Raw genomic sequence first — 107,500 nt, 5'->3', positions numbered from 1 at the left:
CACAGGCTTTACGGTAAGACTCTTACCAATGATACTAATGAAGGCTTTTTTCCATTTTAGTGTAGCACTCTGTAGTTCTCAGCTTGTTTTATTCCGGCACGTGCACACATAGACATCAAAGGGGGCTTGAGCCCCTGCCCTTTATCTGTCTGTAAAAACTGCCCTTTCCAGACCATAAATGCAATTTTTCCTATGGTGAAAGAAATGCAAATGCCCTCTTTCCATGCCATACCTTCAATAGAATTGCCTCGTCAAAACTCTCCTGAACTTGAATGCAGCATGTAGCAACTCATAATGTAATAACGGCTCATAATGTAATAAGGGCTCATAATGTAATAAAAAAAATGTAATAAAAACTCATAATGTAATAATCAGCTCATAATGTAATAAAAAAACGAGCGCATAACGTAATAACAGATTTTTCAATAATGTAATAATGTAATAATGTGTTACATTAAGAACCTCCACATAGGAGGCTCATAATGTAATAAAACTTCATAATGTAATAATGGCCTATTTTTTTGGTAAATATCATGGTATTTGCGACCGACCTCCAGGGACCCCCAGGGACCCCCAGGGACCCCCTGCCACCACCGCCAAATAGTGCAAAAATGACCAAATCAACACCCCAACTGGGCTGCTCATGGGGGAATTCCCAGGGACCACCGACTCCTGCTACTCCAACAGTCCTTCACCTTCATTGGTTTAACTTTGCCCCGCCCCCTCCCCTCATTGGCCGAAAGTTTATTTGGCTTTACTCATCAACTGTTTGTCGTACAAACTTGTGGGTGGTGTCAATTGACTTGATTAAGAGTCCTTAACCTTAATTGGTTTAACTTTGCCCCACCCCCTCCTCTGATTGGCCGAAACTTTATTTGGCTTTACTCATCAACAATTTGTCGTACAAACTTGAGGGTGGAACCAATGCCACTCACAGGCCTTTTTGTGTACATACTGTGACCTGATGGTCGCTTATCTCCTGATTAGGGAGCCTTACTGGTATCATGGTAGTATCATGTCAGTATCATGGTCATTATCCTGGTCAGTATCCTGGTCAGTATCATGTCATTATCCTGGTCAGTATCATGCCAGTATCATGTCAGTATCATGGTCAGTATCATATCAGTGGCATGGTCAGTATCCTGGTCAGTATCATGCCAGTATCATGGTCAGTATCATGTCAGTATAATGACCGTATCATGTCGGTGTCATGGTCAGTATCCTAGTCAGTATCATGGTCAGTATCATGTCAGTGTCATGGTCAGTATCATGTCAGTATCATGGTCAGTATCATGTCAGTGTCATGGTCAGTATCATGTCAGTATCATGGTCAGTATCCCAGTCAGTATCATGTCAGTATCATGGTCAGTATCCTAGTCAGTATCATGTCAGTATCATGGTCAGTATCCTGGTCAGTATCATGCCAGTATCATGGTCAGTATCATGTCAGTGTGATGGTCAGTATCATGTCAGTATCATGGTCAGTATCATGTCAGTGTCATGGTCAGTATCATGTCAGTGTCATGGTCAGTATCATGTCAGTATCATGTCAGTATCATGGTCAGTATCATGTCAGTATCATGGTCAGTTTCAGTCAGTGTCATGGTCAGTATCATGTCAGTGTCAAGGTCAGTATCCCAGTCAGTATCATGCCATATCATGTCAGTATCATGGTCAGTATCCTGGTCAGTATCCTGGTCAGTATAATGTCAGTATCCTGGTCAGTATCATGCCAGTATCATGTCAGTATCCTGGTCAGTATCATGCCAGTATCATGTCAGTATCCTGGTCAGTATCATGCCATATCATGTCAGTATCATGGTCAGTATCCTGGTCAGTATCCTGGTCAGTATAATGTCAGTATCCTGGTCAGTATCATGGCAGTATCATGTCAGTATCATGGTCAGTATCATGGCAGTATTGTAGGCTATATCATGTAGGGAAGGAAGGTCACCAGTCTCTGTCTGTCTGTCTGTCTGTCTGTCTGTCTGTCTGTCTGTCTGTCTGTCTGTCTGTCTGTCTCACTATCAGCAGGATCACACCCTTATTACTTCATAATGTAATAAAAGTTATTAATGTAATAATTGCCAATTGTTTTTGAAAACTATCATAATTATTACCTCCATTGAAAAAGGGCCAAGACAGAATGTCCGTCCACATATATAATTACAGTCTTCTTGAATTCTTCACCAGCATAAATGTATAATGCAATTCCTTTTAGTCTCTAATGTATCTTGAAATATTATCTATACAATCAATATAGTGTAGGCATATGTATATATGTGTATATATTGTAGGTAATAATTCAATCAATATCTACAATATTATCTACAATCATCTCGCTTGGTGGACTAACTTGCTCGGAAACAAGCAGTTATGCTTCTTTCTGTGTGTTCTATTTTATTTTTAATCGTCAACACTATGCTAGCACTGCTCAGGGTGTACATATACTGTATATATTTTGTTGCAGACTGTGGAGCCTGAATTTTCCCTGCTGGATCAATACAACTTTTATCTCTTATCTTATACATTAAAACACTTAAAGGATTGGTCTTTTCAAATAAGTAAATTAACCATCTTTCTTTCAAAAACACATGACAAAGACCTTGTCAAAACATGTTTTTATTATATCTTATCGGGTCTTTTGGCCAAGTTGGCCAATACTACACCCCTCCACCAATGTTTTGTGCAAATCAGTCTGGACATTTTTGTGTGATCCTGCTGATAGTGAGACAGACAGACAGACAGACAGACAGACAGACAGACAGACAGACAGACAGACAGACAGACAGACAGACAGACAGACAGACAGACAGACAGACAGACAGACAGACAGACAGACAGACAGACAGACAGACAGACAGAGACTGGTGACCTTCCTTCCCTACATGATATAGCCTACAATACTGCCATGATACTGACCATGATACTGACATGATACTGACCATGATACTGACCATGATACTGACATGATACTGGCATGATACTGACCAGGATACTGACCATGATACTGACCAGGATACTGGCATGATACTGACCAGGATACTGACATGATACTGGCATGATACTGACCAGGATACTGACCATGATACTGACCATGATACTGACATGATACTGACCATGATACTGACCAGGATACTGGCATGATACTGACCAGGATACTGACATGATACTGGCATGATACTGACCAGGATACTGACATTATACTGACCAGGATACTGACCATGATACTGACATGATATGGCATGATACTGACTGGGATACTGAACTTGACACTGACATGATACTGACCATGATACTGACATGATACTGACCATGATACTGACATGATACTGGCATGATACTGACTGGGATACTGACCATGACACTGACATGATACTGACTATGATACTGACCATGACACTGACATGATACTGACCATGATACTGACATGATACTGGCATGATACTGACTGGGATACTGACCATGACACTGACATGATACTGACTATGATACTGACCATGACACTGACATTATACTGACCAGGATACTGACCATGATACTGACATGATATGGCATGATACTGACTGGGATACTGACCTTGACACTGACATGATACTGGCCATGATACTGACATGATACTGACCATGATACTGACATGATACTGGCATGATACTGACTGGGATACTGACCATGACACTGACATGATACTGACTATGATACTGACCATGACACTGACATGATACTGACCATGATACTGACATGATACTGGCATGATACTGACTGGGATACTGACCATGACACTGACATGATACTGACTATGATACTGACCATGACACTGACATGATACTGACCTTGATACTGGCATGATACTGACCATGACACTGACATGAAACTGATCATGATACTGACCATGATACTGACATGATACTGGCATGATACTGACTGGGATACTGACCATGACACTGACATGATACTGACATGATACTGACCATGACACTGACATGATACTGACCATGACACTGACATGATACTGACCATGATACTGGCATGATACTGGCATGATACTGACCAGGATACTGACATGATACTGACCAGGATACTTGACTGGGATACTGACCTTGACACTGACATGATACTGACCATGACACTGACATGAAACTGACCATGATACTGACATGATACTGACCATGATACTGACATGATACTGGCATGATACTGACTGGGATACTGACCATGATACTGACATGATACTGACCATGACACTGACATGATACTGACCATGATACTGACCATGACACTGACATGATACTGACATGATACTGACCATGACACTGACATGATACTGACCATGATACTGACATGATACTGACCATGACACTGACATGATACTGACCATGATACTGACATGATACTGACCAGGATACTGACCATGCCACTGATATGATACTGGCCATGATACTGACATGATACTGGCATGATACTGACATGATACTGACCAGGATACTGACCAGGATAATGACCATGATACTGACATGATACTACCATGATACCAGTAAGGCTCCCTAATCAGGAGATAAGCGACCATCAGGTCACAGTACACAAAAAGGCCTGTGAGTGGCATTGGTTCCACCCTCAAGTTTGTACGACAAATGGTTGATGAGTAAAGCCAAATAAAGTTTCGGCCAATCAGAGGAGGGGGTGGGGCCAAGTTAAACCAATTAAGGTTAAAGACTCTTAATCAAGTCAATTGACACCACCCACAAGTTTGTACAACAAACAGTTGATGAGTAAAGCCAAATAAACTTTCGGCCAATGAGGGGAGGGGGCGGGGCAAAGTTAAACCAATGAAGGTGAAGGACTGTTGGAGTAGCAGGAGTCGGTGGTCCCTGGGAATTCCCCCATGAGCAGCCCAGTTGGGGTGTTGATTTGGTCATTTTTGCACTATTTGGCGGTGGTGGCAGGGGGTCCCTGGGGGTCCCTGGGGGTCCGTGGAGGTCGGTCGCAAATACCATGATATTTACCAAAAAAATAGGCCATTATTACATTATGAAGTTGTATTACATTATGAGCCTCCTATGTGGAGGTTCTTAATGTAACACATTATTACATTATTACATTATTGAAAAATCTGTTATTACGTTATGCGCTCGTTTTTTTATTACATTATGAGCTGATTATTACATTATGAGTTTTTATTACATTTTTTTTATTACATTATGAGCCCTTATTACATTATGAGCCGTTATTACATTATGAGTTGCTACACAGCATCTTATGTTAAAATAATGTGTTATTATGTGTGTGGCGAGCCTTTGCTCGCCACACACGGTGTGTGCAACCATCATGCTGATTTTTGCAAAACACATTTTTGGACACTGCTCCTACGGATATTGGCCTAAAATCACACAAAGTGGTACACAGTATCTCTAGTCATGTCATCAACATGGATCTGTCCCATTTCCCATATTCCCTCCTGATTGGCTACGATTGCCTTCTAAAGTTTGTGTATGCGATGTGACGGTTCACGGTCGCTTATCTCCCGATTATGGAGTCTTGGGTATCAATTTACATAATATACTCCCGAACTGCCTTCCCAACCGCTGGTCTCACGTGAGCACACTAGGGATGGGACGATAAGCAATATTATCGTATATCGTGATAAAAACCACTCGCGATAATCGTATCGTGGAGATTTCATTTATCGTGATATCGTCCTCCTTCATGCACTGGGATCAATTCACCTTTTATTTGCAGAGCTGCATATCCGGTACCACTTAAACCCTCTATAATTGGTAAAAGGTACTTATAATATACGTATACTTATGTAAGAGGGAAAAGCTGGGTCTGCCTGAGAGCCAGGGGGAGCAGTAGAGTGAGAGAGGGGGAGAGAGGAAGAGAAGAGAAGAGAGAGAGGGAAAAAGGAAATAGTTTGGTTGTCATTGTTACACTGTTCTAGCCGGCTGCAGTCTGTACACACGTGTTTGATTGAACAGTAAAAAGTTTATTCCCGCAAGTTGTGCTTCATTCTTTATATAACACCCCAGTTGTTATACTTATATATAATTTTTTTTCACTCTCTATCAAATGTCTTTGCCAAAAAATAGCCGATCTACAAGCTCACAACGCATCGCAACGCTATGCTTTGTGAGCTTGTAGATCTGCTATTTTTTGGCAAATGTTCCGGCCCAGGATAATGGATTTTGATTATCGCGATAATATCGTAAATCTCGATTTCTTTTGCCACAATAACCGTGATATGACATTTTCATATCGTCCCATCCCTAGAGCACACCTTGACTCTGTCTTTATGAGGGATCAAAGTCCCGATCGATGTGCAGATACAGCGCCGTGATAATGACGATGATGATGATGATAACATGTCATATTTCTCTGGACAGCGTTGACCATTGTTAGAGAGCAACTTTGACACAGAGAACACAAATACAGCGCTAGCCTGGGACAGACAACAACTTTTTGAAAAACACAATGCCATTTTGAAGGGGACAACATTTCGTCCCCCAACATCCGTGGGCAGGTGTGTGAGATCTGTTTTTGTCTCAAAGGTGATTTTTTTAAGGAGGCCAGCAGGGCTGGTTGTTGTTGCTGCTGTTTTGGCTGCTTGTGGATGGGAGCGGTTATATGTGTGTCCAGGACATGAGGCTCAGACACACAGTGAGGGTCCGGAGCCCCCTGCTCCGAGAGTGCATGGCCGAATTCCTGGGGACCTTCGTGTTGCTGGTAAGTGGACCAGCGACTGGACAGTGTGTAGGCTATGTAAAGGTAAGGGATATTATTGGGTTAATGGTAAAAAGTGATATTATTGGGTTATCATTCTTTTATTAGGTTAAATCATGTGATTCTGATAATAATATAGGGCTGAGGTCTTCAACAGGTCTGTGTTACTAGGGCCCAATTATTTTATACTTTAGCTATTGAAAAATAGCAGATATACAGTACAAGCTATACAGGTAGCTATTTTTGAAAAGTTGTGAAAATCTACACCAAACCTATTTGCCAAAAATATCAGCTCTACAAGCTCTCAACACCCCGCAGCACGAGGCGTTGAGAGCTTGTTGAGCTGTTATTTTTGGTTAAAGTTCTCCTCAGAATAGGGATGTGAGGGTTTCAAGTTCTTCATTGAAAATAATCATCCTATCAAACAAAGATTTGGTGAACCCCTGAAGTAACTCTGAGGACCCCCTAGGGGTCCCGGACCCCCTGTTGAAGACCCCTGCTCTATAGCATTCATTACAATCAGAATATAGAGCTATTTAAAACTTTAATATTTAAAACTATCACTTACCTACCTTTATATATGTTTTGAGTATCTATACATTTCTGGGGTATTTGTATTTTTGGATTATTAGTATGAGACAAATATTGCGCTTTTAACTTTTCTAGGAAGGGAAATAGTAAGCCCACATGCATTTGCCACGTTAGCTCATAATTCAAATATAGCGAAAGTAGCAGATCTACAAGCTCACAAGGTGTTTCTAGGGTAATTTAGATAAGGCTTTCATTACAAAGTCTCACTTTATGAGGGTGTGGTGGAATTAATGACATTTTGATGACTGCAAATGTTCCATTGATTATCTGATAGCCTGTTTATGACTTAATAGGAAGAGTGTGTGTGTGTGTGTGTGTGTGTGTGTGTGTGTGTGTGTGTGTGTGTGTGTGTGTGTGTGTGTGTGTGTGTGTGTGTGTGTGTGTGTGTGTGTGATCGATATCCTGTGTTCATTCTGCACCATAGTTATCCATTCATATCGCTGTGTTCAATGGCTAAATGTCAAATCAATCAACCCTCCAACCCTAATCAAAGTAATGCAATCGTATTGCACCATTTTTCGTCACTGTCTGGACAAAACCTCTTAACTCCATTTTTGAGGTTTTAGATTTTTTTGGCATAAATCAGGGCTATTGAGCACCCTTTATGTATGTGTGTTGGTTAAAATAATATTGATCAAATGAAAAGTAGTAAAAAGCCCTTCGGTCAAAACCTCCTAACACCACTTGAGCTCATTTTCCCCAAAAATGAACATTTTGGAGTTAGGAGGTTTCGGCCCGACAGCAGAGATATCTATTTGTGTGCTGTGTTCATTGAATTGTTTTATTTTTATTGTTTCATTATTGGTTCATTCCTATCCTGTTTATTACTTCCAAGATGATAAGCGAGGTGAATGACCTGATTGTTGTGATCAAAACTCATGTTAACTTCAGTTGGGTCATGTTGTGAGTATTCCAAAGGAAATAATGATTAGCATAGTAATTAATGTTTATTTATTTTTTACTTTGTTTCATTATTTTACTTTTTAGTTGCCGGCCTGTGGCAGTGTTCCATTATGAACATTAAGTTAAATTCTAAGATTTACAACATATGTGGATTATCCATAGATATAACAACCTTTTCTTCCTTTCTTTTTCTGAACTATTTTCTGAACACCAGGACGTTGTAATGTCATTTTGTAGTCGAACCGGACCTTTTGACCAAAAGGTTCGGTTTCGGTCAAGTATGGACAGGCCTTAAGACAATAATTTGACTCTTGTCTTAATGCTCTTAAAGACTCTTTGTGTCTCCATAGGGAACCACTGCTGTTTGTCAAATTATTGGCTTAGGAATGCGACGAAACAAATACAAATATCCATGAATTCAAGTCTCCATGGGGTGTGTAATCAATCAATCAATCAATCAATCACCCAATTTTTTGGGTGATTGATTGGAATGACTACCCATTCCATTTAGAACGGGTACACCTTATTGTGTATCATTATTTTATGCTTTAACTATAAAAAAAAATAGCACATATACAAGCTCACAGCGCGGCACCGAGTGCCGTGCTGGGAGCTTGTATATCTGCTATTTTTGAAAAATCGTGAAAATTAGAATTTTGACCCGATTCTATAAGTGTCTTTTGAATCCTTCTAAGGTGTTTTGAAAAACCTATGTTTCTATCTCAGCAATCTGGCCAGCCATCGTCGAAGAAAAGGTCCTTTTCACTTAACTGGAGCTCAGTTAGTCTGTTCTTGAGAGACTACTATGTCAGTGGTTCTCAAACCTTTTCATGTGAAGGACCCCCAAAATTATATGTATTTGGCCACGGACCCGCATCTCAAAATATCTAGTTCCAGAGACCCCCCAGAAGCAAAATTTGAGTTCGTTCGCTTCAAAAATTCAAAGATTTGCACACATTTTCACGACTTTTTCAAGATCTACAAGCTCGCAGCGCGGCACTCGGTGCCGCGCTGTGAGCTTGTAGATCTGCTATTCTTCAATAGCTAAAGCATTCATTAATTCTAGGCCTAAATGGGTTTAATTCAGTAAAACAGCTGTGTTTGTATGTGTTTGCTGTGTGTAGTTGTTTGGCTGTTCGGCTGCAGCGCAGGTGAAGACCAGCAGGGAGACTAAAGGACAGTTCCTGTCCGCCAACATGGCCTTCTCTGTGGGCGTCATGGCAGCCATGTACCTCACCAAGGGCATCTCCGGTAAACACACCTTACCTCACCTTCACTCACTGCTGTTCAACTGGTCCGCTGTGTTTTAAATGGATTGCAGACACAGTGGTTCTCAAACTGTTTAAGGACCCCCAGATTGATGTTGGAGTTGAGGCATTATAATTAAATCCTTTTTCTTTTTTTTTCTTTTTTTTTTTCAAACGTGCTGTTATCTGATATTTTTTTAAATAGCCAAAGTATACAATATGGACCAGTAAGACTCCCTAATCGGGAGATAAGCGACCGTTGGTCGCTTATCTCCACAATCTGTCGGTAGATAATGCCGGTCTTATATAAGGGTCATTTGTGTACGGTGTGATGTCATACTGATGTCAGCAGTGTGATGTCATACTGATGTCAGCAGCTATGTCTCTATATATGGAGTTATATGTTGTTCGTGTCCAAATATGGGGCTTGTGAGGTCAGACTTAGTGAGATTCGTCGGTTATCTCCATATATGGAGGGATGTAGGGTAAAAAACATGGTTGCTATGGTAAACAGTTGAATGCTAAGGTAAAAAAAAAACATGGTTGCTATGGTAAACAGTTGGTTGCTAGGGTAAAAAAATGGTTGCTATGGTAAACAGTTGGTTGCTAGGGTAAAAAAACATGGTTGCTATGGTAAACAGTTGGTTGCTAGGGTAAACAGTTGGTTGCTAGGGTAAAACCATGGTTGCTAAGGTGGTTGCTAACGTACACTAACAGACCAGCAACAACAGACTGTTGCCACAGCAACGTACACAAAGGTTTGTGTACACATGTGGTGTGATGTCATACTGATGCGGAGATATGAGCAGGGCAAAGGTGTGACGTGTGACCGACCGACGGACGGCCGGTGGAGGTTTTGATACTAAACTGCGACCTACGGTCGCAATAAAGTACCCACCTGAGACATCAGCAACATTATGAAAATCACATATATAATAACTATTAATTCACAGAATGTCTGTCTGCATGCTGACATCACTATACTAAACAGTGTCGCCACCATGGTAAAGCCACATGCTGAAACAATTCCCAAATAATGTATGACATGATGAAACAAGTGACCAAATTAATTTTGAGATGACATCACAGACTGGACATGGAACAACATATATGGGCATCAAAGAGAGCCAGACAGACAGACAGTCCAGTCATTATATGAAAAAACCTAAAACAAATTGCAATAGCAGCAAACTCAACTGATTCTGTATCCTCATTATGTCCTTAGTGAGGGAAAAAAAGTCCCAAGGAATCCCATCAGGGGAAAGTTTTGAAAACGACCTAACTACCTTCACTTACTATACACTACACTATAAAGGAAAATATGACTCCAAAAAACGGACCCCAAAAGACTGTGAAAATTGATGACTCATCACTAAACCATCGTTTTGAGGGGCCATTTCTTGCCCAAGGAATGTTTTTCGTGCAAAACAAATGCTTGCAATGGATTCAGAATAATTAAAAACACCCAGTTTGACCCCTCACATCCCACTTAAAGCAGATTTTTTTGGGAGTCATTTTTTCCTTTATAGTATAGTGTATAGTAAGTGAAGGTAGGTAGGTTGTTTTCAAAACTTTCCCCTGATGGGATTCCTTGGGACTTTTTTTCTCTCACTAAGGACCTATTGAGGATACAAAATCAGTTGAGTTTGCTACTATTGCAATTTGTTTTAGGTTTAGCCTAATTTTGGCCTAAAAGAGGCGTTTTGTGCTTGTAGCTGTTTTCACTAGTTTAGTTCATTTTTTTTTTTTAAATGATAAATACAAAACTAACGGTCTTGGACATACAATACATACATATAATGTATGGGCATGAACGGGACACAGACAGACAGACAGACGGATACAACGTATACTGTGCACATCCCCCGGGCACGGACTATAGTAAACATAATTGTTCGGTGCGTAAAGCTGGGTTCTAGTCGCTTCTATCGCTTAACTTTGGTCGCGCATGTCCGCGTTGGTAAAACAATCATGTCCCGTAGGCTCCCGTTGGAGTCAAGGCGAAACACCCGGAAAAAAGGAAGTCCCAACTCCACACACCAAAATCATGTCCGTGTCTCTGGACAACATCAACGCTGATTGGCTGTCAGGACGCGATGGATGGAGTCGGGGTGAAGCGAAGGTGGCTTCAGTTGGATTTTTCCAAGTGGGATGAAGATACCGAATCGACCGTTCGTCTTTGCATTCACTTTGTATGTAATCGCGTCGCTCGAACCATCCAGGTTTGGACGCAGCTTTAGTGTTCTATATCAGGGGTCTTCAACGTTTTCAGGCCAAGAGATGAAGCAACCCATAAATACCATAGGCCTAATAGTTTCATCCTTTGACAGCACAATCATCAGTGTAGTTTGGATTCATGTCAATGTGTTTCCAGATATGTAACCACTTGAACCATCAATACACTTGACCTTTCACTCTGTACTTAGTCTGCTCTTTTCCCCGTCAATACCAAACCTCTTTGCCAAAAATAGCCGATCTATAAGCTCACGAGGCGTTGTGAGCTTGTAGATCGGCTATTTTTGGCTAAAGTTCTCAGAATATGGACACTAGGGTTCAAGTGTTTAATTTAAAAAAGGAGGGGGAAAAAAGCTTCTATCACACACAAAGATTTGGAGGACCCCCTGTAGTAACTCTGAGGACCCCCTAGGGGTCCCGGACCCCTGTTCTATATGTTTCCAGATGACTTCCACAATGACTAAAATGTGTTATTTCTTGCGTTCCTTTAGGTGCTCATCTGAACCCTGCAGTCACGCTGAGTTTCTGCAGCCTGGGTCGGGTGCAGTGGAACAGGCTGCTTCCCTACAGTCTGGCCCAGATCCTGGGGGCCTACATGGCCTCAGCCCTGGTCTACCTGATCTACTATGGTGAGTGCTTATCCTGTTACACTAAAGCCCCTTTTCCACTGACATGGCCCAACACCACACCACTCCACACCACCCACTTGCTCCAGGCTTTCCACCTCAAGGACCTGGGTAGAGTGGTGTGAAAGTGGTACTAAACGTGGTACTAAAAAAGTATCCACTACAGTGTAGGTCTGAGCTAGGCCAAACAGGGCCAAACACTTCATAATGACTGATCACTCACTGACTTGTCATTTAGACCACCAGGATATAGTTGCAATACATGATAATAGATTATGTTATGTGGTGCTAAAGCTGCAGTCGAAAAGGGGCATAACCCATCAAAACCTGGGATTATTTCATGCTTTAGTTTAGATATTGAAGAATAGCAGATCAACAAGCTCACAAGCTTTGAGCTTGTAGATCTGCTATTATTATATGTACATAATATTTTTTTTTAAATCATGAACATTTGTGCAAATTTGTACAAATTTGAATATATCTTTTTTAACCCAGACCTGGAAAGTATTATTACTTTGGCGATTATCTTATGCTTTAACTTTTGAAAAATAACAGATATACAAGCAAACTTGTAGATCTGCTATTTAAGTCTCTGAATATTTTTGACCCATTCTATAAATGTCTTCTATAAATCCTGTTTTTTGGAAAAGAAAAAAAAACGCATGCTTCTACGTCAGTGGTTCTTACATTTTTTCATGTGAAAGACATCTAGAATTACCGTATATATTTGGCTGCCAACCCCATCTGAAAATATTATATATCAGAGAGCAAATATTTGAGTTACAAATGCTCGCTTTAAACAACCTGTGTGTGTGTCTGCATGTGCGTGTGCGTTTGTGCCCTAGATGCCATCATGGAGTTCAGTGGAGGAGTGTTGACTGCGTATGGTCCCAACGAGACAGCCTCCATTTTCGCCACCTATCCCTCGGGGTACCTGTCTCTGGGCACAAGTTTCCTGGATCAGGTCAGTTGGAGCCAGGGGCGTCAATTGGGTATGGCAGGGGTATGCAGCTGCCATACCCTGGGTCCAGGGGGGAAAATAAAAGTTACTTTTAAATATAAATCCATGAATGTCTCTTTTTCTATCTGTGCTGGTTATTATGTTGTTAAATTACAGTAAAATAACTACAAATGCAAAATTTAACAAAATGGTCACTTTAACAAGGTATTATAATTATATTCTCACACACTTGTATTCTCAGGTCAGCTGCACAGGTGCAATGCATTATTGTTAATTGTGGCACGTTTACTAACATGCCGAGTTTAGCTGCACTTGAACAACTGTTCCAGGCTGCCTTATCCAGCCCAATAAACTGGGTACTGGTATTCCTTCATTCATTAGGTGGTGGGTTCATTCATTCATATTCAATCCACTCTTTGTCAAATCCCGCCCCATTTTGCTCTGTTACTAGGTGGGACAAAAAAGCCAGGGCAGATTGTTTTTATAATGGAAGTGAATGGGGGATTTCTTTTTTTCATAGCCTCATTATTGCAATTTAAAGTACTAAAAGAAAAACATCTATGTGATATTAATAAAAAAAGGAACAAAAAAGTACAGTAGTTACATTGCAAAACAGGGTTTTTTCCCAGAAAATACATGCTTTAATTAGTTTAATCCTCTGAAACAGGCAGAGGACAGAGAGAGAGAGAGAGAGAGCGCGCAGTGCATCTTGGGTAGGAAGTTGAGGAATTATAGGCTGGCTGTCAACATAAAATGTATTTTAATTGTAATTCTACCCATTTAAAATACATTTACCCAATCGAATATCTTAGTTACATCATTATCGTTCATGTGAACTAGTTTGTTGAAGCTTATTCATTATATATTATCGCTATGACTGCGCAGCGCCGTACTGCGCCCCTGCCGTGCTCCGCATCACTGCACCACGGTGAAAGAACGAAAGGACTTTGTCCCACTGCATAACTCCACCCCTGGTAGCAAAAGTGAATGATTTTTTTCTGGTTGGCCAGTCAGGGAGTCTCAGGGACCAATCAGAAGGCTGACAAACGGTGAATTATTCATTCATTTATATTCTTATGCATTCATTAGGTGGTGGGTACTGGCATGCTGATGCTATGCATCCTGGGTCTGGGAGAGCAGAGGAACACTCCCGCCCCCGACGGCCTGATTCCACCAATCGTAGGAGTGATTGTCCTGGGGATCTCCGTGTCCATGTCGGCCAACTGCGGAGCTGCAATAAACCCCGCCCGCGACCTGGGGCCACGCCTCCTCACGCTGACCGCAGGCTGGGGCACAGAGGTCTTCACGTAGGTGACATCCATCTATTTATCTATCTATCTATCTATCTATAGGGGTGTAACAATATAGTGACTGCATCGAAATATCGTTTTTAATTTTAAAAGTATATCAACGTGAAGACAGCTAAAATCGAATCGTATCGTTTTACTTTGTATTGCAGTGCAAATAATCGATTGTATCGATACTCCCACTTGTGCATTGTATTTAGCATTTTAAAGAAGAATAAATGAAAAGGGAGGGGTTTAATTACTTTTCCTTTCTATATACGGTAGCTACACTGGTCTATCGATAATGTGTGTAATCTCGGGGTTCAGACAGACGGGGTGCCATCTGTCTGCCGTCTGTCTGTTGTTTTCTAATTTATGGAATGTCTTGGATTTCTCTATAATGTATTAATGTATTTTATTTTATTTATTTTTATGGGCTTTTTGGGGAATGTTTTATGAAAATGTTTTTAAAGAATTCAAAACAAGATGTAGAGCAGTGTTTCTCAACCTTTTTTCTGCATGGGCACACTTTTCATGTCCCAAGAATCCATGGGCACACAAACATAATACGGGGGTGTAAATATCGTCACAACAGTAGTGAAAACAGCCGATCTACAAGCACGCAACGCTGTGTGCTTGTAGATCGGCTGTTTTCACTAGTTTAAATCATTTTTAAAATGTTAAAATACAATACTGGCTTTCAAGCAGTTTCAAGGGGCACACTTGACCCTTCTCAGGGCAGGGCACACCAAAGGTCCCCAGGCAGTGGTTAAGAAACACTGATGTAGAGAAAAGAAATGTCTGCGACCCACAACAAATGGGTCCCGACCCAGTGTTTGGGAAACACCGTTATAAAGTATTCAATCAATCTGTCCGTCTGTCTGTCTGTCCGTCCATCCGTCCTGCAGGTATGGCAACTACTGGTTCTGGGTGCCGCTGGTGGCCCCGATGATCGGAGGCGTTCTGGGGTCTTTCATGTACGTCGTCTTCATCGAGTGGCACCTGCCTGACCTCCCCGACCTCTCTCCGGACCCCCTGCCCCCTCCCCCCTCCATCACGACCACCTCCCACCCCCCGGCGACGCAAAATCCAGGCCTGGAGCTAAAGTCGGCACATCTATGATTTTGGTGGTGTGGAAATCAAGCTTAATGTCGTTTTTATTTTTTCTATTTAATGTAATTTTGTTTGAACTTCTTGTTTTCTATTTCATTTTGCTTTAATTTATTTTTAAAGCGGGTTTGCATTTATTTAAAGGCTTCCTTTTACTTTTGTTTGTATTTGTTTTTTTATCCGAAAAAAGAAATTAAGGTTAATGGTGCATTTATATAGCGCTTTTATCCAAGGCGCTTTACAGAGATTCTGCATTACATTCACCCATTCACACACATTCATACACCGATGGCAGAGGAAACCATGCAAGGCACCGACCTGCTCACCGGGAGCAACTATGGGTTCAGAGTCTTGCTCAAGGACTCTTCAACACTAACTCTGGGGGAGCCCGGGATCGAACTGGGAACCCATCGGGAACCCTTCGTGTTCTAATGACGGTTGCTCTGCCCCTGAGCCACTGCCGAAAATAGCTACAAGTCTGTGATCTTGTAGATCATCTATTTTCACTATTTCTGAGGAAACATATTGGCTGTTGACAAAGGACATTGTTTTGGAAACACACAATGCAGTTTCAGTTAGCTTTGTAAAGTTTATTTTATTTATTTCATTCGACTAAACTGTTGTCACCTTTCAACATCTCGTTTCACTTATTTAATGATGGACCACAGACTGAATAGAACCGTTTCTTGAGGCGTGGTCCAGGGACCACCAGGTTTCCAAGTGGATGGTGGTCCTTACAGGTCTGTAACTCTGACAGTGTACAAATGGAACCAAATGGACCCTGATGCTGTGTTCAAACATGGCATAGTGTATACAACGCTGCAGGCTACCATTCATTTTCAATGGAAGCCAGCATCGTGAAGATTACAACTCAACTCAAATTGTATTAATTAATAGAGCACATTTAACATGACCAGGTCAACCAAATTACAGGTTAAAACAAAACAATGCAATATAAACATACTTGAGCATATGATGAAGTAAACACAAACACAACACTGGTCAGTCAGGGACCAATCAGAAGGCTGACAAAGGGTGAATTAATTGCGGTTCACAGCCTGAAAACAGGGGCATCAGTTTGTACATTTTTTTAACACTGCAATGAACACATGTTGCACAACCCTGCCCCCTGCTGGAAGAACTGATTTATACAGCCATCACACACACTCTGTGGACTGTGGTCTGGTTTAGGCAGAGAGAATCTTTACAAAATGTAATAGCAACAATAATAGTAATGAATGACAATGGTTATTACGTGGTTATTATTATGATTATGGGAGTCAAAGTTTGAACGTTCAGTTCAGACTATATCCTGTAACACACAAGAAAAAAAAGTTTGATTTATTTTGGTCTGAGTTCGGTTGCATCGATGTTTAAAACATAACGGACATTTTGTAAAACCACATGGTGAGCTAGACTGCACAGTAAAACACATGCATGGGTATGAATGGTGAATTAAAGACCCAAAATAGTAGACTATAGTTTATTGTGATTTTAGTTTTATGTTCTACGGTATATATTTTGCACTGGATTTGCTGTGAATTGCACTAATCTGTTGTGATTTGCATTGGTTTTGTTGTGTTGTGATTTTTTTTTTCTTTTTTTTTATACAGCACAGTTGGTCACAATTACATTACCTTGTTAGGCAAGAAAAAAATCATTTGCCTCCATGCATGTACTTAAATTACAAAGGAGTGTCAAAAACTATAGAAATGACACTACAGATTGAATGCCGGACCATGTAAGCCAAATGGTCGAGTGGGGCGTGAGGCTAAACTGGCACGGAAACCCAGCATCAGTTTTTGGTGAGATTTTTGAAGACCATACAATTAGAAATGAGTAGATTCCAGTCCAGAGAACTATTTACAATTCAACACCTGGTGCAATTGAGATGCAGACAGGGTCTTCCCTGTGCTAAAACAGTGATATTGAATGATCCTCTCTCAAAGAATGTAAAGTCTATAGAACAATCCTTGACCAATGACCCATCATCATCATCACTGTTCTTTTCAGACACAACAATGCTATGTCTGACCTTTAATGACAATGAAACACCATACTTATGCACCTATTTGACTTAATTACATGTGAATGTAAAAGCTTTAGACCAATCAATGAAAAAGTGTCACACCCACCCAACAATGAATCAGGCTAACTTGTGAAAGAACACTGGTGAAAGTATGACATAGTAATTGTCTATTTCTATAATAATAATAATCTTTATTGTCCCTGAAGGGAAATCTGTCTTCACACGACTGTTCAAACAAATAAATAACACATCACAAACATCACAAAAACAGATAAATAGGACCTCACTATGCACATAAAACCCTCTTAGCAACAGGGGCGATTGTTTAGTGCAGCAATGGCTGAGGCGACAAAACTCCTGCTAAACCTGAAACTTGTGCCAAGACGAAGTAGCTATGCAGAGGATGATCGGTGTCATTTATTATTGAGAGTGCTAAGCGTGTGATGGCCTTATTGTTCATATCAGCAAGTGTGAGTGTGGGAAGTCCGATACTTCCAATACTGTAAACACACATAATGATTCATACAAGCCGTTTCCTTGCATGGTTTGTGGAAAAAGCTGTGGTCAAAGTGGTGATGTGAAAAGACACATGGGGACCCATACAGGAGAAAAACCCTTTACTTGTACAGTCTGTGGCAAAGGGTTTAGTGACACATTCAAGTAACGTAAACGCACATATGAGAACCCATACAGAAGAGACAGCCTTTACCTGTACACTGTGGCAGAGGCTGTCTTGTACAGTTTGTGACACATGCTCTAGTCATTTACATCATCTAAAAAGACAACTTATTTTTGAAGCAACCGTTTGAAGCAAACAGTATTTGCTCCACCCAGGACTTCAGAAGAGCTATTGTGATTTTTGTTTTATGTTCTACGGTGTATATTTTGGGCCCCTGAACTTTTACCCGTCTGTAAAAAAAAGTGCCCTTTCCAGACCGTGGATGCAGCATTTACTATGGTAAAAAAAATGCCCCTTTCCATGCCATTGTTCTGATATTTTTAAACTTCAGCCCTCGGGAAGGGCACATGTGCCTTACACAGATGCACAGGTCATACACCTGAAAATAAAGGGAAATAAAACATTCTCACAATATCTGAATGTCTGAATGGAAATGAGCGTCTGTTGTGGCTCTGCGCTATACTATATGCTAAGAGAGCCAGTGTGAACTATGCATGCGCACAAGGACATAGTTCACCAGACTAGTAACCCTAACATTAATATGTATGAATTATTTTAAATAACACAGGAAATGTAAACATACATAAATAGAAAATATACAGTAATAATAGTTTAGACTGTTCCCATTTCTTTTACAAAAGTATTAATTAAAATAATTATTTAGACCCATTCATTATTGGTGACAATCATTTAGAACAAGTGACCTCAAAGTCTGCCATACTCGAAGGCAGCATTCAAGAGTTCCCTTTTTTTAATTGTTCTGAACTTGAATGCAGCACTTGAATGTTGAAATCCATGCCCTAACTGCTCCTCATCTCCAGTAAAGCTTGATTAGACTCAATTGAAGTTTCACACGCAGAATCATAGCCGATCTGCAAGCTCATAATGCGCCGCATCGCGCTGCATTGTGAGCTTGTAGGTCGACTATTTCCGGTATTTTTCCATTCTTTGTTTTCTTTTTTAAGAAGAATCAGATGTTTGTGGGAAACTTGATTTGTTTATTTTCATGGTAATTAGTGACAACAGTATTACAGTAAGAAGAAAACAACTAAACACTTATGGGCTTTATTTAAAGAAAATTAATTTATTGCATCCTAAAGTGCGGACGTTTCTGGCTCGCATGCCCTCAACTGATTATTTCCCCTCCAACAGTATTACAGTAAAGATGTATTCTTTAATTGATTGATTGATTGGTTCGCTGGTTGATGAATACATTAACAGGATTGTTAACAGTATAGGTAGTACAGTCAAAACGTACGCTAATATGAAACGATAACGCAAAAAAGCCCCAGGGGGCTTGCTTCCATTGTGCTCCATTGAACACAATTAATCAATTGATTACTGATTATGTTAAATGTCAAATTAGAAGCTGTGAGAGACAGGTTAAGATCATCACAAATAATTCATAAAAGCTCAATCCTCAATAAAAAAAAAGTGTTATTCTAATATTTCTGAATTCATATGTCACTCAATCATGTTTGCCTGATTGGCTGAGTTTCACGTTGTGACTCATTCAGGTTACGTGTGAAAGTAAGAGAGGATCTCACAGAGGAGAAGTTACCATTAATAAACAGAAATAATGTAATGAACACAGCTGTAGTCAGGGACGTGCTGGGCCCCTGATTCAGCCCAGGAAAAAGAGTTGGAGAGGCCCTCATTGCGCGCTATAGAGATCTCTCTCTCTATAGCGCTGCTGCTACTCAAAAATTTGTCATTTCAGATCATGACAAGTGACAAGCCAGTGGGCCAATTACATGAGTTATATTTCGTCGTCGTCGGGTGGATACCTTGTATGTCCAAAGCCGTTTGTTTTGTATTTATCATTTAAGAAATTAATTAAACTAGTGAAAACAGCCGATCTACAAGCACACGTGTGCTTGTAGATCTGCTGTTTTCACTACTTTTGTGCGATGGCCTTGTATGATGAAGCAGGGCTTTGCTTTGCGACAAAATTTACACATTTGAAACTTGGAGATACGAGGTTTCTGCCCGACAGTGACGATTTACTTTGTTGGCCGCCCAGCCCCCAAAATGGAACGAAGGCCGACATTTTATTTTTAATTTTTTCCTAATGGCCGGCCGGAATGAACAGGCCGTTGGGGAGTTGTCCCGCTTTTCCCAATGGCCAGCACGTCCCTGGCTGTAGTTCTCTTGGTGGATGTGGTCTGCTGCAGGAAACAGGAAGCTGGCAGAGTGATTGACAGCTGGCTGGGCGTGGCTGGATCCAGTGAAGGTTAGGTGGAAGGACCCTCCTGGATGGAGCAGCTGATGGTGAAGTTGAAACCATCAAACACCTGCAGCCCCTGTTGCTGGTCCTAAGCACACACACACAACATTTGTAAAATTGTCCATCTGGCAATAGACATACAGACACACTGACTGACAGATCCTGCGTCGCACGCGAGCATTGAAAAGACGACCACTGTTCTAGAATAGGAAAATAATCCTGGTCCAGACGGCGCGACCTTCCACACGAAAGATAGATGCTTCTATGTCAGCCGTGCATAAGGCCCGCCCCACTTGATCATGATTGGAGGAAGGCCCCCACTCTATCCTGATTGGAGGAAGGCCATCACCTACAGGGAAAACTGAAACTGCTTTTAACGATATGTCGTCAATTATGTCGGCGTTATCGCTGTGGTGTGGACGCTACCGTCCACTCTCATTAACTTCAATGGAAAAAATATATATTCATGGGTTCAATTTGTAGTCCTACAGCGTCCATACTGAGAACCAACACAGGTGTTCTGATTGATGTAGAATAGGGATGCGAATCTCGACCACTGAGGCGATAGGATACGCATCACGATACACTACCAGCGATATAATATAATTGCGATACATTGAAATCTTGCCGATACGATACATCACGATTCACCCCTGACCCCGATACGATGCGATATGATTCACGATACTTTGCGATACACCCCTGGTCCTTACGATGCGATACGATTCACGATTCGGTGCGATTCAACACAATGCAAAGGATTTATATTAAAGCCCATGTAAATTTCCCCCCCAAAAAATTACTAAAAATGCATTACATTTAATTTCCAAACAATTTATTGTTTCACTGTAGTACTAGGCTCTGTCTAAAGCTAGCCTTACACCTAACAACTTTGGTAAGATTGTGGACAGATTTGGGAAAGATTTCTTTAAGACTACCCCTCACACTATAAGATTTGAAAAAGACTCCCCAAAGACTGTAGGATGATTTTTCAAAGATTTCAGTTGTTAGATGTGTATGCCTCTAAAGATTTTGTAAAGACTGGTTCAAGATTCCCTTTTATTTGCTGAAATGCCTATTATATAGCCTTGTGTTCCTAAATAAATTATAATATTATTATAAAGCATTAGGCTAACCATAAATGAAAATAGCCGATCTACAAGCTCAGTCACAGCGCGTCGCATCACAGTATTGCAGTATTGATACTTTTACTTGATTACTTTTTTCCATCAATGCACATGCAGTGCACAGCGCACACACACACACACACACACACACACCGAGCTCCGCCTTCCTCCCTCAGCCCTCTGCCTCTCCAGGGCTCTCCTCTATAGTTCTCTCCTCTCAGTCTAGCTGGCGCATATCGATCCTATCAACTATTATCAACGTTGAATGTTTGGAATAATGGAAACGCAGAGAAATAACTAATAAAGGGCTGTCGTAGTAGCCGATCCAACAACGACCAGGCTGGCAGCTCAGGCAGCGTCTTTTGGGGAATGAATGGCTTGGCTTTTGGCTTGTTCTGTTTTGGTTGTAGGCTAGGCTACGTCATTGTATTCATTCAGACTCAGCCCCGATTTGTGAAAATATTAAACCAGTTTGATATTCTCGTAACATAATCTGGGTCTCAAGTTGGGGTAAAAATCGAGTCGGACCACTACCTCACATTTAACGATTGAGTGACGACTGAGTCACGGGAGCGCGCCGCAAATAGCCCCGATTTTATTAAGACTGAGAAATCTTTACCAAGTTGTTATATGTAAGAGGGCCTTAACAACCCAACTTATTGAAATCTGGGAGAACACTCCTTGCTGGCTGGTAGAATTGTTTGATTAATACTATGGTATATCATTATTATATATCATTACATCCTCAACAGGTGGTCAGGGACCCCAAGGGTCCTCAGAGTTATGTGAGGCGGCCAAATATTAATAGTTTTTACAGTAACCAATTGAACCCTAGCAAGTAGCAACCCTATAGGGGAACAATAGGCAATACATTAACACTTATTGAGGGTTTAAGAGATAATAATTCATGGATTATAATGAATAACATAAATCCATCATATTAATATAAAAGATAATGTTTGAACAAATAAACACAACATAGTAATGTATTAATGTCACTGATGATATAGTGCTGTCAAACAAGTCTCTGACAAATTTTAATCTGCAACAGTTTTATATAATAGCCTACAGTAGTCTAAAATAGCTTACAGTGGGGGTCCCTGCTTGATCTCATTCTTCTCAGTTAAGGATCCTTGACCTGTATTATTATTATATTGTATGAATAGAATCTTAGCCTGACACTCAGCCTGAATTGACATTTCGTTTCACTTCATTATTCAGTCTGAAAGTTCTTCCCCTGAGGGCGATTGCAGGGATGGGCGTTGCCAAAAAGAGGCAGTCTTCAGCGATTGGTTCACCGACCAACACATGACATAGTGTTGTTATCATGCTTGTTATGTGTGGCTGGCTAGTGGCTAGCCTGTTGCTTGCTAGTGCTACTTGCTAACCAAAGAAACAGTCAGAATAGGAGCACTACGAACTAGTAATCAAACACAACATAACATGCCTGCTACTGGTGTTTCATAGCGAGATCGATACGATCGCATTTTACCGCAATTTACCACATTTTAGCGCGCCGCGATGCGCGGTACGGTACGGCGGCGGAGCTGTTGTACTTGGAAACACTCATGAGTTCTGGGAAACCCCCACCCACGCTGATCACAAGACGCTGATTCACGACGCTGATTCGCCGTACGGATTTTCAACCGAGGCAGGACTCTTCAATGAGAGCACTTCTAGACCCCTGAATCGCCAAAACAAAAAATGTAAAGGGGTGTGGCTAGCGATTCAGGGTCTGGAACTAGGCTAATAGAATCTAGGATTTTGCCATTTCTAGCCAAAATGTTTTAAAACGTAGATATTTGAGCCACAACGCGTTGCGTTGTGAGCTTGTAGGTCTGCTATTTAGGTGCGTGCGCGACACCGTCGAGCTGCCAAGTATAAATCAGGCTCCAGCCTCAGTAAGCAACAGTAACAAGTTGTGAAACAGTATAAAATACTTTGTTTTAATCGCTAGCTGCACGCCCAGTATCGTTGTTGTAGTTCATACGTGTGTGTAGTTAAAGCGCGGAAGCTTCTGCTTTGTTTAAATCAATTCCGTCGAAGACTCGACAAGAAGAACAAACAGGTGTGGAATGTGGAACATAATATCACGCAGCGTACTCCAGTCCAGTGACAACAACGGATCAAATCAGCAAACATTGGAAAGGGATGTTATAAAGCTAAACGTGGTACTAATCTTGCATTTTTAACCCGTGGGCTCACGGGTGCTGTCCTGTCTGTATCTGCAGTCGGCTTGGTCGGGTGTTCACTGCGCTCCGCTGAGCTGCTCGCTCAAGCTCAGTGCGCTGTGGAAGCATAGACTGTGTGTGGAAGACGCAGGTCTGTCGAGTCGCTACAAGGGCTTTTTTGGGGGGAGGGCTGATGGGGCATTCAATGCGCCTCGGATAGAATGAAATACTATTATGCAAAAAACGATCCAACCGTGGAGTTTACTGATCCAGACACTCACGATACGATACATCACGATTCCAGCCGTCAATTGTACCGATCCACACTGAATGAACCAATTCACTCGTATCGCGATTACGATCCATACCGGATTATCTCCGCATCCCTAATGTAGAACATTAATTCTATGCCAATCAGACAAGTGAAACACCTGTGTTGGTCCTCAACATGGCCACTGTAGGACTACAAATTGAACCCATGAATATAGTTATCGGGCGCAGTGGAAAAGGGCCTTTAAAGTCATCATTTGTTACCTGAGCAGATCAGCACCAGTCTGTCCCAAGAATTACCAGACTTAATTGTGCTACACTCCTTCAGTGAAGATTCGTATCCAACACAGGGAGATGTAATCCACCATACAGGTTGACGTGTAGAACCAGACCTATATTCTGTTGAAACAAAAGAGCCACAATCCAGCTGTCTACACACTACAGATGAGGACCATTCGTTCCAGTCTGAAGTAAAATAAGCCACTGGTCTCCATTCGCCCTGGTGTTTCATCTCCAGTATACCAGCACAGTGACTGATTCCTCCCACCAACTTGACATCATCAGAATCTGAAAAGAGACAATAGAATAAGCTGTAAACATGTGATGTTACTTTTGGAATAAAACATATCTAGCAGTAAAGCAGGTTGGTTTATCTGTTCTAATGTCCTTTGACTCTCCTGTTGTTATTATATTGATACCCGTGAAATTCACGGGTGGGAATGAATAACTTTATTATCAGAACACAACAAGACTGCACTCTGACCAGAGGTGTTGTTGGCTGGATTATTCATGAAGCTTTCCCGGAAGAGAAAGATCCCATGATTGGCCGCTAGTTGCACTGTTTTCCCCCGCGAGGTACCAAAAAGATTTGTTCTCCACTGGACCCCATTCATTTTCCTCTTTGATTTTCTAACCTTAATAAACATCGTCATAAATACTTTATGGTTCATGTCGCTAGTGAAAAACTGCCTTTCAATTACCATGATATGCGTTTTGTGCAAATATGGTCCCATTTATGTTAAAATTGATGATAAAGTTGCGGGGGGCGTGGCCAACTAAACTGATACCAGCCGGCTGTGTTCTTCTACGTGTGCTGTATTTCGGGAGGCTCTGACCACATTCTCCCATGTATCCCTGCGTTTGCAAGTGACCGTTGGCAGCCAATAGCATTCCTTATGATTCCTGGGGTACCATTCAAACAATGATGGCGACACCCATACAAGGGACAAAAAAGCGTCATTTTCGCCGCAGAGGAACCAATGGCTTCGCGTCGTCCATATCTTTTTTACAGACTATGACTCTGACGAGGAGCAAACTTGCGCCTTTTCTTAAGTGTGTATTTCTGTAAACCCTCTAACCCTCTTCACAAAATGTTAAAACATTATATTATAGTAACGAAAAAAATAAATAAAATTTAGAGATACAATACGATACAATAAATATACAATACGAAAAAAATGAAGAAAAAAAAATATATACATATAGACACATACATATAGCCAGAGTTAAGATGACATCACTAATAACACAGATGACATCACTGGATATATAACTATTATATAACATCACTGATGACATTGCCAATGACATCACTGATGATGTCATTAGTGATATATATATATATATATATATATATATATATATATATATATTATATATATATATATAATGTTATATATGTTATATTATAGAAATTATTTAATATATTTATTATATTAAAGTGTTATAATGTGTGCAATCCGTCACCGCGCTTTTCTGACGGGCGCAAGTAATTAAGACAATCAATGGCTTGATTTAAACAAAAAAAGGTTGGTTATCATGGTGATGGGACTCTCACCACTAAAAGTGTAGCTATCATTTGATACACAGAGTTAATGACCTATGTAGGCTATATACATGTTTTCATGTCACTTTCATATTTGACTGTTTGACTAAGTTTAATGTCTTATGAACATTTTCATTCAGGTTACCTGTGACAGTGAGAGAGATTAACTCACTCCCAGAGGAGAAGTTATGATTGAACACATCGATGTGATAAACACAGCTGTAGTTCCCTTGGTGGGTGTGGTCTGCTGCAGGGAACAGGAAGTTGGCAGAGTGACTGACAGCTGGCTGGGCGTGGCTGTGGGTCGTGTTGGATCCAGTGAAGGTGAGGTGGAAGGAGCCTCCTGGGTACTGTGGCTGGATGGAGCAGCTGATGCTGAAGTGTGAACCCTCCACCACCAGCTGCTGCTGTTGCTGAACCTCAGAAATCCCGTTTAAGAGGGTGATGTTTGGCTTAAACAGCAGATCTGTAACAAGACATATTATGTGACGTGTAATTATGGCAGACAATTTTTGAGCTAACAAATATATTACAAATGATTAAACAAGAAATACTGTACATTTAACCAATGCATGTCATGCATGTCTTCCTCTTCTTTTTTTTCTTTTTTTTTTTTTACTCTCAAAAAAGCATCTGCAATGTTGTGCATTTGAAACTACATTGCAGTGCACATCATGGGGTGATCACTGCTTGCCTCCAGTGAATTCTTTTATTTTAATTTTTGTTTATTTTATTTTTATTTTGTTGCTGAGTAAGGTCAGCAGACAAAGTGACGTGAGTGAGATAAAAAAAAAGAACCTGAATGAAATGTGCCAACCTCAACCCAAAACAATGGTATAAAATATGCCTGTTATTCCGATTGATCATTCCGAATTGATAGATTGACTGCCAGTGTTCTGATGGGCCACGTGTGCCAAATGTTGCTGCTAATGTTATATTGGGTGCGTAAATTTAGGTAAAAAAGATACAAAAAAAATAAAGAAAAAGAAAAGGAATACCCAGAAAAAAAAATGATATTTGTCACACAGCCACAGTGGCGTCAGTTCCGAAAAAGCTAAGATATGGCAACATGACTGGTGTCTTGCACACGCGCGAAGGCGCACGTGCAAGACACCAGTCATGTTGCCATACGTTAGCAACAGGCATGATACATTTATTTTAAGAAGTACATTACATTTTTCCCCCGTTTCTACGGTTTCTTGGGCTGGATATGGCTGCCGGAACGGTTGTTCAAGTGCAGCTAAACTTGGCATAGGTTATAGTAAACATGCCACAATTAACAATAATGAATTGCACCTGTACCATTTTGTCAAGATGGGGAGAATACAAGTGTGGAGAATATAATTATAATACCTTAGTGACCATTTTATAAAATTTTGCATTTGTAGTTATTTTACTGTAATTTAACAACATAATAACCAGCACAGATAGACAAAGAGACATTCATGGATTTATATTTAAAAGTAACTTTTATTTCCCCCCTGGACCCAGGGTATGGCAGCTGCATACCCCTGCCATACCCAATTGACGCCCATGAGCCTACAGGAGAAGACTAGACAAGGATGACCTCTACAAGGGATCAATATGGCAGAATGCACCCCAGGCAGTGATAGGCTGAGTGGGGATCCTTGTTGGCATAGAGTCATAGAAACTACTGATTGGCGTCAAACACATATCAGAGCACATCATCACAGTGTCATTCCAGGAAAACCCTGCCCTCAAGAGCCATCGTAGCTTACTCCCCAACCAAACATGCTGGCTCTGACGACAAAAGAACACCAGGGGCGTCAATTGGGTATGGCAGGGGTATGCAGCTGCCATACCCTGGGTCCAGGGGGGGGAAATAAAAGTTACTTTTCAATATAAATCCATGAATGTCGCTTTGTCTATTCTGTTCTGGTTATTGTGTTGATAGATTACAGTAAAATAACTACAAATGCAAAATATAACATAATGGTCACTTTAACAAGGTATTATAATTATATTCTCCACTCTTGACAAAATGGTAGGTTCCGCAGGTCAGCTGCACAGGTGCAATGCATTATTGTTAATTGTGGCATGTTTACTAACATGCCAAGTTTAGCTGCACTTGAACAACCGTTCCAGGCTGCCATATCCAGCCCAAGAAACCGTAGAAACGGGGGGAAAAATAGAATGTACTTCTTAAAATAAATGTATCATGCCTGTTGCTAAGGTATGGCAACATGACTGGTGCGCGCGCGCCGCGCGTGCAAGACAGTGTACGTGCAGCCTTCTTGGAGTGCAGACAACACCAACTTGGGACTCCTGAATCGCTGACCTCTAAACTGTCCTATTTAAGAAGGGTATTGAGCCCTGCAGTGTTGTTAGCTTCAGAGCCATGCCGCAGCATGTCATTGGGTAAATATTGTAAAGATTACCCAGTAAAAATGCTACAACTGATTCTACCGCAAACAGTTGGCATAAAGAGAAAAGGACAAAGAAAGAAAGAAAGAAAGAAAGAAAGAAAGAAAGAAAGAAAGAAAGAGAAAGAAAGAAAAATAAAACCTACCAGAAAGTATATTGATTCACTGCTTGGATGACCACTGTACTTGTTTACACATTTATTTCAGTGCTGCAATTTGGGCGAATGATATTTGATGATTGACAAATCGTCACAATCCAATTCATGAAATAGCTGAGATTCCGTCTCCCCTAATGTGCATGTGCACAATAACAATAACAATTATACAATATACTGACTGAAAAAAATGCAATGTTAAGTTAACATTTCAATAAAGTTTGTCAAACTATCAACAGAGAGACAGACAGCCAGACAGCCAGACAGACAGACAGACAGACAGACAGACAGACAGACAGACAGACAGACAGACAGACAGACAGATAGATATTTTAAATACTGTATGCATTACTGTCATATTGTAGAACTATTTGTTGTCACCTGAACAGATCACCTCAAGTCTGTCCCATGAACTATGAGACTTAATCTTTCCACACTCCCTCAGTGAAGATTCAGATCCAAAACAGGTAGATGTAATCCACCATACAGGTTGACGTGTAGAACCAGAACTCCATGTTGTTGAAACAGCAGAGCCACAGTCCAGCTGTCTACACACTACAGATGATGACTTCAGGTTCCAGACTGATGTAAAATCGGCCACTGGTCTCCATTCTCTCTGGTGTTTCATCTCCAGTATACCAGTACAGCGACTTGTTCCTCCCACCAACCTGACATAAGACTCTGTAATAAGACAATGAAATAGTAAAGCAGTAAAAAAAGTGTATTTGTTCAACTGTCTGTTTTGTGGTGTATAGGTTGATCATAGAGAGCGGAAGAGAAAAAAATACATTAGGTTGATTGATTGATTAATTGATTGATTGATTGACATGTATACATGTACCAAAGTTCATGCTTGCATCACCAAGTGAACGGTTCTTCATTTAAAAGCAGCTGATTTCTTCAGACAGGACTCTTCTTCTGGTGAACCCTCAAAGCTTCTCAAGGAGTGAACATGTCCAAATTGGGCCCAAGCGTCAATATCTTTGTGGCCACCATTACTTTTCAGCACTGCTATAACCCTCTTGGGCATGGAGTTCACCAGAGCTTCACAGGTTGCCACTGGAACCCTCTTACACTCCTCCATGACGACATCACAGAGCTGGTGGATGTTAATATGGTCGATTTTACTTTTCAGCATATTTTTGCCTCTACTTTTGTGATGTCAATCACCAAATCACCAAATGTTTCTGACCATTTGCAAACAGGAGTCAAGTTTTATAACATCTAAATCAAGTCTTGAGTTTTACTTATTATTTTTTGCTTTAATCCCTGAGTTCACCTATAATGCCTGTTTTTAAATGTAAAACATTAAAACAACTTTATGATTTAGATATAAAACTTGACTCCTGTTTGCAAATGGTCAGAAACATTCTATGGGAGGTCTATTTGGTGATTTGGTGATTGACATCACAAAAGTATAGGCACAAATATGCTGAAAAGCAAAATCGACCATATTAACATCCACCAGCTCAGTGATGTCACAAGGGAGGAGTCGAAGAGGGTTCCAGTGGCAGGGGGATACGGTGGCTCAGTGGATAGGGTTCCAGTGGCAACCTGTGAAGCTCTGGTGAACTCCATGCCCACGAGGGTTATAGCAGTGCTGAAAAGTAATGGTGGCCACAAAAATATTGACACTTGGGCCCAATTTGGAAATTTTCACTCCATGAGAAGCTTCTGTTTTGAGGGTTCAGCAGAAGAAGAGTCCTGTCTGAAGAAATCAGCTTTGTTTGCTTTTAAGTAAAAAACCGTTCACTTGGTGATGCAAACATGAACTTTGGTACATGTACTCTTCAAATCCCATTCTTTTCAAAAATACCGCTGGCCATGCGAAAAAAAGCACGTTTTTGGACAGACATCTTGGATTTCAGGGGCTGCCATATTTGATCTTCAAGTGGCTCGGTATCTTAAATTGAAGAGTGGCCTCCAAAGATGATGTGTAGGCCTACCAATTTTCATGCTTGTATCACCGAGTCAACGATTGCTCTTATTATTTGCTGTACTATGTTTGTTGCTATTTATTTTACAGTCACAGGGTGGGAATGAGTAAGTGTGTGATATCTATCAGAACACACATTCTAATGGAAAGCTATGGTTTGGTGACACCATGACCTTTAACACCAAGGTTACCTGAACAGATCACTTCCAGTCTGTAGGAGGAACTTGCTGACTTAATTTTTCCACAGTCCTTCAGTGAAGATTCAGATCCAACACAGGAAGCTCCAATCTCCCATATAGGTTGACGTGTAGAACCAGAACTCCATTCTGTTGAAAAAGCAGAGTCACAGTCCAGCTGTCTACACACTACAGATGATGACCCCGGATTCCAGTCATAAGGATGCACTGTCCTCCACTCTCCCTGGTGTTTCATCTCCAGTCTACCAGTACAGTGACTGGTTCCTCCCACCAACCTGATATCACCAGGTTCTGAACAGAGACAACAGGAGAAAAATAAATACATAAAATAAAATAAATACATAAATATGCTGTGCATTTGATGGGTAACAATAATACTCTATTTGAGTGTGGGGTAAAATAAAATAAAACAATTGAAAAAGGTTTTGTCAAAATTGGGATTCGCAACTTTAAAGTTTGTTACCTGAACAGATCACCTCAAGTCTGTCCAAAGAGCTACGAGATTTAATTTGTCCACACTCCATCAATGAGGACTCAGAGCCAACACAGGAAGACCTAATCCACCATGCAAGCTGATGTGTAGAACCAGAGCTCCACGTTGTTGAGACAGCTGGGCCACAGTCCAACAATCTACACACTACAGATGATGACTTCAGGTTCCAGTTAGACCAGCCATCCAATAATCTCCACTCTTCCTGGTGTTTCATCTCCAGTATACCAGCACAGTGACTGGTTCCTCCCACCAACCTGAGATCATCAGGCTCTGTACAGACACAATAGAGGAACGAGTGAAAACTGATACGTTTCAGTAAGTTGCCTGTAAAACGTAGAAGTAGAAGTATAGCAGTTTGGTTTATCCGTTGAGATACTGATTATTATGCCATTTGTTTATCCTTTATGCTGCTATTTTTATTTTTAGCTACCATTAAGGACAACACAGTCATGACCTCTTTATATACATGTCTTCATGTCACTTTCATGAGTCAAAATAGTCAAACAGGTTTGCCTGATTGACTGACTTTCATGTTGGTTTCATTCAGGTTACCTGTGACAGTGAGAGAGAGGAAATCACTCTCAGAGGAGAAGGCATGATTGAAAACATTGATGTGATAAACACAGCTGTAGTTCCCTTGGTGGGTGTGGTCTGCTGCAGGAAAGAGGAAGTTGACAGAGTGTCTGACAGCTGATTGGGTGTGGTTGTGTGTTGTGTTGGATCCGATGAAGGTGAGGTGGAAGGAGCCTCCTGGGTACTGTGGCTGGATGGAGCAGCTGATGGTGAACTTGGCACCCTCAGAAATCCACAGTCCCTGCTGCTGGTCCTCAAAAACCCCTTTCATGGATGGGAGGGTGATGAGGGTGATGCTTGGCTTTAACAGCATTTCTGTAACAAAAGCGAGGCAGAGATGTTTGGCTGAAACAGCAGATATGTAAATATGATAGACAATGCTAGCGAGATCAATCATGTTGCAAACTAGAAAGTGGTGATCCTCTGAGTACAGATCAGAATAATCATTTTGGCCATTGTCAGGCCAACTCTGAATATATATGAAGCTTAATCTTTTTTATAAAATATTTTCGAAACATTATTTTTATTTTAGCGTCCGTTTTTCAAGAAAAGGTTGCCTATAACTCCTTTAACTCTTATACCGCTTTGGACGTTCCTGTTCGCCCCAATTCTCAAGAGACCTCCGCGCCAATACGGCGCTCGTTCGTTTACCTTGTTGATGTCCTTAAGCTGATGAGGGGTCGCGCCGCCGTGTACTGTAAACACATTTTCCGCGGTGATGGTGTAAAAAATCCATTATGCGTTAACATCAACGGAGACCAATTCACTTCCTTGTTGATTTCCTCTGGCTGTGAGGCTCTGTGGCCAGTGACTGGTCTGAATGTACGGCAACACATAACAGGCAAATTCACATTCATTCTCGCATGACGCCGCCCTCTGCTGCCTGGCAGACCAAAGTGCACTATTGCACAATCAAAAAAAAAAAAAAAAAAAAATGTCTATCTATCTACTATAACGTCGCAAAGGTAAGCCGCTTTTTGATGGCACCAGACCCAATAAATAAATAAATAATCTGGCAGTAGGAGAGTTAATATAGTGCAGCAAACAGTGACAGTTGGTAGCATTTGTTCTGGCCCCTATAGGACATTTGCACATGACATTTCACGTGTTGTCCGGTGACCAGTTCAACAAGTAAAAAGAAGAAAAAAAAAGTCTGTCTGTAGTTGCTTCTAATCTTGTCGTTGAGGTGGTGTAGGCTGGCTGTGTACATTATCTTCCATCTCTCTCCTATCTCTAACTTGTCTATCTGTCACTCTAATTTAGTAATGGGTGGACAGTGCTGCATTGTCGGTGCTTTAACAAGTGCACTGAAGCATTAACATGTCCTCATGTCCAACTTCAGGCAACAGTACTGAGATCAGATGTTGATATCAAATAAACATTTTCCAGTGACTATTAAATACAAAACAATTAAAAAGTGTCCCCATTATGCAGGTAAACAACATTCGATTGTGGTGTAAAAATAGGATAGGACCATGCTGCAAACTGGGGTTATAGCTGTTTAAAGCTGAGCCAATAGGAAGATAGGGGCGGGGCTTCAGAGGGGACGGGGCTTAAGTAATAAGTTTAAGTCCAGACACCAAGTTTCAAGACAGTACCATGCTGTGAACTGGAGGGGGGGGGGGGGGGGGGGGGGGGGCTTAATCAATTACAGCTTGTCCCTATTGGCCGGAAAAAGTCCAAAGTCGTTTGAGCATTCTAAAGTTTAAATCAAGTTGCTAGGCAAAAGTATGGCAGCGTAATGTGGCGCCAAGGTTTCTGTTTTCTTTTCTTGGAGTCCCACATTCAAAGTCAATGGCCGTCCAAACACATTAAAAACAAATGTTCTTTCAGAGTTCTGGGAGGAGGCGGGGGGCAGAGCATTGGCCCTTTCATTCCCAATGGCCCTTTCATTCCCAATGGAAGTCACATGGTTTGAAGAAGCAAGATTGCATCTTGATTGCACTAAGCATGCTTGAGCACCAAAAGACTTGCATAGTGCAAGCACAGAGCAAGTTGTAGGCAAGCAGCCAGGGAGCATGCAAGCTGCAACGGGGGAGCCTTGATGAGACAGGAGAGCAGGGTTCAAGTGCCAACCAATAGGACAGAAGGGCCGTGATGTGATCCAACACAGAACAGTGTTCACTTGTAGTCACTTGTAGTCTGTACTCTACAGCAGCAGAGCCTGTCTGCAGTGACACGAAGCCTCCATTTCTGAATGAAAATTATTTTAAATTTTTCATTTGATGTTGTTGATTTACATTCATATGGGGACCGAGAGGAATTTTAGCTTGGTTGCCTTGGTTGTCATTTGCATAATTCAAGATGGCCACGGCAAAAAAGTTGACTTACAGTATGTCTCCCATTCAATCAAGCATACTGCACATGGTCGGCAAGGAATACGTACTTCATCATGTATACTCCATGAGAGGGAAAGGTGACAAGTTAATTTCACCTTCTTTCTGAGAAGTGTATGGAGAATGAAGGAGTCTACCCACTGTCAGCCAGTAGGATGGAGATGAACATGTCCAGTTACTGGTATGTGTTTAACTGTCTTCATCCCAATTGGCAGAAACCACTTCAAGAGTGCTGCTGATACACATTGAGGGGCCCTCATGACTTTAACTCAGGGCACCATTTGAGTTTGTCTGTCAGCGTCACCATATGCTGCAACCACATTTCCAGTGCTGATCCCTGCATACGTTTTACGATGCTGCGGAGGAACACACATTAAAGAGCTGCACTGACTGGTTCATCCTCATGTCCGGCCATCTTCTATATCATGTCTTTCCAGTGGGTGGCGCAGGAGAGTGCAACGGCATTTGGCTCAGCCAGGACATGTCCACTACATCTCATGATGTGTTCCATAGTTTGTGGTTCACCGCACGCACTTGCATCAGAAGATGCTAATGTCTTCACGGGTGCCTTGCAGGGTCCTTCACCGACCCGCAGACGGTTCAGTGTTTTCCAGACAGCCCAAGGTTGGTCATGGCCAGCAAGACATTCATCTGGGATGATGTGGGTGCTGGTGGTTTTCAAGCCTCATTCTGTCCCAAGTTATGTTGAGCTCCCGTTTGGCCTCCCTCTTTTTAAGATGGAAGCTGCAGATTTGGTTCTTCCCAGTGTTTGGACGCAGGTGGTTTTCCAGATAGTATGCAGACATATCTGACAGTCCTCGTTCCAGGGTTGACTCCACTTCTGGGAAGGTATGCTGCTGCGCTGTCATGGCTAGGTCATCTGCGTAGATGAACCTGCTGCAACCTTCTGGTAGGGGCTGGTCGTTGGTGTAGAAGTTGAAGAGGAGAGGTGCCAGGACACTGCCCTGTGGCAGCCTGTTGTTCTGGTGGAAGCATCTGCTTTTTGATTGTTGAGTGTGACATAGAACATCCAGTTGCTCAGAAGATATTTTGTCCGCTGTCATGTCAAAGCACTGACTGGTGAATCCATGTTATTCCCAAGTCAATGTGTGACCAACTCTGCATGTCTGCTTGGATAAGCAAGATATGCCTTGACCTGACCTTAAACATATGGAATTGACCTCCAGTTGAAAATATATTAACTTAAAGGGATATTCCAATTATTAAAAAAAAAAAAAAAAAAAAAAACATTTTATCGTCTAATCAGGCTTTTATGAACAACCTGAACATATTTTAATTTGATTGATTCAATATGTAGATATTTGATGTAAATGTTATCAGGCCCTCCAGGCCCAGGGCCTCTCCCCATACACACCCATTGTAACTTCAAACTCCATTTTATCCATGATAGATTCATTAAAAACACCCACATTTTGTTCTGGTGACTCATACTACCCTCCTAAAACGTGAGCAGGCCATGTTTTTCCAATAACCTTTTTTCTTTTATTTTTAATAATTCTTTGGGAAAATGGAAAAAAAAAATACAAGTAGTGTAAAAAACATCACAAGGATGCAGCTGGGACGTATCATCAGTGATGTAGCCTGGGGTCGACGGGTGTTTCGGGTCTCGCAACATCATACACCCTCGCCCAGGTGACCCAGCCGGGGTTGATCAAGTCCCGACTTACGTCCCAGTAGCTATCCACGATCAGTCCTATTAGGGAAAGACAGGGTCACTCAATGTGCAGCACCGGAACTACTCTGCCAGGATTGGGGAGCCATTCTGGCGCGTGGAAGAACTAGGCTCTATGGGTTGACTCCTGGCCGGGCTCCTCCTACGTCTTACCAGGTCCTCTCCTGCTCTCACCAGGTTCAGAACCTGTGCGTTGCACCAGACCCCAATCCAAACATTCCATTCAGCTGCTGCAGTTGAATGGCCCTCCTAAAGGCCTCACCGTGGATTTGTTGGGCTTCTTCCTCACGGAAGACACAGGCTGGGGCGCTAACCCAACCTGCTCCCGGGTGCCGTCTAAATTCCGGCCGTCAACCGAGTCTCCGGTGGTCACCAAACTATTCCTGGTTGTCACATAGTCTATTCCTATGAGCCACTATAAATAGAACTAATAGTGTAAAAAACATCACAAGGATGCAGCTGGGACGTATCATCAGTGATGTAGCCTGGGGTCGACGGGTGTTTCGGGTCTCGCAACATCATACACCCTCGCCCAGGTGACCCAGCCGGGGTTGATCAAGTCCCGACTTACGTCCCAGTAGCTATCCACGATCAGTCCTATTAGGGAAAGACAGGGTCACTCAATGTGCAGCACCGGAACTACTCTGCCAGGATTGGGGAGCCATTCTGGCGCGTGGAAGAACTAGGCTCTATGGGTTGACTCCTGGCCGGGCTCCTCCTACGTCTTACCAGGTCCTCTCCTGCTCTCACCAGGTTCAGAACCTGTGCGTTGCACCAGACCCCAATCCAAACATTCCATTCAGCTGCTGCAGTTGAATGGCCCTCCTAAAGGCCTCACCGTGGATTTGTTGGGCTTCTTCCTCACGGAAGACACAGGCTGGGGCGCTAACCCAACCTGCTCCCGGGTGCCGTCTAAATTCCGGCCGTCAACCGAGTCTCCGGTGGTCACCAAACTATTCCTGGTTGTCACATAGTCTATTCCTATGAGCCACTATAAATAGAACTAATAGTGTAAAAAACATCACAAGGATGCAGCTGGGACGTATCATCAGTGATGTAGCCTGGGGTCGACGGGTGTTTCGGGTCTCGCCACATCATACACCCTCGCCCAGGTGACCCAGCCGGGGTTGATCAAGTCCCGACTTACGTCCCAGTAGCTATCCACGATCAGTCCTATTAGGGAAAGACAGGGTCACTCAATGTGCAGCACCGGAACTACTCTGCCAGGATTGGGGAGCCATTCTGGCGCGTGGAAGAACTAGGCTCTATGGGTTGACTCCTGGCCGGGCTCCTCCTACGTCTTACCAGGTCCTCTCCTGCTCTCACCAGGTTCAGAACCTGTGCGTTGCACCAGACCCCAATCCAAACATTCCATTCAGCTGCTGCAGTTGAATGGCCCTCCTAAAGGCCTCACCGTGGATTTGTTGGGCTTCTTCCTCACGGAAGACACAGGCTGGGGCGCTAACCCAACCTGCTCCCGGGTGCCGTCTAAATTCCGGCCGTCAACCGAGTCTCCGGTGGTCACCAAACTATTCCTGGTTGTCACATAGTCTATTCCTATGAGCCACTATAAATAGAACTAATAGTGTAAAAAACATCACAAGGATGCAGCTGGGACGTATCATCAGTGATGTAGCCTGGGGTCGACGGGTGTTTCGGGTCTCGCAACATCATACACCCTCGCCCAGGTGACCCAGCCGGGGTTGATCAAGTCCCGACTTACGTCCCAGTAGCTATCCACGATCAGTCCTATTAGGGAAAGACAGGGTCACTCAATGTGCAGCACCGGAACTACTCTGCCAGGATTGGGGAGCCATTCTGGCGCGTGGAAGAACTAGGCTCTATGGGTTGACTCCTGGCCGGGCTCCTCCTACGTCTTACCAGGTCCTCTCCTGCTCTCACCAGGTTCAGAACCTGTGCGTTGCACCAGACCCCAATCCAAACATTCCATTCAGCTGCTGCAGTTGAATGGCCCTCCTAAAGGCCTCACCGTGGATTTGTTGGGCTTCTTCCTCACGGAAGACACAGGCTGGGGCGCTAACCCAACCTGCTCCCGGGTGCCGTCTAAGATAATAAAATGTTATAAAAAAATAAATGAAAAAAGTTATTGAAAAAACACAGCCTGCTCACATATTAGGAGGGTAGTATGCGTCACCAGAAAAAAATATGGGTGTTTTTAATGAATCTATCAAGGTTAAAATGGAGTTTGAAGTTACAATGGGTGTGTATGGGGAGAAGCCCTTCGCCTGGAGGGCCTGATAACATTTACATCAAATATGTAAATATTGAATGAAGCAAATTAAAAACTGTTCAGGGTGTTCATAAAAGCCTGATTAGACGATAAAATGACCAAAGGTTTTTTTGAAAGTGGAATATCCCTTTAACTCTCCTACTGCCAGATTATTTATTTATTTATTGGGTCTGGTGCCATCAAAAAGCGTCTTACCTTTGCGACGTTATAGTAGATAGACAGACATTTATTTATTTATTATTATATATTTTTTTTGATTGTGCAATAGTGCACTTTGGTCTGCCAGGCAGCAGAGGGCGGCGTCATGCGAGAATGAATGTGAATGTGCCTGTTATGTGTTGCCGTACATTCAGACCAGTCACTGGCCACAGAGCCTTACAGCCAGAGGAAATCAACAAGGAAGTGAATTGGTCTCCGTTGATGTTAACGCATAATGGATTTTTTACACCATCACCGCGGAAAATGTGTTTACAGTACACGGCGGCGCGACCCCTCATCAGCTTCAACAAGGTAAACGAACGAACGAACGAACGCGAACGAGCGCCGTATTGGCGCGGAGGTCTCTTGAGAATTGGGGCGAACAGGAACGTCCAAAGCAGTAGGGGAGTTAACCTTGACTTTACATTTAGCCCATGAGTTAGACCTGCAATTGAAAATACAAATCTACACACATGAAACCCCTAAAAAATTGTTTCAGACAAAAAGTTTCGGAAAGAACATTTAGAACACGTTTCGTATTGAACAGTAATGTTATCTAATGTACTAATTCACCTGCTTGCTATATTGAGAGATGAGATTCACCTGCAATTTAAACTAACATATCAGAAATTCTACACAAATTAATTCTAAACCCTAAAAAAAATATAATACAAATAATTCTAGGACAAGCAGTTCAAGTGTTACATTTTCACCATGGCACTCACACATGGGATCATCAAATTGACTAGTAGGTAGATAGTTTACCTGAACAAATCACCTCCAGTCTGATGGTGGAATTATCAGACCAGGGGCTTCCTCTACACTCCCTCAGTGTGGATTCAGATCCAACACAGAAAGGTGTAATCGACCATACAGTTTGATTTGTAGAACCGTTAATATTTTCTGTTGAAACAGCAGAGCCACAGTCCAGCTGTCTACACACTAAAGATGATGGCATCAGGTTCCAGAAGTAATTTTTTTCGTCAAGGTCATATGAAATTACTGGTCTCCACTCTCCCTGGTGTTTCATCTCCAGTACACCAGTACATTGACTGGTTCCTCCCACCAACCTGACATCATCAAACTCTGCACAGAGACAATAGAATAAGCATGAAAAGCTTATAAAATAAGTCAATCTAAATTGTAGTTAGTTTATTTACCTGAACAGGTGAGTTCAATAGTCGTGTCATGTAAGCAGGTGTTTCTAGTTGAGTCTGAGGTTCTACAGTCAAGGAGAAGAGACTCATTGCCTTCACACTGGAACTCTTTGGTCCAGATTGGAGCCGTCACTTCTCCATAGAGCACGCCTTGGAGGACTGAAGGAGCACCACAGCCAAGCTGCCTACAGACCACCTCTGCATCCTGCTGGTCAAAGTCACCTTCACACACTGAGACCCACGACTGATCAGACTTCACCTCCACTCTGCCTGAACACCGACTAGGCCCATTCACCAACCTCACAGACTCTGGAGAGAGAGAGAGAGAGAGAGAGAGAGAGAGAGAGAGAGGAAGGGGGGGGGGGGGGGGGTAAGACCGCTTGCTCCGCCTCGCGCCACACAACGAGTGCTCCTGGTCTCAATCTAACTAACTGTGACATATATATATATATATATATATATATATATATATATATATATATATATAAAGACAAACAGAGAACAGTTAGACAGAAACTGTATAGATTTACTGTTATTGTTGAAGTCATTGTTTGTTACCTGAGCAGATCACATCCAGTCTCTCCCAGTGACTATCAAACTCCACTTTTCCACACTCCCTCAGTGAAGATTCAGATCCAACACAGGAAGATATACTCCATGTATTTATGGAGTAAATGTCTGGATCAACGGAACTCCTTTCTGTGTTAACAGCAGAACCACAGTCCAGCTGTTTACATACAATAGATGCTGACTTCAGGTTCCAGTAATAACTTTCCACTGGTCTCCACTCTGCTTGATGTATCAACTCCAGTACACCAGTACATTGACTGGTTCCTCCCACCAACCTGACTTCATCAAACCCTGTACAGAGACAATAGAATAAACATTAAAAAGGTTTATTATTAAATAAGAAATTAACCTAAAGTGTTTTTTTTGTTTTTTTACCTGAACAGGTGAGTTCAATAGTCTTGTCAGGTGAGCAGGTGGTTCTAGTAGAGTCTGAGGTTCTACAGTCCAGGAGAACAGACTCATTGCCTTCACACTGGAACTCTTTGGTCCAGATTAGAGCCTTCACTTCTCCATAGAGCGCCCCCTGGAGGACTGAAGGAGCCCCACAACCAAGCTGCCTACAGACCACCTCTGCATCCTGCTGGTCAAAGTCACTTTCACAGACTGAGACCCAGGACTTATTAGACTTCACCTCCACTCTGCCTGAACACCAATTAGGCCCATTCACCAACCTCACAGACTCTGGCGAGTGAGAGATATTAACAATAGCAAAACAATATCAAACATAGCAAATAGTGGGGCGCCCACTAGCTTACTGGTCCATGCGCATACCACACATCCTATCTGTATGTCCTTCCTTCGTTCCATAACACTGGTCTATAGCCCATACAATAGCTGCTGACCTGTTTGTTAACATTGTGACATCACATTGTTGTGATTATTATTATTATTATTACCCTTATTATTTTCTGCCTGTATCCTAAACCAAATGAAACATAGTCAATATGTGAGGTTTGACTGGTATAGATTAGTGTCATTGTTTGTTACCTGAACAGATCACCTTCAGTCTGTTAGGGGATTCACGACCGTACATTGTTCCACACTCCCTTAGTGAAGACTCAGATCCAACACAGAAAGATTCAAACTTCCATACAGGTATATTACTATCTGTAGTAACAGAACTCAATTCTGTGTGAACAGCAGCGCCACAGTCCAGCTGTTTACACACGACTGCTGATGCTGACTTCCAGTTCCATTCGCGCCAAACATGATCTGCTGGTCTCCATTCCCCTTGGTGTAACAACTCCAGTACTCCAGTACATTTATTGGTTCCACCCACCAACCGGACTTCATCATACTCTGTAGAGACAATTGGGTGGGACCAGTGTTGTTCAATTTAAAACTCGAGTCACAAGACTTGCCTACGCAGTGGAAATACAAGTTAACTCATTTGCTGCGATGGCCGAGGAGCCCGAAAAAATCCCGCTGTAAGGCCCTGCCATGCCCGAGGAACCCGAGAATTTGCTTTTATATAATGTAATGTTTAATTACACTCTTCCCCAGCCCCTGATAAAGTTTGAGCCTTCTGTCATATAGGGATATAGGGAACCCAAAATATCACACATCAAAGTTAGTGTGTTTGAAAACAAGAGTGTAATAAATGTATAAATCTCAATAAAAGTGTATCATTCTCCCCATAACCTACAGTGAAGGCACAGTGAAGGCATTTCGCACACACCGCTGCAGCCTGCTGCGGCTCCAGCACAGACTGTATGCGTCTTTTTTTTTTTTTTTTCTTTTTTCAGGCGTGCATCCCCTCACTCCAACATGCAGCCATGCCATTCACACACCCCCCCATTCCAACACCCCATTCCCGGGTCCCGGGAACATACAGTGGAGTAAGAAAAGCAATCGCGACGATTCATTGAAAGTAAGTTGTTTTGTTTTCATCCTAAAGTTTTCTGTGCTTCCCACACAGCGTGACGGCGTGCGTGCATGCACATGCAAGCGTTATCGCACATGCACGCAACGCATGTGCATGTGAGGTGCACATGCGTGCAGACTGAAAAGAAAGTGAATATCGATCCATCATGCGCGCCTGCATCTCCCCCTGAGCGTGTGATCAGCATGTGTGATCGCAGCAGTGTGTTGTTGTGATGCGTTCTTCTTCTTCTTCTTCTTTGGGTTTTCTGGCAGCTTGTGATCCGTTCTAAAGCCCGCCTACTATATCCGGTTATTTACACACTCACATACATGCAATAAACGTTTCGGCATCCGGTATAGAAACAGACCTGATCAGCAACTACATATGGCAACTGCACACTCACTGCACAGTGAGTAACGTGATCCCAACCGATACAATTCGGTGGAGCTTTATTGACATGAGAAAACGCAAGTGTTTCGTACAAAAGACCTGTTTGCTGGGTTCTCGCCAAAGCAAGTGTCACAAATAAAACAAAAACAGTTGAAAATGGGTAACATATACAGTTGGAGGGGTACCATTCCCCCCTGCTTTTACTGCTTAGCAATATATATATATATATATATATATATATATATATATAGATCTGCTATTATGTACATGTGTGTGTATAGCCTACAGTATAGTGTGTGTGTGTGTGTGTGTGTGTGTGTGTGTGTGTGTGTGTGTGTGTGTGTGTGCGCGTGTGTGTGTGCGCGTGTATGTGTGTGTGTGCGCGAGGTGGTACTGCAGACCATCGTGGGCCAGTCCAATATAAAAAGCGTATTTCTCTTTGTGTGAAGTAAGAAGCCCTAAGGGCAAGAAGTGGCCTATTACAGCACTATTACACAATTCCAGTTATACACAATTACACTTTTTACACTAGTACACTCATCTGATAAGTGCCTGAAGCCATAAAGACAGATATCAAGTGAGTTATTTGCTTGAAAAGAGAACATTCACAAAAACTTAAATAACTCCTTTTCATTTGATTTTAAAGCTCAGAAGATCTAAAAACATTTTTTTGCCCACCATTGTCGTGCAAACACAGAATTTAGGAAACATGTAAATATAAAAAAAATATTCATTATACAAAATGGCAGAAAAGCCATACAGTACAATGTTAAAATGGCAGCAAATGAGTTAAATAGACACTGGCCAGACTGAGAAAAAATCAAACGTAGCAAATCAGGCTGGTTTACAGGCAAAAAATGGGGTGCGCCTAGTGTAGAGCCTTTGGAAATACAGTCAACCAGTATACAATATGTGGTTGAAAAAGTAATACTTTGACTGTAAAATAATAACCTAACATAAGTGTATTGTCGTTTACCTGAGCAGTTGAGTCCAACAGACTTGTCAGGTGAGCAGGTATTTCTAGTTGAGTCTGAGGTTCTACAGTCCTGGAGAACAGACTCGTTGCCTTCACACTGGAACTCTTTGGTCCACATTGGAGCCTTCATCTCTCCATAGAGCGCCCCCTGGATGACTGAAGGAGCACCACAGCCAATCTGCCTACAGACCACCTCTGCATCCTGCTGGTCAAAGTCACCTTCACACACTGAGACCCAGTGCTTATCAGACATCACTTCCACTCTGCCTGAACACCGACTAGGCCCATTCACCAACCGCACAAACTCTGGAGAGAGAGAAAGGGAAAATAATCACCTAGTGTGAAGTGAGCTTAATTTCATTAAGTGGTCCCACGAAACTTGGCCAGTGTGACGCTGGACGTACAACAAACTTTGAGCGCTGTGTGCCAAGATGTAGGCCAGATGTAGGCCACACTTCAGAGCCTGGATATTTAGTGGGTGTACAACAAACATTGAGCACTTTTTGCCAAGATGTAGGCCAGATGTAGGCCACACTTTGTGTCCTCCAATGACCTCCATATGTTGGAGCTTAGCTCCTTCCAGGAGCACCGCTCGAAAGTCAAACACATGTGAAGTACTCAAAAGGAAAGTAAAACACTCAAGTACCTCATTACTGTCTAGCACTGCCCATCATAAACACTTATAGGGGGCATAGGGCTGTAATCTAGCCCTGTTTTAGGAATTCGAACTTCGGGAGGGATTTTAATTAATTTAATAAAAACGAACAATCGGACCATCGAACCATCGAACATACTGTACCTTTAACCAGCTAAAACAGTGTAGGAAATGTGTTAAATGCGCTGTTTTATCCATTGAAAACGCGTTGATGCGTGACCGCATTAACATGTAGGCTAACACTTGGAAAATCCAATCCAATCGGAGAAAATCTTGCGCTGTTTGTTGACGAACAGGCTCACTGTATGGCGGAGTTGCACGGATGATGATTAGACTTGGTGACTGCGTCGGAGCGCGTCGCGTTCGGGCTGTACTGGTCTCGATGTAACAACCCCAGAAATCGCATGATAGATCCTTTAGGGGTTTGCAATGAAATCCATCTTTGCTCATGCTTAGGAGAAAGGCTGTTTAATATATTATTCGGGTGTGTGGATGGGTGTGCTGTTCGGAGCACAAACAAGTCAGCCTCTGCCCAGCTCAGAGTGCTCTCACTCTCACTGTCATCAAGCGAAAATAGCAGATTGTGAGCTTGTAGATCGGCTAATTTCGGCAAATAGCTTTGGTGTAGAGGTGAAAAAGAACACATTAAGTACAGAGTGAAAGTACAAGTTTATTAGGTATTGACCGTTCAAGTGGTTAAATATCTGAAAACACAAATTGACATGAATCCAAAATACACTGATGACAAGTGCTGTTAAAGGTTGAAATTATACATAATCTATTAAAAGGTTGTGGGGGTCCCTGCTTCATCTTTCTCTCAACTAAGGGGTCCTTGGCCTGAAAATGTCGAAGACCCTGCTCTAGGGTTAGAGTTCAAGTTCCTCAGAGTACTCATCGAGGATGAGCACGAGGTGGGATACACTATACACAAAACAAAGACGCTCAGAAGTAACTATACTGCTTTTTGTCACCTTAAAGGAGTAATTCACCCCCAAAATGCCTTTTTTTCTATTGATTAGTCACGCCATGGAGACTAGAGTTCAATAATATCTTTCATTTTTTGTCGCATTCTTAAGACAAAAATGTATAACAATTAATGTACCCCCATTCGTTCCGGAATCAATGGGGGTAAATTTACTCGAATCAATTTTTTGTCTTAGAAATGTGACAAAAACCAAAACATATTATTGAACTCTACTCTCCATGGCATGAGTAATCAATAGAAAAAAAGTCATTTTGGGGGTGAACTACTCCTTTAAGTTCGGAGCTAGACCCCGTATCCTCAGGCTATAGCGCAACAGCTTCATTGAAAGTGTCAAACACAACATAACAACAATGGGTGGTGCAGTTGGCAGAGCACATAATGACAGGTTAGTAGAATTCCTCCGTCCAGGAACTCATACCCCTACAACGTCCACGGCCAGGCAAGGAGGCATACCGTAAGGAGAAAAACTTCATGAACAGCTTAAGAGGATTATGATTATCAAAGTCCAGGGGTCCTGGACTTCATATTCACACACTTGACCCCTACTTTATGCTTTTGCCATTTGGAAATAGGTGTTGCATGTGAATCTGCTATTTTATCTGCTATAACATTTCAGTTCAACTAACTCTTAATAACTTAAAGGGGCCACACCATGCTTTTAAATATATACATATATTTTATATAAATATTGTTCCATTATACGGTTTTATACAGGATTTAGGCTTAACAACCACTCAGATATTGACATTTCATGTTCTGTCTGTCTCTAATTCCAAGCCTTTTCAGATGCAATACCAAAATGCCCATTGTTGGCAACCGGGGCGCTGTCTTTGGGATAAGATTGGAACGATACAGAGAAGATACCATGGCACCATGCTAATCTTCTCTGCATCGTTCCAATTTTAACATGGCACCATGCAAATCGTTTCTTTATCGTTCCAATTTTATCACCACTTTACCCTGCCCACCAAAAGGTACTTTTGGCCCCCTTCTCGAGGGGACCCAATAGGAAATGAGCCCAAAGGTGACCTAGACTGAGGGCAGATTTCAAACACACACACACACACGCACACACACACACACGCACACGCACACGCACACACACACACACACACACACACACACACACACACAATCTCTGATCAAATACTGTCATTGTTTGAAATAAGTGTTTGTTACAATTGTTTGTTACCTGAACAGGTCACCTTCTGTCCTCTTCGAGAGTAAGTGTCCTCAGACTCTATTGATCCACAGTCCCTCAGTGAAGATTCTGATCCAACACAGGTAGATGTCATCGACCATACAAGTTGATCTGTAGAACTCCTCTCTGTGTGAACAGCAGAGCCACAGTCCAGCTGTCTACACACTACGGAAGGTGTCTTCATTTCTCCCTCATAATACAATGGTCTCCACTCTCCCTGGTCTTTAACCTCTATGCTACCAGTACATCTACTGGTTCCTCCCACCAACCTGATATGATCGGGCTCTGTACAGAGATGAGAATAAACATTAAGAACCATCTTGTCCCCGTTGTAGGTCAAGAACAGGAGAATAAAGTCCACCCTGCTTATGCAGCAGCAATACATGTTGTGACCGAGAAGGTATGGTTGCCTTTTTGCTCCAGATTTGTATGCGGAAACCAAACAAAGTATTCCCAAGGGCGTAGTACAGAGCCCTTGGGAATACAGTCCAGATACTTTTACCTGAGCAGGTGAGTCCAACAGTCTTATCAGGTGAGCAGGTGTTTCTAGTTGAGTCTGAGGTTCTACAGTCCATGAGAACAGACTCATTGCCTTCACACTGGAACTCTTTGGTCCACATTGGAGCCTTCACTTCTCCATAGAGCGCCCCCTTGAGGACTGAAGGAGCACCGCAGTCAAGCTCCCTACAGACCACCTCTGCATCCTGCTGGTCAAAGTCACCTTCACACACTGAGACCCACGACTTATTAGACTTCACCTCCACTCTGCCTGAACATAAACTGGTTCCACTCACCAACCTCACAGACTCTGGAGAGAGAGAGAGAGAGAGAGAGAGAGAGAGAGAGAGAGAGAGAGAGAGAGAGAGAGAGAGAGAGAGACAGAGAGACAGAGAGACAGAGAGAGAGAGAGAGAGAGAGAAAGAGAGCGAGAGAGAGAGAGAGAGAGAGAGAGAGAGAAATAAAACCATAAAGGGAATTTTCCAAACCATTTCAATATGAAAAGCTATGCAGTTAAACTAGCACTATTAAAATAAATCACACTTGTGAAGTGGGAGCGGTGCTCACTTGGTATCAGCCAGAGTGTGGGAGTCTAGACCCCGTTTCTCAATGCACCATGGGAGCCCTGGGTGGCGGAATGCCTATCATCAGTTCCCAGTAGTCCTATACTTACTGCACCACCAGGGGCGGATTAACCCTTCGTGGTGCCCTGTGCTACAACCCGTTTTAACCCCCTTTTTTCCAATATGTTGCTGTGAGTTATTTGTTATTTGCGACGTGAGCTTGTATGTCTGCTGTTAACCGGAAGTGTCCCGCAAATAATGCTACAGTAAATTCTCGCGGAAACAGGTGGATAGGTTTGTTGAAGTCTTTGTTACCTGAGCAGAACACCTCCAGTGTGTAGGAGGAATTCTCAGACCGCAAATATGCACACTGCCTCAGTACAGATTCTGATCCATGACAGGAAGATTTAATTGACCATACAGGTTGAGCTGTGGAACCATAGCTCCTTTCTGATGAAAAAAGGGAGCCACAGTCGAGCTGTCTGCACACAATAGATAATAACTTCTGGTTCGTCAAAGTCTGATATCGTGGTATCGCTGGTTTCCAATCCCACATGTCTCGTTGTTTAATTTCCACATTCGCTGGTTTCCATTCTCCCTGGTGTTTAATTTCCATCCTACCAGTACATCTACTGGTTCCTCCCACCAACCTGATATCTGTACAGAGACGAGAATAAACATTAAGAACCATCTCGTCCCCGTTGTAGGGAAAACATTCTGCATGTTTTTTTCAGTGAAGATTTTCTGGGGAGTGAAAACAGGAGAATCAAGTCCATTGATTAGCAGAGCTGGGTCGGTATCGTAATTTTGTTATCGTGGTTATCGTCTTCCCATTAACGACGGTATTGCCGTAATTACCGCACCCCTGTATCTATTAATTAAGGTTCGGCGATAAGCCAAAATATTCCTATCATGTGCCCAAAATTCGCCGCTCCACAGCCTGACTGCCCGAGTTATACTTCCCCGTACAGCACAGCGGGTCTGGCTTTGAAAGGAGCAGATCTACAAGCTCACAACAAGTTGTGTCCGCAACGTGTGCTGAGCTTATAGATCTGTGCAGTGTCGGGTTACTATAGTAACGTGGCTACTGGGGCTTTTCAGACACAGTAGGTTGTGTGTGAACAACAAACCAGATAAAAGACGGGTAGATAGATTGTGTAATGTGATTCTGTAAACTCAACTCACGTCTTAAATCACATTTATTGAGTGGTGATAGTCAGCGACGTGGTGGAAAAAAAGGAAAAGCTAGTGTCTAGTGCTAGTTTCATTTTCGGTTTTAGTCCTCGCGCTCTGCCCGTATGAATAAAAAAAGAAACTGCCACAAGGTATGTATAAACATACTTGTGTCATGTGGATTTTGGAGAAAGTTTAACGCTGCTGCAGTAGCAGTTTGCAGTGTCCAGAGAGGATTTCTGTGTCTCCGACTCTCTGTGTGACGTAACGGCCCCGAGCTTGAGCTTCCCACAGCGCAAAGCAGAGCCGCATGGAGTGCATGCGGTCCTCGCTTCTCCTCCGTTTTAGAACTCGCTCTTTCTCAATAAAAATAGCCTATTTTTTGTCTTTTTTGACCGCGTTAAGGACCCTGACACCGCTGTAGGCTGCGGTATACCACGGTACAGCGTTTACCGTCCCCAGCTCTATTGATTAGGTGCCGGTGCATAAGCAGGGTGTTCAATAAGTTTGGTGTTGCGACCAAGAAGGTACCGGTACGGTCGCCTTTTTGCTTCATGTGTGCGGAGTATTCCCAAGGGCCTAGTACAGAGCCCTTGGGAATACAGTCCATTTACTTCTACCTGAGCAGGTGAGTCCAACAGTCTTATCAGGTGAGCAGGTGTTTCTAGTTGAGTCTGAGGTTCTACAGTCCATGAGAACAGACTCATTGCCTTCACACTGGAACTCTTTGGTCCACATTGGAGCTGTCACTTCTCCATAGATCGCCCCCTGGAGGACTGAAGGAGCCCCACAGTCAAGCTCCCTACAGACCACCTCTGCATCCTGCTGGTCAAAGTCACCTTCACACACTGAGACCCATGACTGATTAGACTTCACCTCCACTCTGCCTGAACATCGACTAGGTCCATTCACCAACCTCAAAGACTCTAGAGAGAGAGAGAGAGAGAGAGAGAGAGAGAGAGAGAGAGAGAGAGAGAGAGAAAGAGAGAGAAAACATAGATGGAATATTCCAAACCATTTCAATTTGAAAAGCTATATACTTAAACTATTAAAATATATCACAATTGTGAAGTTGGTATCAACTTGGTATCAGCCAGAGTATGTGAGTCTATCCCCGTTTCTCAATGCGCCATGGGAGCTCTGGGAGACAGAATGCCAATCATATAGTACTCTATATAGGTGTGGCAGTTTTTCTTTACTTCCTACTTCCTACAACTACTTTTGGTATGATCGCGATCTTTCAAACATGGCAGCCATGTTTGTTTACATATGTAGAAAAGAAGATTGGCAATATCTCATGAATGGCTGAACGAATTTCCAAGCAGATATTTTTGTTTGAAAGCTGTGAACGGCGTGCACACACAATTATGCACATTGTTTTTTTTTTACGTTTTGTAAAAGAAAAAGAAAAAAAAAAGAAAAAGAAAAAAGAAGCAGCTTGGGCTACTCATTAGTGTTGTAGCCAAGAGAGAGACTAATAGGGAAGTGGCATGTAGCAAATGGTCTGGCTGGCCAGGAATCTAGTCTAATATGGCCTTGTGTTGGGGTGGTGGGGTTCAGTTGGTTTCATTGCATTTGTAGGTTAATTGTATTGCTCTGGTGCAATTTGAGAGCAAAATGAAGAAGATGCATAATGTCACGGGGTTGTCAGGACATCATTTTACATCTTGAAAAGATAGTTCCTGCAATAATTTCCTGGACTATGGGTTTACTAAACCATTTACATACATCATAGTAATTCATCAATGAAAAGCACCGCCTCTTAATATGGGTATAATACAATTATGTCATTGCAGGGTTAGCGACTCACAGAGGATATGTTTATGGTAAGGGTTAGAGTTGGGTGTCGAAAAGATGACACGTAGAAACAGCGAAGCATTCCCATTTTCTTGACTCAATCTTGACTCGAGTGGACTCGGTGATGGAAGAGTCCCGAGTCCCTTAGTCAGAGACCGAGTCAAGACCGAGTAAAATCATGGGCAAGACAGAGTCAATGAAAATTTGGACTCGAAACCTGACTCGAGATGAGTCATTGTCTCGAGTACTACAACAATACCACCCATGCATAGAAGGAAGAATGTGGTCAGTCCGTTGCTCTCCTCAGGTTGGCAGAGGGAGTGCGCGACCAGGATTACATTCAATAAATGGTGTTGGAACAACAGAAGTTCAGGAGAGAGAGAAACACACCATGACTCCTCCCCCCTCTCCACCTACCTGCTCTCACGCCACCTACTTGGCCTACCTGGCCCTTGGCTCCGCCCCCTAGACTTCTACCTAGCTCTATTTATCCTCACTCTAACTTCCCAGAACCCCTCTTGCTTTTTCGCCTTTTCGTATGAGGCTCAACCATGGGCTCAACAAGCAACAACGTTCGCTCTTACCTGCCTCGCCATGAGCTCTCGAGTTTTTCGCCTCGGATGGGAACCAGCCCGGTCGATTCCCCCGACACCCAGCCATGCCAGCCTCCCGTCCGGACAGCCCAACAACACCTCCTGCCACAGCCAGCCCAGCCATTCCCGCCGCTCCGGCACCGCCATCAACCCAACCGGTCAGTCCGCCTCTTCCCGCGACTCCGGTTACTCCCGCCGCTCCTCCATTCCCGCCATTCCATCCATCCAACCCAGCCCGGTCCGGTAAGTCCCATACAGCCACCCAAAACCGCCCGCTTCGCGGGACCGGGGCGATCAGACAACAACCAGCGATCAGCACGGTGCTCCCCGACCCGTAGCCGGCTCAGCCAGCGGTCCCAGGCTAGCGAGCGCCGCAACCACGGCCGCCGCCCGTCCCCACTCTCCTCCGGGGCTTCCCGCCAACAGCCACAAATCCCGCGCCACCGAACATCGGTGACCGGACCGTACCAGGACCCCAGCGGCAGCTGCAAGCCCGCAAATTGCCTTCACACAGAAGCTGGCCACCACAACAACAACACCGGGGCATCATCCAGCCGGGCGCGCAACGATGACGTCACCCGCCAACCCGAAGGACCCGAAGGGCCCACGGCTGCCCAGGCCGCGCCCGACCAGAAACAACAACCAAGCCACCATATCCTTTCATTATCATCTCTTCCTCCCTTTCCTATTCATTATCGTCCTTTCCTCGCATTTCCTTTATTATCATCCCTTCTTCCCATTTCCTATTTCATTACCATCCCTTCCTCCTATTTCATTATCGATTCATCATTCATTGCTCATAATCTATTCACTAATTCCCTACAGCAACCTACTACCAATACCATTACTACCAATCCTACTTCTAGCCATTATCATTCCAACTAATTAATACCTGAATTAATGTAATACTCGACAATCAATCTATAACATTACTAATCCTTGCATACATTTCAAATGTATTTTCAAGTATTTTCAAACTACAAAATACGCATTCGAATTCAAATACATTTCTCTGGCCCGTATTTATATTTCGTATTTGATACATTTCGACCCAGTACTCGTACTTGCACCAAAATACTTTCAATGTCTTTGCCATTATTACCATTCCACTTCTACTTACCATCCCCACCTCAATGTCTAATGCCATTTTTCCGTCTCTCATGACATTATTATCATTTCTACTTGCCATAGTATGGTCAATTTATTCTCAGACATACTGCCAGGTATTTAATCTAATACTTGACAATCAATCTATAAATTACTCATCATTGCATACATTTCATAAAATGTATCTTCATGTATTTTCATAATACAATACGTATTTGAATCTCAATACATTTCTCTGGCCCGTATTTATATTTCGTATCTTGATATCATCCTTTCCTCCCATTCCTTCCTTATCGTCCCTTCCTCGCATTCCCTCCATTATCATCCCTTCTTCCCATTTCCTATTCATTATCATCCCTTCCTCCTATTCATTATCGTTTCATCATTCATTGCTCATAATTTATTCACTAATTCCCTACAGCAACCTACTACCAATACCATTACTACCAATCATTCTAGCCATTATCATTCCAACTTCCGTGTCTAATGTCATTATCCTGTGTCTAATGCCATTATTACCAATTCTATATATCAAAATTAATTTAATACTTGACAGTCAATCTATAAAATTACTCATCATTGCATACATCTTGATAAAATGCTCTTTAATGTATTTCACAATACAAAATACGTACTTGTTTTCAAATACATTTCTCTGGCCTGTATCTATATCTGTACCTTGATAAATATTTGACCCAGCTTGCATTTCGTATCAAAATACTTCAACGTATTCGCCCATCTCCGACCTCTACCATTCCTACTTCCGTGTCATGTCATTAACCCCGTGCCTGCCACCCACCCATTAACATCTCTTTGTCTATCTTATCATCCCTTGTCCCGCAGGTCGCACTTTCATCCCCTACCTGCACCCTCATCCCTACATCCCACTCAACTTTCCTCTTTTCTGTCCTCCCCTTCAACCGGCAACAACAACAGCACTGCCTTGGCCACACCTGGCACCAGCGCACCTCAGGCCCCGCCTGCTTCACTTTCCCTTCTCCCGGGCATGCCATCCCACAACCAGCGATGGCACTGCCCAACCCTCCCCCCCCTGTTCTTTCCTGTCCTCCTCTTATCCCCCCCCGTTCTCTCCCCACAGCCCGCCCACCATCCAACGCCATCACCCGGAACCCACAACCCATCCCAGCATCCCTCCGCAACCAGAACCTACAGGGCATTGACACAGACCTGGCTTCCCTCCTCCGTCCATCCGCCGCAACACCGAATTCCGCTTCCTGGACTGCCGATACATCTCCATCCAGCCCCGCAGCTCCACCCCCACCATATCATCATTCCTCACCGTAGCCCTGGCTTTCTCCATCCTCCGAGATGTCACCTGCTCCGCATTTCCCAACAGACGTCAGGACCTGGAGGACGACCTGGCGGTGGTGATTGACCTGTCCGTCAGGTTCGGAGGGTCCCTCCTCCAAGAGTACCACTGCCAGTCCTCTGCCATGGCCTCCGCGAGGTCAAGGCAATGGAACCCGGCCACATACCGGGGCTACCTAGACCAGCCCACCAAGCCAGTCAGTGCAGCTTCGCCGCACCCCGCCCCTCCACCTCCCGAGACACCACTTCCCCCGCCCCAGCCAACAACCCACCCTCCCTACTAGGCGCTCAACACACAGCGCTCCCCTAACAACGCTCAACACACAGCACTCGCCCCCGTCACCCCTTCAGTCTTATTCCTTACAGCCATCAATCAGAGCTCTTGATTATCCACAGCCTCAGAACTGCCACAACGCCGTAGTCCCCCATCACAGTGTTCCCCACAGCGCTCAACAGAGCGCTCAACACACATCAATCAGCACACTGCGTTCCCTGTGCTGATTGATGTGCGAACGCCGTGTACAGCTCAACACACAGCGTTCCCTACTACAGCGCTCAACACACAGCGTTCCCTACTACAGCGCTCAGCACACAGCGTTCCCTACTACAGCGCTCAACACACAGCGTTCCATACTACAACGCTCAACACACAGCGTTCCCCCCACAGCGTTCCCTACTACAGCGCTCAGCACACAGCGTTCCCTACTACAGCGCTCAACACAGCGTTCCCTACTAAAGCGCTCAACACACAGCGTTCCCCTCACAGCGTTCCCCACTACAGCGCTCAACACACAGCGTTCCCCTTACAGCGTTCCCTACTACAGCGCTCAACACACAGCGTTCCCCTCACAGCTTTCCCTACTACAGCGCCCAACACACAGCGTCCCCTTCACAGCAGTCCCCACAGCGTTAAACACACAGCACTCGACACATAATGCTCAACACGCATCGCTCAACATCCCTCAACGGCCATCAATCAGAGCATCTGAGCGTCCACAACCTCAGAACCGCCACAACGCCGTAGTCCAGCAGTGGCCCTTCGTCTCTCAGCCCACATCCCATATTACCACAATGCCATAGCTGACTCACGTTACCGTTGCATGCTTCAGAAATCCAAGACACTGGCTCCACACTCAGATCCCCATCCAGTCCCGGTCCCACCATTTTCGGACATCATCTTCCCATAAACCACCCCCTCCACCACCCCATCCAGCAGTCCGTCCTCCAGGGCGTTGCCGACTCCACCATATCGTCCTACTGGACCGCGTGGACCAAATTTCAGGTCGTTACACCACACACAACATTGAATCCCTTCCTTGACCCCATAACATTTCAGCCTACATCAGCTACAGCCAATCCACACACTCCCCCAGAGTTTCCACAATCAGAGCTTACCCCCGTGGAATCTCTCTCTTCACCAAACTCATCACTGGCTCGTCCCATCTGTTCACGCATTACCCACAAATCACCCTCTAACTGAAAGGTCTGCAGCGCCTCAACTTCCAACTCGAAATCTCGACCCCAGCATCGATCCTTGCTTATCAGACCTAGCTATCCACGACCACAACACCCCCATGTTTACAATCAAAAAGAGCAAAGCCTCCCAGTGCCGTTTAACCCCCTTCTACCTATTCCGCCTCAACACCCCCAACCAGCCCATACGAACCCCTAGCCAACCATATCCAAGCCAGACTCTCCCTTAATGCCCGACCCTCAGACCCCTTGTTCACTACCGAAAACGGAACAGTAGCCACCAGCAGCTGGTTCCACCTCCGCCAAATTCTCACCATATCAGGGTTCTCGGCAGAGACCTTCCCGGGCCACCCTTTCCGCATCGGCGCCGCATCCACAGCCGCTAGCCAGCTACAAGACCACACCGTCCAACTGCTAGGCAGGTGGACCTCGCAATCCTTGCGCTACACATGCACTAGCGTCCACGACCTCAGAGCAGCCGACCATGCCCTAGCGTAGTCCTGAAGTTGCCCTTCGTCTCTCCTTTTGGGGGTCAGTCCACACCGTCCCAACATCCAACGTAGTGGCCCTCATGTTTACTTTTGGGGGTTCAGTCCACGTCGCCACTGACGCCGACGGTGCAGACGATTACGCTATACGACCCCTACCCCAAGACTCCAGGGTCTGCGACCCTCCCCGGAACCTACGCCCTCCCCAATCCCCCCTTTCCACTACTGACTCATTACTGCTTGATTTCATTATTATCATTGATCGATATCATGATCGTTTACACCATAGATCCATGTCTGCTCATCGATCACTGCTCATTATTTATCTGCCCTTTACTTCATTAAAACCTTTAAACCTTCATGGTGTGTTTCTTGTTAGCTAGTGAAATGGTGTTGGAACAACAGAAGTTCAGGAGAGAGAGAAACACACCATGACTCCTCCCCCCTCTCCACCTACCTGCTCTCACGCCACCTACTTGGCCTACCTGGCCCTTGGCTCCGCCCCCTAGACTTCTACCTAGCTCTATTTATCCTCACTCTAACTTCCCAGAACCCCTCTTGCTTTTTCGTATCCCTCCACCACCCCTACACCACCACAGCCTTTTCTCCCCTCTCTCTCTCACTCTACCTTTCTCTCCTCTCCCTATCCCCCTCTCCTCCTCTCTCTATTTTCTATTCTCAGGTTCCTGCCGGGGGACCCCTACACCACCACAGCCTTTTTCCCCTCTCTCTCTCCCTCTACCTTTCTCTCCTCTCCCTATCCCCCTCTCCTCCTCTCTCTATTTTCTATTCTCAGGTTCCTGCCGGGGGGTTCAGTCCACGTCGCCACTGACGCCGACGGTGCAGACGATTACGCTATACGACCCCTACCCCAAGACTCCAGGGTCTGCGACCCTCCCCGGAACCTACGCCCTCCCCAATCCCCCCTTTCCACTACTGACTCATTACTGCTTGATTTCATTATTATCATTGATCGATATCATGATCGTTTACACCATAGATCCATGTCTGCTCATCGATCACTGCTCATTATTTATCTGCCCTTTACTTCATTAAAACCTTTAAACCTTCATGGTGTGTTTCTTGTTAGCTAGTGAAGTGGCACTGGGTGAAATGGGTTGCAAAATTGTGAAAACACACACACACACACACACACACACACACACACACACACACACACACACACACACACACACACAGGACACATGCAGACAGACGGACGGACGGACGGACGGACGGACGGACGGAATAAAATACTGTATAGGTTACTATCATTGTTGAAATCTTTGTTTGTTACCTGAGCAGAACACCTCCCCTATGGAGGCGGCATTCCCAGACCGCAATGATATACACTGTCTAAGTGAAGATTCTGATCCATGACAGGAAGATGAAATCCACCACAGAGGTTGACGTTCCCCGTCAGAGCTCTTTACTGATGAAGAAAAAGAGCCACAGTCGAGCTGTCTGCACACAACAGATAATGTCTTCTCATTCCAAGAAGACTGAGATCCACTCGCTGGTTTCCATTCTCCCTGGTGTTTAATTTCCAGCCTACCAGTGCATTTGCTGGTTCCTCCCACCAACCTGACATCATATTCTGTACAGAGACAATAGAATAAACATAAGAAATAAACAACAACATATGCAATGTTGGGCAAGTTACTTTAAAAAAGTAACTAATTATTTACTAGTTGCTAGTTACTAAATTATAATAATTATAATAATGACTTTCTTTTGATTATCATGCCATGGAGACGTGAATTCAATAATATTTCAGTTTTCTTGTCTCATTCCTAAGACAATAATTTGATTACAATAAATGTACCCCCATTGATTCCGGATGGGGACCCAAATGCATTCGGGTCCCCATCCGGGGACCAATAGGAATCAATAGGAAAAAAACATGTTTAATCATGATTAATCACATTATTTCTGTGATTAATCGTGCACGTACCGGTAATACCACAATAATCAAATATTTTTGTATTGGCTCTAAACTTGTTTTTTTTTTTTTTGTATATGGCGTAGGATGCATCCAAATATCCAAATATATTATTTATAGCAGGGTTTGGCAATAGGCGGCCCGCGGGCTAAAACTGGCCCCTCGGAAATTATTTCTGGCCCCTTAGATTATTTTGAGAATTATGATTTTATTTATCTGTATATACATCAAACAAATCAAATATACAGAGAAGGGACATTACTGACTTAAACCCCATATCCCTTTATTCTGAGGTTGAGTAGAGTATAGGGGAAAGAGCGGACCATATAAAGTCAAGGGTCAAAATTACTGACAGTTTTAAATGCCTAGTAAATGCACTGATCACAGCTGTCAAATAAAGCTTGTTTGGCTGATTAGAGACAATTTTGCCAATAAATTGGATTCTGTTCTAAAAGGAGCGGGCTAAATAGATTGTGTCGTTGTACATATATTTTTTATTGTATTTTTTGCGGGTAAAAAAAAAGTAATATAACTTAATATATTATATATTACTCTTGATTTCAAGTAATAAGTAATATAATATTATTACTTTTTCCAAGGAGTAATAAGTAATAAGTGACGATTACTCTCCTAAGTAATATTGCCCAACACTGCTTGCAAGTTACAACAGTGTTTTCTTCAATTTACCATTCAAGGTTTGCTTCGTGCCACAACCCTGAAACAGTGGTAAATCAGCCAACAACCCACTCCCTCTCATGGTAAATGGCTTACTTTCCCCAAAAGGCAAGACTGTGTGTTGAGTTATGCTCTCACATTGTGATTACTTTATTTGTATTTATATTATCTTTATTTCTATTTACTAAGGGACATTACTTAATGTGGACTGATTGGATTGATGTAATGATGTGATGATGACTTGATTTGAGCCACCTGCGAGTGGGCGTGTACTCATTCTGATTTGGGTGTGTGTTTCAATAAAAAGCCTCACAGCAGTAAGGGCAGCTGTTCCTAGAAAAGGCTGTGTATATATTCTTTTAATTCCCCCGTAAGTTTTATTGTTATACGGTGCAATTTGTGTTTTAGTTTTACCATTGTGTTTTTGCTCTGCTAATACTGTGTATGGTTGACGTAGCCAGAAATGTTACCATCTATGAGGTTGACAGTACTTCATTAGACCTCCTGGTGTGGTTGTTATGAGAAATTATGTATTCCCTTTTTATTTTTATCTTTTTTTCCTGGAGGCTGCCACCTTGTGGGTCAATAATTACATCATAGAATCAACCCCTCCCCTAATTACAATTCACCTAACACTATGGGTGTGGCCAACTTTAGCTGGGTCACCACCCACCATGACAACCAGGCATACTTAATGAACTGGTGGGTGTGGCCACATAAAAACCTAATTTTAACTCTCTCTTTACATTTTTTGGGAAAACAATATTCCTCCTAGTATAAACATAATAGTTGATAATCATGTTTTAGATGGGGAAAAAAAACATGGCACCCCATCTTTAATTAAAATCACCTGGAATGGACCCAAGACCTGAAGAGGACCCACGACCTGAAGAGGACCCAAAAGCTGAAGAGGACCCAAAACGTGAAGAGGACCCAAAACCTGAAGAGGACCCACGACCTGAAGAGGACCCAAAACCTGAAGAGGACCCACGACCTGAAGAGGACCCAAAACCTGAAGAGGACCCAAAACCTGAAGAGGACCCAAAACCTGAAGAGGACCCATGACCTGAAGAGGACCCAAAACCTGAAGAGGACCCAAAACTCTGCCGCGAAGAACTTGAGGACCCAAGACCTGAAGAGGACCCAAAACCTGAAGAGGACCCAAAACCTGAAGAGGACCCACGACCTGAAGAGGACCCAAGACCTGAAGAGGACCCAAAACCTGAAGAGGACCCAAGACTTGAAGAGGACCCAAGACCTGAAGAGGACCCAAGACCTGAAGAGAAAATAAATAAAAAATTATAATTTGAGTGTAATTTGCTGCTATTTGTTTGAAATTCGCAGGGTGGTTATGAGTAACCGTATGATTTATCAGAACACACATACAGAGGTGCCATTACAACTCTTCGGTATTGCAAATGCATTTTTCTTCCTTTCCCTGTTTTGTCTTTCAAATTTTTGTGGAGAATGGAGCTTATTTTTTGCAGAAACATGCAAATGGCAAGAAACTAGGTGTGAAATATCTATATGGCCATATATCACAATACTCCTTCCCGTGATAAATTATTGATACACTGACAGCAAATATCGATATTTCATAACACCATGCATTTCCACAGTTAACATTGTGTGCAATACCGCCAGCTGCCTGCACTGTTTGTGGTGGGGTCGCTAGTGAGCGTAAAGTGAGCAGATAGACACAGTGAAAAATAGAGAAGAAGTATGTCCGGTCAGGGCAGGGGTGTTGTTGCCTGGATTATTCATGACGCTTTCCCGAAATAGAAGAGAATGATCCCATGATTGGCCACTAGTTGCGTTGTTTCCCCCCCGCAATATACATATATATATATATATATATATATATATATATATATATATATATATATATGTGTGTGTGTGTGTGTCTGTGTGTGTGTGTGTGTGTGTGTGTGTGTGTGTGTGTGTGTGTGTGTGTGTGTGTGTGTGTGCGTGCGTGTGTGTGTGTGTCACCTGTGCAGCTATATTATACCATTGTTTTTTTTTCGTCTTAAAGCGAGCCCACAATTGTTTCGAAGGAACAATATTTTCTAGCTTGTTCTATTCCCTTTTAACCAAAAAAGTTATACTATATCCGTTTGCACTATATTTTACCTTTGCAAATACAATTGGCTACTTTGTGCGTCGCTTTGCAATCACCTAGCTCTCTCTAGATTTGAGAGTTTCCCAAACTGGCGAGCATGTGTGTCCCGAGGCAGCGCCGATCGCGCCATTATCGCACTCGTAAACGCAACCATTGATATTAATGAGGGTGCCGTCCGCTAGCCTGGCGGAGCCCGACGTTATCTGTGTTCATTCCTTCCACAGTATAACGTCTGGACTTCCGTTGATTGGCAGCGAGTATACCGATTATTCTGTAATTTGGGCCAATCAGTGACTGCTTCCGCACTATGCTTCCGCACAACAAACGTAGTCTTCCTGACAACAAGTGAAAAGATTTCCCTGATTGGTCCATGTGTAGACGGTGACGTAGATGCATGCTGCAGGCAGCAGCATTTTCAAAACAACAATGGCTGCCCTCGCGATGCAAAAAGTGTAACAGTTAACGCTCTAACCATAAAACAACCAATAAGTGCAGTTATTTCAGAGTTGGAATCAATTACAACAATTAAAAAGCAACACGGAGGATGCGCTAGTGGAGTTTATCGGCCGAAAAGACGTGTTTGTTTGCCGTTCTTCCGACTGGCTGAGAGATGGTGATTGGTTAGAGGAGTCTGTCTGTCAAGGCAAGTACTCCCGCCCACTTTTCAAGCTGCCAATAGGCTAAAGGCCAGACGTTATACTGTGGAAGGAATGAACACAGATAACGTCGGGCTCCGCCAGGCTAGCCGTCCGCAGCCTATCTGATGCTAATTCTCCGAACAAGTTTGGCCACTCAGTCATCAGCTGGGGTGGGCAATAATAGCCAGCAGTCAAGGCAGGCGACATTTACGATGGTTGTTCCCCCAGCCATCTGAAGATTCTGAGCGTATACAGAGCGCATTTCATGGACGTGTCGAGTGGGCAGACGCTATTCCTAATTTATTTTCCGACAGCAGACGCCGTATACGTGCGTTACAGGTAGAACACAGCACTGAGTATGTCCATTAAAAATATATACATAAAAAAAATCTGTATATGAATTATTATGACTTTGACATCTTGACCACATGTTTGGAAAACAATGGTCACATACCAAACTTTTCACAGTTGATCCCAAGGTAATTTGTCCTGTAGAATCAATCTCTACATTTTTGTATTATGCATATTTAAATAGATAATTTGCTTATGTTTAGCAAATTTGCAGCTACCTGAAGAGGACCCAAAACCTGAAGAGGACCCACGATCTGAAGAGGACCCAAGACCTGAAGAGGACCCAAAACCTGAAGAGGACGCACGACCTGAAGAGGACCCAAGACCTGAAGAGGACCCAAAACCTGAAGAGGACCCAAAACCTGAAGAGGACCCAAGACCTGAAGAGGACCCAAAACCTGAAGAGGACCCAAGACCAGAAGAGGACCCAAGACCTGAAGAGAAAATAAATTAATTTGAGTGTCATTTGCTGCTATTTGTTTGAAATTCTCAGGGTGGTTATGAGTAACCGTATGATTTATCAGAACACACATACAGAGGTGCCATTACAACTCTTCGTGCCATTACAACTCTTCGGTATTTACTGCTCTTAATCTGAAAATGTCCTGCAAATTAATTTTTCCACAGGTTCTGTCAATCATGTTTGTTAAAAAAAAGTTATATGTAGGCCTTCGATTAAAACAATGATTTAATCACCATTGAGTGCCACAGGATTGTATTGAATTTATTTTGTTCATATTTTGGAGGCTTGGGGTAAAAGCAATCTGAGAAAATGTAATCAGAGTATTTTCGGACATTTTCGAGTGATCGTATTTTCTTTCACTCAGAACAGAAAAATTACGTCCACTAGAGAAGGGCTCATTTTAAACATGAACGTGATGTGGAGTTAGATCAGACGTGTCAACATTAAAGAGTTTGACATATGCACACACCGTGGGCATCCAGGATGTAATGTTAACATCAACTGAACCTGACCTGGGGTTTGAATTCATAACCTTCTGCATATCAGGCAAAGGCACTAACCACTACACTGCAGCTGTCACACATAATTGACCAGTCATGTTTAAAAAAAAGGTTTCATGTAATGTACTTTACATTTATTAAACAATGATTTAATTGCAGAGTGCCACAATATTTTAATGATTTTTCCATATTTTGGGGGCTCGAAGTAAAAGTAATCTGAGTAAATGTAAACGAGTGTTTCTGGAATTTTCCTGCAATCTTATTTTCTTTCAAAATGATATAGCGCCCCCTTTGGCCAATTGGGGTTGGTTTCAGTGATATTTGGACAAAACCTCTACAGTAGTGCATCATGAAAATGTGTCTTTGCATGTATGTTTTAGAGGCAGAAGAATAATTTGCATAAAACTGCAATATTCATTGAATTATTAAAAAAGAATGTTTCAATTAAAAAAAAAAAATCAAAATCCGATATGACAGATCTTTAGATATTGGTCCAAAGTTCATGTAAAATGTTCTGTGCACGTGGCGCAAAAATTCCAGAATTAAAGCGAGTTTAAGCGTTTTACAAACTGCTCAAAATGGCGGAAAATCTAAGGGCGGAGCTTACTTAACAAAGACACAGATGGCTTCCGATTGAGTCAAGGCACGTGTGTAAGCAACTTGCAACAAAACGAGGCATGACTTATCCCTGTTTAAAGTTTGAATTTTCAAACGCTTTGTATATTTGTATGTGGACTGGAGTATCTCTTTCTCTCTGCCAAGTTCTCTCTCTCTCTCTCTCTCTCCCTCTGTGGCTCCGTCGCTCGCCCTCTCCCTCTCTCTCTCTCTTTCTCTCATTTTGTTCTCACGCCACCGTCAGTCTGTCACAAATATGCTCCTCTCATCGCGCACACATTTTTTGTTTGTTAATGGTTTTGGGTCTCATTTCAATGTGCCTTCTTGGGAGGGAGGCTGTTGGACGCGCATAATGTGTTGTTGCGGGCGGGAGCGGCGGACAGGAATTGTCTGCGGGCGGTCAAAAATGAAATCATTGCGGCGGCGGGCAGGAGTGGTCAGAAATCAAGCGGGAGCGGGCAGTAATGGGATTACTCACGCGGTCTGCTACTTTCAATATTTTCACCAAAAGGCCCTTTTAGATATTTCAACCCCTGCCCCTCTAACATTCTCTGCACGTCCCTGTGTCGGCTGCAAAGCTTGCGGAGCTGCTGCTGTACACAGCTAAAGCAGAAGCACTGTCTTATACAGTTTGGATCAAAGGATTTACATGCTTTTCTTTCTTGCACATGTGATTTATAGGGGAGCATTTAGCAACACAGAGCACATTGGACCGTTTTGTAGTAAGAACATGGGAGATGTGCTTGCAAAACATACTTTTTAGGGCACTCTAGCTCGGACACAGAACGGGGAGACTTGTCCGTTCATGCAGTGATCTTGAGTAACAACTTAACTTGGAAAGCTGACGCCTCATTATCAAAACATGCACATTGTTGTGAAATATACAGCCAGACTTTAGAACGCCTCTGTTTAGACAACATGTTGGCTGCGTCTAAACAAGGCAGCGCGTCGCGTGTGTGATGTCATCGCGCATATGCAGGCATTAATAGCAGAATCGTTAAGGACTTTGGCTAACGATTCCATGGAATCGATCCACAGGGAACTGGTTCTCAACAAGAACCGGTTCTCGATACCGATCCCTACTCATATCTCCACCACCGTTGCCCCGATCCATGCCAACAATTGTACACACACATTCTTTGGCTGCCAAACCACAACCCCCACCGCAAATTTTAGCGCCACCATGAGGCCCATTCTTGCAAGACACATTTTTGGACACTGCTCCTACAGATTTTGCCCTAAAATCACACAAACCGGAACACAGTATCTCTACAGTCATGTCATCAAAATGCTCTGCCCCATCCAGCGCCACCATCTGGCCTATTTTTGAAAAACACATTTTTGGACACTGCTCCTACAGATTTTGCCCTAAAATCACGCAAAGCGGTACACAGTATCTCTACCGTCATGGATGTCATCAACATGGATCTGTCCCATTTCCCATATTCCCTCCTGATTGGCTACCATTGCCTTCCAAAGTTTGTGTATGCAACATGACGGTCGCTTATCTGATTAAGGGAGTCTTACTGGTACTTCCAACTGATTTGATTGTCCATATAGGCCTTTATTTATCTTTCTTCTTTAGAAATATTTCAGAATGTAATGATCATTACTCAGAACAATAGCCCACTTATCTCTCCAGTCAGATTTGCCAAGAATTACGTGCATGATGTATTTTGTATATAGCTGTGAAAACTCTCTCTTAACAATTATGCTGATGTGCCAATGATCACCCTCCCCTGTGCCAATGTTGGCACCTGTGCCTAAGGTTGCCTACCCCTGCTCTAAAACATGATACTGAGATCACCCAGTCTCACATGGTATCAGCAGCTGGTGGATCAGATACATCTACTGGTTCCTCCCACCAACCTGATATCATGAACTGTACAGAATAGAATAAACATGAGAAATAATAAACACCATATGTGTATACAACTGTGATTAGTAAAACATTTTAGGCCACAATCTATAGTTGTTTGACCATGCTTGTTTACCTGTTTTTTCTTTTGGACACTTCCAGCCCGAACAGCTCGACGGTTGCCTGGTTGTGGTGTCAAGTTGGCTAGGGCCGCTATGTAGCCCTAAAAATGAAATAAAAATACATAAAATAAGCACCCAGGCGCTCCTCCCAATTGTACAAACAAGAATACAAGAATAAATAGAATTTGCTCCCCTGTTCTGTGTTCCTCTTCTGCTGCACTTGATAGACACGCTGTGTCTGGCTGGTGCCTAAATGGGGGATGTATGCACTGAACAGGCAACCCAAAAGACGGACTATACAACTGCTCAGCTGGGCGAGGAAGCGAGGCATTGCTGCTAAATAAACATGGGACTCAGTGACCTTATGGGAATAATTAAAAATAGACAGTGACCGTGTCTATATTATTATTGCAACAATTGCACAAGTAAGTTGCATGACACACTCAAACATCACAAAAAGACAATATAAGCCTTCAGGTGTGCAGTGGAGGAAGGAAGAGGGGCAAACAGAGCCAAATTGAGAGATAACCATGCTATAGCCGTATATCGAAGGACTCTCATGCCTAGTCTAAGATTAAACTATTGGTTCTCAAACTAAATGTTTAATTTCAAGGACCCCCAGTTTGACATGCATTAGCTACAGACAACGTATACCCATTTAATAGCATTTCTATCTCTGAGACCCCAATTTCTATTGTACAATACCCATGTTAATTTAACTCAGAGAAACTGTACAAATGGAACCAAATAGGCCCATTTGGTTCCATGTGTACACTCTCTTAGTTACATAATACCCATAAGGGCCCGGTCCATTTGGTTCCTATCATTTAAATCGGTACATCCGATTAACCCCCTAGGAGGAGATAGTTAAAGTATGCCACGTGAAAACTGCCCAAAATGCACCAAAACGCCACAAAGAAGTCAACATTGCTGACTTCCTGTTTAGTTTCGGAGACTTTTTTGTGAGTCCGGACATGATACAGGTGTGTACCGATTTACGTACTTGTAGGTGAAACCGTATAGTGGGGCTGTTGTGTTGAAATTTAGTAGGGGGCGCTATTGAGCCAATAGGCGACGCCACTTGTGATGTACGAGCAAAGTTGCGCCACTTTTGGAGTATGTTTTGCGCCTCAAAAACACGATTCATTCGGCGGAAGAAGAAGAAGAAGGAGAAGAAGAATCTTTGCAATTACAATAGGGACCTCACACGCTGTGTGTGCTCGGGCCCTAATAATAATCTTTGCAATTACAATAGGGACCTCTCACACTGTGTGTGCTCGGGCCCTAATAATAATCTTTGCAATTACAATAGGGACCTCTCACACTGTGTGTGCTCGGGCCCTAATAATCTTTACAATTACAATAGGGTCCTCACACCATGTGTGGTGCTCGGGCCCTAATAATCTTTGCAATTACAATAGGGACCTCACACACTGTGTGTGCTCGGGCCCTAATAATAATCTTTGCACAGGCCCTAATTAAAGCTGCAAGCAGCGATGACCGGGCCCTCGCAGCTCTACCCACGTCACAAGGGGCAGCAGTCACCACAATTAGAGTGTATTGAGTGTAACACTCATACACTATTACACTATTACTGTGTAATAGAGTGTTATAGTTAGGATGGGTATGCAGAGGGCAGTGCAAATATACACAAATATCCATGATGGATCATTAGATTGTACTGCTAACGGTGATATTATGTTACAGATTAATATTAGAACCTGTGTTCTTTTAGATGAATGTGATTGGTTGTATCTATTGGCAGGCACCCTATTTATGTGTAACTTGTAATGTGCTCTGTATACCCTGAAGAAGTACTGCCGAAACGTTGGTTTAATTAATCGCTGTGTCCAACAATAAACTTTGGCACTTTGGCTACGGTGTGTGCGGCCACTTTTCTGTCTTTTTAAGACACTTTCTGAGACTATTTCTGCCGTGAGCCGGCACCACCACAAGGACCTGGTGTACATAGTAGTCAGGTTCGCTGTGTTAATAAAGGTTTATTCGTTGGATTTTTTTGGAGATTTGTAAAACTATACATTTTTGGAATCTTCAGAGCATGGGGAATCCAAAAATCTTTGTTTGCATTTGCACAGACACCTGCAAAGCCTCCATTTTGGACGTTCAAAATGGCCGACATAAAATACACAATTTGTGCTATCTTGGCTTCTAGACAACCTAGAAACGTAATTAAACATGCTAATCCTATGTTTTCTGGGTCAAGGAATCGAATGAATTAATTATGGATGTAAAATGTTCTGGACCCCCACCCCTTTCTGGGGGTTATCTATTTTGGGACCTCCCAGAACAGTACGCTAGCCAGTTAATATCCGATTTTCATAATATTAGAGTTGTTTTGTTTTAAAACATCCCGAGTTCATTTATTAGACTTTTAAAGCAGCCAGAATAACCTTTCTGACTTTTGGTTGGGGTCTTTCCTCACCTGGGACCCCCTAGACAGACCCCTGTCTAGGGGTCTGTCTCAGTAATCGCTCTGCTACTGCTCCAGAACAATGTTAAATTAGATCATAATTGAAGAATAAAAGTTGTTGTAGCTGGGCTCTGAAAACAAAAATGAGTAGTAGCAAATACCACAGGTCTTCCACAGGGGGTCCGGGACCCCTGCTGGGTCCTCAGAGTTACTACAGGGGGCCCGCCAATCTTGATGGGATCTTTTTTTTTTCACATTTGAAACTGAAACTTTGAATGTTTTTATGTATCCTGGGTTTATTGCGGCCATAGGTCGCAGTTTGCGACCATAGGTCACAGTTTACTATCAGAACCGTCACATCTTGACCCTATCTATCTGTCTGTCTGGACGGGTAACGCTTTTTTGTTGATTAACTCTCACACTCTGGCATCCCGCTCTGACATCACTGTGATGTCAGGGGAACCAAATCCCCTTTATGCCCATATATGGAGATCCCTGTGATGCCAGGGGAACCATAAAAGGACAACTAGGTAGTCATCCGGCAACAGCTCACAGCTGTGAAGCCGGGAGGAGTTCAGATTGACAATCAGGTTCACAGGAGGGGAGGGTGCGAGCAAAGTGTGGTAGAACAGGGGAAGGGCAAGGGCCAGACCCAGAATTTGACATAATGAAAGTATTGCAACTTCTCACTTGTGCAGACTAACGTGTCCATTTATTGCACTGCACTCACACTGACAACACAACACACACACACACACACACACATACACACCTCTTTGTTATTGTCACCCCAAAACCCTCACCCTGTCCTCTTAAAGAGCCCATGCTGCAATTATGCCCAAAAAGATTCACTACAATGCGGTCATTTCAGACATGCAGGATCTATTGTCTTCATCATTGTCATCTTTAATGTCCAACCTAATAGTGTTGACACAGTCTCCACCATGGAGTGAAATGCAGGTTACTTGAGCAGCTGCACCGTCCCTTGCAGCCATATTTGATGAGCTCAAGTACTGCCTTTGGAGCAGGGAGGGCAAGACACCTGACTGGAACATACCCTCCACTCTCTGAATTCCATCTATTTTCTTCGATTGGTGGAAGCTCAGGGCAATTTGTCAGGTATGATTTATCCTGCATTGTGACGTAGTTGGCACGGATGTGGTAGCAGTGCAGCACGAGTTGGAGGTAGCATCTCACCCTCAGTTCTTTGACAGAAATAGTTCCCATCTGAGTAATCGCAGGGTTGTTGGACCTTTTGAACTGTAAACATGGCATGCAAAATGCTCTAATGACTGCAATGTTGATGGAAGCTCACCAATAATAAAGGCTCAGGAGGAATGGAACCCTTTAAGGTCCTTGAAGTGGTTAATGACTTGGTCATCATCACCAGGCTTCAAGTAGGCATTGACCCATGACTTTTTGGAGATTCCAACCAAATTCTCTTCCCCAGCCAGCACCAGAAAAATCTTGTAGGCCAAGGAACCCTTGACATTTGTGACATCCAATAACTTGAACTTGCTTGAATATGTGTGTGCACTTCCACAAAATCATGTCCCTTGATGAAGGTATCGTATTCTGATGCCTACTTTGTCATACCTGACAAATTGCCCCAAGCTTCGATCAATCGAAGAAAATAGATGGCATTTAGAGAGTGGAGGGAATGTTCCAGTCAGGTGTCTTGCCCTCCCTGCTCCAAAGGCAGTACTTGAGCCCATCACATTTGGCTGCAAAGCAGGTTGCACTCCTCCCTGCAAATGCTATGGTGGAGACTGTCAACACATTTGTCTTGCAAATTAGGGAGGACATGTACAGTATTTTAGTGAATCTCTTTGGGCATAATTGACCATGAGCTCTTTAAGAGGATAGGGTGAGGGTTTTGGGGTGACGATTAACAAAGAGGGGGGTGTGTGTGTGTGTGTGTGTGTGTGTGTGTGTGTGTGTGTGTGTGTGTGTGTGTGTGTGTGTGTGTGTGTGTGTGTGTGTGTGTTTTGTCAGTGTGAGTGCAGTGCAATAAATGGACACGTTAGTCTGCACACCCAAAGTGAGAAGTTGCAATACCTTAATCCCTGCAGTAACACCTGTCAACCATAACTGTCTAACACAAAAAATGTATAAATAATGCTGAGAATACTAATAAATCATCGAAGTAAAATACATGAACCCAGGATACATAAAAACATACATAAAAAATAAAATCCTTTCCCATTAAGATTTGGTGGGCCCCCTGTAGTAACTATGAGGACCCCCCAAGGGTCCCGGACCCCCTGAGGAAGACCTCTGGTATTTTGCTTTCTCATATTTGTTTTCAGAGCCCAGCTACAACAACTTTTATGCTTCAATTATGATCTAATTTAACACTGTTCTGGAGCAGGAGCAGAGCGATTACTGTGATGGGATCATGGGTCTGTCTAGGGGGTCCCAGGTGAGGAAAGACCCCAACCAAAAGTCAGAACGGTTATTCTGGCTGCTTTAAAAGTCTAATGAATCAACTCAGGATGTTTTAAAACCTACAAAACTCTAATATTATGAAAAAGACATTAACACATATGGTGCCAACCCCGAGTTTCCCGAGTTTGTATTGGTACTAGTGCTGTGCCAACCCCGAGTTTCCCGAGTTTGGGCCGTTTTTGAAAAAAAAAAAACTTTTTTTTTTTCAAAAAAATGTTTTTCAAAAAAAAAAATTGGACCTCCAGAAATGTATTAGGCATGATCGCGATCGCGAAATTGCATGTTTAACCCCCATACCAACCCATTCTTTCAAACATGGCAGCCATGTTTGTTTACATCTGAAGAAAACATAATGGTTGATAAATCATGAATGCCTGAACGGATTTCCAAGCGGATTTTTTTGTTTGAAAGCTGTGAACAGCATCTACACACGTGGTGCATCATCTAGGCATGGGCGTGCACTTTTTACACACTTGCACAATTACATGGAAGTCTATGGTAACCATGGCAACGCGAGACATTGAAGAGAAAAAATCATTGCAACATAAGTGTTAACTGGCTAGCGTACTGTTCTGGGAGGTCCCAAAATAGATAACCCCAAGAAAGGGGGTGGGGGTCCGGAACATTTTACACCCATCATTTACTCAGTCGATTCCTTGACCCAGAAAACATAGGATTGGCATGTTTAATTAAGTTTCTAGGTTGTCTAGAAGCCAAGAAAGCACAAATTATGTATTTTATGTCGGCCATTTTGAACGTCCAAAATGGCAGCTTTGCAGGTGTCTGTGCAAATGCAAACAAAGATTTTTGGATTCCCCATGGTCTGAAGATTCCAAAAATGTATAGTTTTACTAATCTCCAAAAAAATCCAACACAAATACATAGTGGACCTGACTATAGCATTCCTGTGCACAGATTAGTACCTACCAGAAGCCTCACCATAAACCTCCACCTCGACCAGAGTCAGATATTCTCTCCTGTCAGGAATCACAATGTTGACATAGCGACCTGTCATCCCTCCGCAGTTGTAGGTTTTGGTGACTCCAGCTTCGATATGTTGGATCACAGCACACCTGGGATTCAAATGTCTTACTTACAAATCGCTCTGGATAAGGGTGTCTGCTAAAAGCCTACACAGACATTAAAATGAATGTACCTGTTGTTGCTGTTTCCATTGTCGCTCAGTGAATTTCCAATGCGGATCTCAGCTCCATTGAGTCTGTCAGCGCAACAGTCCTTCCTGTTGGTGATTGCGACGTAGCTGACGTTGTAGACCGCTTGGAGGTCCACTCTCCACCAGGGTCTATAATCATTCTGTGTGTGCGATAAGGATGGTAAGGTCCACATGTTCCAGTCGCTTGCATGGCTCCCATCAATAGCCTTTTCAGGCCAACATTTATCATATGTAGATGACTGTGTAGCAACTCCAGCTCTTGCCCAATTTGTTCCTTGAAAGAAGCATGAAAACCAGCAATCAGTCTGAATATCATCAACTATGTCTATATGTTATCGCTATCACAATGTTATGTCTCATCTCCAAATGTCCAAAAGATTTAGAGCAGGGGTCTTCAACAGGGGGTCCGCGACCCCTAGGGGGTCCGCGGAGGTACTGCAGGGGGTCCGCGAAATTATTGCTTAAAAAAAATGTTTTTTTTTTTTTTTTATGTTAAAAAATAAATCATGATTCTATCCATTTTGAATAGCTTGAATACATGATTACTATGCAATTGACAGATTGTGTATATTATTGACATTGGTTCTCAGTTAATACGTAGTATGTTTAGAAATGGTAGTGGTACGGCCCACCCTGCTCGCTGTAACTTGTACATGTTTAAAATAAAAAATATGTCGCAGCCCCGACCCCCCCACCCTACGAGGTGGTAGGGGGTCCCTGCTCCATCTCCCCATCAGTTTGGGGGTCCCCGGCCTGAAAACGTTGAAGACCCCTGATTTAGAGGAAGAAAATAATTGTGTACATCTTTTGCTCTCTGCTGTTTCTATTCAACGTCTACACGTCTTGATAAGGTTTCGGACGTGGCGCCAAGACACTTTTTTGCGAGTCCAGACATGATACAGGTGTGTACCGATTTTCACACGTGTAGGTGAAACCGTATAGTGGGGCTGTGCATTAGGCCACGCCCCCTATTATTTATTTTTTTAATACGCAATTTTTCGCCACTTGTGATGTGCGTGCAAAGATGCTTTTGGGGTATGTTTTGCGCCTCAAAAACGCAATTCTTTACGGGGAAGAATAATAATAATATTTGCAATTACAATAGGGACCTCACACACTGTGTGTGCTCGGGCCCTAAATAGAGAGAGACCGTGTCTATATTATTATTGCAACAATTACACAAGTAAGTTGCATGACACACTCAAACATCACACAAAGACAATATAAGCCTTCAGGTGTGCAGTGGAGGAAGGAAAAGGAGAAAGCAGAGCCAAATAACCATGCCTAATAGCCGTATATCGAAGGACTCTAATGCCTAGTCTAAGATTAAACTATTGGTTCTCAAACTATTTTCATGTCAAGGACCCCCAAATTGACACTTATTAGCCTGTTTGAAAATATATGCCAGGGACCCCCATAAGAGAAAGGTTTTACAGCTCTAGCAGTATTTCTCAATCATTTTAATTTCAAGGACCCCCAGTTTGACATGCATTAGCTACGGACGTATACCCATTTAATAGCATTTCTATCTCTGAGACCCCAATTTCTATTGTACAATACCCATGTTAATTTAACTCAGAGAAACTGTACAAATGGAACCAAATAGACCCATTTGGTAGCGTGTGTACACTCTCTTAGTTACATAATACCGTTTGAACCGGGATAATTTACCATATAAACGCTTCATTCCGAATGCTGTTTGGAATACATGAATTATGTTAGACCACAATCTATAAGTGTGTGTCCATGTTTGTTTACCTGTTCTTTGATTCGAACAGAAGCCCGTACAGCTCGACGGTTGCCTGTCTGGGGCGTCAGGTTGGCTAGGGCCTGTTGGCTGTAGCCCTAAAAATGAAATAAAAATACAAGAATACAAGAATAATTGAAGCTGCAAGCAGCGATGACCGGGCCCTCGCAGCTCTAGCCACGTCACCAGGGGCAGCAGTTACATTATTACACTTATTGCCCTTCTACACTTATTGCCCTATTACACTATTACACTTATTTCACTATTATACTTTTTGCGCTATTACACTATTACACTATTACACTTATTACACTATTACACTATTATACTATTACACTTATTACACGTATTACACTATTACACTTATTACACTATTACACTTATTGCGCTATTACACTATTACACTATTACACTTATTACACTATTACCCTTATTGCACTATTACACTATTATACTATTACACTTATTACACCATTACACTTATTGCGCTATTACACTATTACACTTATTACACTATTACACTTATTGCGCTATTACACTATTAAACGTATTAAACTATTACACTATTACACTTATTACACTATTACACTATTACACTTATTACATTATTACACTTATTACACTATTACACTATTACACTTATTGCGCTATTACACTATTACAGTTATTACACCTAGACACAGTTACACTATTGCACTTATTACAAACCATTGAAAAGATAGCAAATAGGAACTATCAATAATCGACCAATCAGAAGAGGGGGCGGGGCTAAATTAAACCAATTAAGGTGAAGGACTCTTAATCAAGTCATATGACACCAGCCACAACTCTGTACGACAAACGGTTGATGAGATAAAGAAGTACTTCCTTTTTGGCGAAGGGCACTTCCTGTTTGGCGAAGGAAGTTTGATGCCTCGCCACGGGCACGCCGTTTTACGAAAACTCACGATTTTGATAACTTTTTATCGTTAAGGTGTGTTGAGTATGCCGAGCGAAGTTGAAGTTGATCTGATTAACCCCCTAGGAGGAGTTCGTTAAAGTGTGACACGTGAAAACGGACAAAAATGTGCCAAAACGCCACTAATTAGTCAAAATGGCTGACTTCCTGTTTGGTTTCGGACATGGCGCCAAGAGACTTTTTTGTGAGTCCGGACATGATACAGGTGTGTACCGATTTTCGTACTTGTGGGTGAAACCGTATAGTGGCGCTGTTGCGTTGAAATTTTGTAGGGGGCGCTGTTGCACCATTAGGCCCCGTCCACTTTTATTAGGGCCCGAGCACACACAGTGTGTGAGGACCCTATTGTATTTGCAAAGATTATTCTTCTTCTTCTTCCGCCGAATGAATCGCGTTTTTGAGGCGCCAAACGTACTCCAAAAGTTGCGCAACTTTGCACGCACATCACAAGTTTTTAATACGCAATTTTTCGCCACTTGTGATGTGTGTGCAAAGTTGCTTTTGGGGTATGTTTTGCGCCTCAAAAACGCAATTCTTTACGGGGAAGAATAATAATAATATTTGCAATTACAATAGGGACCTCACACACTGTGTGTGCTCGGGTATGGGGTTATCTTTGTGCCATAATTAATTCGTATTCGTACTTTTCCTTTTTTTTTACTCGTAAACATTTTTACCCAAAAAATTACACGTAAACAAATTAATTTGAAAAATATATCCGTAAAAAAAAAAAAGTACGAATGTTTTTTTTGGAAGCTGCAGTGATTATTATAGCAAAACTAAAAAAAACAAGCCAAAATACGAATATTTTCTTACTGTTTTACGAGTTGTTTTTTTGGTTACTTCATCACGAATGCTTTCATCATCTGCACGACTACGAATCTCAGTCAGCAGTTAGGAAACTGCCAAAAATCACATGATCGACAGAGAGCCAATGATGTGAGGCCTGTCCCACTAGCCAATCAAAAGGCTCCGGAGTTGGCATGGCAACCAGCTGTTGCCATGTCTTGTAAAAGTGAGTACTCTGGGCTTTCTTATCCATAATTTTAGCTAATTCCATCACCAGTCCCTATGGAAGTCTAAATGCTCAAAAAATAATACATAAATACTACAATGAAATGAAATAAAATAAATAACAAAATTATATAAATAAAAAATACATAGTTCTATAGATCTAGGGAGTCATCCATATGTTTTCAGATCTATATGCCCATCCCCATGTTCTATTAATAGATCTATGGAGTCATCATATGTTATATTGTAAAAATAGGAGCGGCACTTTCATGGGAAATTCGGGACTTTGACCGTGCGGACCCCCTCCATGGGTGACGGGACCGGGGCAAACGTGACAGTGCGGCCTGGTGGCGGCCCCCCGGTACTGCAGTGCACATAAAAACCCATAACTCGGGCTAGGAGTGACCGTTCGAGACGGGACCGGTACCCACGCGTCCGGCTCGGGGCCCTGGAGCCGGCCGTGGCGGAGCGCCACCTGGTAGCCGAACGCCGGTACTGTAGGCGGGTAAAAAAGGCCATAACTCTGCCCCCGAGCCCAGTAAGAGCCGCTGATGGGACAGTCCGTGTCCGGACGGAGCAAACGGACACGGACGGGGACTGAGCGGGAGCTGATGTGTGAGCGGGAGCTGATGTGTGAGGACGGGCTGTGAGCGTGAGTGGGAGTGGGACGAGTGGGAGTGGGACGCTCGGACGGACGGACGGGCGGGCGGACTGACGCTCGGACGGATGCTCGGACGGACTCAGACTGACGGACGGACTGGCGCTCGGACGGCCGGACGCTCGGACGGACGCTCAGACGGACAGATGCTCGGACGGACGCTCGGACGGACGGACGGACGGACGCTCGGACGGACGGACGGCGTCATGGGTGGCGTCATATGACTTGATTAAGAGTCCTTGACCTTAATTGGTGCAACAGGAAGTGCCCTTCGCCAAACAGGAAGTGCCTCTATATCTCATGAACCGTTTGTCGTACAGACGCGTGGGTTGCGTCATATGACTTGATTAAGAGTCCTTGACCTTAATTGGTGCAACAGGAAGTGCCCTTCGCCAAACAGGAAGTGCCTCTATATCTCATGAACTGTTTGTCGTACAGACGCGTGGGTGGCCTCATATTACTTGATTAGGAGTCCTTGACCTTAATTGGTGCAACAGGAAGTGCCCTTCGCCAAACAGGAAGTGCCTCTATATCTCATGAACCGTTTGTCGTACAGACGCGTGGGTGGCTTCATATGACTTGATTAAGAGTCCTTGACCTTAATTGGTGCAACAGGAAGTGCCCTTCACCAAACAGGAAGTGCCTCTATATCTCATGAACCGTTTGTCGTACAGACGCGTGGGTTGCGTCATATGACTTGATTAGTAGTCCTTGTTGACCTTAATTGGTGCAACAGGAAGTGCCCTTTGCCAAACAGGAAGTGCCTCTATATCTCATGAACCGTTTGTCGTACAGACCCGTGGGTGGCGTTATATCACATGAATAAGAGTCCTTAACCTTAATTGGTGCTTCCTTCGCCAAACAGGAAGTGCCCCTCGCCAAACAGGAAGTGCCTCTATATATCATCAACCCGTTTGTCGTACAGACGCGTGGGTGGCGTCATATCACATGATTAAGAGTCCTTAACCTTAATTGGTGCTTCCTTCGCCAAACAGGAAGTACCCTCGCCAAACAGGAAGTGCCTCTATATCTCAAGAACCGTTTGTCATATGAAGCCACCCACGCGTCTGTACGACAAACGGTTCATGAGATATAGAGGCACTTCCTGTTTGGCGAAGGGCACTTCCTGTTGCACCAATTAAGGTCAAGGACTCCTAATCAAGTAATATGAGGCTACCCACGCGTCTGTATGACAAACGGTTCATGAGATACAGAGGCACTTCCTGTTTGGCGAAGGGCACTTCCTGTTGCACCAATTAAGGTCAAGGACTCTTAATCAACCCACGTGTCTGTACGACAAACGGTTCATGAGATATAGAGGCATTTCCTGTTTGGCGAAGGGCACTTCCTGTTGCACCAATTAAGGTCAAGGACTCTTAATCAAGTCATATGACGCCACCCACATGTCTGTATGACAAACGGTTCATGAGATATAGAGGCACTTCCTGTTTGGCGAAGGGCACTTCCTTTTTTCGGGCCCAGGGGGGCCCCCGGGCAGTGGGGCGGGGCCAGGGCGCTCAGGGCGGGCGGCCAGGGGCCCCCTCCGAGATGCGGGGGTCCGGGGACCCCCGGCAAGGCCCGCGGAGTGGAGCCGGAGCTCGTAGATCGGCTACTTTTGGGTATTTCAGCCTATTTTTTTTGGGCGGCGCGGGGAAACGCAGGGGTTCCCCGGGGTGGGGTACCCCTCGGGGACCCCCCTGCAGCCGGCCCCGTCTCTCCCGGTGGCTCGGGGGCAGATTTATGGCCTTTTATACCCGCCTGCAGTACCGGCGTTCGGCCGGCAGCTCCACCACGGCCGGCTCCGGGGCCCGAGCCGGACGTGTGGGTACCGGTCCCGTCTTGAACGGTCACTCCTAGCCCGAGTTATGGGTTTTTATGTGCGCTGCAGTACCGGGGGGCCGCCACCAGGCCGCGCTGTCACGCTTGCCCCGGTCCCGTCACCCATGGAGGGGGTACGCATGGTCAAAGTCCCGAATTTCCCATGAAAGTGCCACTCCTATTTTTGGGCCCCTTCGGAGCCCCTTTGCGGCGGCGCCAGGGGGTCCGCGGGGGTCCCCGGAGCTCCAGGGGGTCCCCGGGGGGTCCCTCGGCCGATGCCGAGGCCCCTTTATTTAAAATAAGTACAATATAACATATGATGACTCCATAGATCTATTAATAGAACATGGGGATGGGCATATAGATCTGAAAACATATGGATGACTCCCTAGATCTATAGAACTATGTATTTTTTATTTATATCATTTTGTTATTTATTTTATTTCATTTCATTGTAGTATTTATGTATTATTTTTTGAGCATTTAGACTTCCATAGGGACTGGTGATGGAATTAGCTAAAATTATGGATAAGAAAGCCCAGAGTACTCACTTTTACAAGACATGGCAACAGCTGGTTGCCATGTCAACTCCGGAGCCTTTTGATTGGCTAGTTGGACAGGCCTCACATCATTGGCTCTCTGTCGATCATGTGATTTTTGGCAGTTTCCTAACTGCTGACTGAGATTCGTAGTCGTGCAGATGATGAAAGCATTCGTGATGAAGTAACCAAAAAAACAACTCGTAAAACAATAAGAAAATATTCGTATTTTGGCTTGTTTTTTTAGTTTTGGCATAATAATCACTGCAGCTTCCAAAAAAACATTCGTACTTTTTTTTTTTTTACGGATATATTTTTCAAATTAATTTGTTTACGTGTAATTTTTTGGGTAAAAATGTTTACGAGTAAAAAAAAGGAAAAGTACAAATACAAATTAATTATGGCACAAAGATAACCCCATACCTCGGGCTCTAAATAGAGAGAGACCGTGTCTATATTATTATTGCAACAATTACACAAGTAAGTTGCATGACACACTCAAACATCACAAAAAGACAATATAAGCCTTCAGGTGTGCAGTGGAGGAAGGAAAAGGAGAAAACAGAGCCAAATAACCATGCCTATAGCCGTATATCGAAGGACTCTAATGCCTAGTCTAAGATTAAACTATTGGTTCTCAAACTATTTTCATGTCAAGGACCCCCAAATTGACACTTATTAGCCTGTTTGAAAATATATGCCAGGGACCCCCATAAGAGAAAGGTTTTACAGCTCTAGCAGTATTTCTCAACCATTTTAATTTCAAGGACCCCCAGTTTGACATGCATTAGCTACGGACGTATACCCATTTAATAGCATTTCTATCTCTGAGACCCCAATTTCTATTGTACAATACCCATGTTAATTTAACTCAGAGAAACTGTACAAATGGAACCAAATAGACCCATTTGGTAGCGTGTGTACACTCTCTTAGTTACATAATACCGTTTGAACCGGGATAATTTACCATATAAACGCTTCATTCCGAATGCTGTTTGGAATACATGAATTATGTTAGACCACAATCTATAAGTGTGTGTCCATGTTTGTTTACCTGTTCTTTGATTCGAACAGAAGCCCGTACAGCTCGACGGTTGCCTGTCTGGGGCGTCAGGTTGGCTAGGGCCTGTTGGCTGTAGCCCTAAAAATGAAATAAAAATACAAGAATACAAGAATAATTGAAGCTGCAAGCAGCGATGACCGGGCCCTCGCAGCTCTAGCCACGTCACAAGGGGCAGCAGTTACATTATTACACTTATTGCCCTTCTACACTTATTGCCCTATTACACTATTACACTTATTTCACTATTATACTTTTTGCGCTATTACACTATTACACTATTACACTTATTACACTTATTACACTATTACACTATTATACTATTACACTTATTACACGTATTACACTATTATACTTATTACACTATTACACTTATTGCGCTATTGCACTATTACACTATTACACTATTACCCTTATTGCACTATTACACTATTATACTATTACACTTATTACACTATTACACTTATTGCGCTATTACACTATTACACTTATTACACTATTACACTTATTGCGCTATTACACTATTAAACGTATTAAACTATTACACTATTACACTTATTACACTATTACACTATTACACTTATTACACTATTACACTTATTACACTATTACACTATTACACTTATTGCGCTATTACACTATTACAGTTATTACACCTAGACACAGTTACACTATTGCACTTATTACAAACCATTGAAAAGATAGCAAATAGGAACTATCAATAATCGACCAATCAGAAGAGGGGGCGGGGCTAAATTAAACCAATTAAGGTGAAGGACTCTTAATCAAGTCATATGACACCAGCCACAACTCTGTACGACAAACGGTTGATGAGATAAAGAAGCACTTCCTTTTTGGCGAAGGGCACTTCCTGTTTGGCGAAGGAAGTTTGATGCCTCGCCACGGGCACGCCGTTTTACGAAAACTCACGATTTTGATAACTTTTTATCGTTAAGGTGTGTTGAGTATGCCGAGCGAAGTTGAAGTTGATCTGATTAACCCCCTAGGAGGAGTTCGTTAAAGTGTGACATGTGAAAACGGACAAAAATGTGCCAAAACGCCACTAATTAGTCAAAATGGCTGACTTCCTGTTTGGTTTCGGACATGGCGCCAAGAGACTTTTTTGTGAGTCCGGACGTGATACAGGTGTGTACCGATTTTCGTACTTGTGGGTGAAACCGTATAGTGGGGCTGTTGCGTTGAAATTTTGTAGGGGGCGCTGTTGCACCATTAGGCCCCGCCCACTTTTATTAGGGCCCGAGCACACACAGTGTGTGAGGACCCTATTGTATTTGCAAAGATTATTATTCTTCTTCTTCCGCCGAATGAATCGCGTTTTTGAGGCGCCAAACGTACTCCAAAAGTTGCGCAACTTTGCACGCACATCACAAGTGGCGAAAATGTACGTAATTAAAAATAATCAAAAGGGGGCGTGGCCTAATGGCTCAATAGCGCCCCCTACAAAACTTTGTGCCTCAAGCCCCACCATACGGTTTCACCTACACGTACGAAAATCGGTACACACCTGTATCATGTCCGGACTTACAAAAAAGTCTCTTGGCGCCACGTCCGAAACCAAACAGGAAGTCAGCCATTTTTACCTCTCTGTGGCGTTTTGGTGCACTTTGGGCCGTTTTAACGTGTCGCACTTTAACGAACTCCTCCTTGGGGGTTAATCGGATCAACTTCGAATTCGCTCAGCATACACAAGAAACCTTAACGATGAAAAGTAAAACGGCATGACCGTGGCGAAGCGTCAAACTTCCTTCGCCAAACAGGAAGTGCCTTTCGCCAAACAGGAAGTGCCTCTATATCTCATGAACCGTTTGTCGTACAGACGCGTGGGTTGTGTCATATGACTTGATTAAGAGTCCTTAACCTTAATTGGTGCTTTCTTCGCCAAACAGGAAGTGCCCTTTGCCAAACAGGAAGTGCCTCTATATCTCATGAACCGTTTGTCGTACAGATGTGTGGGTGGTTGCATAAGACTTCATTAAGAGTCCTTAACCTTAATTGGCGCTTCCTTCGCCAAACAGGAAGTGCCTCTATATTTGATGAACCATTTGTCATACAGACATGTGGGTGGTGTCATATGACCTCATTAAGAGTCCCTCACTTTAATTGGTTTGACTTAGCCCCGTCCCCTCTTCTGATTGGCTGTTGCCCCTTGTGACGTGGGTAGAGATGCGAGGGCCCGGTCATCGCTGCTTGCAGCTTTAATTATTTTTTAAATACGAAAATTGTCGCCACTTGTGATGTGTGTGCAAAGTTGCGCAACTTTTGGAGTACGTTTGGCGCCTCAAAAACGTGATTCATTCAGCGGAAGAAGAAGAAGAAGAAGAATCTTTGCAAATATAATAGTCCTCACACACTGTGTGTGCTCGGGCCCTAAATACAATTTGCACCCCTGTTCTGTGTTCCTCATCTGCTGCACTCGAAAGACGTCGTGTCTAGTACAGTAGCCTATTCACGTTATTCCTGGCCCCGCCCCCGGCTTCCTGTTCATATCCTGAAAGATTTGGAGGCTGAAAAAGCTGGCCTGAAAAACATCAATTGGTTTCCTGTTGTCCTTGCAATAAAGTGTCAGTAGTTGGCGTTCTAGGCTCTGGGCTCTGAATGTACCTGGGTTGCCATGTCTGCTTATAATAAGCAATTTGTGTCTATACAAATAGTATAGTTGCTTATTGGGCTTACTTTCTAATATTTTTTAAACCAGTGGTTCCCAAATCTTTTCATATCAAGGACCCCAGATTAACATATTTGTCCACAGACGCAGACCCCCATCTGAAAGTATGTGGTGCCAGGGACTGCCATACAGATTTATGTTGTTAAAATGTTTCAAAAATATTAAAATGTATTTTTTCCCCCTCAATATTTTTTAAATAGCAAATATACAAGCTGATATTTTTTGCTGATATTTTCAATTGTAAATGTAAAGTAGTATAGCCTAGTTGCTTCTGTTGAGCTTATTTCTTTGGCACAATCTGGCAACAGACAATTCCGTGTCACTTCCTTACTTGGGAGGAAGTGAAAATATGTTTTTTGAAGCAGCACACAGAGAAAAACTCTCTAGCGCCCTCTGCAAAAGAAAATGGTAGCCTTCATAGAGAGGGCCAGGAATATGGTGAATATGCCTATGCCGTTTGAACCGGGATAATTTACCATACAAACGCTTCATTACGAATGCTGTTTGGAATACATTAATTATTTTGTCCGTACTTAGCGCGGTGACGTAACGTGCACAAATGTAACACGTAAACAGGAAGGAACCAGCAGCAAAACACACGCTTGAGTCTGGAGAGTGTAACAATGTCGGCCGCTGTAAAGAAAATGTTACACAACCCAAACAAAGCTGGTCGGAGGGTGAGACTAGCCCCATATAGAATCTCACCTTCCTCTGGCGATCTGTTGGGAGAACCGAAGAACTGAGCAACTGAAGAGAAAAGAAATGAGTTTGAGTGTAATTTGCTTTTATTTGTTTGAAATTCACAGGGCGGTTATGAGTAACTGTATGATTTATCAGAACACACATACTAATGAAACTGGAACAACCTTGTTAAAGGGATCCCTGGCTAATACGACATATATGCCTTAATACATTATAATTGTCCTCTATAACTCTATAGCTAATCTTTCACTCAACAGGGGAAATGCCCGTTGCAAGTTGATGATGTCATAAATGTCATCTGTGTGATCTATCCCTATGGAATTTATGGCATGGGCAAATAAAAACAAATGTAATACTTCCTATTGTTAAAATGAGCATCACATCAATATTTCAAATGTGTTTTTTGCACATGCATGCCATAAATTCCATATAGGGATAGATCACACATGACATTAATGATATCGTCAACTTGCGACAGGTATTTCCCCTATTGAGTGAAAGATTAGCTATTTCTAGAAGAAATAAAATATTTAAGGTGTTTTTAATTTTACATTGTAGTTATAGAGGACCATTATAATGTATTGAGGCATATTTGTCGTATTAGCCAGGGATCCTTTTAAAGTTGTTCCACATAAACTGTCAGGGGCGTGCACAGACATTTTGAGGAGGGGGTGCTCAAGTGAATAAAAAAGGGCACCTTGTGCGGCGCGTGGAACCGTCGACTGCCTAGCAGTTAGGAAGTTTGGGCAGTGTTGCATTGGTGATTACATTTTTGGGGGGATGCGATTTGAATGATGTCACGCGGACGGTGCTTACACCTATACATTAACATGTTCAGACAATGGTTTATTGATATGCACACATGCCCTGCTGTGACATATCTATGTCTATTGATATGCATGAATCAATTAATTGAATAATTGATTAATCATTTATGAGATCAAAGTCGATTATCAAAAAAACATATTATATGTTCTGGGTATCCAGAGACAAAACAAACTGATGAATGAAATGAAATATGAATTTTAACTTTTGGAAGAAAAAAAGACTATATGGCATTACTTCTGCAAGTGGTAAATACACACACAGCTGTGCTGAGACTTTCTTCACAACATGAGATGAAATGAATGCAAGCAAGCAAGCAAGCAAGCAGCATGTTTCTAAGAAAGTCACCATTTGCAGAAATAATGCCATGTTATAGTCCCTTCGAGTTGAACGGGACATGAGTCCTTTTTTTTCCTTCTTAAAGTTAAAATTCATAATTAATTTCATTCAGCAGTTTGTTTTGTCTCTCCAGCAGAGTTTCTAGTGTCTCTCTCTACTCGGAAGAGAGGCTATACATGTTGTCATGTCAAGGACCCCCAAAATGATATGTATTTGGCCACAGACCCCAATCTCAAAATATTTTGTTCCAGGGACCCCAAGAAGCAAAGATTTTAGTTAATTTGGGTCTTGCCTCAAGCTAGATGCAGAATAGATAAATGCTGCTTTGATCACAGATAGCCTAAATATGTGGCAAGAGCATTTTGGGGCATAAATATATTAGAAGCTTGTAATCCAGAATTGACAGATGTCACCATGGGCCACATACTGAACACTGTACAAAACAACAAAACAAACAAACAAACACTGTACAAAAAATGAACATTATAAAAAGGGCACATTGATCCAGGCAGGCAAAAAGGCTAGTGTCTTATGTGTGCACGTCCCTGCTGCTCAAAATATTTTGTTCCAGGGACCCCCAGAAGCAAAGATTTTAGTTAATTTGGGTCTTGCCTCAAGCTAGATGCAGAATAGATACATGCTGCTTTGATCGCAGATAGCCTACATGTGTGGTAAGATTCCAGAGCATTTTGGGGCATAAATATATATATTAGAAGATTTTAATCCAGAATTGACCGATGTCACCATGGTCCACATACTGAGTACTGTACAGAACAAACAAACACTGTACAAAAAACGAATTTTATAAAAAGGGCACATTGATCCAGGCAGGCAAAAAGGCAGGTGCTCTAGCACCCCCTAGTGTCTATGTGTGCACGTCCCTGTAACTGTCCACAGAAACTGTCAGTCTGCTCAGTCACCCGACCAATGGCAAAAGAGTCAAGACAGATGTGCACACTGACAGGCCTGTGTGTGTGTGTGTGTGTGTGTGTGTGTGTGTGTGTGTGTGTGTGTGTGTGTGTGTGTGTGTGTGTGTGTGTGTGTGTGTGTGTGTGTGCGCGCGCTCACACACGCACACATGCAGAAATGTCAACATTTCATATTTACATTAGAAAACCAACCAGCACCGTCCACATTCCAGTCCTCACTAGTATAGGACCTGCCCGCTTGTCAGATCAGTTCGATGACAATGTGTCATTTCTGTGAATTAATCATCTTATCCCTTTGAATAGTGTTCCTATTGGTGAAGATGATAAAGATCACAAACAAGGAAGGCTTCTTGCCTGCCTCTCACATAGTGGCTACTGACACGCGCACACGCAGGATTAGAGAGAGAGAGAGAGAGAGAGAGAGAGAGAGAGAGAGAGAGAGAGAGAGAGAGAGAGAGAGAGAGAGAGAGAGAGAGAGAGAGAGGACACACAGACAGACAGACAGACAGAGTGTAAAGGTCATTTCTGAGTGAGCACACGTCTGCAATATCAACCTTTTTTGGCCCCAAGGACCCCTTCCAATATGTGCAATACCTTTGCAGAAGGGGTTGTTCACAGGGGGACTGTCCTTAAAGGGCCAGTTCACCTCTGGGACAACCAGATCTTATTTTATTGTTGTTTGGGACATGATCAACACAATCCTGAGTTATTTTTTGTGTTCAATCTGTGTTTTGAGATATTTTAGTATTTCAGCATGAATGATGATGCATTTTGCATCATATGAGTCATCATGCTGCATCATATGATAAAAAATGGATCATCATTCATGCTGAAATACTAAAATATCTTTGTTGTCCCAGAGGTGAACTGGCCCTTTAAGTCCGACATCTCATTAGTCCAACATTGGTTAGGGTTAGGTTTTAGGGTTATGTTTAGGCATAGTTTTACTGAGGTTGGGGTAAGGATTAAGGTTAGGTTTAGGCATAGTAGCATTCACCAGCTTCCCAACGCAGATTGATTGATTGAGTATTTTATTAGAAAGAAAAATGGAGAACAGTACGTCAAGTAAAGTCAATACAGTAAAGAAATGTTGTACATTACCACGTACCGTACCTGGGGCGACAGAGCCTTTGCTTTTGCTGCCCCAACCCTCTGGAATGCACTCCCCAAAACCACCCTCCAAACCTTCAAAACCACCCTCAAAACCCACCTCTTCCATATTGCTTACCTCAGCTAACTCACTCCACTGTCTTTTTTGGCCTCTATTGTTTTCAATGGTTTTGTCCTTTAGTGTTAAGGTGTTTTTCTAATAAAGTAGTTTTTACTTTTTTGGTTTTCTCTTGCCCCCATGTAAAGCGTCTTTGGGTACTTAGAAAAGCGCTATATAAATCTGAGTTATTATTATTATTACAAGTACAGTTAAACACCCTGCCTAAAACCTTTTCAGACTCCACCAAAACCCTTAGCACTACTGGAAAATCAATGTCCATACATGAAGCTAGTTAGCATTGTTTTTTAGGTTTTTTAGAAACCTTTTTTATTATTTTATTTTTCTTTACAGATTATACTGTTTTTTTTTTAGATAGATATTCATTTACATTTGTTATATTGCTGTTGATGTACTGACATTTGTTTATTATTGTGATATTTGATCTGCTTATTGTAAGTCGCTTTGGATTAAAAGCGTCTGCTAAATGCCTAAACGGTAAACTATAAACTAAAAGGAGCAGTCCTTGGTATTCATTTCATGGACATAACAAATAGCAACAAAAAATAAACATAAAAAAAAAATAGTAGATAGAGCCAGTCATACCAGTGGGAGAGAGAGGTATTATTATTTATTTTTTTACCCCTAGTAAGTGCTATGTGTACCCCTGGTTGGGGTTCACTGGGATAAGGGACCTAGACATTGGATAAGAGGGGCGCTGGTCTCCAAAGAAGGTTGAAAGCCACTGCTCTACAATAAGATAAACCATGAGCCGAATGCAGTGACTGTCCTAAAATGAGTGTGCAGATCATTCCTGGTCACCACTCAGGGCTTGAGTCACTAGTCTAAAACATGTCATGATGGTGAGCTCACCCGGTCTCACATGGTAGCTGCTGGTGGATCAGATCTACTTACATTTATGAGGCTCCGTGGAGTCCATGGTTAGAGAGAGAAGCAGCAGAGAGGCCACACTCAGCCACAGAAGCGTCTTCATCCTGCTGTCTGCTCCTGTGTCTGCTGAATACCTCCACAGATATACCTTCACTCTCCCACCCTCCCTAACCCTACTTGTACTGTACTCTGACACTGTACTGACACACCCCCTCCGTTGCCTGACCAACAGTAGCGTAATTTCTCGCAGTGTAACGATACATTTTAATAGCGATTCGATACATGGACGATATTGGTTCATTCGTGGCGATACGATCCGATTCGATGCGATGATTTGAAATCGATATAGTAACTATTTATCAAAGACATTAAATCTGTGTGAAAGGTGTGGATAGTGCAGGTTTTTAAGGGAAACATGTATTATTATGGATATAAATAAGTAAACACAGTGATTATCTGCCAAATACATGGACATTGTATATTGACAAACCTGCACCTTGACATGAACCCAGAGATTACACACATTTATCGATAGACCAGTGTAGCTATATGGAAAGGAAAAGTAATTAAACCCCTCTTTTATTTTTTTTCTTCTTAAAAATGCTAAATACAATGCCCAAGTAGGTAGTATCGATACAATCGATTCTTTGCACTGCCGATTCGATACGATTCAAAATAAAACGATACAATTCGATTTTAGCTGTTTTCATTTCGATGTACTTCGATTTTTTTAAGTTAAAAACAATATTTCGATACAGTTACTATACCGTTACACCCCTAGTAATTTGTATATACGGTTGTTGGGTTTTATAAACGGAAATACATTTTGTTTTCATTAGATAAAAATAGACGCCAATGCGCCCATATTATCTACATACATTCATACTAGGATATTATATCGTCGTTGTCGGGTGGAAACCTCGTATCTCCCAGTTTAAAATGTGTATGTTCTTTCGCAAAGTAAAGCCCTGCTTCATCATACAAGGCTGTCGCACAAAAGTAGTGAAAACAGCCGATCTACAAGCACACAACGACTCGCGGTGCGAGGCGTTGTGTGCTTGTAGATTGGCTGTTTTCACTAGTTTAAATCGTTTTTAAAATGAAAAATGCAAAACACCCGACAACACGATATGTATTTTGTCATTTCCAATATATTAGAGGTCCCTACTTTCCTAATCTGTGGGCCCCCTTCACAACAGTACAAAAGCTTTTATTTTCGCATTATCGTGACTCGTGAGGAAGCGGCAGCGCGGAGCCAATCATAAACATCCGGGGTAGACAGGTGTAGACAGGCTATTTATTCAACTCGTCTTGTCAACACAACACATGAAACATGGGGAGGGGAAATCAAAATCAGGAGCACAGAAACGAAAGGAATATGGAGAAAAAAAAGCTATCAATGTTGCAGCTGCAACATGCTCATCGCTGAGCAAATATTTTAAAACAGTGAAGTCGCCTGTAAGTCAATCCAGAAATCTTGTTTTGAAGCTTTTTTTGTTTTGTTTTTTGTTTGAGTTGATACGATTTTTTTTTCTTTTTTACGATTTCTTTTTTGGGCTTTTTTTATGCCTTTATTGATAGGACAGTAGACCGACAGGAAATGGGGAGAAAGATGGGGAATGACATGCGGCTAAGGTCGTCCGGATCGGGAATCGAACCGGCGACGCCAGCAGGCATCACAGCCCAATATGTGGCATGCGCCCTGACCACCAGGCCAGCGGGTACCCCGATACGACTTATTTTTGATGTTCTTATCTGGACATATTTCTCTCACAACAACGCAGGCACATATCAGTGAATGCAGTGAATTTGCTGGAAGTTGTGAAATATGCAGAAAGTTGCGAAATATGCGAAAAGTTGCTAAATATTCTGCGATCGCTTAATCAAAAACATCTGGAGGGTCTAATCTGTATTGCATGTCTTATTGATGAATTGCGTACAAGGAAGCCACTTGGGCCTTTTGTGTTATCTTTTCATGTTAGCATACGTTTTGACTGTACTACTTGTTAACAAACCTGTTAATAAATCATTCAATAAATCATTCAATCAATCAATCAATCAATCAATCAATCAACCAAGTTTTCTTTTTTTTACTATAATAAAAGTTTACTGTAATATTATACTGAAAAAGTCTCATGAACGCCACTTTAGAATGCATTAACATTTTCTTTATATGGAGCCCTTGCCTGGTTAATAAACCAGACCGAACACAACAACACCCCCTGGCGGTAGTGGTGTTGTAGTACGGTCTGGAACCGATCCATTGAGATTCTATTTCCTCAACCAGCTTCAAGGGTTAAATCAGTGTTGTATGCTTGGGGCACGTGGTTTGGGGCTCGCGTCACTAGGCTTTAGCCCGCCCCCCAGAAATGAAAGCTCTTCCTGAAATCCCAGACTCTCTTCCCAAAACAAAGTGTGTGATAGAGGCTGTCAACGCCAGGCAAATGGAGCCCATCAGTGTGGAAGTTTTCTTCTTCTACGTAATACTGTTGTCATGTGTTACCATGAACAGAGACAAATCAAATACAAGACGTTTACAGAATGTGTCCAACGATTATCAGATGAAAGCTTCTAACTAAGGGGTCTTCAACAGGGGGTCCGGGACCCCTAGGGGCGGGTCCTCAGAGTTACTACAGGGGGTCCTCCAAATCTTTGTGTGATAGAAGCTTTTTTCCCCTCCTTTTTTATATTAACCACTTGAACCCTAGTGTCCATATTCTGAAAACTTTAGCCAAAAATAGCAGATCTACAAGCTCTCAACGCCTCGTGTTGCGAGGCGTTGTGAGCTTGTAGATCGGCTATTTTCGGCAAAGAGGTTTGGTGTAGAGGGGAAAAAGAGCACACTAAGTACAGAGTGAAAGGTCAAATATATTAGGTAATGGTTAAATTTCTGAAAACACAAATTGACATGGCTGTCAAACGATGAAACTACTGTATATGGAATCTATGAAAAGGTTGTGGGGGTCCCCGCTTCATCTCTCTCGACTAAGGGGTCCTTGGCCTGAAAAAGTTGAAAACCCCTGTTCTAACTGATAAATTGCTGAACTCTATTGTTTTATATTGTGCTGTGTTGTTGACCTGATGGTCACTGCTAGCTAGTTGTTCTGTGTTGGATGCATTTGATAATTCAACATTAAAAACTAGTAAGATGCACAGTATAATCGGTCACATAATGGTATTGGCCGCTTTCTGAATGATTATAAAATCATGATTGCATATACAGTATGTGCACACGCACGCACGCACGCACGCACACACACATCACTTGTGGGGACATTACATAGACTTCCATTCATTTTTATGCAAGTCCTGTGGCCTTACCCTAACATCTATCCCTAAACCTAACCCCTCACCCTAACCCTATAACCCTAACCTTAACCCTAACCTTAACCCTAACCCTAACCCTAACCCTAACCCTAACCCTAAACCTAACCCTAACCGTTGTGGGGACCTACTATTTTTACACACTGTCAGAGGTCCCCTGCAGGTGACTGTGTGAACATGCGTTTAGTCCGCATACGTATAGCTAGACAAACTCACACAACACACACACACACACACACACACACACTCACACACACACACACACACACACACACACACACACACACACACACACACACACACACACACACACACACACACACACACACACACACAGACAGACAGACATACATTCCGAGTCCCTCACAGGTGACAGCACTGAGCACACAATAACAGCACTGTCATAGTGGAAAGTCCAACTGTAAAACAAATGTCCATGCAACCCTGACATTCAGAGACGATCTCTCATAGATCTTAAATTAGATAAGTGGTGCGCTGAACAAATGGGTTAAAATATTGCCTTGATTAACATCAAAGTAAAAAGTGTGTGTGTGTGTGTGTGTGTGTGTGTGTGTGTGTGTGTGTGTGTGTGTGTGTGTGTGTATGGCGGCTTTATCGTGCCTCTTCAGCGCAGCGACGCACGGGTGCAGCATGGCTTTTTGTTTACATATGCGTGCGTGCATGCATGCGTTAGTTCTGCTCCAGTGGCACTCGTGGTGCACACGATTGCTCTGCGATGGTACGCGTCCCGTGTCCTGTAACGATGCCATGCAGCCACGGAGGTACGCGTGACGCGTCTTGTAAAAAAATAAATAAATAAAAAATGTCTGTAAATGTACAGTGATTCTTATGGTTTCATTGTAGCCTATTCATTTTAAGCTCTAACTCATTCATGAACACAAGGGTCCATTTGGTTTCATCTTATGTTCTAAATAAAATAAAGGTTAACGTCAGTCTTGCCTGACTTTCAGAGGTATAGGCCTACTTTTTTTTTTTTTTTTTTTTTTCGGTGATATGCACGGCAGCACGTCATTACTTTCTTACTGACAGTGGATTTCAACCAGTGGTCCGGGGCCCCCCAGTGGTTCTTGAGGGGGTGCCAGGTGTCTAATGGCTATTCAATCAATCCTCTACAAGTCTCCATGATTCATGAACATTACCTCTCTCTCTCTCTCTCTCTCTCTCTCTCTCTCTCTCTCTCTCTCTCTCTCTCTCTCTCTCTCTCTCTCTCTCTCTCCCCCCCTCTCTCTATGTCTGTCTGTCTGTCTGTATATATAAAGATATTGGCGAAGCATACGTTGTGCCATTGACCGTTAAAATGTTTAATTGGCCGGTAATTATAAAGTCCACCGGCACCGGACACTGTGACCGGCTGGGAAAATGTCTCCCTTATATAGGCTATTTTATCATGTGGCTCCCTTTGGGCTATTTTATCAGATTTAAGCCTATTATTCTTATTATTATTTGGTTAAAGTAGTAGGCTACAACCATTAAAACAAATCATAATTTTTGTATCATGATCTGTCAGCGTGGTTTAAATCCCGAAGGGTGAGCGTGCTGCTTCTTCTGTGCTGTGTGCTGTTAAAAATCAGCCTATTCGTCGTACGATGGTGACGCGCGTTGAAAATATCAGAGCTACAAGCTCACGCAATTCACCACGCTATGAGCTTGTATATCTGCTATAGATACGCAACACGGGGCGAGCTGCCTGCAGCTCTAGCGCTTGTCCCAAATCAGCGCTGGAGACCCTGCAGAGTCGGGGTTTACCAGTGGCGTCAGTTCAGCAAAAGCTAAGGTATGGCAACATGACTGGTGTCTTGCACGCGCGCCCTCGCGTGCGTGCAAGACACCAGTCATGTTGCCATACCTTAGCAACAGACATGATGAAAAGTACATTTTATTATTTCATCCATCCATTCATTACACATCCATTACACATGCAGTGTCAGCGTTACACTTGTCAAGCCGACATTTCATTGAATTCATAGGGTATTTATTTGTGTTCGATATGATTACAGTATATTGAGTCTACAGCAGTGGGTCTCAACCAGTGGTCCGGGGACCACCAGTGCTGTGTTGGTCCTTGAGGGGTTAGGGTTTCCATGCAGGTGATCTCCAGTTAAAATATGGAGAGTAACCAAACGGAACTATATAGACCCTTAACTCTTGAGAGCGTAAAATGAAACCAAATGGAACCTGCCTGCCTTGGTTTTGTACTGCGCCGTTGGTTCGTTCTGGGCGAGCGGTTGTTTTTTGTGCAACTAAAATACTCCTGTGCACATTACATTGGCGTAGGCCTATAGGAAAAAATAAATAAAGCCAAGGAGAACTATTAACGGCGAAACACAGGCCCACGAACAAAATATTTATATAGCGAATAGGCCTATATTTGTTTAATTTCGCCGTTTTAAAGCACCATGCTGGCGAGGAGGCTGCGCAAAAAAAAAAAAAAGATTCATGAACATTAATGGACCATAGCTGGTCTCTCTCTCTCGTCTCCCCCCCACCCCCCCACCCCCTCTCTATGTCTGTCTGTCTGTCTGTCTGTCTGTCTGTCTGTAGGCTATAGGCCTATATAAAGATATTGGCGAAGCATACGTTGTGCCCAAGGCCAAGAGGGGTGCAACATGACCTTACACACATCGACGTAGAAGCCGATGATCCAGCAATCATTATTTTAAGGCCGTCAGTAGATTAACCACTTGAACCCTAGCGTATAGGCTATTCTGAGAACTTTAGCCAAAAATGGCAGATCTACAAGCTCACACCGCCTCCTGCTGCTAGGCATTGTGAGCTTGTAAATCGGCTATTTCACACATGAATCCAAAATACACTGATGATTGTGCTGTCAAACAATGAAACTATATGGAATCTATGAAGGTTGTGGGGATCCCTGCTTCATCTCTCTCGCCTGTGACACCACGCAAAGCGTATCGGGGTATTCCGAGTTTTGCACGATCTGATCATCTGCTTCAAATACCACCAGTGGTCCTTGAGGCTTGAGGTGGTCCACAATCCCCAGCTTATTAATGATGGAGTTGGACAGTTGGTAACCAAATGGACCTCGGCGCTTGCCGAGATCTCTCTCTCTCTCTCTCTCTCTCTCTCTCTCTCTCTCTCTCTCTCTCTCTCTCTCTCTCTCTCTCTGCTCTCACTGGGCGCAGTGGGGCAAAGTAACTAAGTAGATTTACTTATACTGTATACTCAAGTAAAATGTTGAGGTATTTGAAGATATGATTAGGCCTATTATATTATAAAACATCCATTGATCCACTTTAGCCGTACGTTTTATGCCTATATGCCTATAACAAGACAACTAAAGGAAAGCGAGAGAGGGGGAGGGGTTATTATTACCCTTATTACTATACTACTAACTAGGTAACCTCGCACACCAGGCTTTACTAACTAGGCAAGGGGCTGCCTCTCCGCTGAGCGCATGCATGCATTGCTGCGTGACAGACAGACAGACAGACAGACAGACAGACAGACAGACAGACAGACAGACAGACAGACAGACAGACAGACCTGGCCCTATTGCGAAGGGCAAATGCGTTGTACAGTAGTTATCTAAACCGGAGCATGGAGGAGCTTGGAACATGCATGGTACAAAAAAAATGGCGGAATGGCAGAGAATCTATGCAGATTAGCAGTAGGCCTAAATGGTGAGGCCACATTCTCATAATATAATTCGGTTTAGTCGTGCGAATGGGAGGGGTGAAGTTGCCACATTCTTGCATATTTAATTGATACGTTTGCGCTCGCACTGCACTTTGTCATCCGAAACAAGGAATCGTCCGTGCACGTCTGTCCAGGGACATGAATGTATCCAAGCTGCATAATAATGCCTCCTCCATCTCCCTGTGTGTAACCGCAGGACCCCCGCAAGCGCCGCATTAGCCTATTTATCAGCGGTCAACGTTCGTAAACGGGCAATCAAAAAATAAAACCAGCGGCGGCGGGAGAGTCTCGCAAAATCTACCAGCAATAAACCAGACAGAAAATACTTTAGCAAGATATGATGAAGAGGACAACGTCTCTCTCTCTCTCTCTCTCTTTCTCTCTCTCTCTGCCCCTCGTCTTGCCCTCCGCTGGCTCACTCGCTGCGCAAAAGCGTCTCCATTTGGACATGATTTGGCACAGAGAGCAGCGCGCGCGAGCTAGGGCGAGAGACCCACACATCGGCCTATATTATATTAGCCTATAGCCTATATATGATATACAAGTGACTCCAGAAGCATTTTCCTTTCATCTAAATGTGAGCAACTCCTCACAAATAATACACTATGTGCGATGGAGGGAGGGGTGATCAGAAATTAAATCAATGAGGGGAGGAGGCGGCCAGAATGGTCAGAAATCTAATGTAACCTAACCCTAACCCAAAGCCCGATACATAATTGACAATTGGAGACCGGCCCGGCCCGAAGACCGACATTTTTCTAAACAAGCTTAATTGCAGAGTGCGTGTAGCGGCGGCCTTTTGTTTTCATTACATTTTAAATATTGGTGAAGAACAGAGACATGATACCCCTTTCCAACTGTCTTTATTCAATTGTGAAACAGGTCCCGACTCCCGAGGACAATTTAACAATGAACAATCCTTTGAGTTTGCGTTGTGCGACATTTGTGCAATTAAAATAAACAATCTCAAGTTAAGTATGTGTATAAAATATTAGAATGAATAGCCTTAATCAGTCAAGCAACGAAACATTCCCATTCCCTGGTTAAATTAAAGTATATAAATAGGCTAAACAAATAAAATAAACAGCATTTGTTATTTTAGTCCGTAACACAGCACTTTTCTTTGTATGAATCAACACTTATTCGTTCAGTTTAATAGTCCCAAAAATCCAGCGCTGGGCGCAAGGCCGCGCCGGAGGCCGCACCGGCGAATAATCCAATCAGACAGCAAGCAGCTGAAATTAAATAAAATACATTTATAAATAAATGATAAGATCACAAGAGACCAAGATGACTACATTCTACGTTGGCCATTGGGTATATATTGCCAACAGTTAAAGGCTAGGCTGTACTCACCGATCTTATAAATTGTGATGAAGAAAATCGTTCAACGATGTCCTTCACTCGGAGATGGTTCTGCCCGCAGCGCTGAAAACCCGTTCACTGGAACTGCTGCTGGCCGGGATGCAAAGCACAGATCTTGCCAATTTTTTTCTTTATTTATTTTTCTCAAGCCCGACCCAGCCCAAAGCCCGACATGTGCGTGACAAATTGAGCCCGGCAGGCCAGGCCGCTGCTCAGAGCTGAAGCTGAACTAAACAAAACAAACAAATAACGAAATAAAGGTCTAAACACAACATAACTGAACAGAACTAAACAAATAATAAATAAAGCAATTTAACTGACAACTTAACCAGAAGGCAGCCATTCCGAAGGGCTCAACTTAGGAACACCAAACAAAACAAAAACAGTTAAATAAATAAATAAATAAATATAAATAAATTAACGAAATATGTATAGTCTCAATCAGTCAAGGATTAAAACATTTGGTTAAAATGCAAATATAAAAATGGGCAAAACAAATAAAATAACCAGCATCTGTTATTTTAGTCCATAAACACAACACACTTCTACTTAATATATTAGTCCCAACCAGCAGGGCGCAAGGCCGTGACTCATGCATGCGCTGATCTGAAAGTTACATTTCAACATCACATCATCGCCCAAATAATAATAAATAATATATTCGGAATGGCGGGGTGTTTCCAGAAAATGAAACGAAATCTATTTGGTTTCACTTTATACTCTAAAGATTTAAAAGATCCATTTGGTTAACAACTCTCCATAATTTAGCTGTGGACCACTTGGAACTTCCCCCAAGGACCAACGGTGGTCCTTGGCCAACGGTGGTCCTTGGGGGGGGGGGACCACCAGGACCACCAACTCACCAAAGGACCACCGGTGGTCCTTGAGGGTCTGTATTTTATCCCAATTCAAATAGGCCTATATAAAGCAAATTTGCTACGTCAGCCAAGGAGCACAGAGAGCATGCAGCCCACAGTGGAGACAGACCAACGCATGCTCGCATGAACGTCTGGATGTTTTATTTGATATACACGTCTACACACACACACGCAGGTTTAGCGCTGAGAATCAAATGGGTGGCACACATCTCACACGTGCGTTCCAGAGCAGAGCAACAAGTCAATCACGCGTACAGTTCATGGCGGCGCTGCATTTGACCGTGTCGTCTCACGCATGATGGCCACATGGCCATTAGATGTATGCGTGCGTTAACACATGCGTTCGCCACAAACGCCTAATTAAACGCGTCCCCGTGTACCCCGCCTGGCCACTTAAATGAAGACACACAGATACGCGTGCCAGCGACGCCTACGTGTAAGCTATTAAATGCCATTGAATAACTACAGGAGACGTCCATGCGTTCAGTACAACACAGATAAAATCGAATGCGTGCGCGCGAGTGTAGCAACGTCCATGTGGCACGATAAAGCCGCCATAGTGTGTGTGTGTGTGTGCGCGTGTGTGTGTGTGTGTGTGTGTGTGTGTGTGTGTGTGTGTGTGTGTGTGTGTGTGTGTGTGTGTGTGTGTGTGTGTGTGTGTGTGTGTGTGTGTGTGTGTGTGCGTGCGTGCGCGTGTGCATGTGCGGGTGCATTCAATCTAGTATTTGCTTTTGCTTGTTTGTCAGTCAGTTTTATCACCATCAAAGCATTTCAAAGAAACCCCTGTTTCCCCAAAGGCCAGGGTTGTATATTTGTAACATACACACACTTTAGATTAGATACTTTATATTATGCCTCATCTGTTCATTACAGGTTCAAGTTCAAGAAGCACACACTAAGCCAGCACATGGCCCGGTATGTTCATAACAAGGCCAGATACATGCAGATAAGTACAGAGGTAAACAAACTCATGTTCAACCCCACATTATCAGCCCTGGACACACACAACATCTATACACAGCCAGTCTGTGGCAGCCACAGCATGCACACACGCACATCGCACGCACAGTGCACACATATTCATGAAGATGGCAACTTATTTCAAGCAAAACCGTTAGAGCGCAGGCTTGACAAAAGTCCCTGAACTAGTTCTAGAAGGGTTCCGTTAAAGGTTTTCTCGGTCCTCCTCACCATCACTGGTGTTTATTGTTGCGACCGTCAGGTCGCAGTTACTATCAAAACCTCCACCGGCTGTCAGTCCGTCCGCCCGTCCTTTCGTCAGTCTGTCACGTCATGTCACATCACACTTTTTCCCTACTCATATCTCCGCCACCATTGCCCCTATCCATGCCAAACTTTGCACACACACTCCCTTGCCTGCCAATCCACAACCTCCAACCCTCCAGGGACCCCCGGAGCTCCAGGGACCCCCAGGGAATCCCTGGCGCCACCGCCAAAAAGTGCATAAATTACCAAATGACCACCCCAACGGGGCTGCTCACGGGGAAGCGCACATAAAAGGCCGTAACTCAAGCTAGGAGCATCCACCTCGGCGGTGCGGAGACAGCCGTGCGTAGAGCGCGGACCCCCGCCACTGCAGCCCGCTAAAAATGCCGCAACTCGGCCCCCGAGCGACCAGGAGAGACGGGGCCGGCACCCGTCCCCGGGGCCCAGCCACCGCCGGGGGCCCCCGTGAACCCCTGCGCCGTCGGGATAAAAATATGGGAAAATAGTCAAAAGTAGCCGATCATACATGTGACCTGATGGTCGCTTATCTCCCGATTAGGGAGTCTTACTGGTATGTATATTATATAATCCATTATAAGGCCATTAAAGGCTCCCTATTCTCTAGTCATTATTGCGACCATCAGGTCGCAGTCACTATGAAAAGCTCCACCGGCTGTCTGTCAGTCCCTATGTCAGTCAGTCTGTCCATCACGTCACGCCACGTCACATCACGTCACGCCACGTCACACTTTTGGCCCTACTCTTATCTCCGGCAACGTTGCCCCTATCCATGCCATGCATAACCTGTGGGGAATGGTCAATGAGAGATACAGATGCAATATAAAACTAATAAGGGCGAGGTTGCTTGTCGACTTACTCGTATTAGAGCTGCAACGATTCGCCTAATCCACGATTCAATTCAACTCGATTTTAAGGTCACGATTCGATTCGATTTTCAATACGATATTTTATAGAATTTTAGTCATAGGGAAATTCCTCCTAAAGAAAAAAAAAACTAAAAGGTTTTCCCATACAGACATAAGTGGCAATATGGTCTGCCCTTCATTTAAGGCTAAAACAAACCTTCAGCGTATGGGGTTATCTTTGTGCCATAATTAATTCGTATTCGTACTTTTCCTTTTTTTTACTCGTAAACATTTTCACCAAAAAAATTACACGTAAACAAATTAATTTGAAAAAAATATCCGTAAAAAAAAAAAAAAGTATGAATGTTTTTTTGGAAGCTGCAGTGATTATTATGCCAAAACTAAAAAAACGTAAACAAATTAATTTGTTTACGTGTAATTTTTTTGGTGAAAATGTTTACGAGTAAAAAAAAGGAAAAGTATGAATACAAATTAATTATGGCACAAAGATAACCCCATATCAGCGTCATATATTCAATAATTTGGTTGTAATGGGTAATAGCATGTTTCTTTAAACACAGAATCAATAATAGGCCAATAGGTCCTTAAGGTTGTTTTTATAGTATATTGTATATTGTACAAATTTGGGGTCCTTGCTCTTGGCATGAAAATGTTTGAGAACCACTGTTCTTAAACAATATTAGACAACAACGTTTCTGTTTGTCTGACCTTCTACAGTTGCTTATTCGTATGGACCTGTTTGCTTGTTTCCCTCGCAAAAAACAAAATATGGTAACACGTTTTTATAGACCCGTTTGCTTGTTTATCTTGCAGAAACCGAATGGCAACACCTCCCTCATCCTTCCCACTAGCTGTTAACTGTTAGCTCCGGTGGAATTGATCGCTTTAAACTCTATGAAGGGGACTAAAAACATTATCCTTAGATCGACAACAAGTGTTGTCCGTGTCTACTACAATGACTTTGGAATTATGGTTTTTGGAACAAAGTTGACGGCAACGTGAGTTTAGTTCGAGTGACAGCCGCTGACCGGCTGTTTAGTTCTCTCTCACACTCGCACACACACACACACACACACACACACACACACACACACACACACACACACACACACACACACACACACACACACACAATCGCAATGCAGGTTGGAATTTCGATACACTGAATCAAACGTCAATTTCGGTTCAATTTGTGATTTAAATGAAAATCGTCCCAGCCTTAACTATAGCATATAAACATATGAACTCTATATTATGCTTCATATTATTATATTATGCTTCATCTGTTCATTACAGGTTCAAGTTCAAGAAGCACACACTTTGCCAGCACATGGCCTGGTATGTTCATAACAAGGCCATGTGCATGCAGATAAGTACAGAGGGTAAACAAACTCATGTTCAACCCCAAATTATCAGCCCTGGACGCACACAGCTTCTATACATAGCCAGTCTGTGACAGATAAGCAGTTCACACATGGATTCTCTCCTACCCTACACGAACATGGTCTCAAACATGCACGTCACATGCACGAGAACCAGTTCACCTTGAACATTCCCTATAAAACCCTGACAAAACGAACCAACCCTCAGCGCCATACCCCCCTCTCACCCTTTCCTTCTTTATCCATGCGTCTCCCCTTCCTAGATCTCCTTCCCTTTATCCCTCTATTCTCCACTTTCTGCAGTAAACCGTTATACTGAGAACTTTGTCAAAGCCTCTGTGTCTGAGCTTGCTGATGAGGAGGGGGTGTGTCAGTACACAGTGTCAGAGTACAGTATAAGTACAGTGGGAGAGTGAAGGTATATTTGTGGAGGTTTTCAGCAGACACAGGAGCAGACAGCAGGATGAAGACGCTTCTGTGGCTGAGTGTGGCCTCTCTGCTGCTTCCCTCTCTAACCATGGCCTCGGACGACGAATATATATGGCCTTGGGGGCCAGAATCAGAGCCAGACTGGAGGTCAGATCCAACTGTGGACTCCTGGGGGCCAGATCCAACTGTGGACTCCTGGGGGCCAGATCCAACTGTGGACTCCTGGGGGCTAGATTCAACCATCTTCTCAACCATTAGGCCAGATCCATGTAAGTAGATCTGATCCACCAGCTCCTGATACCATGACCGTGTGATCTCACCATGATGACATGTTTTAGAGTGACGTAAGCCCTGTGTGGTGACCAGGAATGATCTGCGCACACAGTTTGGGACAGACACTGCACTCTGCTCATGGTTTATCTTATCCCATTTAGGATGATAACCCTTTTTGTTTAGTTTTTTACCTTTCAAGGCTGCTATGTACTGCTATGTAGAGCAGTGGTTCCCAAACCTTTCAGATCGAGACCCAAAAGAGAAATTAGACGTTTGCCCTGACATTTCTAAAAGGGCCTTATGGTGAACATATCGAAACCTCCAAGCCGTCCGGAAATAACGCGTTATTTGTGAGCTTGAGGTCGGCTATTTTCGGTGCTTGATACCACCCTAGTGTATGGCATGGATTCCTACACAGATATATAGGGCAATTCTTTCAGCATACAATGTTGCGTTCAAGTTCAGGAGAGTTTTGATAAGGCAGTTCTCTTGAATGCTGCCTTCAGGTATGGCTTGGAAAGTGGGCATTTGCATTTCTTTCACCATAGTAAAAACTGCATTCAAGGTCTGGAGAGGGCACTTTTTACAGTTGGATAAAAGGGCAGGGGTTCAAGCCCCCTTTGATGTCTATGTGTGCATGTGCCTGCCCTTATCCAAATCACTGTTATAGGGGGGAGGTGAAATGACCCTTACACTCTCTCCTAATGACCCCCCCTCCCTCTGTCTGTCTGTCTGTCTGTCTGTCTGTCTGTCTGTCTGTCTGACTCTCTCTCTCTCTCTCTCTCTCTCTCTCTCTCTCCCTCTCTCTCTCTCTCTCTCTGTATTCCTGTGTGAGTGTGTGTCAGTGGCCACTATGTGGAAGAGGCAGGCAAGTAGCCTCCCTTGTTTGTGATATTTACCATCTTCCCCCAATTCATGGGTTGCATTTGTAGTCCTAACTGGCCATGGTGAGGACCAACACAGGTGTTTCAATGTGCCTGATCGGCATAGAACTATATGTTTCACCCCAGAGGTCGGCAATTAGATTTGGCCTCGGGCCAATTCTTTTCTAAGGCATTAGATGGCGGACCAGGACATAATCAAAGCTGTTGGTCCAGGCCACTGCGCCCGAGAAACCTGACAATTTAATTTGATTTCATCTGCCCAGTATTGCCCACACTCTAAGAAAGAATTCTGTGACCGAGTAAATAGCACTATTAGAAAAAGTTATATTTACTCAATAAAATCACTGAATATCATGTATGTGATTGTTTGAGTAGGTCACACCAAACAAAATGAGTAAAAATCCAACTGTTCTTTTTGAGTTAGATGTACATATATTATTTGAGTTAATTTCATGAGAATAAATTAGTATTTGACCAACTGATTTTATTCATGAATTATACTCAATTTGTTTTGGTAATTTTCCTTCATAATATTTGAGTATGGAGTACTTATATGGATCAATTTAAAAAGACCCTTAATTATTATTCATTCCAACTTAATAATCTTTCATCTCTCACAACAACTTAAACAATTGAGTAGATATGACTAAGATTCAAAATTGTACACAAGGGTTCATGGGAAAGTTCTACTGGAACATTCTGTCAACAAACAGCAGCAGCACACATCTTCTTCAACAAGAAACCTGGAGAGTGTTTGCAAATATTGGTAAGTAGATTTACTGTATCTTTGTGCATATAGGCTACACAAATGTATTGGGTATAACTTATGTTCTTTACAAAGGTTTGCAGCTAGTTAAGGTTACAGTGAGGGGAATGTGCAAGCCCTCTAGTCATTGTGACTTTTTGCATTTATTACAAGCTATGCACAGCTGCATACAATGGTGTGTACAATGAAGATAAAATGCACAGGTATAGGCCTACATTATTATCTACATGTCTTCTTTTTTACTCTCTTCCCCTCATCTCTGTCTTCCAGGTTAGTGCAAAGTTCAGGATGATCACCACACTGAATCTTGAGCCAAAATGTATGGCAATGTTGGACTTCTATACCCCCAAACTACTGTCCATGTTCCAGTCCAAGAAGGGCAGTTTGGCCACAAATGAGTATTGTACTTCAGGTATGAAACTTTCATTTACTCTAACTGCTTTAATTATATTTCACCTGGCTAATGACAATAATTACTATATTCATTTATGCTAAACTCATCTTTATCCCCTGCAACTCTCTCTCCTGATTATTCATTTTTAAATGTATGTCTTAATAGCTACTAAGGACAGTCTCCCAGCTTCCGTTGCTAAAACTGGGTTGTGGAAACAATTGTATTGCCAAAGTTTATGTTAGTTATGAAAGTGCAGTCATACTTTTTCTTTATTGTTCAAATAATTATTTTTCTATTCTGCAGAGAGGAATCCCCAATCAACGAACACGAGAGGTCATCATCCGATGTCTCATCGACCATCTGGAAGAAGATAGTGTCAAGATCAAGGACTTTCAAGTTAGTAAAATAAATGTTTTGACGTTTTAATGTCATCGTGGATGAGACCAACACATGCAAAGGAACAGCATAGTGATGTCCAGAGAATGAGGTTGTGACATTGGCTGAATGGCTGTTGCATCCGTTGCATGTCTGGTCCAACTGATTCAAGATTATGCCCAGGGCTGCATGTGTGGAGACAGCTAGGATTGCTCAATGTGTGTCTGTGTGTCTTGTAACATTTAGCCTGAAAGTGAGCTCTAAACAATTATCTTCACAATGTGTGCAGGAAGGAAGCTGCTGGTGCACCTGTCAGAGTAGAAGAGAAGTTGACAGAGGAGGTGATGATGAAGATGAAGATCTACCTGCTGCAGAACCAAGAGGACTCAATGAATGAACCTACTGATGTAGGTATTGTGATTAAGGGCATCACTGCCCTCAAAATCTTGGGGATCTGCTGCTATCTGTTGGGACTGTTCTATGCCTTTAATCTGAGATACCCCAAGAACCTCAGATATGGTCTTGAGATGTTCCAAAAAGTACTAGTTGAGTTGGATCCTGGACACCTTTCAGCCAAAGTTCAGAGACTGAAAAAATGTCTGCTTGCCGACTACTGTTCAGCAAGATGCTCTCAGAAAGTGGGTATAACCTACTGAAAGTGGATTTATTGTCAAAACAGCATTTTTGCAATGGTATTTGTTGCTGATAGTAATTAGTTAATGTAAAGCGTTTGTTTCTGGTGCATTCGAGTCATAATGCAAACAGGTCAGTTTAGCATATAGACATTACACGTGTGCATAGTCAATATGTTTAAATGTTGAGCTACTGTAAATGCTTATTTATTATTTCATATTCCAAGTTGTGATTTTCTTTCATGCCAAATGGCCTCTGACTGTCTTCTTTAATGTATTTTGTGGTAATGACTTACTGTTCATTTGATGGGCTCATTGTTCTTATGGTGCATAATGTTTGACAGACTGCTTACTTACAGTATGCACAGTTCAATTAGAGGTACTTATATACAGTATTGTGAACACACACTGCTCTTTAGTAAACAGAACATTTTAAAAGTGTCAGGGATACCCCTTTCCTGATCATTATCTTTAAACATATTGTTTTTGCAGGCATTGTTGCATGTCATTTACATACTAAAGTATGTTGAATGTTCATACTTGATGTGGTGTTACACTGGTCAAAATTAGTTGATTAAAACATAATTATCTGCATAATTTCATGTGTATTCATTTGACATCATGTACTCCTGGAGTAAAAGGTAAAGTAAATGAAAGAGGTAAATGGTACTATATGAATTAAATCAATAAAAGTAAATGAATAGAGTAAATGTGACATATTTGTTTTGTTAAATCATACTCTAATATTCAATTAGATCTACTTAATATTTCAATGTATTTACTTGTAGTCTTTTGTGGCATTGACTGAATAATTTTATTATATCTACTCAATTTCTTTAGGTCATTGTACTCAATTTTAGTTGTTAATAAGTACGTAAAAGTTTTGGTTACTTTTACTCAAATTAATTGAGTATCATCTACCTGATTTCATAACAGTAATATTTACTCAATATTTTTGAGTGTAAAAATGTTTCACCAATAAAATTGAGTAGAGCCTAGTTTTTGTTTTTAGAGTGCAGTTTGGTACCGGAAACACATTTCTCTATACTTTGTTTCCTCCTGTTTGGACGAAATCTAAACGGCAGGCGTTAATCTTCTTCTCTTTTTACATTTAAAAATAGCAACCACATTGTGCCCCTTAATTAATATATGAACACTGTCCCATGCATTAAATATGCTGGCGACTCTTAAATAGAGCTGGGATACCCGACCGAAAACCCTCGGGACCCGTCGGTACCCGAGGGTACGGGCTCGGGTCGGACGCATTTTCATAATAAATTGTCGGACGTCGATTCGGGTCGGACATATTTTGCTATAGCCTCTGCCTTCCTATGACATGCATCATGCACTCTCTCTGATGATGCACGCAGCGTGCAACTCCTGTGTGTGTGTGGCACTGTGTGTGTGGCTGCTCGCGCTAATGTTGCAGCCGGAGACATAACTCTGAGCATGGAGTAAAGTCCCACGCTGAGGTAAACGCAATGTTGTGGTTTGATTGGAAGTGGCGTGCCGCTGAATGGAGCTCCCTGCTTGTGTTCCCACTACTTTACCTTGCATTGGATGTTTATTTTTCGGCGCTGTTGTGTGCAGTGTGCACTGTGCAGTCTGTGCCAGCCTTGTCCGTCCGTCCGTTCAACACACATCACATCACCCAAGTAAATCCTGGCTTATACTTCTTCATCACGGCGTGTTCCGTGACAAAATGTGGCTGATCTACAAGCTCACAACGCCTCGCATCCACGACGCATTGTGAGCTTTTAGATCTGCTATTTTCCAGGCGCAGAAACTTCGTCCAGCGCAGCGCACGTTATTATTTGTATTATTTAATAATCTAACATAGCCTACTATTTAAACACTTTCATAAGCCACAGTTTGGCTTAATATACACATTAAGGGTAACAAGCACACTGCATGCACTGCACATTAGAACAAGTTTGCTAGTGAGTGTAAATCAGTGGATTCCTCAAAGAAAAAGAAAGGAGGGGAAAAAGCGCCGGCCGTCATCTGTTTACACGGCCCGCGAGAGCGTCGCGCCGCCGATATTTACCATCCACTCCAATGCAATCCAGGATCTTTAGAGCTAATTTTCTCTGTTCCATGCATATCCATGAGGTGTGCAAGGTTTAATCATGGCTAAAACGCCGAAAATAGGGCTTCTAAAATGCTTGGTAGCCAATAGCTAAATTCAAGCTAACTTCATCCTGTCCCTGTTCATGACACAAAGGAAAGTGTTCAGGCGCGTCATGGCTGCGCACGGCTTGTGCATATACAACGCTTGTCTATGGTGGATTCTATGGCCATTGGGCGCCCTCTAGTGGTGAAAAGGTGGCACTGAATGTGTTAAGGAATACGAGCTGGGAATCGTTTCTGAATAGGACCCATTGTCATTGAACTGATCTTTCACTTCGAGAGCAGACATTGAATCGAATACTACAACACTAGTGTGTTCTGATACATCATACAGTTACTCAAACCCACCCTGTGAATGTCAAACAAATAGCAAATGAATTCAATTAAATATTATGAATCTCATGTTATTCTTTTTTTTCTTTTCAGTTCGCCCAGTTCAACATAACATAACAGGTAAACAAACGTGGACAAAAAACTAAATATTGTAGACTTTAACCTAAAATGTTTTCTTTTAATCAAAGTATATACAGTATATATATATATATATATATATATATATATGTGTGTGTGTGTGTGTGTGTGTGTGTGTGTGTGTGTGTGTGTGTGTGTGTGTGTGTGTATTTATTTATTTTATGTTTGTTCTATTGGCTCTGTACAGATCATAATATCAGGTTGGTGGGAGGAACCAACCGCTGCACTGGTAGACTGGAGATTAAACACCGGGGAGAATGGAAACCAGTGAATGGATATCTGACTTTAGCGAACCAGAGGTTATTATCTATCGTGTGCAGAAAGCTCTCCTGTGGCTCTCCTGTTTCATCAGAAAGGAGCTGTGGTTCCACAGCTCAACCTGTATGGTCGATTATATTTATATCTTCCTGTGAAGATTTCCCATTCCATTACCGTCGATCATCAGCATCTTGTGTAACAATGTGGTCTAAGAATTCCTCCTCCACATTGGAGGTATTCTGCTCAGGTAACAAACAATGACTTCAACAATAACAGCGACCTATACAGTCTCTTATCTCATCTGTGTGTGCATGCGTGCGTGCATGCGTGCGTGCCTGCCTGCCTGCCTGCCTGCCTGCCTGCCTGCCTGCCTGCCTGCCTGCGTGCGTGCCTGCGTGCTTGGATGGGTGTGTGGTAGATTGGTTGCCCATCCACATCTTGGTTGTCCCACACCAGCCGTCGTAGTCTGCTAAACAGATGTTATGCTGTTATGTGTTTTGCCAAGTCCCGGAAAATACAAAAGGCTTACAGGCTTCATTCTATGCTATGCTATGATGGCTGCTGGGGTCTGCTGGGGAAACTGAACGACGAGGTGTATTTCTGCCTGATAGACCTCATGGACAATCATTTGTGATCAAGTAACTACATGTTATTTAGTGCAGAATTGTCCTTTAAGCACACAGAGACTATGTCTAAACGGCTTACTATACTCTTTGCCCTGTTTTAAAGGACAACTTTGTTTTTTTTACAACAAGGGTTCATATTTTAGATTGTAATTAGAGAAAAGAAAAAAGTGAGTGTTAAAATGTTTTCATTTGCTTCGTTCTATTGTTTTATCGCGTTTACCGTGCTAAAATGTGGGGCATATGCGTACGAATGGGGGCATGCGTACAAGTGGCTCACAAGTACAAGTAAATGAAATAATTTTAACAATCAGTTTATTATTATTATCATATTATTATTATAAAAAAATGTATAAAAAATCATGAGCGTGGGACAAAAATCTTACCACAGTACATTGCCAAGCTTGTTGCCCCAATGATAGTTCATCACTTTTGCACCTCAACTGATCACATATTGCAGCTTGTCCATTTTTACTCCCCAATTAACTACTACTACTACTACTACTACTACTACTACTACCACTACTACTACTACTACTACTATTACTACTACTACGATTTAGGCATTCACTACTGCTGCTGCTACTACTACTACTACCACCACCACTACTACTACTACTACTACTACTTGGCTACTACTAGTGGCATGTAGCAAATTATCTGTCTGGCCATGAATCGTATCTAATCTGGCCTTGTGTTGGGGTGGTGGGCAGGGCTGTATTAACCATTGGGCCGGTGGGGCCGTTGCCAGGGGCCCTTGGCTCTCAGGGGCCCTTGGGGGAACTGGCCCGCGTGGTCAATGACAATTTACAAAAAATAAATGTATATTTTAATCAAAAATCAAATGTGTGGGCCCCTCCTCTGTGGTCTACAGGTGCTTTCTTGGCCCACAGATGATCATCATGGCTTAAAATCCAAGCTGCGTCGGGAGGGAGGAGGGGTTATGGTGGGGGGTGGGGGGGCCCTAAAAAATTATCGGCCAGGGGCCCTTGCGGGGGTTAATCCGTCCATCACTGGTGGGGGTGGTCAGACCTTTTGGTCAGTGGGAGTTATCCCTTTTCTTTGCATTTGTAAGTTAAATGTATTGCGTTGGTGCACTCTGAGAGCAACATTAAGAAGATATATAGATGTGTAATGTCATGGTGTTCTCAGGACATCCTTTTACATCTTGAAAAGTTTATAGTTACGGCTAATATTTGTTCAAGATTATACTAACCCATCATGTAGTAATTCATCAATGAAAATCACGAAACAGCTCTCTTATAATGTTAATGTGAACATTGGGCACCTCATAATATGGCTATAATACCATTATTTCATTGCATTGTAGTGACTCTTGACTCAAGTGGACTCGTGGGGGAATGGTCCCAAGTCCCTTGGTCCGAGACCGAGTCAAGACTGAGTAAAGTCCTGGGCGAGACCGAGACAAGACAGAGTCAATGCAAATTTGAGACGAATCATTGAATTGAGTACTACAACACTAGTGTGTTCTGATACATCATAGTTATTCAAACCCACCCTGTGAATGTGAAATACATCATATTATGTTATTCTTTTTCTTTTCAGTTCCCCAGGTTCAACAACACATAACAGGTAAACAAACATGGACAAACAACTAAATATTGTAGATTGTAGCCTAAAATGTTTTCTTTTGATCAAAGAATATATGTGTGTGTGTATATATATATATATATATATATATATATATATATATATATATATATATATATAGTTATTTGTTTCTTATGTTTATTCTATTGGCTCTGTACAGAACAT

The 107,500-nt window shown here is 42.8% G+C and overlaps 2 protein-coding genes across 5 annotated transcripts; one reads left to right on the top strand and one right to left on the bottom strand.

Moving 5' to 3' along the window:
• Positions 1–6,636: 6,636 nt before the first annotated feature.
• On the top strand, positions 6,637–15,688 carry LOC308296229 (aquaporin-10-like; the record flags this gene model as incomplete). Its single annotated transcript, XM_080739412.1, has 6 exons — positions 6,637–6,720; positions 9,336–9,462; positions 12,185–12,322; positions 13,165–13,283; positions 14,370–14,587; positions 15,475–15,688. The coding sequence occupies 6 exons, from the start codon at positions 6,637–6,639 to the stop codon at positions 15,686–15,688; spliced, it is 900 nt and encodes a 299-aa protein (XP_080595538.1).
• Positions 15,689–18,939: 3,251 nt separating this feature from the next.
• Positions 18,940–85,884, bottom strand: LOC308305846 (scavenger receptor cysteine-rich type 1 protein M160-like). 4 transcript variants are annotated; one of them, XM_080750730.1, is made up of 25 exons: positions 85,773–85,883; positions 81,561–81,602; positions 78,164–78,250; positions 72,134–72,220; positions 70,358–70,649; positions 70,129–70,274; positions 64,337–64,423; positions 56,337–56,636; positions 48,873–49,178; positions 47,395–47,736; positions 46,521–46,826; positions 46,010–46,303; positions 43,178–43,483; positions 40,935–41,246; positions 40,323–40,628; positions 39,936–40,238; positions 39,381–39,686; positions 38,986–39,306; positions 31,722–32,057; positions 31,140–31,439; positions 30,671–30,967; positions 28,925–29,224; positions 26,150–26,470; positions 24,444–24,746; positions 18,940–20,699 (listed from the first exon to the last, which is right to left on the bottom strand). In XM_080750730.1, exons 1-25 carry the CDS (start codon positions 85,849–85,851, stop codon positions 20,671–20,673), a joined length of 6,108 nt encoding a protein of 2,035 aa, XP_080606856.1. In that variant the 5' UTR covers positions 85,852–85,883; the 3' UTR covers positions 18,940–20,670. The 4 variants fall into 4 exon arrangements, with proteins under 4 accessions (XP_080606856.1, XP_080606857.1, XP_080606858.1 ...); XM_080750731.1 differs by lacking the exon at positions 81,561–81,602 and having other exon boundaries at positions 85,773–85,884; XM_080750732.1 differs by lacking the exon at positions 40,323–40,628.
• Positions 85,885–107,500: the final 21,616 nt, after the last annotated feature.

The sequence above is a fragment of the Nannobrachium achirus genome, assembly GCF_963921795.1.
Source record: "Nannobrachium achirus genome assembly, chromosome: 2".
NCBI lineage: Eukaryota > Metazoa > Chordata > Actinopteri > Myctophiformes > Myctophidae > Nannobrachium > Nannobrachium achirus.
Note: the sequence above shows the minus strand (reverse complement) of the source record. Positions and strands in the feature narration are given on the sequence as shown.

Coding starts and splice junctions, on each gene's coding strand:
- LOC308305846 (XM_080750730.1), bottom strand. CDS start 85,851: ATGAAGACGCTTCTGTGGCTGAGTGTGGCCTCTCTGCTGCTTCTCTCT. Junction 47,737..48,872: donor TGTTGGACTCACCTGCTCAG/GTAGAAGTAAAT, acceptor GTCTCTGTACAG/ATATCAGGTTGGTGGGAGGA. Junction 41,247..43,177: donor TGTTGGACTCAACTGCTCAG/GTAAACGACAAT, acceptor TTGTCTCTACAG/AGTATGATGAAGTCCGGTTG.